The sequence below is a fragment of the Ixodes scapularis genome, unplaced genomic scaffold, assembly GCF_016920785.2.
Source record: "Ixodes scapularis isolate PalLabHiFi unplaced genomic scaffold, ASM1692078v2 PGA_scaffold2__306_contigs__length_199485367, whole genome shotgun sequence".
NCBI lineage: Eukaryota > Metazoa > Arthropoda > Arachnida > Ixodida > Ixodidae > Ixodes > Ixodes scapularis.
The window spans coordinates 49,618,789-49,762,625 of record NW_024609857.1 but is presented as its reverse complement, the minus strand read 5'-3'; the positions used below and the strand labels follow the sequence as shown (position 1 = coordinate 49,762,625).

Genomic DNA, 143,837 nt, shown 5'->3' with positions numbered 1-143,837 from the left:
AGGGGTGCACAACTAAAACTTTAGGCGGGCCAAAATTGGTTTATAGAAAACTGTGCGGGCCGCACCTAGCGCAACGTGTTGCACATTTTGGCTGCGGTCAGGCTTCCGATATCATGTGTCATCTCATTTGTTGCCGTCGTCAGCACATCTCGCAATGTCATGTCCGTCATGGAAGATCTAGGGCGGTTCTTGTTGAGAGTCATCAGTGAAAGGGTTTGCTCACAAACATACGTGCTCCCAAAATGTGGCGACAATTTCTAGGCGTGGTCCACCAGGTTTCCGTACTTGTTTTTGTCCAGGTTTTTGTAAAACTCATGCAGCTGAAATTCGAGATCAATAGCCCTCAGCGCCGGTGGACACTGGAGATCGATAAGCTCCAGTTTCATCGTCGGATCGCAGTCCTCGGCCTCCAATCCGACGATGCGACCCCTAACAATCTCAACAAAAAAGGAGAGGGTTGATAGCGTCCGTGGTGAAAAAGGGAAGGTAGCTGCTGAGAGAGAGCTACAAGTTTTCGCGTTTCATGTACAGACATGTTGACACAGATCTACACCACAGACAGGGACAGCTGCACATGCTGTTTTATTGTTCTCAGCGAGATTAGTGAAGAGGGAAAATGTGAATTGAGAAATCGTAGTTACTGCGTCGAAGACAGAGAAGTAGGTCAGAGGGTTTCACTGCTGCTTGCCAAGCGGAGCGGGCGCTTAATGGATAGAATGGCATAGTAAGGGCATTTCTGTACTGAGCCGGGCCGCGGGCCGCTAGTAAAGCGCTCGCGGGCCGCATGCGGCCCGCGAGCCGTATGTTGTGCACCCCTGCACTAGAGGGAAGTGCGCTGTTGCACCGCACGAACACTTTGTGCACCAGTTCGTGATTGCGCAATGCTTCGATGCATGCCTCTGAGTCGTCCAGGAAGCGACGTGCTTCATTTCTGTTGGCGCTTGAAGAAGGCGCTCCAGGCAGCGAAAAGCTGAAGAAATCGTCCCTGGGCGATTTCTCGGGACATGATCAGCTGAGGAAACTGCGATCTCTGTGCTACCATAGCATCGCCGGTTCAGCTCGTCGACCAGAAGTCGCTGAAGCTCCAGGCGCCGATCTTCAGTAGCCACCCATTTCATCTTAAATCGGGGAATTGTAACGGATGCAAGGAGGAGCTCCCGATCCTCGAAAAGCTGGTCAAACCTGCATCATGATTTAAGATAGCATTGTGCGCAAACCATATTCAAATAACCAAAAAATCTTGCTAATCAAGTACACTATTAAACAAACACAGAAGTTACAGGTTGCACGAACACCGCTGAATTGAGTAGTATCTCTTACCGCTTGTGGATGCCGGTCAAAAGGGCATTGAGGAGAGGTGTGCAGAATCGCAGACCTGCCATTTGCAGATGTTCAAGGCGGCGCTGCAACACGCCGATTGTAGGGAGCAGGTACCCCATGTACATGTTTTCATCCTTCTGGATGATGTCAATCGCACAAGCCAAAGGCTTCATGACCTGTGTAAGTAGTGTAAGAACTGAAATGATTGTATTTACGTATACAAGCATAGTGTGGCACAAGCTAATATATACAGGTTAGTCCGATGGATTGCATAAAGTTGCAGTTTCCCCCTACAAATGGAAAACATGTACTATTCGAATTGCCCTTACCTCGCACTGCTCCTTTTTGAAATGAAGATTCTGTGGGTGTTGGAAAGGAGGCACAATTGTAGCGTCCTGCAGAGGCCGTTTAAGTCTTTTCCCGCAGCGTCGAAGCTGAGGATGCACTCCAGAGCGTCAAAAAAAGATTTCCATCGAGTATACACCGCTCTTAAAAGTGCTCTTCTATACAGTACTTCACGAAGGTCTCTGCAGCAACGGGGGATTGGCACTGCTTGTTCCACAGGGAACGACACGATCGCAAGACGGACTTGAAGGTCCTCGCAAACGGTTCATGATGCTCTGCCTCAGATGCGTCAGACGTCGCCACCGGGTTCAACGCGTGGGCAGAACACCGGTGGTGAGGGGGGAGACGGGCTTCGTTTTCATCCACGTTGTTCAGGAGAGATGTCACCTCCACCTCCATCACCTCCGAAAGGCTTTCTTCTTCTTCGGCCTCCGCATCCGGTGTTTCGCCGAACACTCTGAATAAAACGAAGAAAATACTTAAGTACTGGAGTAAACACAAATAGAAGAAATCGAGAGCTTTACAATAAATACCTTAAAGCCTTCCCAAAGTTTAGCCATTATCTGTTACGACCTCTGTGACTTTTCCCTGCTGTCCGTAGTCTTCAAATAACTCCAGCACTGTGTTGGCGAGCTTGTCGTAAGCTCGCCAACACAAGCCGGTCATGCGCCGGCAAAGAAGAACTGCGGACTATACTCTGTTTTATACTTATTGTGCAACGCTGTCAAAGCTTTTGGCGCGAGCATGGGGCTTGATCTCGTTGATCATTTGCACGCGTTCTCGCGCAAACAAAACCATAGATGAAGCCACGCGCTCGCGCCAGTAGCCTTGACAGCGTTGCAAGCTAAGTGTGAAACGGAGTATAGCGGGTTAATAATAATAATAATAATAATAATACTTTATTCGCATTGATTGGATAGGGTATCCCAGGCATGCTGGGGGTACAAAAAGGCATAGCTGCCCATGCCAGGGAGGCTTGCAACCCAACCTGGGGACCCAGGAACTGCGCACACATGCGCAAGGTTATAGAGTTCAAGTTGAAGGCTAGTGCAGGCGCTGGGCAGCCTTTACCAGGGACAAGATATTGTCGGCTTCAGGGTGGAAAAGTCGTGTGAGGTCCGGCGGTAACTGTTGCCACAAAGCAGCAGCACGTGGTAGCCATGAAGACTTGTGACGCTCAGTCCGCGTATGCAGCGGCTGCAGGCGGCCAGTGCGGTGACAGAGGCGGGGCGCATCAATAAGCAGCTGGTGGCCAGGGCTGAGAAGTGTGCAAAGGATGCGCACGGAAGCGCCATGCATCCGGGAGGCAATCGGTTGCCAGGACGCATGGTGAAGAAGAACAGCAGTCCTAATCTGACGATAGGGCAGGCGGCGGGCTCTAGGAGTGCTGCGGCTATAAAATGTGTATACTGCACGTCGCTGGACACTGGCGAGGCACGACTGTTTCGTACCTAATGGGGGAACCAGATTTCCGAAGAGTGCTCGAGTATGGGGAGAACGAGGGCTGTGTAGAGGCTACGGAATGCGTTTGGAGGCATGTTGAGCGAGGTGCGGGTAATGAAGCCCAGCATACGGCGAGACTTGGCGAGAGTGCGTTGGACGTGAGGAGAGAATGACAGGCGCCCATCAAACTCTACACCCAGGATGACACTTGAGGAGACCCTGCGGATCTCCACTTGGCCAACAGTGAGCCGAGGAGGAGGTTGCCGAGGGCGACACAACCCAGTTACAGTCGTAGTCGTTGATTTTTGAGTGTTGATGGGCAGCTGGTGCTGCTGCGTCCACTGGTAGCACTGGTCGAGATCAGACTGGAGGGATGCATAGTCGGAAGGATTGCGAATTGGCTGCAAGAGTGAGATGTCATCTGCGTAGAGTATGGGGGTGCAGTGTGAAGAATCAGTGATGCTGTCTATGAACATGGTGAAGAGTGTGGGCCCAAGCACACTCCCCTGGGGTACACCAGCACGGACAACACTGGAAGCAGATTTGGCGCCACGGTAGACAACACGCTGCATTCTGTTATCCAGGAAAGATGCTAACCAGGTGAGCACAGTGCCTGATATACCCTTGGCGTTAACGCTGGCCAGGACAGAGGGGTGTGGAAGACGATCGAAGGCTCGAGAAAGGTCGAGCTGTACAAGCTCACAAGGTGTGCGGTTATCCAGGTGGGCACTCAGTGTGTGTACTAAGACACCCAGTGCAGTTTCACAGCTGCGGTTTTGGCGAAAGCCGTGTTGAGCAGGCGACAAAAGGTTGTTGTCGTCGAGATGGGAACGGATCTTCTTATTAAGGATACGCTCAAAAGTGCGACAGACAATGGATGTAGACGCAATAGGACGGTAGGAAGACAGTAGACTCGCTTGGGCGCCATGGCCTTTGTAAACGGGTGTGACGTGGGCAAGCTTCCAGGCATCAGGGGCCGTGCCCGTGTCAATAATGCGCTGAAACATGTGGCACAGAAGAGGAGCCATACTCTGTATTGTGCACTTGAGAATCAGTGGGTGGATGCCATCGGGGCCAGGGCCTTGGGAGGGATGTATGAGGGAGACAGCCTCAAGGACGTCCTCAGTACTCATGGTTACAGTGGAGAGGCTGGGAGCCGAGGGAATGGCGGTAGTGGGGCTCAGGGTAGGCTCAGGCGACACTGTGTATGTCGACCAGACCGACGAAAAATGGTAGTTGAAGGCTTCCGAGATGCAGGACGGTGAGGAAACGATGGTGTCATCAATGAGAAAATGTGGGCACTGCGACTGCTTGCGTTGAGAGTTTATGTAGGCCCAGAACAGTTTTGGTTCTCTAATCGCTCTTGCGGCAATGTCCTCAACAAACAACCGGTGAGCCACGCGAATCTGTTTCTTGAGACTGCGCTGGAGTTGTTTGGCAGCCAGAAGGTCGTCGGCGTGGCAGGTTCTTTTCGCTCGGCGGAATAGCTTGTCTTTCTGTCGGGACAGGGTTATGAGCTCACGTGTAATCCAAGGAGCGTGGTGTCGGCGGCGGGAGCGTTTCTCAGGGACAGTGTCGGAGTTGAGGGCACACATTAGGGAAGTGTAGAGGTCATACATATCATTGATGGTGGGTTCAGAAAGCACAATGTCCCAAGGGGTGAGAGACACAAGTCGTTGGAGGTGCTGCATGTCAAGTTTGGCGTAAGATCGAACCAGCCTGCTGTGTGGACCACGTGTTGGGAATGATGCAAACATGTCTAGAAGGTACAAAACTTGAAAGTATAAAACAGAGAGGACGAGGACGAGAACAGGACATCTTTCATTTAGCAACAACATAGAATGGCACAACGATAAAAAACCGCCCCCAAGGGTCTCAGCGTTCTCAAAGATGGAAAGGAGATACTAGTTATGAAGGAAAGGGAATACACTAAAAGAAAAGTTTGAAAAGCGCATCAGTAATCAAGTTATTTTCGATTAGTTAGAATTAACCTTGGTCATTGTCAGTGATAATGCAGAATTATTCTTGTTTGCAGTCCAAAAAGAGAATTGTACTATAAATATAAGAGTTTAAAAATCTGTAGCGTCACGACGAGGTGTCAATATTCTAGTTATCTCTGGTGTTAAGAATTCGACCTCTGTCTTTGTCAATGATAATGACGGTGCAGAAATGTTGTTGTTAACAGTCCCCATGGCAAATGACTCGATGATTTCTCTCCCAAATCTGTTGTTGTGCCCTCCCAGTATCTTTGTATTAGAAAAATGAGGAGTAAAGTCATCGCATGTGCGGCTGTGAACGACAATGGGGTGATACGACTCAGTTGAAGCCTTTGATGCTTCCAAGTTATGTTCTCTGAGTCGGTGGTTGACGCATCTCCCAGTCTGTCCAATGTACTGACTGCCACAACTTAGTGGAATCGAATACACCTTCCTTTCTTCGCATTCTACGAACTTTTTTGCATGTTTTACATTGCACCCTCGGGGACTGTCGCTCCCGTTAACCTTTTTGCACATCTGTTTGAGGCGCATACGACAAGAAAAAACCACACTCGTGTCGAACTTGGACGCAATAGACCTTAGACGGTGCGCGGAATTGTGCATGTAGGGAATCACAGCGAAACGACCTTTCTTTTTTAAAACAACTTGCGGAAGTTGTGGTTTGATAATGAACCTCTCAAGGGTGGAGCGAAGTAGGTCAGCAGGAAAGCCTGCTTTTTCTAACCTCTGCTGCTGCAACTTGAGGCTACTTTCGGAGAAATGCGTGCATGACTTGGAGAATGAGGACTTGAAAAGTGACCTTACTATTCCATGCTTAACGGGCTTGGAGTGAGCACTGGTGAAAGGGAGGACTGGCTTCTCCGACCTAGAAAATCTAGAAGGATGGCTCGATGGTCAGAGGAACTAAGGCCAGGCGTCACGACACATCCACGGACAAGGGTGGGGTTGGAAACGAAGCAGAGGTCAAGGTAAGATGTGCTACCAGCGGGGGAAGTGTATGTCGGCTCGGTACAGAGTTGGGTGAACCCGTTAGCATCCATGATGTCGAGGAGAGAGTCCGATGCCAAGTCTTGGGGCTTAGGGGACAGGGGGTCGTGCCAATCAATGTGGGCATTGAAATCGCCAAGGACAAGAATGTTGTGGTACTTGCCGACCACAGAGACCATACGCTCTACAGAGCGACGGAGCTGTTCGTAAGACTCTGAACGCACTGCAGGGGGGCAGTAAACGCAAGCTACAAGGTGTTTCTTCTTGTTGAAAGTAATTTCCACAAATAGAGCTTCAAGCTCGTCCGATTCGAGATCACAGAGCCGGTGGCACGGGAACGAGCTTGGTATGGCAAGCATGACGCCCCCACCACGGGATGAAGAACGATCCCTGCGAAACACAGTGTATAGGTCCAGGGGGATGATGTGGCTGTAAAAATTGATGGATCCAGCCATGTCTCACAGAGCGCGAAGATGGTGCTGGGCATTGACGCCATGCTGGTCTGGAGCTCCGGTAACTTGTGCCTCGTTGTTGTTTGTCTTACGTGGCGGAGAGTCTGGTTTTAGTTTATTGTTTTCTCTTTGTATACAGTGTTCTGTACCGCTTATGGGATTTTGTTTGATCTTGCATGATCAAGTAGTTTTCGTTATCTAAGTCTTTCATTTTGTCTGGCCGTGGGGATGGCGGGGGCTGTCGCCTTGTCAGGCATGTCGATGCCTTTTGTGACGGCCCCCCAGACAGCTGTATTCCTCGACGGTTGTCTAAATAAACTAAACTTTGAAACTTTGAATCGAACGGGCGTTCGAGAACCAAATCGCAGGGTTCTTCCTTCGTGAGGAGCCGGGGTTAGTCGGAGGTTCCCGTAAGTTCTCGGTCGCGGTCCTGGGTGACCTTGTACATGGCGGGGTCCCGGGAGACTGCGGAGCCGCTGACAGGAATAGCTCGTCGTCGATGGGGGGAAGCTGACACGCACCACAATACCACTTCTCAGGAGACGCGGAAAGGCGACGGTAAGCCGGCAGAGAAAGGAGCTCGCACTTCCGATGGACCCAACGGTCATACTTTTCACACTGTAGAGCAGCAGTGTTGTTGTGGACATCTCGGGCGCAACGGGGACACGAGTGCCGTGGGCCGGGGTTTGTGGAGACATCTCCGGCAACCAGTAGCAGCCAGACGACGTGGGGTCGAGCGGGCGGGAGCGGACCTTCAGGCCTAGTCGCCGCCGAGGCGGAACTCGCAACGATACGGGCTGAAGTCAAGCTGCGAAGTCCATATCCCGGGATCCACGGGTGCCCGGCGCGTTCATGGGGTGAGACCTTGGCCTGGAGCTCGGAACGCAGGCGTAGGAAAAGTAGGAGTCCGAGAAAAAGTCGGAGCCATGTGAAAAGCATACGGGGCGCCATTGCACCTGGTCGCATCCATCAAGATTGCAGACTCGTATATACGTATTCAGGACGATAAGTATTCAGGACCAGAGTGCAGGAGCCTGGGGAAGCCTTCGAGCTCTTCTTCCGTGACCTGCAGCTCAAGGCTAGGACTTGCAACTTCGGGGAATTGTCGGAATCGATGCTGCGCGACCAGATGGCTTACGGCACCGCCAGCAAGAAATGACGGGAAAGACTCCGGCCTGAAAAAGACCTCACCCTGAGTAAGGCTGTAGATTTCAGCAAATCCGCAGAAATCTCGGAGCGCCAAAACAAGACATTCGAGCACGTGGAAGAAACCGTTGACCCCGTAGCTAGCAGAAAGAAATGCAAGTATTGCAGCTATGTTCACGAGCCCCGCTTGTGCCCAGCATTTGGTAAGGCATGCAAGAAATGCGACAAAAAGAACCACTTCGCCAAAGTCTGCAATAGCGCAAAAAAGTCCGTGGACAACGTGATCAACCAAACAATGGGTTCTTGCACGGACACCGACGATTTTGACATTCAGTCAACGGAGAAAGAGGAAAAGAAAAGCGCGACTGGATGGTCACCGCGAAGATAGGCAGTCACAAAGCCCGTCTGAAGGTCGACACTGGAGCACAAGCAAATTTGCTGCCCCTGTCTATGTACAAAAGACTTCGTCTGTCAACGCCCGCTCGAGCCGAGTTCCACAACCCTGCGGTTCTACGGCGGAGCGACGCTTGAACACATGGGAAAAGTGTGTCTCGACGTTCAGATACAAAGGGGTCGGTTGAACTTCTTTGTTATGAAGAAAGGAAGGCAAGCCCTTCTTGGCCTTGAGGCCTGCGAGAAATTTGGCTTGGCCAACAGAGTTGATTCCATAGAAAACAAGAGTGACCTGGTGCAGCAATTGACATCCGAATTCCCGGGTTTGTTCAAGGGCTGGGAAAAACCAAGACTGAATACAGGATGGTGCTCAAAGACGATGCACAACCGGTAGTAATGCCGGCCCGACGTGTCCCTCATGCTCTTCGGGGCCCCTTGAAAGCAGAGCTCGACAGGATGGTTGCAGGCGGCATCATCGCGAAAGTTCAGGAGCCGACCGATTGGGTGAGCCCTTTGGTTGTGGTTAGAAAGAAAACGGGGAAGATTCGTGTTTGTATGGATCCTAAGCACGTAAATGGCCGCCTTGAAAAAGGAACATTTTCAGTCGCCGCGAAGCGAGGACATTGAAGCAGAGCTAGCTGACGCAAAATATTTCAGCAAGCTAGATGCCAGCAACGGGTTTCATCAAATCCCGCTTGACAATTACACATCCCAGATGTGCAAGTTCGCAACCCCCTTTGGCCGCTATCGTTATTTAAGGCTCCCTTTCGGCATCGCTTCAGTGCCTGAAGTTTTTCAGAAAACCATGAGCCAAATATATGATGATCTTCCAGGCGTCAGAGTTTACATTGACGACGTTCTGGTTTGGGGAACTTCACGCGAAGAACATGATTTGCGGCTAAGAGCAGCATTGAGGGCAGCCCAGTTAAGTGGCATCACTCTAAACACTGAGAAATGCACGTTTGGAGTAGACGAGGTGCGGTACTTAGGGGACAAGATCAGCCGGAGCGGAATCAAGCCGGACCCCGAGCAAGTACAATGTCTTCGCGAGATGCCACTGCCGACGTCCAAAAAGGAGGTCTAACGCCTGTTAGGAGCCGTAAACTACTTCGGCAAGTTCCTTCCTAATTTGTCATCAAAGACAGCCATGCTTAGAGACTTGATTAAGGAAGACTCACTATTCGAATGGAGCGATGTCCACACGCGTGAGTGGTGTTCACTTCAGCAAATGTTAACAGAAGGTCCAGTTCTAGCCATTTTTGATCCCTCAAAGCCAATTAAACTGTCAACGGACGCATCAAAAGGTGCTCTAAGAGCTGCTCTGTTTCAACAGCACGGAAAAGAATGGCGTCCAGTAGGCTACGCGTCACGGGTGCTGACAGAGAGTGAGGGCAGGTATTCACGGATTGAAAAGGAAAATCTAGGCATAGTATTCGGATGCGAAAAATTCCACGACTTCGTGTATGGTCAATCCATCACGATTGAAACAGACCACCGCCCGTTACTAGCTATTGCACAAAACGTTATTGGTGATATGCCACCACGGCTCCAGAGACTATTTTTGCGTCTAATGCGGTACGAGTTTACGTTACAGTTCGTCCCAGGCAAGCAACTGATACTGGCGGATGCACTGTCTCGCATAAGGACCGGGAGCAGCGCTTCAACTACTGACGATGTCGACGTCCACACAACAGGTGTTCTGTCCACCCTAGTGAGTGACAAGATCAAAGCACGTCTTGTCAAAGAAACAGCACAAGACAGTGAACTCCAAGACGTCATCCATGGCCTGATGAGAAAGGCGCCACTGCAAGGCAAGTTTAAGCCGTTCCGGTCGGAGCTCTCCGTCATTGATGGTGTAATACTCAAGGGCTCCAAAGTAGTCATACCACGAAGCTTAAGACCAGAGATGTTACAGCGCGTGCATTGCGGGCACCTAGGACTGGGAAAATGGCAATCTCGCGCAAGACAGTTAATGTTCTGACCAGGAATGACCGCAGACATAACTGCGTGGATCAGCAAGTGTTCCACCTGCAAACACTTTACATATCGTCATCCCGCTGAACCGTTGTTGCTCCGAGAGACGCCCAGGCAGCCCTGGGCAAGAGTTGGAGCAGACCTTTGTCATTTTACGGGAAAGAACTATCTGGTCATCTACTGACTGTTATTCAAATTTTCCGGAAGTTGCGGAACTGCAGGACACGACGTCAAGAACGGTCATTAGCACCATGGAAAGCATTTTCTCAAGACATGGAATACCCATTGAAGTATGCACGGATGGTGGACCACAGTTCGCGGCGCGGGACTTTTCAGATTTCGCTGCACGATTCGATTTCGTTCATGTGACCTCCAGTTCATACTTCCCCAGGTCCAACGGCCTCGCCGAGAAAGGCGTTCAGGTGGTCAAGAGGTCCCTAAAAAAATGCGAACCCTCCGGCGATGTCTTTTGGCTGGGTTTCTTGAACTACCGTGCGACGCCGCTCGAGTGTGGAACAGCTCCAGCAGAGCTACTGATGGGCCGCAGGCCCCGTACTCTTCTACCAGACTTTGCGACTCCCCCAGCACGTTCCGTACGCAAGCACACCTAGAACCTAAATCGCGGACACCAACTCGCCCCGTTAAAAGAAGGCGACAGTGTTAGAGTCAGAGGGGACAAAGCCTGGGACAGAAAAGCGCAAGTTGTGGGAGGCGAAGGCCCGCGGTCATATCAAATTCTCACAGATCAGGGACGAGAAATGCGCAGGAACCGCCACCTTTTGAAGACAGAAGAGGCGCCAAGCTTTCTCGATGAGTTCGACTCCGATGGGTATGACAGGGCTGACGAAGGTGTGCCACCTTCCACGCCCTCACTGCCGGGACACAGGGTCACTGATAGTTTATTCACACCAGCGGAGCAGGCGGCTCAAGGAAACAGTACGAGTAGCACCACCAGTCAGAATTCAACATCGCCACCATCGTCACCTTCGCTCAGGCGGTCGTCCCGACAAGTCTGGCCACCACAGCGCTTGACATATGACGAGAACTTTCAGCAAGTAGTGTGACTAACTCGCAGCAGACGAAGGACTGCGCAAATCTATGATATATTGAGCGTGTGTGTTGTTTTTGTAGTGTGTGTGCTTTTTTTTTTTTTTTCTCTCAAGACAAAGAAAGGGGATGTATCGGCAATTGGCTAGCAACATCATCGTCTGCAGGTGCGCAGGCACCAGGCAGCACGCGCCAATAAATGGAACGTCGGCCTAGGGCTCGGGCGTCGAGACGTGTCAGCAATCATGCCTGTCTCGAGCTCTTTGTGCTAATCTCCCATCGTTACAAGCCGAAGCTTCATCTCGACGTAGCTCGCTTCCAGCCGTGTCATTAACATTCTCCTCGTCAAAGGTGTGCAGTTCGGCGCCGCATAGGCCTCCTGCGCTGAAGCTTTGAACAAACTGTAGCGCCCTCATTTTGGGTAGTACAAGCTCACCTGATTGAGCCTCGCACTACTTATGGAACGTTGGTTGATCTTTTTTTTAATTTTGTGTGGTGCTGAAGAACGAAAAAACACCTTTAGCCGCCAGAAATGGGCCTGACTCAACGTTGCAAGACAATCGAAAGTGCCAAATTCGTGACACCACCGCTAGGGCACGCGTCTCTTATCTCTGGGTGGTGACGTCAGAACACATGTGTCGCGACGCTTTAATTTTGTTTTGATTTTCATGTCTACTTTGGAACGCGTGAAACGGCATCTCTTGGCTCACGCTCTTAGCGTCTTAGCTTTGACGGCGTTCGAATTTTGTTGTTTGTATTTTCATCGCGATCTCATGCTCCGCACCAGAGCAGGCACGCTTCTGCATGCGTGACAGTTTGAGACGCTAAAATTTGTACTACCCAAAACAAGTCCTAACAAGTCCCTTTTCGCAGCACCCCCTGGGCAACGCAGGAGGCCTATTAGCCCCGTGTGCGACCGAAAGCGTCGCTGTGGTCGGCCTTCCACGATTGGCCGAATGCTGACTATGACGTAGGAAAGGGGATTTATCATCGATGGAAATAAGAGGAATGAAAGAACTTCAATTTTGACGGTGTTGGCAGTGTTTCTTTGAGAGTGGAATGATTGCAAGCTTCCACCATGCTATCTACAAACACCATCGAACTTGTTATTTGTAAGGTAATGACGTCACAAGGGGGAACCATAGGAGGGCGCCACCAAAGCATCTCGCCGCTAATAGTGAACCAAGTTCAGAAAGCTGGGTTCCTCTACGAACGAAAACGGCTGTAATGAGTCGACGACGAAGTTCAGCACGAGCCTGTCGAGCTCGCATTGGGACACTGCTTCGTTTCCAAACGATATCTTCGACTGGTTGCATTCAGAGGTCGCAACATCAGAAGCCTTCCGTTTTCGCAGCAGATTATGGAACTCTGACAACCTACTTGAATGTTGTCGCTAAAAAAAAAAAAAGAAAAAGGAAGCATTATTACTCGGATTTTAGGCCGCATATACCATGGCAATGTGATGTCACATGCGAGAATCTACCTCCCTCAGTATTCTATTGCTGTAAACTATAGGAAACGTAAGTGTTAAAATATTTTCCGCCAACAAATCTCGGTGTCATGAACAGAGCTCCACGTTTCAATTGGCACAGTTGATGGGGGGATATTATTCGGGAACTAACATTAGGAACGAAGACATAATTTTGACAAACGCAATGAAACGTACTAAATAAGAACTAAGAATATAGATGATCGAAAGTGATATTCCCTAAACCGGTCAAAAGCTCGTAGGAGCATGCTCATGAATTCGAATACAAACTGTTTCATGGCTTAAAGCTAAAAACAGTCCAAAGACACGGACAAGAACGAGAAGGTAGACGAACAACAGCGCTGCTGGAAGTATGCCTGGAAAATAGAGGCCAGTAGAAAACTACAGCTTGTCACCTAAAGCCGCCGAGCGAAACTTAGTAGGCATCCCAGAAATGAAGGGTGTTATAATTAATTATTTTAAAATTGCGCAGTGGAATGATCAACATAACAAAAAGGCACGTTACCTTTATGTCCGTCCGCAAGTTGGAGTTGGTCGCCCCTGAGCATGAAAGAATCTTGAGTAGTGGCCGACAAAGCAAACATTCGAAAGTCACATTGATTTTATCTTTCAGATCTTTGTGAACATAGGTGCAAGCTGAGGCCAGGGAGAATCGAGGCCTCGTTCCTCCACGATGCTATCTCTTCTAAGTTTTTTACGAGTATACTTTTCATTTTTATAACACCGAGAAGAGCACGTCACCTCCTGCCATGTGCAAAAAAACAAACAAACATATATTTTTAATTGGACACGTCAACTTCTTCCGAAGAGAAGTTGAAACCAATAGGATAAGAGAGAGAGAGAGAGAAATAAAAAACGCAAAAAGAAAGACAGCAGGCCAACACCACCCATACTCCGTTTCGCCTTACGTCCGGGCGCAGCGGATGCTACGAGCACTCGGAGCCAATCCAAGGCTGTGTGGGAGTCACGTGACATTGGACAGGGGGCCCAGCGAAGCGCGGAGAGCGTATCACGGACTACCTCCACGGAGCGGGATTGGCTAGGGTAGCTCAAAGTGTCCGCTACGTCCGGAGGTAAGGTCAAATGGAGTATAGAAAACTTCTAAGCGAATCTTCTATATATAAAAGTCTATGACAGGTTAAAAAAAGTCTATTAGGTAGAGGGGAGAAAGCAAGCGCAAGCTTGGATTGGAAAGGAGGTATCTCCTCTCTGTTTCGTTTTAAATCATTTTGGCGAAGAGAACACACAGACAACCTTTCGTGCCGGAGTCAGGCTGAAGACTGAGGTCTCGTTTATTAAAGATGAAAGAAATTAAAGCAAGGAGCCTCGAGAACGGGGCACTCAGGTTACGCGCTAAGCCGGGAAGATAAAGTGAGCAATGATAAAGTGAAGCGAAGGGAATACTAGGAAACAAAATCTGGAGGTCGGTTATGGCGCCGCCCATGCACAGCTGCTTGAAAGCGTCTATAGCAAAAGCCTGATGGTTCATCAGCGCTACACACTCTAGCATGCACACAGCGGAACCCTGCGTCTCTCAACAGCCCCCTCTCCCCCTTTTCTCTTTTCCTCATCGCCTTCAAAAAAATAAAAAAAAAACTTTAGCAAAAGCTGGTTAAGCCCCCCTTCACACACGCACATAAACATGTTCAGAAGTGCACCCGAAAATTCGAGGCAGGATGTGAACCGCGAGCTAACTGGCAGGGTATCAGTTTTCGAAACAACCGCGTGGGTACATATACATGCATGCAATACCAACTAGGCGCGCAAAAAAAAAAAAATATTTATATAACAAAATGAAACGTGACAAGCAAAGCTGCGAAGAATCCCCCCCCCCCCCCCTCTCTCTCTCTCTTCCGCGATAGAAGATCGAGAAGCAAAACGAAAGGAGGAGCGAAGTAGCTCCAACGCTCACCACGGATATCAGTCTACACGTACTCGGTTCGCGGAAAAAGTTACACGGCGCCTAGGGTGTAAACAAACCGCGGATCCTCGCCTTGCGGGATGATTTAGCGTCTGCCCAGCGGAGTTGGACCAGGAGCCGCCGAGGCACCGGGTCAAGAGGCCAGCCGAGGTCGGGACGTGGCTCGAGCCGCGCGAATATGCCACTCGTCAAGTCTGCAGCGCCTTTCTTCCTCGCATGCGCTCGTGCATGACGAACGAGCCGTTCAGCGACGGAGCGTCACGTGCGTGACGGCGCCTTCGAAGCTTTTTCACGAGCTCGAGCTTGTTAGTGGCACCGGTGCACAGCGTACGGAGATAGAAGTCGGGTTACGAAAGAACGCATTCGCTCGATGATATCGGAAAGATCAAAGCACAACGACGCACGAGAGGGCTTGATTGTGATCAATACAACCTAGAATAGTCGAAAACCCGCGCACTAGCACTTTGACGTCACCAAAGTGAGATCGAGCGCGGACACAGATTGGACAACGAATGCCGCGTCAGCGTTCGGCTGTGACTCGTGTCCAATCAATGTGTCGAGGGATGCTCGGAGTCGGATCCGATTGCTGAGTTGGAGCCATCCGAAGGTGATGACGTCACCTGGAGGTAGAGGATCCTGTTCACAGGCTTTAATCTAGGTCGGTTTGACTTGATTCGGTTTTGATCACCCTCAACGAGAACGCGCCGAATTACGAGCAGCTCGCAAAGCCCAAGGAAAACACTTATATTTGTCTCAATAGATCTGCCTTTCACGAAGGCGTGCTGCAATGGTGATATTTTCTGTTTAAAATAAAAATGTAGACGTTCACAGATTACAATATCGAAAACTTTGAAAATCCGCAGAGAAGTGACACTAAACGAAAATCGTTTACATCACATGGATCTACAGACTTGAAAACTGGGACAACCACAGACATTCTCCACCGAGAAGAAATACACAGCGCGCTCGAATGACAAATTATGCACATGAGTTAGAGCTGGAACCAGTATTGCGGAGCATCCCTTGATACTGAAGTCTGGGATACTGCCGCGGCCGGTAAAAAGATTTGATTTCAGCTTCCTCACAGCAAGTGGCACCTTGTTTTCTGACACACGTTCACAAACTAAACAGTCAAAAATTTCCACAAGGTTCGAACCAGCCGGCGTGCTATCTGACTGTAGAAAACAAAACAAAAAATAACTGAAATAACGAGCAAACGCCTCACATACCTCTTCCATACCGGAGGCATTGGTTTAGAGAAGCTCGTTTTAGCGAACGCTGTTTTACCAACCCCGGTTTATCGAATGCCTTTATAGGGAACCCAGTTTAGAGAAAATGGCGATGAGCCTCCTTTTATCGAATTCGGCCGCCGCGAAGCGGCGTGTACGGGTAAATCAGGTGAGTTAACATTTTTGTAATGAGCCACCGCAGACTGCCGCCGACGAAGCGGCGGGAGCGCGGCGGGGGGCGCACCAGTGCTACATGCGAGAAGTAGGAAAGCCTTTTTATTGAAAAGCGTCCCCTTTTCGATAAACGGCGTTTCTCTAAACTGGGGCTCTGCTTTCTCCAAACCGTGCTTCGATAAAACGTGCCCGTTCTCTAAAACGTGCTTCGATGAAATGGCATTCGATCAACCGTAGTAAACCCTTCCGTACGACGAAGCTTACCATCGGTTTGCAACACAGTTGCGCTGACATTGTCCTCACTCTGTGTTCGTACATGACGCCAAAAAAGATGAGTTGCTTTTTAAAAAAACTCGTTCCAGATTATCCTGGTAAAGTCCCTCGTCACGGGAAAGAAGCTTTTTAACTATTTTTCTACATATTGAGAATCCGTAGTTCCAATACTTGCAATTCAGCTTCTTACTTAGTCTATGGCAACTTCGCTTCTTGCATATATAATAGTTTAAATCTGTCGAAACCAACTGGGGAATTTTGACTTCTTTGGACAACCTTTAGGTATAAGTTATTTTATGGCATCCTGTACAATCGTCGTCAGCATATCAGCGGAAGAGTCAACCGCAGGAGATCCATGTCCCGGTCTTTCACAGAGCGAATACGTCCATTTCAATATACTGTAACGAAGAAAATAACTCGTCCTCTTCTTCGTTGATGAAACGATTACTGATGTTAACAAACAACACTGTTTTTTTTAAGAGGTCTAGACAAAGACTCTTTTACATCACTTTAAACATTATATAATTTGAGATTAAACTTTGGGGGGGGGGGGGGGGGGGGAACTAATTCCAACCTCTGGAAACTTTCCCTGCCGTCCTCCCTCACCACACACACCCTCAGCGGGGGCCCCGACTACAGCCAAACTCGACCAACAAGGATCCACACAAAGGCGGGCGAGCCGAACTCCTCCACAGCCGTAAGGGGGACCAAGTTTGCGAGCTAGCGGGCGGACGGCTCCACAGCCGAAGGGGGGTCGGACGTGCAGGTGGGTTTTCCAGAGGCAGGGAGATGTCCAAGGCTTGGTATCCAGGAGCCAAGTTTTTTACAGCCCCTCGGTGGCCGCTTATATTCAGTTCACCAGCATTCTGGGGTCCTCCAGTTCACCAATCAGAAAGGTTTGGGAGGACCAATCAAGAGGGGTTTTCTTAGAGCCAATCAAAGGCTCGGAACCTAAAGCAAATACGAACATTCCAAAAACAAGCGCATATACGAGGCAGAACACATTCCAAACGAACCCCACAAGAGCAGCCATAAACAACAGAAAGCACATTCGTACGTAGACAGAGAAGTTTCACATACACAGCGCAAAACCACCTCCGAAGTAGAGATCCCAAAAGCAAACATACACAGGACAAAACATTTCCAACGTGGGGTTCTGAAAACTATAAGTGTAGCGTTACAGCGTTCCCGTTCTCCCCCATTTGGGGTCCCCCGACCCCGGCAGAGGCCATGAGCTGTGCCGTAAAGACGAGTGAGCCCCCGAGGAAGGCCAAAAACAAAGTAAAACTGTAAACTAAAACGTCGCGCGAGCAAAACTTCTCGACAATATCTTCTTTTTATGGCGACCATCGTAGTTCGCGCAGGACACTCGACTAGAACTTTGAAAGTTTGCCATTGACCAAACCGGACAGAATCAACTGTGACTGTCTGGAGCAGGAGACGGTCAATGCCAGCTGCATCATTGTGATACCAGGACAACTCTGGTTCTTCTAAATATCCTCGTTGGTGTGGTCTTTAACAGTTGTGACGATCTAGTTGGTAAATTCTTCCTTAAAAACACTGCTACAAAACAAGCAGAGACGGTACAGCTTTTCAACTGCCGATCATACGCGATGTGTATAAGCAGCGCGTCTATTGCGACAACGCAAGCAGACGTAGTGATAGCACAATATGGCAAAGGGAAAAAGAAAAGGAACCGCGCCTAGGTGATATTGGGCCAGGGATAAGCCAATAAGGGGATGCATCGTTCGCGAGTCGTTGTCACCATACTGGTCACAAGATCATGCTGCTTGCCTCTGCCACCTGGACAAAGACAACTGAGTATTGCCGACCTTCGTCAGTTGAAAGGAAATAAGAAATGTTTACCTTGCAGCTGTGCATTCTATCTAATTCTAAGGGCTTTCAACCCTAGCGGAAGCGCGTTTATTAAAAAAAAAAATGAACCAAGAAAATGGGTGTGGACCTTTAGTGTGGCCGATAGGGTGGAAGTCTAATTTAGTCAAATAAAATTATTCACCCAAACACGACTCTTCTCATTGATGTGGCACAAATATTTAACCCTTCAGGCTGAAAACTTCACTCGGAGTCACCTTTCTGTGGCAATGCGCAGTCAAAAGTAGCAGCACGTACGCTCGTGCACTTCGAACCCCGAGTGAAGCTGAGCACGCGCGCTCCTCGAAACACGCTCCTGCACAGCTTAGACCGGCGCTCAAAGTGCGCGAGCGCACGCGATACTTTTGAGTGCATTGCCACAGAAAGTTGACCCAGAGTATAGACGCTTTCAGCGCGCGCCAGGTTGAGCCGCCATAGCCGACCTTCTCTTGTCTTACCGAGATACCGAGCCACTGAAGCGGGCCTTGACGATTCTCCAGAAGGGCCTATGCTGGGGAGAAGGACACAGTAACACTTAAAATGGCAATAACCGGTCCTGCTGTTGTAATGGTGAAGTGGAGCGAACGGAATACTAGGGAACAAAAACTGAAGGTCAGTTATGGTGGCGCCCATGCACAGCCGCCTGAAAGCGTCTATAGGAGATATAAACATTGAAACAAAGCCATCTTGCGGAACCTAGCTTTTTGCCGATTCCGGTGCATGGATCCGATTTTGAAGCCTTCTAGTGAAAATACAACAAAAAAGAGGGGATTCGGATCACGCAACTAAAAAAGCAATATGACTGGGAATTATTAAAAAAAATATAACGAACACACAAACATTTTCTTTAGAAGCCAGCCTTAATATATGATTAACTTTAGGTTTTTATGAAGTTTGAAAATTGATATAAAATAATTCGTGAATATAAATCAAACAAAAGTTTTATCAGCCTATAGGCTACACGAGGACAGTATTTGGTAAGCGCCAATTAAAAAGAATATGGAGATACAAGGCTCCAAATATGTCACCCCAACGTCCAAGGTACAATGTAGGCTATTTTTATCTCGGTAATAGTATTTGGTTTATTTGCCAAGTGTATAACAAAAAAAAATACTCGGCATACAAAAATTTACGCGAAATTTTTGTATATTTTAATATTTTCAGTACGCATAACAAGCAACAGAACTTAGTACAAAGATCAAGCACACAATATTTGAGCTCCACCTTGCTCTACCTAATATTTTTCCGTAAAAAAAAAAAAGTTAAAGCGGTTTTGTTTTTTTTAGACATGGGGCTATTATACAGTATATATTTAATCGAGAAAAATTCATATACAAACCCCGACCAGTGTGCTTGATTTGAAATGAAACAAACCTGCATATACAATTAGATTTGTCTGTGCCTGTCTCTCCGTTACTCTCTTTATCGGTCTGTGTGCGTGTTCCCAATTTCTCGAATGCGAGTGCGCGCACGCATACAAGTTTTTGTTAGTTTCCTTCGCATTCTGATATGCTTGCGTAAGATGCCGCGTAATTAACGAAAGAGGTGAAAGATAGAAACAGGGCTCACCTCTCCGATTAGCACAGAACACCGCTTTTTGCTCGTGTTCAGCCTGTTTTACCTTTTTATTTGATTTGATGTTTTTTTTTAATTAAGAACAAAAATAAATTTACATGGACGGCATTCAATTACAGAAAAACAATAATACATACAACTTCCTGTAACGCCGAATTAGAGCGCAGCACTTGAGGAGGAAGAGGGTAGGGTACTGGAGGGGTGGGTCAAGTGACCTCGGGAGGGGGGGGGTCACGTGACGATGACGTCATCGGTGACGACACTGATGACGTTATTAGTGACGACGACGATGCGGATACGATGACGTCATCAGTGACGATGACGATGAGGATATCGATGACGTCATCAGTGATGATGATGACGATGACAATGCGGATGCTGGTGACGTCATCAGTGACGTCACTGATGACGTCATTAGTGATGATGACGATGCGGATGCCGGTGGCGTCATAAGTGACATCACTGATGACGTCATCAGTGATGATGACGTCATCGGGGGTCACGTGACCTCGGATGAAGGGGAGGGGGTCACGTGACCACCCACCCCCCGAGGTCACGTGACCCCGGTGGGGGGGGGGGGGGCTCCCGCGGTGCATTATGGGCCATTTGGCATAATGCACCGCGCGGTTACGCCGACGGCGATGCCGCTCAAGCCGGAAACGGGCCCCTAAGAGCTGCGCTCTAAAAGATCGAGCAACACATAAGCATTCCTTATGAGTTGTGAATGCGACGGCATGCAAGCCGCTCGTCCGCTCCCTTTTACAGCGGAGCTGTTAAGGGCTAGTTTCCCCAGGATCGAGTCCCACGCAAAGAAATGTCGACACAAAACTCTAGACAGCTACCGCCATCTATGAGCGACGGCGACAACCAAACAATCGGCTTGCTGGCCTTGCCAGCAAGCCGATTGGGGACTACCTTTCCAGCCTTTTCACTCTGGTTTTCACCAGAGTGGAAAGGCTGAATTTTTCTAGGCGCCGTCCTAGATGTCCCCGAAGTCGTCCTTGAGGTTGTCCTCGAGGTCGTCCTAGAAGTTGTCCTTGATACCATCCAAGATGTTGTCCTTGATCCCATCCAAGATGTTGTCTTCGAAATCGTTCTAGCAGTCGTCCTTGAGGTCGTCTAGATGTCCCTGAGGTCGTCCTCTAGGCGTCGTCCTCGAGGTCGTCCTAAACATTGTTCTTGAGGTCGTCCTAGATGTCTTCCTTGAGGTTGTCTAGATGTCGTCGAGACATCGTCCTTGAGGTCGTCCAAGAAGTCGTTCTTGAGGTCGTCTAGATGTCGTCCCTGAGGTCGTCCTCGAGGTCGTCCTAGACACCGTCCTTGAGGTCGTCCTAGACGTCGTCCTTGAGGTTGTCTAGATGTCGTCCAGACATCGTCCTTGAGGTCGTCCAAGAAGTCGTTCTTGAGGTCGTCTAGATGTCGTCCCTGAGGTCGTCCTTGAGGTCGTCCTAGACGTCGTCCTTGAGGTTGTCTAGATGTCGTCCAGACATCGTCCTTGAGGTCGTCCAAGAAGCCGTTCTTGAGGTCGTCTAGATGTCGTCCCTGAGGTCGTCCTTGAGGTCGTCCTAGACGTCGTCCTTGAGGTTGTCTAGATGTCGCCCAGACATCGTCCTTGAGGTCGTCCAAGAAGTCGTTCTTGAGGTCGTCTAGATGTCGTTCCTGAGGTCGTCCTTGAGGTCGTCCTAGACGTCGTCCTTGAGGTTGTCTAGATGTCGTCCAGACATCGTCCTTGAGGTCGTCCAAGAAGTCGTTCTTGAGGTCGTCTAGATGTCGTCCCTGAGGTCGTCCTCGAGGTCGTCCTAGACATCGTCCTTGAGGTCGTCCTAGACGTCGTCCTTGAGGTTGTCTAGATGTCGTCCAGACATCGTCCTTGAGGTCGTCCAAGAAGTCGTTCTTGAGGTCGTCTAGATGTCGTCCCTGAGGTCGTCCTTGAGGTCGTCCTAGACGTCGTCCTTGAGGTTGTCTAGATGTCGTCCAGACATCGTCCTTGAGGTCGTCCAAGAAGTCGTTCTTGAGGTCGTCTAGATGTCGTCCCTGAGGTCGTCCTTGGTGTCGTCCTAGACGTCGTCCTTGAGGTTGTCTAGATGTCGTCCAGACATCGTCCTTGAGGTCGTCCAAGAAGTCGTTCTTGAGGTCGTCTAGATGTCGTCCCTGAGGTCGTCCTCGAGGTCGTCCTAGACATGTCGTCTCGAGGTCGTCCTAGACGTCGTCCTTGAGGTTGTCTAGATGTCGTCCAGACATCGTCCTTGAGGTCGTCCAAGAAGTCGTTCTTGAGGTCGTCTAGATGTCGTCCCTGAGGTCGTCCTCGAGGTCGTCCTAGACATCGTCCTTGAGGTCGTCCTAGACGTCGTCCTTGAGGTTGTCTAGATGTCGTCCAGACATCGTCCTTGAGGTCGTCCAAGAAGTCGTTCTTGAGGTCGTCTAGATGTCGTGCCTGAGGTCGTCCTTGAGGTCGTCCTAGACGTCGTCCTTGAGAATGTCTAGATGTCGTCCAGACATCGTCCTTGAGGTCGTCCAAGAAGTCATTCTTGAGGTCGTCTAGATGTCGTCCTAGACATCGTCCTTGAGGTCGTCCTAGACGTCGTCCTTGAGGTTGTCTAGATGTTGTCCAGACATCGCCCTTGAGGTCGTCCAAGAAGTCGTTCTTGAGGTCGTCTAGATGTCGTCCCTGAGGTCGTCCTTCAGGTCGTCCTAGACGTCGTCCTTGAGGTTGTCTAGATGTCGCCCAGACATCGTCCTTGAGGTCGTCCAAGAAGTCGTCCTTGAGGTCGTCTAGATGTCGTCCCTGAGGTCGTCCTAGACATCGTCCTTGAGGTCGTCCTAGACATCGTCCTTGAGGTTGTCTAGATGTCGTCGAGACATCGTCCTTGAGGTCGTCCAAGAAGTCGTTCTTGAGGTCGTCTAGATGTCGTCCCTGAGGTCGTCCTCGAGGTCGTCCTAGACATCGTCCTTGAGGTCGTCCTAGACGTCGTCCTTGAGGATGTCTAGATGTCGTCCAGACATCGTCCTTGAGGTCGTCCAAGAAGTCGTTCTTGAGGTCGTCTAGATGTCGTCCCTGAGGTCGTCCTTGAGGTCGTCCTAGACGTCGTCCTTGAGGATGTCTAGATGTCGTCCAGACATCGTCCTTGAGGTCGTCCTAGCAGTCGTCCTTGAGGTCGTCTAGATGTCCCTGAGGTCGTCCTCTAGGCGTCGTCCTCGAGGTCGTCCTAAACATTGTTCTTGAGGTCGTCCTAGATGTCTTCCTTGAGGTTGTCTAGATGTCGTCATCGTCCTTGAGGTCGTCCAAGAAGTCGTTCTTGAGGTCGTCTAGATGTCGTCCCTGAGGTCGTCCTCGAGGTCGTCCTAGACATCGTCCTTGAGGTCGTCCTAGACGTCGTCCTTGAGGTTGTCTAGATGTCGTCCAGACATCGTCCTTGAGGTCGTCCAAGAAGTCGTTCTTGAGGTCGTCTAGATGTCGTCCCTGAGGTCGTCCTCGAGGTCGCCCTAGACATCGTCCTTGAGGTCGTCCTAGACGTCGTCCTTGAGGTTGTCTAGATGTCGTCCAGACATCGTCCTTGAGGTCGTCCAAGAAGTCGTTCTTGAGGTCGTCTAGATGTCGTCCCTGAGGTCGTCCTTGAGGTCGTCCTAGACGTCGTCCTTGAGGTTGTCTAGATGTCGTCCAGACATCGTCCTTGAGGTCGTCCAAGAAGTCGTTCTTGAGGTCGCCTAGATGTCGTCCCTAAGGTCGTCCTTGAGGTCGTCCTAGACGTCGTCCTTGAGGTTGTCTAGATGTCGCCCAGACATCGTCCTTGAGGTCGTCCAAGAAGTCCTTCTTGAGGTCGTCTAGATGTCGTCCCTGAGGTCGTCCTTGAGGTCGTCCTAGACGTCGTCCTTGAGGTTGTCTAGATGTCGTCCAGACATCGTCCTTGAGGTCGTCCAAGAAGTCGTTCTTGAGGTCGTCTAGATGTCGTCCCTGAGGTCGTCCTCGAGGTCGTCCTAGACATCGTCCTTGAGGTCGTCCTAGACGTCGTTCTTGAGGTCGTCTAGATGTCGTCCCTGAGGTCGTCCTCGAGGTCGTCCTAGACATCGTCCTTGAGGTCGTCCTAGACGTCGTCCTTGAGGTTGTCTAGATGTCGTCCAGACATCGTCCTTGAGGTCGTCCAAGAAGTCGTTCTTGAGGTCGTCTAGATGTCGTCCTTGAGGTCGTCCTAGACGTCGTCAATGAGGTTGTCTAGATGTTGTCCAGACATCGTCCTTGAGGTCGTCCAAGAAGTCGTTCTTGAGGTCGTCTAGATGTCGTCCCTGAGGTCGTCCTTGAGGTCGTCCTAGACGTCGCCCTTGAGGTTGTCTAGATGTCGCCCAGACATCGTCCTTGAGGTCGTCCAAGAAGTCGTTCTTGAGGTCGTCTAGATGTCGTCCCTGAGGTCGTCCTTGAGGTCGTCCTAGACGTCATCCTTGAGGTTGTCTAGATGTCGTCCAGACATCGTCCTTGAGGTCGTCCAAGAAGTCGTTCTTGAGGTCGTCTAGATGTCGTCCCTGAGGTCGTCCTCGAGGTCGTCCTAGACATCGTCCTTGAGGTCGTCCTAGACGTCGTCCTTGAGGTTGTCTAGATGTCGTCCAATCGTCCTTGAGGTCGTCCAAGAAGTCGTTCTTGAGGTCGTCTAGATGTCGTCCCTGAGGTCGTCCTTGAGGTCGTCCTAGACGTCGTCCTTGAGGTCGTCCTAGACGTCGTCCTTGAGCTTGTCTAGATGTCGTCCAGACATCGTCCTTGAGGTCGTCCAAGAAGTCGTTCTTGAGGTCGTCTAGATGTCGTCCCTGAGGTCGTCCTTGAGGTCGTCCTAGACGTCGTCCTTGAGGCTGTCTAGATGTCGTCCAGACATCGTCCTTGAGGTCGTCCAAGAAGTCGTTCTTGAGGTCGTCTAGATGTCGTCCCTGAGGTCGTCCTTGGTGTCGTCCTAGACGTCGTCCTTGAGGTTGTCTAGATGTCGTCCAGACATCGTCCTTGAGGTCGTCGACGAAGTCGTTCTTGAGGTCGTCTAGATGTCGTCCCTGAGGTCATCCTCGAGGTCGTCCTAGACATGTCGTCTCGAGGTCGCCCTAGACGTCGTCCTTGAGGTTGTCTAGATGTCGTCCAGACATCGTCCTTGAGGTCGTCCAAGAAGTCGTTCTTGAGGTCGTCTAGATGTCGTCCCTGAGGTCGTCCTCGAGGTCGTCCTAGACATCGTCCTTGAGGTCGTCCTAGACGTCGTCCTTGAGGTTGTCTAGATGTCGTCCAGACATCGTCCTTGAGGTCGTCCAAGAAGTCGTTCTTGAGGTCGTATAGATGTCGTCCCTGAGGTCGTCCTTGAGGTCGTCCTAGACGTCGTCCTTGAGGTTGTCTAGATGTCGTCCAGACATCGTCCTTGAGGTCGTCCAAGAAGTCGTTCTTGAGGTCGTCTAGATGTCGTCCTAGACATCGTCCTTGAGGTCGTCCTAGACGTCGTCCTTGAGGTTGTCTAGATGTTGTCCAGACATTGTCCTTGAGGTCGTCCAAGAAGTCGTTCTTGAGGTCGTCTAGATGTCGTCCCTGAGGTCGTCCTCGAGGTCGTCCTAGACATCGTCCTTGAGGTCGTCCTAGACGTCGTCCTTGAGGTTGTCTAGATGTCGTCCAGACATCGTCCTTGAGGTCGTCCAAGTCGTTCTTGAGGTCATCTAGATGTCGTCCCTGAGGTCGTCCTCGAGGTCGTCCTTGAGGTCGTCCTAGACGTCGTCCTTGAGGTTGTCTAGATGTCGTCCAGACATCATCCTTGAGGTCGTCCAAGAAGTCGTTCTTGAGGTCGTCTAGATGTCGTCCCTGAGGTCGTCCTTGAGGTCGTCCTAGACGTCGTCCTTGAGGTTGTCTAGATGTCGCCCAGACATCGTCCTTGAGGTTGTCCAAGAAGTCATCCTTGAGGTCGTCTAGATGTCGTCCCTGAGGTCGTCCTAGACATCGTCCTTGAGGTCGTCCTAGACATCGTCCTTGAGGTTGTCTAGATGTCGTCCAGACATCGTCCTTGAGGTCGTCCAACAAGTCGTTCTTGAGGTCGTCTAGATGTCGTCCCTGAGGTCGTCCTCGAGGTTGTCCTAGACATCGTCCTTGAGGTCGTCCTAGACGTCGTCCTTGAGGTTGTCTAGATGTCGTCCAGACATCGTCCTTGAGGTCGTCCAAGAAGTCGTTCTTGAGGTCGTCTAGATGTCGTCCCTGAGGTCGTCCTTGAGGTCGTCCTAGACGTCGTCCTTGAGGTTGTCTAGATGTCGTCCAGACATCGTCCTTGAGGTCGTCCAAGAAGTCGTTCTTGAGGTCGCCTAGATGTCGTCCCTAAGGTCGTCCTTGAGGTCGTCCTAGACGTCCTTGAGGTTGTCTAGATGTCGCCCAGACATCGTCCTTGAGGTCGTCCAAGAAGTCCTTCTTGAGGTCGTCTAGATGTCGTCCCTGAGGTCGTCCTTGAGGTCGTCCTAGACGTCGTCCTTGAGGTTGTCTAGATGTCGTCCAGACATCGTCCTTGAGGTCGTCCAAGAAGTCGTTCTTGAGGTCGTCTAGATGTCGTCCCTAAGGTCGTCCTAGACATCGTCCTTGAGGTCGTCCTAGACGTCGTTCTTGAGGTCGTCTAGATGTCGTCCCTGAGGTCGTCCTCGAGGTCGTCCTAGACATCGTCCTTGAGGTCGTCCTAGACGTCGTCCTTGAGGTTGTCTAGATGTCGTCCAGACATCGTCCTTGAGGTCGTCCAAGAAGTCGTTCTTGAGGTCGTCTAGATGTCGTCCCTGAGGTCGTCCTTGAGGTCGTCCTAGACGTCGTCCTTGAGGTTGTCTAGATGTCGTCCAGACATCGTCCTTGAGGTCGTCCAAGAAGTCGTTCTTGAGGTCGTCTAGATGTCGTCCCTGAGGTCGTCCTTGAGGTCGTCCTAGACGTCGCCCTTGAGGTTGTCTAGATGTCGCCCAGACATCGTCCTTGAGGTCGTCCAAGAAGTCGTTCTTGAGGTCGTCTAGATGTCGTCCCTGAGGTCGTCCTTGAGGTCGTCCTAGACGTCATCCTTGAGGTTGTCTAGATGTCGTCCAGACATCGTCCTTGAGGTCGTCCAAGAAGTCGTTCTTGAGGTCGTCTAGATGTCGTCCCTGAGGTCGTCCTCGAGGTCGTCCTAGACATCGTCCTTGAGGTCGTCCTAGACGTCGTCCTTGAGGTTGTCTAGATGTCGTCCAATCGTCCTTGAGGTCGTCCAAGAAGTCGTTCTTGAGGTCGTCTAGATGTCGTCCCTGAGGTCGTCCTTGAGGTCGTCCTAGACGTCGTCCTTGAGGTCGTCCTAGACGTCGTCCTTGAGCTTGTCTAGATGTCGTCCAGACATCGTCCTTGAGGTTGTCCAAGAAGTCGTTCTTGAGGTCGTCTAGATGTCGTCCCTGAGGTCGTCCTTGAGGTCGTCCTAGACGTCGTCCTTGAGGCTGTCTAGATGTCGTCCAGACATCGTCCTTGAGGTCGTCCAAGAAGTCGTTCTTGAGGTCGTCTAGATGTCGTCCCTGAGGTCGTCCTTGGTGTCGTCCTAGACGTCGTCCTTGAGGTTGTCTAGATGTCGTCCAGACATCGTCCTTGAGGTCGTCGACGAAGTCGTTCTTGAGGTCGTCTAGATGTCGTCCCTGAGGTCGTCCTAGACATGTCGTCTCGAGGTCGCCCTAGACGTCGTCCTTGAGGTTGTCTAGATGTCGTCCAGACATCGTCCTTGAGGTCGTCCAAGAAGTCGTTCTTGAGGTCGTCTAGATGTCGTCCCTGAGGTCGTCCTCGAGGTCGTCCTAGACATCGTCCTTGAGGTCGTCCTAGATGTCGTCCTTGAGGTTGTCTAGATGTCGTCCAGACATCGTCCTTGAGGTCGTCCAAGAAGTCGTTCTTGAGGTCGTATAGATGTCGTCCCTGAGGTCGTCCTTGAGGTCGTCCTAGACGTCGTCCTTGAGGTTGTCTAGATGTCGTCCAGACATCGTCCTTGAGGTCGTCCAAGAAGTCGTTCTTGAGGTCGTCTAGATGTCGTCCTAGACATCGTCCTTGAGGTCGTCCTAGACGTCGTCCTTGAGGTTGTCTAGATGTTGTCCAGACATTGTCCTTGAGGTCGTCCAAGAAGTCGTTCTTGAGGTCGTCTAGATGTCGTCCCTGAGGTCGTCCTCGAGGTCGTCCTAGACATCGTCCTTGAGGTCGTCCTAGACGTCGTCCTTGAGGTTGTCTAGAGGTCGTCCAGACATCGTCCTTGAGGTCGTCCAAGTCGTTCTTGAGGTCATCTAGATGTCGTCCCTGAGGTCGTCCTCGAGGTCGTCCTTGAGGTCGTCCTAGACGTCGTCCTTGAGGTTGTCTAGATGTCGTCCAGACATCGTCCTTGAGGTCGTCCAAGAAGTCGTTCTTGAGGTCGTCTAGATGTCGTCCCTGAGGTCGTCCTTGAGGTCGTCCTAGACGTCGTCCTTGAGGTTGTCTAGATGTCGCCCAGACATCGTCCTTGAGGTTGTCCAAGAAGTCATCCTTGAGGTCGTCTAGATGTCGTCCCTGAGGTCGTCCTCGAGGTCGTCCTAGACATCGTCCTTGAGGTCGTCCTAGACATCGTCCTTGAGGTTGTCTAGATGTCGTCCAGACATCGTCCTTGAGGTCGTCCAACAAGTCGTTCTTGAGGTCGTCTAGATGTCGTCCCTGAGGTCGTCCTCGAGGTTGTCCTAGACATCGTCCTTGAGGTCGTCCTAGACGTCGTCCTTGAGGTTGTCTAGATGTCGTCCAGACATCGTCCTTGAGGTCGTCCAGGAAGTCGTTCTTGAGGTCGTCTAGATGTCGTCCCTGAGGTCGTCCGTCAGGTCGTCCTAGACGTCGTCCTTGAGGTTGTCTAGATGTCGTCCAGACATCGTCCTTGAGGTCGTCCAAGAAGTCGTTCTTGAGGTCGTCTAGATGTCGTCGTTGAGGTCGTCCTCGAGGTCGTCCTAGACATCGTCCTTGAGGTCGTCCTAGACGTCCTTGAGGATGTCTAGATGTCGTCCAGACATCGTCCTTGAGGTCGTCCAAGAAGTCGTTCTTGAGGTCGTCTAGATGTCGTCCCTGAGGTCGTCCTTGAGTTCGTCCTAGACGTCGTCCTTGAGGATGTCTAGATGTCGTCCAGACATCGTCCTTGAGGTCGTCCTAGCAGTCGTCCTTGAGGTCATCTAGATGTCCCTGAGGTCGTCCTCTAGGTGTCGTCCTCGAGGTCGTCCTATACATTGTTCTTGAGGTCGTCCTAGATGTCTTCCTTGAGGTTGTCTAGATGTCATCGTCCTTGAGGTCGTCCAAGAAGTCGTTCTTGAGGTCGTCTAGATGTCGTCCCTGAGGTCGTCCTCGAGGTCGTCCTAGACATCGTCCTTGAGGTCGTCCTAGACGTCATCCTTGAGGTTGTCTAGATGTCGTCCAGACATCGTCCTTGAGGTCGTCCAAGAAGTCGTTCTTGAGGTCGTCTAGATGTCGTCCCTGAGGTCGTCCTAAACATTGTTCTTGAGGTCGTCCTAGATGTCTTCCTTGAGGTTGTCTAGATGTCGTCATCGTCCTTGAGGTCGTCCAAGAAGTCGTTCTTGAGGTCGTCTAGATGTCGTCCCTGAGGTCGTCCTCGAGGTCGTCCTAGACATCGTCCTTGAGGTCGTCCTAGACGTCATCCTTGAGGTTGTCTAGATGTCGTCCAGACATCGTCCTTGAGGTCGTCCAAGAAGTCGTTCTTGAGGTCGTCCTAGACGTCGTCATTGAGGTTGTCTAGACGTCGTCCAGACATCGTCCTTGAGGTCGTCCAAGAAGTCGTTCTTGAGGTCGTCTAGATGTCGTCCCTGAGGTCGTCCTTGAGGTCGTCCTTGAGGTTGTCTAGATGTCGTCCTTGAGGTCGTCCTAGACGTCGTCCTCGAGGTCGTCCTAGACATCGTCCTCGAGGTCGTCCTAGACGTCGTCCTTGAGGTCGTCCTAGACGTCGTCCTTGAGGTCGTCCTAGACGTCGTCCTTGAGGTCGTCCTAGACGTCCTTGAGGTCGTCCTTGAGGTCGTCCTAGACGTTGTCCTTGAGGTCGTCCTCGAGGTCGTCCTAGACGTCGTCCTTGAGGTCGTCCTTGAGGTCGTCTAGATGTCGTCCCTGAGGTCGTCCTCGAGGTTGTCCTAGACATCGTCCTTGAGGTCGTCCCAGACATCGTCCTCGAGGTCGTCCTAGACATCGTCCTTGAGGTCGTCCTAGACGTCGTCCTTGAGGTTGTCTAGATGTCGCCCAGACATCGTCCTTGAGGTCGTCCAAAAAGTCGTCCTTGAGGTCGTCTAGATGTCGTCCTTGAGGTCGTCCTTGAGGTCGTCCTAGACGTCGTCCTTGAGGTTGTCTAGGTGTAGCCCAGACATCGTCCTTGAGGTCGTCCAAGAAGTCGTCCTTGAGGTCGTCTAGATGTCGTCCCTGAGGTCGTCCTAGACATCGTCCTTGAGGTCGTCCTAGACATCGTCCTTGAGGTTGTCTAGATGTCGTCCAGACATCGTCCTTGAGGTCGTCCTTGAGGTCGTCTAGATGTCGTCCCTGAGGTCGTCCTCGAGGTTGTCCTAGACATCGTCCTTGAGGTCGTCCTAGACGTCGTCCTTGAGGTTGTCTAGATGTCGTCCAGACATCGTCCTTGAGGTCGTCCAAGAAGTCGTTCTTGAGGTCGTCTAGATGTTGTCCCTGAGGTCGTCCTTGAGGTCGTCCTAGACGTCGTCCTTGAGGTTGTCTAGATGTCGTCCAGACATCGTCCTTGAGGTCGTCCAAGAAGTCGTTCTTGAGGTCGTCTAGATGTCGTCCCTGAGGTCGTCCTCGAGGTCGTCCTAGACCTCGTCCTTGAGGTCGTCCTAGAAGTCGTCCTTGAGGTTGTCTAGATGTCGTCCAGACATCGTCCTTGAGGTCGTCCAAGAAGTCGTTCTTGAGGTCGTCTAGATGTCGTCCCTGAGGTCGTCCTTGAGGTCGTCCTAGACGTCGTCCTTGAGGTTGTCTAGATGTCGTCCAGACATCGTCCTTGAGGTCGTCCAAGAAGTCGTTCTTGAGGTCGTCCTAGAAGTCGCCATTGAGGTTGTCTAGACGTCGTCCAGACATCGTCCTTGAGGCCGTCCTTGAGCTCGTCCTTGAGGTCGTCTGAACATAGTACAGCTTCGCTGGTCTTCCTCCTTCACCAGAGTGAAAAGGCTGTTTTTTTCGTCTGCTGAGTACTTTTCGTCGTTGGCCAGCGCATGCGTGCCCCTGGGCACGGTGACCTTGGACGTTCTGTGTTAACGCCGCGCAGATGGACACGCAGCACCACGGGGTGAGCGGTCGTGGAAACTGACGAGCGCGGCGGCCCGTCGACGCGCGTCAGCCAATGGAACCGAAAGAAACTAGGTGCCGTTTTCGCGTTTCAAACTGACGACGTCAGTTCGCTCCATGAGACGGTTAATGCTTTCGCATTAAAAATGTATTTATGGTATTAGTTTTGCAGGAATTTTTTTTTGTGAAAAGGTGCTCTTGAGGAAAATCATCAAGTAAAATTGGTGTGGCTTAAATCACGATTGCATACATTTTGGTTTTTATTCTCTACCCCGAACTCAATGAATTCGAGGAAGAATTATTGCAGGATATCAATGCCTGCTCAATTCTGTAAAAAAACAAAAACAAAAAAAAGACGTGCAGTGGGTGCGCCTTTTAGAAGCAGGGAAGGTTTCTCGTCGGAGACCAGCATGCAGTGTGATTGAGAGATGTAAAACTATTTCCGAGAACAGCTAAATGACTATCTTAGGGTTTCCCCAGCCCTCATGCAACGTTACCCTCAACATATCAGCTCGAAGAACCAAAGTTCCATAGTGCGCGCTTCCACCGCCACTGCTTCGCACGCAAAAAGGCGCCGCAGGCTGCTGAACGCGTCTCATTGTCGAACGCCAGCTCCTCCGCTAGTGGCGCTACTCGCGTTTTGCAAAGCGTCCCCGATAGTGCCCGCACAAGCTTCAGGGCGCTGCCATCTTGCCTCTCTGGGGTGCGCTTGGACCAGTCATAATCCGATTACGAAGCCTTGCTAAGGCGTCGTAATCGGATTATGTGCTTGCAGAACTAAAGCTCAGATTGAACGGCCGGTTGATTCGAGTGGGTTCTAGGACATTTCGGTACGGGATGTTCCGGGACCGGACGTTTCGGTACGCAGTCGTTTAGGTACCGGGTATTTCGGTAGGCGCTAAGCCGTGTAGGTAAATTTTTAACTGATAAACTTTTGTTTTGGGGACTTATCAACACAAAAAGAATTCCGAGATCATAAACAAACAATAAACAATGTAAAAACAAAACAAAAAAAAACCACGAACTTATTTCTGTTACGTCGCGGCGCGGTGGTGGCGCGTCGGGCGCACTTCCGGTCTGGGGCTGTGGGCGGAACAGACAAAAACCTGCCTTCTCGTCAAAACGCCGCGACTGGGGCCGTACCAAAAGTGTCGAGAAAGGTTTGAAGGTCAGTTTTCACGCGCTCGGTTCGTCCGAGATCTGGATATGTGCCGTGAAAATGGGAAAGCAGACGCCTTCGGACAACGATTGCATGGGCGGGAAGCACTTTGGGTTGAATTCACGGATATTTATAGTCACCAGATTTATTTGTTTTGTTCCAACATGAACGCCAGAAAACCGCCAAGTTGTGCGGACCACCTGCGGACTATGTTTAGTGCGCCTTCAAGTTCAAACGGCCGCCTGATCGTTCGAACTGTCGTCTGCTCTTTCAAACGTTTCTGCTTGTCGTCTGCCTCCTTAGACGAGGCCGGCCTGTAGATTAATTATTGTGGGCCCGGTGCTTGCGATAAGAAGTAAGTGCAGGCCTCAAAAGACTTAAAGTTGAAGGTTGGTAAGCAGGCTCGATGTAAATAGTTGATACAAGTAGATGTTGATCATTGTTACCAGTAACCATCGCCGACTTGTTAGGCCTAATTCACTTGGTCCGACTCTGCTTGCGATTTTCAGTATCAACGTCGACTATCTCAGCTACGGTTCACGCTTTTGCAGCCCGAGCGGCGTCGCGACTGAAAATTTCGAGCGAAATCGCATCATGCGAATCAGGCTTTAGCGCACATACTGCGGCGTCCACGCGGAATGAATCGCCACATGTCTCATTATTCACGCGAAGTTTTGCGGTGTAACGAGCTTCGGTAATTTCGCTGACGCCGCTCAAGTAGGCAGACATGGCCAGGGAAGACGTATAGAATCAACAATTCGAACGCGAAAAAGGGGAGTATTGCTGACCCCCATCGCGCATGCGCGGTGCCGGTGGCGTCCGCTAGGGGCGCTCCGGTTTTGGAGCAATCAGAGCCGTATATTGGGAGAGTTTGGCCAGTGGGTGTGGCGACGAAGGCGCCGGAGAGGAGAAAAGTAAATAAAAGGGAGGAGAGCGCCGAAGAAGCGAGGGAGAAAGAAGGGAGCAGGAGAGGAGACGACCGCCATTTTTTAGCAACGCCGTCGAAGACTGGTCGGAGAAGAGCACTGCTGAGGCTACGCGTCGTCTGCTACGGGCCGACTTCTTTTTCGCCTGAATAAAAGTTTGTGGCCATACGCCGAAAAATCTTCATTTATTAGCTTTTTAAGCCACTGAGGAATAACAAAATGTTATTTTCTTGCCAAAGCCAGCGATATAAAAGGCAATAATCGAGATTTAGATGCCGATTCCACGCATTCCGCCGGGAGAATGATTGAAGATGGCGGCCCTCACCACTCAGCTGGGAGCAGCCGGGAGTTCACGCGCATGCGCCCATGCCTCTCGATCTGCGCCGCGTGCTGATTGGCTCACTCGGGAGGAGAGCGTTACGGCGGCGAGATCATAGACTGACCAAACTCTCCCCATATACGGCTCTGGGAGCAATGGGCACGAAAGGTTTTCAGCTATTTATACATGAGGAGTGTAGACACAAAGTGGAGACAGCGCACTAGGAAATTAAGAGGAAAGTTTTCGAAGATACAGAAGAGCAAGTCTCATTTAAGAAGAAAGTTAAGGCCACAGAAAGAGATCGGTGGCTAGAGGGAATGCAGACAAAGACGGCTCTGGAGAGCTATAGATTAAACAAAACAGTTATTGCCAAAGAAAGCATTTATGACAATTCTAGGGGAAGCTCATTGCTGTTTGAGGCGAGGACGGGTGTTCTGCGAACCAGAACATACAGAGTAAAGTACCAGGAAATGGATACAGTGTGCACTGCTTGTGGAGAGGAGGACGAGACGGCTGAGCACTTGATACTCTACTGTAAAGGGCTTCACCCTATGCCTACCGAAGACAACATAGATTTAATAAAGTCATTGGGTTTTAGAGACAGCGAAGGGAGAGTGGATTTCAAGACTGTAGAGATTACCAAGCAAAGATTAAGTGAATGGTGGCAGAAATCGAGAGAAAACTAGGCATTTGCTTATTCACTGATGGCAAGGGGGTTTCATAGCCTCAATTTCTTTGCACTGCGGAGGGAATATAGATTTCACATTTAAATAGTTTAAATGGTAAAACAAAATGGCTAGGTGGCGTAAGCTACTGCCCGATCCAAAGGGCTCAGCCGTATTTATCCATCCATCCATCCAAACATGAGTTGGTGTATAGTTTGCCCTTCATAGAGGTGTACTCGTCTACGCCTGCGTGGTGAAAGCGTGTTTCTTACTTTCTTTTGGTTCGTCAAAATTTTACCGATTAAAATAATTAAGCGCGACTAAAGCTTTAATCAATTATACGGTAGGTTAATCAATCAATTTACCACCCCTAAAAAGGAAAAAAAAGTGTTTGTATTAATAACAAAATAAAACAGGATCATCTGTGTGGTTCCGAAGAAAGTAGCAGCATTCGCGGGTAGTCCATCAAGGGTTGTTTCGAGTTAACACAGAATAAAACCGTACATACATATTTTCTTCGTTTCTTTTTTTTTTTTTTTTTTCTTCGTGGACAGCTCACATTCGGGGCGTTTCCTGTTTTCTTTGACTTTGATAAAACCGACTCGGGGGTTAATTTTCGGGGTTTATCGATATTTCCCCAAAACATGGAACCTTTATTATTTACTTGGTTTCAATAAACCTTCAGTCGTCAGTGCGCTCAGTGTTGTGTACCTTCTTGTCCTAGTCCTATGGCGGTTTTCAAACTTAAGCCAATTTGCCCAGATAACCTTGAACTTGTACACATAATCACATACACAGTCATGCAATCAATAGCCAAAACCAACAGGAATTATTCCTCGACGCTCGCGGCTCACCACAGCATGTGACGTCCATGGCCAGTATGGCGGCGCTTGGCAGCAGAAAAACATGGCTGAACTTGGGGCAACACCCCTAGGCGAGACAGTTACCGTCACTACCGTCAAGGCTCCTAGACGGGCATTACAAACGAGGCATTAGCGACATCAACCAGGTGCTCTTTGCTAATCGTTTGTTTTAAAATTCCTTTTCGTGTCTTTTTCAACAAGAGATCAGTGTGTCTGATTATATGAACAGTTGCAATTAAAATAATCTAATTTTACTGAAGTTAATAACTTAACTTTTTGCACTGTATTAACTGAAATAACCAATGAGTGCTGCCCTTAATTCATCCCCTAGCCATCACCATCCAATTTCAAGCCTACTGGTCAGCCTGTCGCCCATGCGCATAGCAGTCGAACCTGAGTCAAACTTTTCACAAGATGTTAGAAAAAGTCGAACCTGATCAAACTCAAACCTCGACCGGTTCGCGACACCCCTAGTTGAAGATACTCCTAAGCTGAGGATTCAAGGCCAATACATTCGAGACATTAGCCCGATGCGAAGCAGGAATCGAATGCAAGAGCTGCGTAAGCATTCATTTCTATAACTCGGGCCCAGTCAATCTGCTAGTAGCACAGAAACAACTTCCAAGCCCCTTGATGTATAGAACTTTATCAAGGAGTCTATCTGGGTTGGCGCTTCGTTCTGACTGGTTGCCTCTTTGTGGCCATCGACATTGAAAGAGATGATCGGGAAAGAGCTGTACAGTGAAGAGCAGTCTCATTTGCTGTTGACTTGCAAAAGTGACGGTGCCCGATCAAATGATTGCAGGCTACACATTCATTGCCGCCATTAGTATGGCAAAAGATAAACCACTATTTCAGCCACCAGATGGCACTGAATTTCGGAAAGGGTCTATTGAAGGCTATATACACACTTCCAGAATTGCCACATTTTATTTTGGTCAAATTCTTCACAATTTCACGCTGCACTTACGTGAAACAAAATGGCCAGAACATTGAGACGTTTATTTTGTAAACAAAGGTGCACATAGAAACGAAACATACCCAACCAAGGAAGCATTGTCACGAAAGTTTCGCTGTTAAATACAAAATAACCCATTTGTGAACCGCGCATCCCCAAGGCATGCGTTACACTGCCACAGCACATCCCATTCTCATCCTGTACAGCCTTTCAAAGCTTTCGACTTATACTGGAGACACTCATATTAAACCTAGTTATATTAGCGTATGAATCTTATTAGGGAAAGACACACGCGCAGATGCATATATAAAAATGAAATACTTTCGGGATTTCTTTCGACAACGACTCAATGAAACTCTGCGAGTTTGTTCCAGAGTGCCAATTTGTACCTCCAACCAGAAAGGATGGGCCCCGCAGTCCAAGGTCAAACGCAAAGATGACTGGGACCAAAGTTTTACGTCGGTCGAAGCGTATAAGTAACCTAGCCGACCCTATTGCCCCGCGGCGTTTCGCATCCGTAATACCACGGGAACCGAAGTGCAGGGAAGAATGCCCTTTTCCGTTATGACCATGTCCACGAACTGTGGCGGTGTGACATCGTACATCAAGTTTAGTAGCGTCAGGGAAGGCGAGTCCTTCAGGTCGTCCACCTTGATGTCCGGAGGCAGACTTGTAAGAAGTTCAGCTGTTGCTCCTGCGAGACAGCGAGTGTCGCAACTTTAAAAGCGAAAATTCAGGTCACTGATTTGCTTCAAAATTGGTTCGACACATTAATAGACACATCTGAACTAATGTTGCAAGCCTCATTGATTTTCTTCTCGCTAAGTCGTTGAAGTTTTAAATTTGGTCCGAGAGGCTCTACTGGCAAAGCTAAAAATGTGATGCCAGTTGTTGTGATATCGGGCGATATGGGGGCATTACTGCTTGTTCCCGACGGTTTACAAGTCTAATGGTGTGAAATGAATGCTGGTTAAATTCACGCCAGCGAAACGAAAACAAACAAACAAAACAGACATGCCCAATATATTGTTTTTTAGACTGACTGCTCGACTTGAGTTATGCAATATGCGACGTTGCCCTGCTGGAGAGCACAGGAAGATCTGAATGTTGGTTTTTATCACCCTTGTTTGCTGTTTTCTTAACAATTATTTTCAATATAGAGATAATGAATAGCAAGTCGAAAAGAGTAGAGCCTGAATTTTCCGTAAATGTGCTTAGTTTGAGTAGCTCAAAAACTGCCAAAGCTCCCCTTTATAACAACCCCATTTGTTTACTTTCAGAGGCTGCCAAACAGCATGATGTCTAAGCTAAAGCATCTTCCACAAATGAAGACAGAGGATGAAATATGAAGCAGAAAATCTGGCTGCTTCATTAAATAAACCAAATAAATGAAGCCAAAGTGTGCGCAGTCTAGAAAAAAAAAATAGGGCCATTTTTGAGAGGTATGTTGCATAAATTTCCAGACTCACCAAGTTCGTTTGACACGAAGGAGTCTGTATGGACTCTTTCGGAAAACTTGTAGGTCTCGCAGCAGACCAACACGGGCACGTTTTTGGCCTTCGCCACAAGGGCTATCTGAGAGGTGCCAATCCGGGACATGACGTAGCCGTTGGCCAGCAGTGAGTGGGCGCCAAGCATCACCTTTGTAACCTGTGACCAAACAAATGCCAATCCATAGGGTTGTGCAAGTCTTCTAATAACAGTTTAGAATAAGACACTATTCAATATTCGCTTCAGATGAACTGCGACATACAGTTTTTCTAAAAGTGTTGATTGCAGTCGGTTAGTTTTGTTGAGCCCAGTCTTACCAAGCATTGATGCACTCTGGAGAAGCGACACTCGCGGAGCTCACTTTCACAGGTGCTACTTCTCTGCAAGGCACCAGTGCTCAATCAGAAGCGTGCTCAACGGGGTTAGTTCCCACCGCAATCAACACATCCAAAGCCACAAATATTGAAGTCATCTGCTTATGAGGAAAGCACACTTTCAAAGTTTGATGGTGTACGCACACACCTGGTGTATTTAAAAAGAAACAAACTTTGTGAATATGAACACTATAGTAAAATTTTAAAAATTAAACTTTGGCTTTTATGCAAGAGTATACAGTAAACTCTCCCTTGAGTGAACGTCGGTTTAACGAATATTTCAAAATAACAAACTTTAAAAAAGGAAACCAGCGGTTTTTTTATGCATTGTATGCAAAAATATTTCAGGGAAACGAATTAATGAATTTCGGAATAGCGAATATTCAGTTCAACGAACTTGATCGGTGAACCCAGGTTTATTTTTGCAATCAACTCAACGAAGTTTTGTGCCCTGCAGTGCTGGCATAGCCGATGCCCGCTGCCTTGCCGCCATTCTTTGTCATCTGTTTCGTTCGGCCATTTTAGTTTTGGGTAACAACAGCAGGACAGCAGTTTGTGCACCCACTTTCATAATGAATATGACGAAACCGAAGCGGTTGTTTTTATCAGACAAGCTCCAAATCTTTCAGTGTCTAGACAATAGGCAAAGGCAAGTGGACGTTGCGAAGGACTATGGGATTCCACCGTCGACGTTGTCAATGATAGAGAAGCAAAAGTCGAAAGTTGAAGAAGAAACTGCGTTCAACCCCAACAGGAAACTACTCTGCACGGGATATTTCAAGCCAGTGGACGATGCCGTTGCAGTGTGGCTTTGTCACAGCAACAAGCTGTGCCAGAGGAAGTGCAAAAAAAATAGACTCTCCCGACAGCTTTGTTACTTCATGCGCTTTAAAGGGACACGACACCCCCCCAAAATTTTTTCTCCTTTTTTGTCAGGCAATTCATTATGGTATCGGAATACTACCCAATTAATATTTTGCTGCAGAGTCACATCTTTTTTTAATAATGCCAAAAAACACAACTGCTTGAAACCGAAACTCCCGCACCCCACGGAGAAGTGGAGAGGATAGAGTGAGTGGCGGAAGTCACGTGGCTAAACCCAACCGTGTGGGTTTTTTAATTTTTTTTCTTTCTACGCACGTAGCAGACAAATTGCGTTCCTTCGCCGTGCGATTCCTTTGCAGTTATGTTTGCTCCGCTTGCTGTTCTGTACTTCAAGATGAGTTGTTTTGTACATCTAAGTGTTGGCAATTAGTAGCGAATGCTCGTGGTGAATTCCCGTGATCGGCGCCAAAAAGAATTCTCCCCAAGCTGTTGCGTGAAGAGATGCCTCACATGTCCTGCATCTGAAAGTGGCATTGTGCGGCACAGTGCACAAGCTTAAGCGGACGCTACCCGATTCTTATGCTCCTTGCATTTTGTGGAAAGTGACTACATTGAGTTCGCAGGTGTCATAAATGGAATCCTATACCATTTAGTTCAGCGACGTATCGTCCACAACAATTGCTTTTTTTTTTTTCAGTGATAATTGTAAAAAAAAAGAAATGTAAAGATCGCAAAATGCTTGACAAAAAAAAAAAAAAAGGTACACCCACACCAGGCATTGAACCCGTGCCCTCTGCGTGTGAAGCGGACGTCTTTTTCACTGAGCTACTGAAGGAATTCTTTCATGCGTAGTAATGAAGCAGGTCGACTGTATGTCGAAAGTTTGCTGCCGATTTCTCTTCAATACATGCACTCCCGGCTTGAAGTCGGGCAGCACCACGCATTGGCCACATTCGCACCAAGTAAAGAAACCGTACGCGTGCGTATTCAACTCTTAGTACGCACTTCGTGCTTGATGTTTGAGCAAGCGATGTTTTCAGCTTCGAGAAGGGACGACGACTCGGCGACCTCTTCGTGCAATCGGCTTGCTGGTCGGGCGTGTCGTACGGGATGAGTATCAGTTCTTTTGATCAGTCCAAAATTTCTCTTTCGAAGGAAGACAGAATTCGCCGGTACCGTGAACGACAGTTCTGAAGTAGAGGTCCAATGCCCGTCGCCTGCTGCCATCCGCTAGTCCCACGATACGCGAAACGACGCCATGTTGAGAATTATGCAGTGAACGCACAGAATGCTTCGGGTTGTCTGTGCTACCTTTTTTTTTTTTCAATCAACGTATTTGCAGCCTTTTAGAAGCCAAAAAAATGGGTTTCATATTTTTTTCTATTTTTAAAATTGTCTCTGTGCCTTCAATGATCCACGACTTTGATTAAATTTGGTGGTTGCGTCGAAACCTTAGAGAACGGCCCGTGACCACGGAAAAGAGAGTGAGCGCGACTCAAACCGGCCAGTTCTCGATCGGCGGTTTTCGGGCGAAAACAAACCGAATTTCGAGCCGCAAATTCTGTTCTGGGTAGTTGGGCTCTCATACGTCACGTACAACTAAAAACCTCGGCGAGCATAAATACCCTGTCAGTGTCCCTTTAAGAGAGCCAGTGCAAATGAAAATTGGATTTTTTTTTTTTTTTCAAAATGAGAAAGGCAGCAACGTAACTGTCACGCATTTTGTATTTATCGATGTACATGACTCCATAAATTGCATTTCACACTTTTGACTCGATGTATGCTGTGCCCTATGCATCTCCATACTCTAGTAATATATTCAGTTTAGTGAACTTTCAGTTCAGCAAACTATTTCCTTGGGTCCCTTAAAGTTCGTTCAATCGAGAGTTTGCAGTATATTAGGCAGAGATATCATGACAACTTGTGTTTGTCATTCATGATTTTTTTTTTTTTTCTTTTCTCAAATTCGAGATGTAAGAAAAGATGTTTGAATACAGCAAGAGGATTTATATAAATTCCCTTGATTTGGTATAGCTGGGGAATTTTTATAGGTTTAATTTTGTGCCAAATGTGTTGTTTACTTACCATCTTAATGTAGGCACTGTCTATCAGAGGCCACAGCCCCTAAATATAGTTATGATTAAAACTAACTTAGGTGAGAAATGAAGAAGTGGAATCCTGGGAACAACCTTCTTAAATTCAGCTCAGTTTTTGTTTAGGCATGGTGCAGTAGTGAAAGAATTAAATAAACTATTCAATTAAAAAATATTTGGCCAAAACCACTATTTGCTTCGAACTCAAAATCTACTTCTCCCATATGACTACTAATTTGTCATTCTTGCAGCAATCTCTGTCCGTTTTAAGCATATAAAGTGTTTAATGCCGTTTTGTTATTGTCCAGCTTAAGTGACATCTGACAGCTTTGCTTCATCAAAGATAATTAATTTACAACTTTAATATTATACTCAGAAGAGATAGATAAAAATCTAAACATTAAAATATTGATCTAGTGAGATACCTGAGTTTTGCTTCACAAATGATAATTGATTGACGACTTTAATACTCAGAACAGATTGTGAATACTCTAAGCAGTTGAATATTCCTGTAGCCAACTCAGTGTTCTATTCAGGTAGTTGTACTAAATGTATCAGAGACCTTCGAAGATTTTCCACATTTGCTAGGAGACTGCTCCGTGGAGTGCGCCTGCCCTGTGGCCCTTATGCATGGTGGCAAAACAACACCTGTAGAAGAGGTGCCCTGAGTGCGCTGTTCTGCAGCATGCTTGCATACTGCCGGAACGCAACAAATTAAGCCCGTCATTCGTTATGATCCCCTAGGCACATATTGTAGACATGCATCTTGAAAACATTGCAGTTTTATTCTTGCACATAACTGAGGCCTTTTCGAAAAGGGTTAACTTCGAGTACATTACAAAATCTTCTACATTTCATTGGTCCTGCGCTTTCACTTTTTCATAATTTCTATCTTCCTCACACAAATGTTTATTGAGTCCTTAGGGTAGCACCTACAGCATGCTGGGCCCTTTTCTTATTAAAACAAAGAAAAAAAAAGGCAGACTCACCTCCCTCATGATGTAAGACACAGCATTAATCAAGATGTATGTGCAGTTGATTCCTAGTCCAGAGAGGTAATCACACATTTCACGGCCTGAAGAAAAAACAAGGAAAAACCATGTAAAACAGCACCAACCTCAGCATAATATAACATTATACTAATATATAATTTCCATTTGAAAAAGTAGCAGAGCATAATTTTATCTCCGATAAAGCAACATCTACAAAACTTCAGGCAAAACACTTGTCTGTGTAGGCTGAGTTTGCTATCCTGCTCATCTGGTTGAACTGCAATGCCTGTGAGATTAACATCAGGCCATGAAATCATGCAACACCAAAGCATCAAGAACTATTTCTCCATGTCAGTTTTTGATCTAACTTTTGAAACGTATGAATCCTCCCACTGGTACAGGACTATAAGTATTTATAAGCCAACCTGCTTTGAAGGCTGGAGTTTACGAAGGGTAGCTACTGCTGGCACCTGCAGATGGGCAACTAGTCATGCAATATGTTTGTTCTTCGTTTAAGGCTGTTGAAAGATCCAAACGAAATTGAGAACTAGTTGCTCAGCTCACTTCTTTCCAAAGACATTAGGTTAGTTTGATATATCCAGATGAATGCTGAAGGCTGCTGCACAATTTGAAATTTCCACTTCTGCTGAATTCTTATTCTTCCACATCCCCTCTGTTTTGTCTGCCACCCCCCCTCCCCTTCCCTTCCCACGATTGCAATCCCCTTCTCTTCGAGCAAAGAGGATATGCTGCCATAACTTCCTTCTCCTTCCCAGTCTCCTCTCCTTTTTTTTTTCCTTCGATACCAACACAGTTCGGAAAAGCAGAAAAAATGAAGGATCTTCTACACTGTACAGTGGCAATCAGACTTTTCTATAACACACCAAAGGGCATTTTTCCCGGGCAAGCACTAGGCTGACGGAGCTAATCTAGTCACATGAGGTAAGATAGAATGATTGTGTCCAACAGCAGGTCGCCATCGAACGTGGGGGCTGCTTGCTTGTACTATGCAAAATGCTTTGATAAAAAAATGCAGGTAACCCTGCTGCAATGAAACACACACACAAACAAATGAGAATGACAGTGTATCAAAGGTGTCAGCATCAAGAAAAAAATAAGATAATATTGCGTTGCTTTCCAAATCGTTAGCATATCTTGCAATAAGTCGCTGTAGGCTTTGCTACTGTGCGATAAATAGAAAAACATAAATAGGGGCAAATCAAACACTTTCCCGTTTGCAGTAATATGATTGGTCTAAGCCATTTTGGAGCACCTTTCGGAGCAGCGTAAACAGTGTTTTGGAGCAGCAAATGTGGCCTTTGGAGCAGCCAAAACAGTGTTTTGGAGCAGCAAATGTGGCCTTTGGAGCAACCAAAACAGTGTTTTGGAGCGGTAAAGGTGGCTTTTGGAGCAGCCAAGACAGTGTTTCAGAGCAGCAAAAGTGGCTTTTGGAGCAGATATTCTTAGAAAAATAAAAATATTCGTTTGAAGTGCTGTACAAATGAAGGGCACTTTGTGTTGGGACTTGTGTTGTGTTCTGATGTGACGTGTTGTGACGTAACTATCTGCTTGTGTTTTTACTGCCGAGACATTTCGCAACCGTACAGTGCTGTAGCCGTTGCCGAGCAATTCCGAAAAACCACTTTCCACCGTTTTACTGGTTCCCAATGTACCAGATTTTCGTCAAAAGTAGGCGAATGTAAAACAATGAATTGAAAGCGTCCCGGCTGGTGCCTCTGTCGTGCAATCATATTCGCAAGCACGTGAGGGCAACTTCAGCAGGCTGACAGTTACGCGTGCTTCGCCGCGCGAGCGGAGACAACGGCTGTTCGATCGAAACCGAAACCATGTCACTTCACTCCGCCGCCAACTCCAGCATACGGCGAAAAACAGTCCAACGGCGCATGCTAATCAGGCAGGTGAACAATGTACAAGCTAAAGACAAAAGAAGCAAAAAAGAATGTGAGCGCATCGATGCAAGACATCGCAAGCCAGGGCCAAAAAGTTCTTGGAGTGCTTTGTGCAACGACTGAACTCGAGACAAACAAGCACGCTGTGTGGGTTCAGCTTGCAGACAATGCCTCGTTTGATTTAGCTCACTTCTCTTCACCAACTTTTTTTATCGCGGCAGATTTTTCACGCACCGGGGTCCCTCTCGAAAGACAGCCCACCAAGAGAAACCTAGGTAATCAATACTTCGAGAGCCGTCTTTGAGTTAAAGAGGGATTTTTGCTGTAACGTATGATTTAAACAAGAACAGGAATGTTGATGAATATGCGGTGGCACTTAGTATCATTTTAAAAAGCGCCAAATCTACAGCGACGTGGGGACAGCAACACCTGACGTCGCGCTACCACGGTGCCCACGGCTCTTGCCTTCAGGAGTGAGTGCTTCAGCTCAGAAAGTAACTCCCGCCGCTCAAAAAAGTGGTTTCGTTTCACAGCATGGCGGCATGGCTGGTACCCGGTACGCTATTAGCGATGTGCGCGGCCAAAAGCGTCGCTGTGGTCAGCTTTCCACCATTGGCCAAACCATGGGCATATGAGCACTGTCAGATTGTCAACTTTGACGGTGTTAGTTTCGGATTGCGATGGCTCCTAGCTTCCACTGTGCTTTTTAAACACACCATCGAACTTGTCGTTGCACCCGATGGTAAGTAGCCAGAATAACAACTGGTGATGTCACGGCGAGGCAAATCCCAGTCGTAACGTCATTGAGGGAAACCATAAAAGGGCACCACCGAAACATCTTGGTGCTAATCAAGAGCGTCCGCCATCCCCTTGTCTACCGTTGAAAATATTTTAAAAAAAGCATGAGACGAGACCCACGAGACGACGAGCGCGCGAAACGCGAGACGGCGGGAACACCATGCAGGACCGGAGGGACAACTGATGCAGGGTACTACTTTGTGTCAGTCGGCCGCTTGCGCCACATAACACACGCATGCTCAATTACGGTACTCAGTTTAGTTTCGGTCTTGAAAGGCGACTGAAATTAGCTTTTTGGCGCAGGCTTGGCGCAGATTACCTATATTTTGGCAAAATGTAGCAGGATAGAGCAGGGTTAGCCCCTTGGCGCAATTGGCGAAGCAATCACATCACTGCGTTTGTGCAGAAGCAAAACATGTTTGTGTGACTGAAAAACAAAGAGGTCACATGCAAACAAAATCATGTAGTACATATGAAAAAAAATAGTGTGCAGCCAGTATGTGAAGCAAAGGAATGCAAAGTTTGGTATGAGGCCAATTTTTTCACCACATGTGGTGTAGATGTAGAAAGCATCAGGAGAAAAACACCACTTACCTTCAAGCTTTGGCCGACTGTCGGCAATGACCACGCGGAAATTTGTTCCTGACTCATGGGCAGTTTTGAGCACACTTTTAACCAAGGAAGAGCTGTAAAGATTGTAAGGAAAGATCACTTACACATGCAACTACACAAAATACAATACAACATACAAACAATATAAAGTTAACTTTTCACCAAAAGTATACCACTGCAGTAAACGAAAGCAGAAGTGCAGCTTGACCAGGCTCTGGACCTCACCCCTTATCTCCCTCTATGCTGACAATACAGAATACAAAACAGAATACAGCACAAATGTATGCAAAGAGAGGTGCTACACACAACATATGAAAACAAAGTGCACACAAAGTCAAACAAAACAACCTGCTTAAAAACACAAAAGGCTATCTGCCGTAATATCCTGAGAGATAGCCTACTTCAAACAAAAAAGCAAATTGGTAGGGGTGTGCGAATACCCAAATATATGAATACAACTTGAATAGCAAGTTCCCGAATAATTGGATTCACGAATCAAATTCTTAATATTTGGTCACTCAAATATTCAATATATTAGGTGAAAGACATGTGGTCGGTGCTGAGCTGACAAAAGAGCCGTTTTTTTTCTCCCTTATAGCAAGCATGCAGAGTTAATCACGATTGTAACACAATCTTCAATCACAACCATAACATCCTGTTTGCGCTCTTTGCAGGTACGAATTGTTGGGAGACCAGAGTTCCATGCCACGCCTAACTTTGTTCACAAGTAAAACCCCCTTTTTTCAAATTGAAGCATAGATGTAGAACACACTTGGCACACTCACAGAAATGGGTAACTGCAGGATCACAAAAAGAAAACCATGTTAAACTGGTTAAACACGCCGATAAAACCAGCCGAGCTGTCCTCGTCATTTTGTAACCGCAAGCCACAACTTCAGATTCGGAATGAAACAGAGCGGAAAAAGAATAGTGTGCTTAGATTTGAGAGTGTTTCCAACTGTTTGATAGCCGTGTTCAATATACGAACTGTGACAAGGTGACAAAAGGATGAAAACGTCGATTGCGTGCGGGCGTCGTTGCTCTTCTTTTCCCTTTCCTTCTCTCCACACGCCAACGCAACGCATGTGCACTCGTGACCAATCTACGCAGGAGCCGTCTCCGTGGTTTCAGTTTCACTTGCTTCCTCTTTTAAATCTAAGTCCTCTAAAAAAGGATAGATAGACGGAGAAATGGATGCATAGTGGCTGTTGGATGGTGACTTGTGCCACTAACCATGTTTTTTTTTATTTCAGATTAAATATTGCTTAAGCCCCGGTTTGATCAGATTTAACCCTTATTCGTTTGTTTGCATAAAATAAAATCACACGTGTCCTTTTTTTGTGTTTAAAATTGGGACCAAACATTGTGGCATGCCCCTTTTTTGAAGTATACAGATATAAAAAAAAAAGGGCGTGTTGCGGTGTTGGGTCGTGCTTTTTGACAAGAAAAACAAGCCACGCATAACTGGAATTTGTTTTTTATGACGCTTAGTGCAGTGTATTATGTGCGTGTTTGCCACATATTCGCATTTCCAGCTCGTTGCACGCCCTCCCGCAGCAGAAATAGGAAGCGCTCTATTGAAGGCATGGCCTCTGAGATCCCGAAGGTGAGGCTCCCCTGGTTCTCCTGCTCAGCGGGCATGGTGGAACTGCTCCCGATCATGGCTCGCGAAATGTCATTTGCGAATGCAAACAACATTCTTCACTGTCCCAATGTAGTGCTGCAGTCGATATGGGACCGTACCTTATTAGAGAGTCTTAGTATTGTGCATAGAGGCAAGCACTTTGCATTTGCGCTGTTGCATGCTCCGCGCTGTGCATGCGCGTCATTGCCATACTCCAATTTAAGACCGCAATTTTGGGCATGCGAAGTGTGGAACATGCAACGCTAACTAAAACACACTTGCGTTCACTCGTATACACAGTACTAAAACCGGTCTTTCACCGGTTTCTAACACCAACGAAACATGCTGCAGTAAGCAGACGCGCAAGAGGGTAGGCATTCCTTCGAACTGGAAAGGCTGAAGGTTGAAATTGGCAAAACAACAGTGCGTAATAATTAAATAAAATAAATGCACTAAAAAATTCAGTAATAAAAAAAAAACTAGAACGGAAATTTTTTTGGGGGTTGGGGGATTTGTTTGGAAGGATTGGCGGCAACTTTGGAAGTTGTGTTGATTGTCAAAAGTCGCAATGTTGATGGCACCATTTACTTTACTCACAATTAATGTAATATTATTTGAATTTCTCAGATTAGATAGAATGTCTTAGTTGATTTTAGACGTTTTATTTTATAACTTGTTAATTAAAAATGCTGCAATCTGCACCATCCACGATTATTTGCTCAATTTTGGTTGCCATACTGGTTTGTGCATTTGAGATTAGGTCATAAGTAACGAATTTTTATAGAGTTAAAAAAACTATGTATTAAAATATCTTAATTGTACTATTATTATTAATACAAAATGCGGCAATGTAGGCCCTCAATAAGCGTCACGAACAAAAAAATGTGACATTTAACCGTAACAGTCTTTCTAGAAAGGTTTAATTTTGTTTTCTTTTTAGCATTTGAAAACTCTGACACCATTATTAAGATAGACAAACAGTCAAACACTGAACGATAGTCCTGTGCATCACGCATTGCTTTAAAAAACACAAACTTCTGCTGTTTGGCTCGGCCCCCGTCCTTGGGGTTTTGAGGTTTCTTACTTTATATGTTTTGTAAGCATAATCTAAACTCATCAACTGTGGCAATATTTTGGATGGATTCTGTTATTCTTTACTGGGAATATGTTAAACCAATTAACCCATTAAAAGGCCCGTAGTTCATTATTTCATGTGACAATTATCTGAGCGAGAAAAGGCAGGAAGAACACACAAATATCAGTGCTGATTTTTTCAACAAATACAATATTATATGCTATCTCTAAGGTGTATGAAAGACACTGTCTTTAAAAAGACACTCAATTCTCCAAAATATTTTGAAGTGCCTGGATTGGACACATATGTCACAGAACAAAGTTTCTGCGAATAGCTTCTTCAGTTCAATATTTATGTTGCAAGACACATCTTTAGTTATGAAAGAATCCTAAATTAACACCAATACCAAAGCAAAATCTAAATAGAAGTTAGTTTTGGTTTCGTTCTGGAATTAAAACGTGCCTCCTGGCGTAAATATTACGCTAGATATCGGTTTTGTTTTCAGCATATTGAGGTGAACTGCGCTGATAACTCCCTAGCTTCCTCATATGTGCAGGAATAATTTGCTTGGCTCAGTGAAGCCAGCACACTAGACAGGCTCAAAAACAGGTATACTGGAACGCATCTCCGACCCGCACTAAAACTGCCACTTTGGAAAAGGAGTGGCACCACCTTTAGTGGAGTCGCGAATTGTCACAAATGACAATTGATAAGGAGACGAAAACTGGAGCGATCTAAATGTTTAATGGGGCGAACTTGTGCCCAAAAGAAAGAAAGACAAGCATTGCAGGCATCGATGGCGGCGCAACATTTACAAAAATAACAAAAGGTACTTTTGCTGCCAGGAATCGAACTGTGGCCCTTTTGCGCGGGAGCCAAGCACGACAACTTTTCGGCCACTGACTGATTGAGCCCAAACAACAGAGAATGTAAAAGGAGACACCTGCAGGGGAGAGCCCAGTGGGAGCCACGAAGAAGCACGGGACGCCTGGAAGCCACAGACTAGGCACGGTCGCAGAAAAGACACTTGTTGTAACGTCAACTGATTGTAACCTAAACAGATAAATAAATATATCCTTGCATTATCCCAAATTAACCAGTACATCACAATGGTGATCCCATCCTTGTCACCATTGTGACGTACCAGTTAGTTTGGGATAATGCAAGGATATATTTATTTAACTGTTTAGGTTACAATCGGTTGACGTTACAAGATGCGATTGATGTTACGAGAAGGTCTTTTCAGGTCTGCGACCACGCCCGGTCTGTGGCTTCCAGGCGTCCCGTGCTTCTCCGTGGCTGGCCACTCCACTCTCTCCTGCTGGTGTCCCTGGTTGCGTCCGCCATTGTTTGGGCTCAATACGTCGTGTTTGTTATACCTGGCGAATATGCACATAATACACAACAATTCTCACAAAGCTTTCTACCGCACCATTCATGGTGTCACTGTGGGATGGTTCGGGGGGCGGTGAGAATGACTGCTGCACTCCGTTTCTTGTCATGAAATTTCGATATTCGTTTGATCAGAATTGCGGGCCATAGCCTGTGACAATCCGTTCTATCAGCCCATAATTTGCAAAAAGTGTTAGAAATACTCTTACTGGCTGCTGAAGTCGTTGAGGTCATGGGCACTACCTCAGACCATTTCAAGTATGCACCAATGATCAGCAAGTAATTCCTTCCTTGAAAGGGTCCTGCAAAATCTGCATGCAGGCGTTGCCATTTCTTTTTTGGGTATTGCCACAGGTGTACGGGAACTTTGGGTACCTCGTTGCTCACTTCCTGGCACGGTTGACAACTTCGGACCATCGTTTCAACGTCATGGTGCAAAAACGACCACCACACATAGTGTCATGCCAGTCCCTTCATCTTTGTCATTCCCACGTGGGCTTGATGCAAGTCGTTCAAAACTTGTTTTTGGTATGTTGAGGGTACGATGACTCATGTTCTCCACATTAAGCAGTCGAGCATTTAAGCGACGCGTGTTCTTTTCGTCACTCACCCGCGAACAAGGGACCGAACTGGTCGCAAAACGTTGGGTGAATGTTCATTAAATTGTTGGTTAGAGTCCCTATTTTTCACTTCACAGTGAGTTCCGTTCTGCGACGGAAGTAAGGCTTGAGGTCATCGGAATTTACTTGTTCCAGCCATCGTTCCATGGCGAGTCTTAGAACCTTAGACAACACGGTGTTCTTTTGTGTCTCTCTGCTCATCTTCTTATGTGTCAGTGGGAGTACTGGAAACTTTTCTAGATGGAGACATTTGATTTCGTCCATTCTTGTAGTTTCTGATTTTGTAGAGCCCTTGTCAGTCATTGGGAGTCTTGACAGCAAGTCTGCGACAACGTTCTTATCGGCTGACATATACTTTATGTCAAAGTCATACCCTGACAAGACGATCGACCATTGCTGCATTCTTGCCGCAACTGTGCCTGGGATTCCCTTACTGGAATTGAAAATCGATACCAGGGGTTTGTGGTCCATCCACAGCCTAAAGTGTCATCCAAACAAATACTGGTGAAATTTGTTTACGTCTTCAACTAGGCTCAGCGCTTCTTTGTGGATCTGAGAGTAATTTTGCTCACCTTTGCTTGTTGCATAGCTCACCAATGCTTCTTGCGTAGCTCACCAATGCTTGTTGCGTAGCTCACCAATGCTTGTTGGGTAGTATGTGTCGAAGTACTGCACCAATGCCATGGCTCGATGCATCAGAGAGTTCCAGAGAAAGTGCAGGGTCATTGTGCACTGGCAGGCTCTTCTTGGTCAGTTGCTTCTTCGCTTCGTTGAAGCCTCTCTGGCGTGATCTCGATCATTCCCACCTTTTATCTTTTCGCAGCAATTCATTTAGTGGATATAGGATGTTGGCTGTGTTGCCGATAAGCTTTCCGTAGTAGCTCAGCATTCCCATAAATGCTCTCAGCTCTTTTTGTCTTTCGGCGTCTTCGCTTTTAGGGTCGCATCCGCTTTCATGGGATTTGGGTTGGATTCCGTGTTTGTCTACGACATGTCCTAGGTTTTCGATAGAGTCCTGCATGAAGCACCATTTCTGCTTTCCCAAGCGAAGGCCACTTTTTTAGTTTTTGCAGTACAATGTTTAGGTTCCGCAGGTGATGTTGATCATTCTCGCCAGTTACCACAATGTCATCCTGAAATGCACCTGTGTAAGGCAAGTTCACCTGATAGAGCCATTTGTGTGTGTTGATCAAAGTGAGATTTCTTCATTCTTCCGTTAAGGGGATATGGAAGTAGGCTTGTTTGGAGTTCAGTTTTTCAGTTCTCCTGGACCCTCAAAGATGGAACCATATTTTTGTAGCACACTTGCAAGAGTAAGGTTTCTGCACACACGGTGTGTACTTCCTCCCAGTTCACTTGAAAGTCCTCAAGCCACGCCCTTTCCAGTATGGGATGTGCCCCATTCTTCAACACTTGGATTTCATGGCGCTCGACTTGCCCGGTATACCGCATCTCTGCTTGAATCATTCCCTCTGGAATGATGGGCTTGCCGGTGTATGGCTTCAGCGTTATTTCTCAAGGTTTCAACTGGTTATCTGGAAGAATTTCGTGAAACGTCTCCAGGTTGATCACAGTCACTGGTGAGCCTGCGTCAATCTCCCTTTGAAGAGATTTGTTGCATATCTCCACAGTTACTGCGATGGGTTTCGGGAAGCTTGAGTCAATGAAATAAAACGGAGTATCGTCTCCCAAGTTCTGTGTGGTGACATGGTTGGTGAAGTTTGGTATATCCTTTCTTGTTGAATCTTGATGGTCCCTTTTCCCGTCACGGCAGACCATTGGAAGTGTCCTGTTCTCCCACACATTTTACAGGTCTTGTTCCTTGCAAAGCACTTTTCAGGGTCGTGATTGCTTTTGCCACAACGGTAACATGGGGTCCTTCTGGTGCGAGATTTTCCTTTTCCTTCACTTGCCTTTTCGGAAGTGATGTCATGTATTTCCGCCCTTGCACCAAGCGACTGACATCTTGTTGGGTCTCGGTCTTGTTTCTTACTTCTTTCGCATCCTTCATGGCTACCACCATCGAAGTGGCAAGATCCATCGCTGCCTTGAATGTCAGCGTAGATTCAGCCAGCAGCTTTTCGAAAATGTTTCTGTCCTTAATGCCATCAATGAGCTTGTCTCGAAGTCGGTCATTGAGGGAAACACCAAAGTTGCATTGCAGTGAAACTTTCCGAGCATAGCTACGTAGCCTGCAATGATTTCGGATTCAAGCCGCTTTCAGTGATGGAATTTGTAGCGTTCAACCGTTTCATCTGGTGTTAGGTTGATGTGGTTCTGTAGCAGTTGAACAATCTGTACGTATGTCTTGGTGCTTGGTATGGCAGGTGCCGCCACATTCTGTTTTAGTCCGTACATTTCTCATCCGACGATAGTAAAAATAATTATAAAGAAGGCTAGCTTTGATTACGGAATGTCGTTCGCAGCGAGGAACACTTCGAACCTTTCGATGTACGAAGACCATAATTCCCATTTCCGATCAAACTTTTGAATTTTCCCGATGCAAGGCATTCTTTAGGTTTAAGATGGGGCGTCGCTCACATCACCACTGTCTCCTTTGTTCCGATGTCGCTCAGTTGTTTATATCTAGGGTTCAGAGTTTTCGGTTTAAACCGATAAAAACCGCTAAAAGTTTGTTGAATTCAATTTCGGAAATTTGGGTTTAGCCAAAAAGGTTAGTTTGTAGGTTCGGTAGGTTTGGTTTAAACCGATAAAAACCGATAAAAGTATGTCTAATTCGCTTCCCAAAATTCGGTTTTAACCGAAAAATGACAGTTTTTTAGGGCCGCGTCGAGATGGGTGGGAAAGTGGGGGCAAGAGAGAGAAAGGGCTTTGCAAGGTTCGACATTGTGTGACGTCTTCGTGATTGCCCTCTTCCAAGATTCAACATGCAACAAATGAGGTCTTGGATTGGCCTTCGCGGGACATCTGTGTCCTTTCTGTGATCGGGCTTAGTGTGTCTAGTTCCCAGTCCTAAAAAGAAAGTTTGGATGTAAGCTAGTATAGGAGGTATTCACTAGACGCCGTATTTGAGGTAACTGCTCACAGCGCATGCCCGGGAAGAGTTTCCCGTCAGCTCTCGGGCAACCGCTCGAGAAGAGGGGAAGGAGAAGTCCTCTTATCACCAGGACTCTCCTTTGTAGGTCCCAGGCTTCCCTAAACGCCGCTATTCTCCCTTTAGAAGATTATAGAAGATTAACTTGCCACTCAAAACTCGTACAAAAGCATCTTTCCCCTCTCTCTCTTCTCCGGTGGTAAGAAAGCAGCAGCGAGCTCAGCTATGACCGCCAGTGAATACTCCCTATAAGGATTTTCGTTTCATGCACTTAAGAGAAAATCAAGGAAAACCGTTAATACCTTTCTTAATAGCATCTCTCAAACTTCTCTGTGATTAAAAACATAAATACAATGAATTTTTTTTTTTTCCCCATTCCACTGTTAGCTGTACGGTCATCACCTCAGACGGTCACGTCGTTAGAATGGGAAGGAAAAAGAAGCGTGCTGAAGATTATGCCCACGAATTCCGCGATTTTGAGGTGTGTCCTGACGGAAGTTGTAGCAAAGACCACGTATGTATATGTGCCGTTATTCTTTGAGTGATCACAAACATCACAGCTACAAGGATCACCTGATCCGGTGTCCGATTGGTTTTTTTTAATATTCACCGAAAAAAACCGGGAAAGAATTTTGGGAATAAATATACACCGAAAAAAGTAAGCCGAATTTATAAAAAATAAAAACCGATAACGTCAAACCCCATCGCATCGATCCCATTCTCGCAGACATTGTGATGTATGCAGCAGTTAATTTGGGATAATGCAAGGATATATTGATTTAAATGTTTACCGTAAAATACCGGGCAAGCGCCCACTCAAAATTTAGAGATAATCATGAAAAAATAGGGGATGGGCGCTTGTCGGTCATCAATTTTACATATCGATGTACTGTGGATATTTTCTCAGATCTCACAAATTTGGGAATGGGCGCTTAATGTGGAATGGGCAAATGCTCGGTATTCAACGGTAGGTTAAGATCGGTTGATGTATTCAGAAGAGTCTTTTCTGGTCTGCAATTGCACCCAGTCTGTGGCTTTCAGGCATCCTGTGCTTCTCAGTGGCTCCCCGCTGGGCTCTACTCTGCCGGTGTCTCCGGTTGCATCAGCCATTATTTGGGCTCAATAGGTTATGTTCACTATACATGACAAACTCGGACATAATACACGGCACTTAGGATAGATAATGTTTGTGGCATTAAAATTGGATTTCAATATCCACTTTAGTACCCCCCATGTCATGCAACTGCATCTTTTTTTTTTCCTTTTTTTTTCTTGCACTAGAATATTTCTACGTTTGAGTTTTTGTTTTGCATCAGATGCCTATTCTGCGCCAGGTGCATACTCTGCACATATAATATTCTAATTTACTTCAAAAATTTTCTTGAAAAAAAAATCACTATTCGATATTCAATTCAATATTCAATTTTTTTTCTTCATTCGATTCGCTATTCGACTAGACAACTACTACTGTAAACGACTTAATTTTCGCGAATTTTGCGAATCGCCTACAATTCGCAAAAAACATGTCCCGCAAACAATTCGGGCAATATGTGAACGCTACGGAAGCTACACTCGATTCGCAAAAATTAGAACCCGCGAATAATTTCTAACTTCCAGCTTTGGCCCGATTCGCGTAAATTTGAACCCGCAAAAATTAAGTTGTTTACAGTATTCGTTATTTGCACAACCCTAAAAATCTGCCGAAAATAAGAAGTAAATGAAATTTCAATGTGTAATCAAAAAGGAAAAATTGAAAAGTGCTAGTTTAGGGTTCTGTGGGCTGTGAAGCTTGTGATCGCAGGGAGGAGCAATGAACCAAAGTCGACTGTTATTCCCAGGCCGCAATGTTCGCTTAACTCCTGCCTTGACCAAGTATAACCCCATTTCTACCGAGGTCAACATTGACCGGGGCCCTGCAATTTACTAGGAGTAAGCTATCTTTTGATGTTACCGAAAAAATTAAAAATCATGCCAAAGATATGGGTGGGTTATCTTTGGATGTTGCAAAGGCCTCAGAAAATATTGTAAACCCAAACGAGAAAATGTGGGACGCAATAAGTTTGGAAGCTGGCCCCAAAAGCCTAGACACTTTGTGACTTGCACTTACCTTGAGTATGTGAGGATCACGTCACCATGAAGAATTTTTTTCTGTGCCTCATATGTAATTTGCTTTTTTGCAAGGCACAGCTCTTCATAGATAAATTTATCAATTGACTCAACGAGCTTCTCCTTGACCTGGATTGCAAAACCAAGTTAAATAGCCTACTGTTAGTCCTATTACCAAGCAATGTTTTTAATTCACTATCTCAAGGGCAACAGGCAATTGTATAATTGTGACAAAAAACAAATTTCACTAATTAAGCTGGTGCCCCTTTCCCATGCAATATTAGTTTTGATAACAATCCTTAATCCTAAAGGAAAAAAGACAACAAAGCTGCTATCACTTGTTAGTGCTAACTACGGCACTCTGTAGACCTCATGAGCTGAATAGACTAAGGGCACATGTCTGAAAGATGATTCTGTGCCAACCACGTGTCAGCTATTGTCAAAATGCGAGAGACAAATATTCTTGAAGGAAATGCCTTAAGCCCTAAATATATATATGTAAAAAAAAAACCTTGTTTTTGTGGCATGCAGGTGAAGTTGATTTTAACACTCAAATGCCTGACACGGAAAATGAAAGATAAAATTAATAAAGCCACGAAGCAAGAGATTGTGCCATACCTTCTCGGCGGCCTCGGTGTCTTGTATTTCCGAGATTTGCCCCTTGAGGAAAGTGATTGCGTTTTGCATGCTCACACTTAAAGGTCTGCATTTCTTGAGAAACCTGAAAGACAGAAAAAAATATGAATTGAAAACTATCCCAACAAACAAGGCCTTGTAAACAAAGAACCCCTGCTAAGGCACATGTCAACAATTAGGTTCCTTCCAGTTGATGTTTAATTCACACTCAATATTAATGCCATCAAAAACATTTATATTGGATTATTAGACTGGGAGAAGGAGAAAGAAAGTGCCAACATAACACCCTGAACACAAACGAAACATCGAGTATATTTACAATGTAGCGCAAAGACAAAACAGGAAGGAGTGAGCAGCATTCTTTCCTATCTCTGTCTCCTTCCTGTTTTGTCTTTGAGCTACATTGTAAATAGACAAAACCAACTAGCCCAACAGTTCATTTTGATGCAACATACAGTAGGCTTGCGATAATTCAAACTTGGATATTTAATACTTCTGGTTAATTCAAACAAATTAAAAAATTTTAGTTGTACTACAATGTTTTTGATGTATTCATAAGCCACTTAATTCAAACAGCATTTTTGTGTAATTCATACTTTTTGTTCATGCGACCCTGTTGAGTGCGCTTCTCTCCGAGCATTGGTGCACTGCAGAAAGGCAACACCCGCAAAGCTTGTTTATGCTTACCCGGGTGTTGCTTATCCGCAGTGCACCGGTGCTCGATGAAAAGCGCACTCAAAGGGGATTAAGCAGGGCACCATGAGCCATAAAAACGGGCACCAAGCGGAAACTTTCATAGCAATTTTGCACGGACGCTCTATGTGGCAACATGGCATAAGTCTATGTCGCAGCGTCCGCGCACGTTTCTATGAAAACAGCCGCGTGGTGCCTGTTTTCATCGCTCCTGTGTCCCCTGCTTAAAGGGCAACTCCACTCAATTCCGAAAATGTCAGGATAATGAGTGATTTCACATTAAAAAGCACTAATAAAAGGCAGTACATTATTTTCTTCGCAAAAAATGGGATATATATGGTTAAATTTTACTTTAAACATGAGCAGAGAAAGAAACCGAAACTTTGGCTCCATCCGGCAACATTGGCCTCGGGCCACCAAAAACATGGCTATTACGTGGTATGAGATGCCATGCGACCCGCTATGCGGTGGGCTACTGTTGGGGCGTGCGTGTGCCAGGCGCAAGTGTCGTCTGCACTGCACTCTTCACGTTTTTGTGTCTACAACATTCGACGACATCTGTACAACTGCACAACGTTTGCGCATATAGTGTGAAACTCCGAGAGACAATAATCACAAACGGTGAAAAGACGATGGCGGTTGTGACACGGGAGACGGCAGTGACGATAGGGCGGCCCGACGGCTCCCAAGAAGCGCGCAGCATAGGCGCGTTACGCCAATGGCGTGAACACCGCTGAGTGCCCAGAGGAAGTGTTGCTGACGTCACCCGCTACGAGTGCACGGAGAAGTAAAAACAAACTAAAAAAATTATGAGCCATTTCACTATGTGAAGGTAGATGGCCTGCGAAGCTGTTTAGCACACGACAGACCTGCCCCAAGAAGCCGGAGGAAAGTCGACACGCGCGACCGGACCACCACCCTGGGAGAGGGAACGAAAAGGAAACTAGGCACGCAAGCGCTTGGAACGACGACAAAGAGAGGGCAGTACGAGAGGAGACATAACCGACGCGGGTGGCAAAGCAGCAGATCTTTGAGAAACCTTTATTATCTACCTGAGTCTACTGATATTGAAAATGGTGCCTATTGATAACTAATCTACTGAACAGTCCAATTGCTAAATTATTTAAGCATCAAGAAGAATGCAGGGAATGGTATTCCACGTGCTGCACAACTGGTGTCTGCAGCAGTAACTGTTTTGAAGCAAAAGCCTAAAGCAAATGGCATCCTGAACGTGCATTCGTCAATGCTTTATTTTGATTATTTACTTCAAATCTCTTATTCAGGGAAGGCGTGCATGTGCGGTGCGTGTGGCGGTGCGAGCGTAGAGTTTTTTGGCACTGCACATGAAAAATCTACGGAACCCTAGCCATAAACAGCTTCGCTGTAAAAAAAGCAATGGCGATCACGTTTAGCTCAATGTTGGTTTCGCCAATGCCGTAGCCTTAACTGCGCTGTTTGGGTGCGCCTAAATTCACACACTAGAGTCAGCCGATTTCGGCAACTTGGCATGTTGCAAAGTTTGCCGAACCGTTTAAGAAACATTTAGACAGAACTAGGTCATAATATTTGTCATACTATAGGTGTTACTAAAGAGGACTGCATTGTTTTTTTAAAAACAAAAATGAAGCGGAGTTGTTCTTTAATAGGTAGTTTACATTAAACAACTTCGTAGCCCAATGAACAATCTTGATTTTTGTTTGGACTTGTCATGTTTTGTCTACACAGTCCACGATCAACAACATTTTTGAGGGATAAATAAACTTATGTTATACATTTCATAATTGTTTCTTGTGTGGCATACCAGCTTATGATTAATAGGCCTCTGTTGAGGAAATCATCAAATATCTGGTTTGTATCTGTATATGGCAAATTCTAATTTTATCTTGCATCATATTTAGGTGAATTTCGGATAATTCTGAGTTGGAATTAATGACAGTCTAGAGTATTGAACAAAGCATTGTTCACTTACTAACATAAGAGAATTCCTTTAAACAAAATATAAATAGAGGTGTGCAAAAGTTCAAAAGTTTGGATAAATCATTAATGGTGTTTGTTGTTCCACTTGATTCACAGCACACTTTGACTGTTCCAAGTAGTTAAATTTTTAGAATATTGTAATATGATGAATAATGTCTTGAGAATTCCTCTCTTTTTTGTGTCAAACCCTACAGTTTTGCACTGGTGCAAAGCAGGGAAGCTTCACCGCTTTGCTTCGGCACGCGCACCTCAAACTTCATTGCTTTGCATCTGTGTTCGTTCTAGGAGAGACGGCTGACATGTCAGAACTAAAGCCCCTTCATAAAATTTATGCTTCGTAGCCCCTTGATAAAATTTATGCTTCGTGTTTCTTCCAAGAGCCGACAACCATTGCTGCGTGAACACGCAAAATATTTGGCTCGAGCCGGTGCTATGTTGCCATTTGTTTCTGAGGGCTGCTCGTTTTTTGTTTCTACTTGCAAGACGAACACAATCACACCAGGGGGCTTTAGTCAGAACATCTCGGCAGGCTCGATGGTATTAGAGATTTTGCTCATTCTTGCAGGTAACCCTTTGGTTATGATCACAGTTCTACTCCCAATTTTAAAACAGAGTATCTCAAAGTAAAATATTAAGCTATATTAATATCTCAAAGTAAAATATTAAGCTATATTAATATCTCAAAGTAAAATATTAAGCTATATTAACATCTCAAAGTAAAATATTAAGCTATATTAAAACAGATAAGTTATTCATTGCTTTGCTTTCCCCGTTACATTTTGTTTTACCCAATTCGTCTAGCGTTTCTAATGTAATAATCTGTTCCATTTCATAGGTATGCTTCCTGGAAAAGATTTCCAGCTGGCATTTATTAAAGCACTCAGGCTCAATTCCCCCCATGAAATGTAAAATATCTGCATCATAAAATATTTGAATTCAATTTACAGCCAGACTTCAACATACATATTTGATTCACACTCAAGCATTTGATATTTGCACACTCTAAACATAACACATACAGAACGGTAACCCGGGCACTAGATATTAACAAACAGGACCAGAAATGGGGAAAAACAAAAAAGTTACAGAGGCAATACAGCACATTTTTCATGAAACATGTAAAGATAGATTAAACATAATGAGATAAGAGTAAAGCTATATGCACTACACCGTGCATCTCGACCGGAAATGGCTATACGCACTACGCGGAGAGCTTATGCCAATTCGGTCACCCTTTTCGGACGGCGCGTGTATCACTGGTGAGCGCACTAACCCACCCCTCCCCGCCTGCATTCATGCCGCTTTGGGGCGACAGTGTACGGCTGCTGAGTACAATACTTAACCCGAACACGCCGCTTCACGGCATCCAGCCGGCAACCGGAGCCCCGCTGTCCCCAATTGCACCTCCGGAAAGGGAGTCCCATACCATTTAGTTCGCAAAGCTCCGTAAACAACATTTTTTTTAGATCATTTTTTAATGTTAATTGTAAAAATGAAATGTCGTAAATATTGCCAAATGCTCAACAAAAAAAAAATGTTCTAGAAAAAAAAAAAGTATGCCCACACTGGGGATGGAATCAGGGTCTGTTTCGTATGAAGCAGACACCTTACCACTATGCTATGCCACCACTTCGGGAACTCTTAGTAACCATTTGTTTTATTCGAGTTTTGCGTAGCGCGTATAGCCATTTCCAGTCGAGGTGCACGACGAAGTGCGTATAGCTTTACTCATGAGATAAAACAGTGCAAAAAAGGACTAAAGGAAGCGACAAACCGGGCAGGACAGAGCGCTGACTCGCAACTATGTACTTTTACAAATAGAAAAGGAGAAAGAAAACACATTGTTCCACACATTCACATGCACATCTTCTGTCCATGATACCTACGTATTACGGGACGCGCTGGAACTTCATTGTCAGTTTCAGGAATTCCAGCTGCTTACTAGACAATGCCACAAACGCTGCACCAGACTTGTGCCTATCTCAAATACTCTACTGAAAATCCTGTATTTCAAATAGTTTTTGAAGTATCTTGGTATCTTGCAAATACTTTTGATTGAGTATTTGATATTTTAATTGCATTTCTGAGTATCTTGTACTCATTATCTAAAATACATTAATGACATTTCGCCATTTTCCGAGTTTTTCGGTACGAAGTGGCGTGGGCGTGGCACGAGCAAATGTGAACATTATTTCGAGTAACCAAATCCGATTAGCTACGGTGACTTTGATTGAGCTCATGAAAACATTGCTTTTTTTGCCGATTGTGACTCATATTTAAGTCCAAAGTTTGTACAATGATGGCGTTCCCCCCCCTTTCTCAAAGGCGCCTTTTGTTTTCTAGACTTTCCCCCCAAAAATTCTCTAACAAAAGAAATGGTTTTACGAAAGTAAAAATTGCCACACTGAGGCACAACGTAGACCGGGAAACGACTTACGACAACAATGTAGACTTAAGTGTCAAGAAAATAACAAATAGAAGAAAATAAGAAGTGGACACATACAAAAAAAAAAATTTTTGTTTTGCTTTTTGTATATTTGACCCCGCTACGGCAAAGCGTTCAAGTTTTCTTTTGTTTTTTTTCTTTTTGTCGTCAGTCCGTCACTTATTGCTCTCGCGAACACTGTTTGTAAGCGAACATTGATAAGCACAGGACAGGAAACAAACTACGAGGTGGATGACCACTCGAAATCGAAAGTGTCCCCCAATGTTGAGTGCCTTTCTGAACGTACCTGCTTGAAGAAGGTGCGACCACTGCCACAGTTATTATGTGGGATCTCTTTGTTATACATTCACTCATATCCATATTCCCAGTTTGTTTATAGTGAATTCCCCATATAGAGAATATGGATTGTAATTAAACAATGCGTCTAACGTGCGCCGCAGGACATGATATTTAGCGATGTCACTATTGGCGAGGCGCTCTGACCTGTGTTGCCCCCACACCTTGGTGTTTACCCAACACAAGGCCTGTGCGCATGCCGATAGGCCTTGTAAGCTTGTTCACGCCATCTTTTTTAATAGAGCACGGGGCACAGTGTAATGTAAAAATACTAAGTGCCAGATCTCTCCCGAAAGCAGTCATCAGAGGATGCGAACTTGACCCACTTGGGATTTTGTGCTGAGCTGCACACCGTGCATGGCGCATTGTTCATGCAGGCCGGAGTGGTAACAAAAAAGCCCCTCCTGCCCCTCACCGGAGAACACGAAGTCCAGCCAAACGCTGACTCCGCGTTCGGTTATGACAGCCGAGCGCCGAGTCATTGTTATTTGTTGTCCTCATTCGTGTAGTTCTACGTGTAGTTAACCGCTTGGGGCGCCACGGTCTGATCTCCTCTGAGGCCCCTTAATCTCCTCCCCAAATGACCTTTTTCTTGTTGTCCCAGAAATGTTCTGTAACATGTATCAGTGATATTGCCACGCGCACTGCCGAGCGAGCACGTGGCCAAATGGTTACCGCGCTTGGCTCTCGTGCGGAGGCTCCGGGTTCGATACCAGGGAGCGGACTCCTTTTTTATTTATTCTTTAAACTTGGCGCTCTCTTAAGTTCGAGAACCTTGTCATCTGATCGAGTGACGAATGTTCTATGTGCCGAATATTCTACGCCGAATGTTCCAGAAATTTACGCGGGTAGAAAAGGTGCTTCGAGTGGCGATCCGGAGTCAATCTTGCCCCAGCCCTCGATGCTGCTGTTTCGCCGACATCGACGCCTGCAACGCTAGCCTTTCTCTATTTTGTTTTGGGCACAAGTTTGCCCCAATAAACATCTAGTTTCTTCAGTTATTCACCGCCTCGTCATTTGTCATTCGTGACAATATCCTGCTCCTTATAGTTGGACTGCAAAAAATAGCCCTGCGATACTTTTTTTCCCCCCAATTTGTGTTGTTGTGTGCAAACAAACCATTTTGGTAACCCAGATTTGCACAGCTGTATAATTGACGTCACTGATGTCGATACAATTACGCAATGCGCAAGTATCTTTAAAAGTAAATAAATTACATTTCTAAGTATTTGTACTCTACTCAAGATACTTTACAGTGAAAGTAACTTTAGTATTTTAAATACTATATGAAGCAGGTATTTAGTAACTTAACTTAAATACTTTTATTAAGTATTTTGTCCGACACTGCGCAGCGCTAATACAGTTTCTCCCCCAGTGTGGATGCAGAATGCCTCAAGCACCTCACGCGTCACTTTGCCTTTGTGCTTTCCCAAAATTGTGGTGGTATCAAAAGACAGGAACTCTTTACAGTGAACTGAAAGGTGTCCTCCCACTGTGGCTCCAAGAGTATCTGTGCTCATGGAGCCTACTGTTAGGCAGCAGCTCGTTTGCCCAACGTAGGTGGGGCCGCACGACAGTGGAATGCTGTGCGTAATGCCCGTGGCACATGGCACACTTCGCACTGGCTTGCTAGGAGCAGTGGCTGACGCAGGGGAGCATCTGCAATTGCATGATAGGCTCGGAAATTTTTTTCATTGCGTCGCAGAAAGACAGTGGCGTGGCAGAGAAGTTGGTGTCAGTAGCGTGCTGCGAAAATCCTGCTTGGTCGATAGGGTCATGACATCACAGCCACAAGACCTCACATGGAAATTTCAAACAACCCACAACGCTCTATGAAACGTGACGTCACGCGTGGAATGAAAGCGATTAAAAAAACGACATGCAATGCGAATAAAAGGTTGCCGCACGTCTCAGATGATTTCACTCTATAAAGTAATTAATTTGCCATAAAAAATAATATGAAGAACTTTAGGCAGCATTCGAACCCACAACCCTTCGGTTGTGAGCCAGACCCGCTACTGACTAGACCACACAAGGCAAGCTTGCATGGCAAATGAGAATGCGATGCGAACGGGACCTGATAACGCTATCGCGTTCCACTTAAGCGTCCTCCCCAATTTTTTATTACAATTATAGATATATCTCTACCGTGAAATTCCGAAAGAACGCCCACCCAAAATGAAGAGATAAATGGTGAAAAAGATGGGGTGGACTATCTTTGGGGATGCCACAGCAAAACCTTATAAAAAATTAATGATAAACATCCTCACACAGGCTACAAACCACGTGACGCTGGAACTGATACCGCAGATCGCGGACACCGCGAATTCACGTCTCACGATGCGATAAACACGTGGAAATTTGCTACAAACTCCTGTGTCACGGGAAAGGTTACCGCAGGTTGCGGACGCAGCAGATTCGCATTTCACGGTGCGAAGGACCCGCGCAAACCCGCCGAGAACTCGCACCTCACAAAACCGAATACCGCAAATTGTGGACGCAGCAGATGCAAGTTTTATGGAGCAATAAACACGCGGGAACTTGCTACAAACTTGCCTGTCACGGGAACCGATATTGCGCGTGCAGATTGCGAACGAAAACGCAGGAATCCGCTACATATTTGTGTGTTTTGGGTACAAATACCACAGGTTGCGAACGCAGCCAAATTATATTTCACGGTGCAATAAACAATCGGGACCAATTCGCGTGGAATTGAGATCGTGCATGCAGATCACAGACAAAAATGCGGGAATCCGCTACAAACTTTATGTCATGGGAACGGATACCGCAGATTGCGGACGCAGCAGATTCGCATTTCACGGTGAAACATACACGCGGCAACAGCTCGCATGTTACAGGAGCCGATATCACCTGCGCACATCGTGGACAAAAGCGCGGGAACCCGCTATGAACTGGGTTGTCAGACTCGAGTTCATTTGCGCAATCTGTTGTTAATTGACAACCGCAAGGTTTAACTCAATGCGAACTGTTTATTAGTCTAAATCTATAACTCAAGCGTCGTTAAACAGAGAAGAGTTCTTTTGCGTGGCGTCTTTCGTGGCGTTCCTTTTCGATCTCTCTCTGAGAACCCCGTAGTCCCGTGAGCATTTTCCTTCTCCCCCTCCGACCGACGTTTCAGATTCCGCTTCTTTTCTCGTACCCAGATGGTTGATGGCGGCCGGCACCCCCAGATGGTTGATGGCGGCCGGCAGGCATCTCGTCTTGCTCAAGTTCGCCCGAGCTGGTGTAAACAACATGTGAGGCCACGGGCAAAGCTCAGTCCGTCAGGAGCCAGTTGACGTTACCCGAGCATCCACATGCTTTCCTCATGCTCGTCTCTTTTTTCTTTGTGTGCACTTATTTTTGTCCTGTCTGTTCTGCGCCATACCACGTGAGATTTATCGCCATCTCGTTGTCGGTTTTTCTGTTTCTTGCCCTCCTGAGCTCAGAGTCAGAGTTCAAACTTACGACAATCTTCCCCAGAATGAGCAGGCACGGTCATTCTTTTAACTCCAATTTGTACAGATGTTGAATGGGCCGGCGAAGCCTTCCTCCCCCGGGTAGGATCAGCTTACATGCTCTTGCTCTGCCTTTCCTTCCTTGAATGGTCTCCTCTATTCCGCAGGTTTTCCACATGTGTCTTGGTAGACGGTCTTCCTTTAGAAGAACTAGGTCACCAGCTTGGAGTCCCGATGAGGCAGTCGGTTTGACCAGGAGCGCTGACCTTAGTTCGAGCAGATACTCACGCCGCCACCGTCTCCAGAAATTCTCCACCACCGCAGTGCGGTATTTCCATCTTCGAGCAAGCTGATCTCCAGCTGGTACAGTTCCGTTGGTAGTCGATGTGGCGGAAGGCTCGTTAGTTTCCTCCCCACTAGTAAGTGAGCTGGAGAAAGTACCTCTGGTTCCTCGGCGTTTGCGTACACGAACGTCAGAGGGCGAGAATTTATGATGGCCTCGACCTCGGCCAGGACAGTCGTTAGTTCCTCAAAATCCAAGCTGCTCCGTCCCAACACCTTGCGCAGAGACACCTTGACGGATCGCACCATTCTTTCCCAAAATCCGCCCCACAATGCAGCCCTCTCGACGATAAATTTCCAACGGGTTCTGTGGTTCGAGAAGTATGCCTGCACTTCTTCAGACAGGATGGCACGGAAGATTAGTTCAAGGTCCTTCGATGTTCGTTTGAATGTTGAAACGTTGTCGGAATATACTGTCGTGCTGATCCCGCGTCGTGCAACAAAACGCTTGAAAGCCAACAAAAATGTGGCGGAGGAGAGGTCACTCACCAGCTCCAGGTGGACTGCCCGAGTAACAGTGCACGTGAATAAAGCGATGTAACACTTGCTGCTTCCTTTCCGTTGACAGCAGATCAAAGGTCCTGCGAAGTCTACCCTCGTGATGCTGAAAGGGTCGCTTCTTGTGACTCGGTCCGCCGGTAAGGGGGCCATTGGCTCGAATGCGGGCAGGCAACTTTGTTTTCGGCAGGCGAAACACTTGTGAATTACTTTCTTTACGGCTTGTCATCCTCTTATAATCCAGTAGGATTCCCGTAGCCGTCCTAATGTGTCTCGAACCCCACCATGGAGCAGCCAACGGTGTTCCCCCGCGATGAGAAGGGTGGTGAAAGGGTGATCGGCGGTAAGGACGATTGGGTGCTTCACATTCTCGCTCTTGTCACTGTGCTGCAATCGTCCACCCATTCGAACCAATCCGTCGCTGTCCAGGAATGGGCTCAAATTCCCGAGTGTCGATTTTCTGTCAACTTGTTTGTCTTCACACAAGCTCGTGATTTCTGGTACAAAAGTCTCGTTTTGTGCAATGGTAAGCCAATACGTTTCGGCTTCTATCAGTTCTTTGCTTGAGAGAGGTCCGCTTTGTTTGTCTGCTGTCTTGGCACAATTCTTCACGAAACGTTTGATCCAAGCAGTTACGCGGATCACCTTGGCTGCCGAGTTGTACCTTTCCAAGTCGAAAACTGGAAACAGAGCTGGTGCATTTACTTGTAACACCATTGCCTTCTTTTCTTCCGCTTTGTTGTCCGCAACCTGGCGAGCGTTTTCCACTTGACCTGGCCAGTCTTCTTCATTGCCTGGCAGTGAAACTTGGTATCACTCGTTCTCAAACTTTACGGATTTGTCGAATTCGCTGAGCAATTCCGTCTCTGAAGTCTTCGTCACGTTGTCAGCTACTCCGATGAGCTCAAGTTCCCAGAATGATCTGGGCTGAGCCGAAATTTCCGCGTCGTTTGTTTTGGACGCAGTCACCCTCATCACTCCAGTTGTTGGCGAGTAGGTGGTCGCAGAAGTAGAGGTAACGGGACCCTGAAGTGTCCACCCGAGGACGGTGTCGACTGCCATCAGCTTCTCATTCAAGCGCTTGACTCTGCCGTTCACAATGTCCCAGAAATGATCGGCTCCGATGAGAAGGCTGATTCCCTCCTCGCATGGATTGCTCCAGAGCTCCACATCCGCGAGGTTTATTCCGTCAGGCAGCACCCGCAGTTCCTCGGAGGGGCTGTTCATGACATCTGAGCAGATGTGAGGAACCTCGAGGGCTTCTATTCTTACGGATCTTCTGTCGTATTGGCTGCGGAGCCACAGTTCCACTCGCTTGCATTTCGTTTTCGTTGCTGCATCTCCAAACGTGAAAATGGTCAAGTCCTCCTCACTCAGTTCCTTCAGGTGAAGTTTCTTGGAGATGGTTTGGCGAAATAAAAGTCCGCTGGCTTCCGCCGTCGATGAGAAGTCTAATCCGGCAACGCTCTCTTTCACCTTCTGCCCAGGCTTGAACTGTCTGCAGAAGTACTCGCTTTCCCCTGTTCCTTTCCGAGTTTGTTATCTTGAGCGTTGACTGGAGTGTCGTTCCTTCCGAAGTTGATGTTTCACCGGTGTCCGCCATTTCTTTTGCCGTAGTCTTATGCTGAGGCTTGAAGTTTGGGTCGCACATGGCACTTGCGTGTCTCCCTGCACACTGCACACACTTCAGCCACTTTGCACTTCTGCAATCGTTTGCTCAATGGTTTTTCTTGGTGCAACAATAACATCGGTTTTCAGCCTTCAGAACACACTTGCGTTCGTCGTTGGTCATTGAGGATGTGCAGTCCGCAGTCAGATGAGCACCTGATTTGCAGAACACACAGTTCTTTTCATCCAGGCCTGCTGCCGTTGTTAGTACAGATGCAGAAGGAGGATAACGACTCTGCTGATCTTTCCTTGCACGAAAGCTTCTTTGATCCACGGTTCGTGGCACGGAATGTCCTGACCCATATAAACTTCTTACTCGGCTTTCTATCTCGATTTTCAGGAAGTCCAGAAAGTCTCTCAGCTCGTTGTGCTTTGCCGCTGTTCGTGAGGCGGACCTCCGGTTGTACTCCAGGCTCAGATCGGCCGGCACGACCTTTCGAAGAACGGTAAGGAGCATCGTACCGTAGGTATCCGATTGAACCCCCAGGGCATCAAGACTTCGAACTCCCGTCTCCACTTCATTGTATAACTCTCCGAGTGCATCGACGTTCCTAGAGTCATGACCTGGTTTGATCTCCAGCAGTCGTGACAGATGGCTTTCGATGATTTGCTCCTGTTGACCAAATCTTTCCTTCAAGAAATCGATTGCAACTTTGTAGTTCTCGGCAGTAACGGCGAGTCCCTCAATTGCCGCAGCAGCTTTGCCGGTCAGGTAGCTTTTGAGGTACTTGAACTTGTCGATTTCCTAAGGACTTTCGTTCTGGTGAATGGTACAGCCAAACTGGCTCCAGAATCCTTGCCATGCTCGTATATCCCCTTGGAATTTCGTTACCTCAAGTTTCGGGAGCTTCACTGCCGTAGTCATCCGTCCTCGATTTGCGATAGTTTTGACGGCCGTGTTCTGCATGAAAGGTAACCCGGCAGCGGCTTGTTCACGTTCTGTCAGCTTGTTTCGCAATCGCGTCTTCGTTACGCAGATTCTTTCATGGTAAACTTCCGCGCCTGTCATCTCCTCTTCTATCGATTCGCAGTCCACGACTGCTTCCATGTAGCGGTCCAGTTCCTTTAACGTTGATTCTTTGGACACCAGAAGTTCAAACTTTTCTTGAAGCTCACCCGTATCCGTGTCTACCGTGGCCAGCAGAACGTCGGTTTCGTTCAGTAGTTTCATTGTTGACGTTCGGACCACTGCTCTTCTGCGTCTTAGTCGGTCGATTGTAGCTTGAGTTGCCATTTCTTCGTTCGGGGTCTTTGTTGGCAGTTAATCCCGGGTTTCGGCACCAGAAAGTTTTTGTTGTTAATTGACAACCGCAAGGTTTAACCCAATGCGAACGGTTTATTAGTCTAAATCTACAACTCAAGCTTCGGTAAACACAGAAGAGGTCTTTTGCGTGGCGTCTTTCGTAGCGTTCCTTTTCGATCTCTCTCTGAGAACCCCGTCGTCCCATGAGCATTTTCCTTCTCCTCCTCCGACCGACATTTCAGATTCCGCTTCTTTCCCCGTCCGCTTTCGCACCCCCAGATGGTTGATGGCGGCCGGCAGGCATCTCGTCTTGCTCAAGTTCGCCCGAGCTGGTGTAAACATCATGTGAGGCCACGGGCAAAGCTCAGGCTGTCAGGAGCCAGTTGAGGTTACCTGAGCATCCACGTGCTTGTCTCTTTTTTCTTTGTGTGTACAGTATAGACCACTTACAACGTAACCGCTTATAGTGCAGGACCGGGTATAACGCGGTTTTTTTAAACCACCGGTTTGCCTCCCATAGAACTCCATGTAATTACATACCGCTTAAAACGCAGGCGCGCGAAGGGAAATACCGGTTATAGTGCGGTTTCTGGCACAGCCCGCCGACCGCGCCGACGACCGGAGCAGCGAGCACGCTTCCCTGTGCGACACTAGATAACTGCGCTGACAGCGCGAGCCGCAAGCGCTGCGCAAGCGGCACTCGCGGGGCAAGGAGGTTGCTCGAAGAAGCGGGAGAAGCGAAGAGAGAGGTTTCAGTTGCCCTAGCGACGGAGGGACGCACGTACGTGTTGTTCACGTGCGTGCGTCCCTCCGCTGCGTTAGAAACCAACAACCGCAACGACAGACCAATCGCAGGTCGAGGAGAAGTCTTCGCGCGCGTTGCATGCATGCCGGTCGCGGGCCGGCTGCTGGTTGTGATCAACGTTGTGATCGTCGTCGTAGACGGCGTTCATCTCATCGTTCCGCGTAAAAGCGCTATCCTTGACTGAATTTTCGTTGTGTGTCGCTATGATAACCCAGCACGTACTAGAAGGGAAGATCCACCTACTCGAGCGGCGATGTCGTGGCGGCGCTCTCAAGACGGCAGAAACGCCCGTGTCGTCGTGTTTGTTTACTTCGACTACAGTGGTGCTTTCTAAGCATTTGTGTCCTCGAACATCGCCCGGATTTCTTATTTGGCGCATTTCATGCGTGTGCTCAAGTTGAAGGTATTACTGGTGCGTACCGTATGAAGGATGTGAATTTTCACGCGTTTTCATCTCCGGAGAAAAGTGATTAGGGTTAGCAATCCTGAACACTCGCAACGTCCGTCCACAACCCGCGACGCCGCTAAAAGGCTGCGCCAGGCAAAAGCCGCTCATTTCTTTCAAAATGTGTGACACACTTGAGAGAGAAGTATGGTGAAATAAAGACTTTCCTCAAACTAAGCTTTATTTTTCATCTGACATAAAATAAATTCTTTTACAAAGGTAGGTTGTCTCATGGCATGTATTTTGGCCTGAAAAATTGATGTTTTGGTTATAACGCGGTACCGCTTATAGTGCGGATTTTCGCGACTCCCGCGACATACGTTATATGCGGTCTACACTGTACTTATTTTTCGTCCTGTCTGTTCTGCGTCATACCACGTGAGATTTATCGCCATCTCATTGTTGGTTTTTCTGTTTCTTGCCCTCCTGAGCTCCGAGTCAGAGTTCAAACTTACAACACAGTCGATGCGATTCCCGTCGGACACCGCGTGACGTCCGACGGGAATCGGGGGTGGCCGATGTTTTGGAATTTTTATGTTACAGACATTTAGCCAAAATAACGGAATGGGTAGTCTCTCGGGAGCGGGCATTCTTTCGGAACTTTACAGTAATTATAAAGAACAGTATTTCCCTCTTCCCTTCCCCAACTCGGAGCAGTAAACGGAGCCAGGTAGCCTTAGTTTTCCTGTTTTCTCTGTCTTGGCTTATCTGAACAAAGAAACATCTAATATGGTAGTACTCCACAGCACTCAATGCTCGGCAACACATCCTTCTTAGAGGTATCAGTGAGGCTAGGGGGGTGCAAACACAATGAAAGGGCAAAGGGTGGGTCCAGGTGGGAAAAGGCATCTCAAGACAAGTAACTCTGCAGGCTAAATGGCGCAAGCGAACAACAGTGACATATAGAATGCACTTGACAATAACTTGTTCATTGAGACATACTATACATAGAAAACAATCACTCACGGAACAAATAAAGACGTCCTCCGACTTATCAGAAACTTTTCTCACCACTCCTTACTTTGCTCTAGAAACTGCTCTATAGTCGGTGACAGGTCAAGAATGAAGTAGAAGCTCCTCCCACCCCTTTCCACTTCAGCAGAGCAAACAATAGAAAGAAGGTCGCCTCCTCTCCAATGTTTGCTCTACTAAAGTGGAAAGAGGTGGGAGGAGCTTCCACTTCGTTCTTGACCTGTCACCGACTATAGTGTCTGCAGTGACTTGCAGTTTTGACAAGTTCTTGCAGATGCTCGATTTGAAAGTAATCTTTAAAGCAGCGGACAAACTCACTTGATATCACAGTCCAGTTGCTCTCTAATGTCTTGTGAAATCCTCTTGTTGGCGTGGCAGGTGTAGTCTCGGATCACCTTTGGGATAAGGCATAAAAAAAGCTTCTTAACCGAAATTCTCGCCAAATTAAAACGATGACACACAACCCCAAAGTTTGCTTAAATGAAGCTGCGAGGTGCATGCCTAGTCCAGTTGATTCTCAACACATACAATTTCAAGGGTTTCCACCCAGGATTGCGATTGCTCCGTAATGAAGGGCAGCTACAACACCCCCTGGTCAGTTCCCGACAGCTAAGCCTTTATGGAATGATCACAGCGCAACCACAAGCTCCTCTTTAAAAAAACATATGCAAAGAAAAAAAATTTTTTTTTTTTTTAAACAGCTTGCATGAAAAAAGGACGTCATAAAACAAATTAACAGCAACGAAGAGTCTTTTTTACAGCTATATTTACAGCACAAGACAATTTTTTGTCAAGCGAGGTGTAACAGTCATCCTTTCCACTTTTCTCTCTTGCGCCTGTGAGCTCTTTGTGAAGGAGAGGTAAGCTGCTTGGATTGGCTTGGCTGCTTGGCTGAAAAACGTATGCAAGCCTCGCGAGACTTCCGCTCAACTTCGGTGCACGCTGTGTTCTTATTTTTCTGTGCTGGTGGTGATAGCTGTGGTAGTCTGCGTGTTTTGTGGTGGATCCGGACTCAAAGTGTAGACTTATCAACCGCATCAAGTAGCTAGGGCTTCGCTCATACAAGGACATGCCTCGAAGACCAGCGAACCTCCCTGCAGAAAGCTCAGAGGACAGCGATGCGCCTGCGGATAGTGGTGACACCAAGTCACAGCTTCCTCTCGAAACGTACGAGTCAAAACAAAAAGTGCCAATTTTCTTATACTTGCTGTTTCTCGAACATCAAAATATATTGTTAAAAAAAAAAGTGCAACAAAAAAACAAAGGTTTATAAGTAACTTTTAGAGCTCATAGGAAGCTTCCAAAAGAGTGCAAGAATCATGTGACTATAGTGGCCAGTGACGTGACTGTTAGTTGTCAATTTTCTGCGGGCTCCCACAAGTGCCTACAAATTTGTTTCGTGCCGTAAATATAGCTTTAAAAAAACTTCCTTTTTTTCTTTTTATATTTACTTTATGACATACTTTTTCCATCCAGGCTGTTCAAGATAAATTTCTTTTTCCTTTGCATACATTCTTAAGGAGACCATGAAGGCAATTTCGAAATTTTATTTGACGACTGAAATGGGCGTCTGGCACGTCGCAGACACTGTTGACCAAGTTCCAGCCCGTACAGAAGTTTGGGTGCTGCACCAATATTAAACGGTTGTGGTAATATTTGTGCCGGGAACGATGCCTGAGACCCCACCCTTGAGACGGCGTCAGAAAAGTGAACTAAGGTGCGCCGTCAAGGGATGACGACAACGGGCTCCTCGTCAGACGGTTGGTTCAAACGGTTCAAATGAATGATGCACTCTTGGTTTCAAATTCAATGGTGAGATGTGATAAAAAAAAGTAATTTGAACAATGGATCATTTTTTAAAGTGGCAGTTTGGTATTAATAGGTTTTATAGTGTGTATAATGTAGGTTTAGTAGCATGTATAGCGCATATAGGAATAGGTTTAATAGTATGTATAGCGTGCAGGATGACAAAGAAGAAGACTTGTGAAAGTAAATGACAGCTGTATGCTGTGCTAGTTTTCAGACGGTGGTGTGTATGTCCCTTTTTTTGTGTCCTTGTTTCAAGGTTTTATTTCTTAATTATGATTGTTCACCAGCTCGCCTGCATTTTGACTCTTATTTCGCTTCGCAAACTGGTGTCTCTTCAATCATGCCGCGTTTATGTGCTGTAGTAGGCTGCGCATTGTGTTCCCGTGACGGCGCTGTGTTGGCGTAGGCAAGTAGGGCGAAGAGTCACTCTGAGGTGGCGACTGAGGAGCCGAGGGCAGGTCTGGGGCGCCCTTGTAAAGCGCCAATCCAGAGTTCTGTGTCCTGAGCAGAATTTCACGTTCAGTCGGCATGAGGTCGCTGAACGGGAGCTTAAACTCGTTTGCAAGTATGGCATTATCGTCCATTTTTTCCGGGTTTCCTTCACAGGCCGTCATACACTATAACCAACCATGGGAACCGCGCAGAGCAGCCACTAAATCCTACCGAAACCAACAGCGCTCCTCGATGACATTTCCCTTTCCAGAGGCGAAAAAGGAAAGAAATTTGAATGATTGTTTCAGTTTCGCAAATTTATTTGTTGGCACAAAAATAAGTCACAAAGTACTAAAAAAAATTGAGTGGCATGCTAGGACACCTATGCGTCGAAAACACCTCCTTTAAAAAAAACAAATAAAATTGCCATGGTCCCTTTAAAAGACTACCATAGAAGCACTCAACAACTACAGTACTACCAAGGCAGCACACAATATTTCGCTGATATTGGCGTCAAATCCGAAAATTGTGCCGAAACCGTTTTAATCCAACCGATACCTGTGAAGTATGAGATGGGTCGTGCTAACGCCATCTTGACATACCGTGCCCGTTGCAGCTTTTTGCTAAGTCACAGAAGTTTCATTTGTGAATCGGCTATGCTGGTAAGCCATTCCGATTTTCCGATCAACTCAAAACCGACGTTGCAAAAAAAAAAAAAAAAAGGTTACGCAAAAACGGAGTTTGCTTACTTTCAGCCCGAGCAGGACAGACAGAGCAAGCATAGGGAGCTTAGCTGCTTTGTTCATCCATCACTGACCTCACCTTTTGTTAGCTCACGCCACCTTCTTTTGTGTCTTCGTGTGGCAGCGAGCGAACGTGATTGACGGCCACTTTGAGCAAATCACAGGGACGGAGCAAAACACGTGACAGCTCTGCGCAGGACAAAGTCGATTGGTTGAACATTTGTTTAGTGGAACCAGCTGAACTTACAGAAAATTATAGAGATATGAGATAAGACACCCGATCGCTGGACTACCAACTATTTATTAAACCTCCCCTTCTTCTACTAATGTTGCTACTGGTATGGTATTGCTAAGTCTTCTTTTTCCTCTGTTTCGTTCATTTTGTGGTTTGACCCCTTTTTCTTATTTACATGGACATTGGCACCCCACAAGAACTTCTTTTTACTTTGCTGTAGGGTGATTGAGGGTGAACTGACACAGTTTTCTTCTTTTTCTTCTATGGCTAAGGCCTCTAATATTTCTCGTGCGAACCTGTTCTTCTCGTGTCCTAGGATGGATGTCAGCTCGAGCTTGGCCTTGCTTTACAATGAGCAGTGAAGTGCCAAGATGCTGTCATGTTATATTTAGGTTGCCAGCATGCTCACATGCTCGGTCATTGATACAACGTCCCGTTTGCCCAATGTAGCTACACCACATGACAGTGGTACGTTGTAAATATTATCTTTTTCGTATGGGACATGCTTCGTCTTGTGCTTGGTGTTACAGGTGCTTGTCTTGTTGGCTTGTGCTTGATTGACCTTCCGGCACATTGCATGTGCCTTGTTGGGTGCCAAGCACACCACTTTCACGTCTTGCCTGGTTGCAATCTTTTTTAACCTAGGGGTGACCCCATGAATACATGGGACCACCGTAAAAAGATATTGTGGGATCTTCTTTTGTGTGTTGTGGCCAGTGCTTTCATTTGTCCTCTTGATGTTGTGGCAGATTTTTTTGTATATGGAGGCCAGTAAGGGTCTTGGATATCTGGCCTCGTGATGCCTGCACATTTGTGCCTTAAAGCTTCGCCTCATTTGGTGTGAGCATGTCTTTTTCAGGCTGGCTGAGAGAGCTGCGGTGGCTACTCCTTGCTTGACATTCTTAGAATGTTCGGACTTGAAGGGAGGGAACCTTTCCCAGATCGAGCTTGCTCGCACCAAATTAGACGAAGCTCTACGGCACAACTGTCCAGGCTTCACGAGGCTGGATCTTCAAGACCTTTACTGGCCTTTATACGGTATGGACCACTTACAACGTAACCGCTTATAGTGCAGGACCGGGTATAACGCGGTCTTTTTAAACCACCGGTTCACCTCCCATAGAACTCCATGTAATTACATACCGCTTAAAATGCAGGCGCGCGAAGGGAAATACCGGTTATAGTGCGGTTTTTGGCACGGCCCGCCGACCGCTCCGACGACCGGAGCAGCCAGCTCGCTTCCCTGTGCGACACTAGATAACGGCGCTGACGCGCTGACGGCGCGAGCCACAAGCTGCACTCGCGGGGCAAGGAGGTTGCTCGAAAACGCGGGGAGAAGCGAAGAGAGAGGCTTCAGTTGCCATAGCGACGGAGGGACGCACGCACGAGTCGTTCACGTGCGTGCGTCTCTCCGCTGCGTTGGAAACAAAGAAACAAACAACCGCAACGACAGACCAATCGCAGGTCGAGGATAAGTGTTCGCGCGCGTTGCATGCCACGCTTCTCCTCCTCCGATGTGCCGGTCGCGGGCCGGCTGCTTCTATTCCGCAAACATGGCGTCGGTTGTGATCGTCGTCGTAGACGGCGTGCATCTCGTCGTTTTGCGTAAAAGCGCTATCCTTGACTGTGCATTTTCGTTGTGTGTCGCTATGATAACCCAGCACGTACTAGAAGGGAAGATCCACCTACTCGTGCGGCGATGTAGTGGCGGCGCTCTCAAGACGGCAGAAACGCCCGTGTCGTCCTGTTTGTTTACTTCGACTACAGTGGTGATTTCTAAGCATTTGTGTCCTCGAACATCGCCCGGATTTCTTATTTGGCGCATTTCATGCGTGTACTAAAGTTCAAGGTATTACTGGCGCGTACCGTATGAAGAATGCGAATTTTCACGCGTTTTCATCTCTGGAGAAAAGTGATTAGGGTTAGCAATCCTGAACGCTCGCAACGTCCGTCCGCAACCCGCGACGCCATTAAAAGGCTGCGCCAGGCAAAAGCCGCTCATTTCTTTCAAAATGTGTGACACACTTGAGACAGAACTGTACTAGTCTGGTGAAATAAAGACTTTCCTCAAACTAAGCTTTATTTTTCATCTAACATAAAATAAATTCTTTTACAAAGGTAAGTTGTCTCATGGCATGTATTTTGGCCTGAAAAATTGATGTTTTGGTTATAGTGCGGTACCGCTTATAGTGCGGATTTTCGTGACTCCCGAGACATACGTTATATGCGGTCTACACTGTATGCAAAAAGATCTGCAACAACAACAAGAGGAAAAATTAAAGCACTGACCACAACACACAAAAAAAGATCCCACAATCACCTTTCGTGGTGGTCTCATATATTCATGAGGTCACCCATAGGTTAAAAAAGAATGCAAGCAGGCAAGATGTGAAAGTGGTGTGCTTGGCACCCAACAAAGGTGCATGCAATGTGCCGGCAGGTCAATCAAGCACAAGAAAAACACCTGTAACACCAAGCACAAGACAAAGCACGTCCCATGCAAAAAAGAAGTGATTTACAACATACCGCTTTTATGTGGACATAGTTACATTGGGCAAACAGGACGTTGTATCAACGACTGAGCACGTGAGCATGCAGGCAACCTAAGAAACCTAACAGCACCTGGACACTTAGCTGCTCATTGTAAAGCATGCAAGTGCAAGGCCAAGCTCCAGCTGACATTCATTCTAGGACACCACAAGAGCAGGTTCGCAAGAGAAATACGAGAGGCCCTAGCCACAGAAGAAAAAGAAGAACCCTGCATCAGTTCACCTTCAGTCGCCCTACACAAAAGTGAAAAGAAGATTCTGCGGGGTGCCAATGTCCATGTAGAAAAAGAAAAAGGTGGACAAATTACAGAATGAACGAAAAAGAGGAAAAAGAAGACTTAACAATACCAGTAGCAACATTAGTAGAAGAAGAAGTGGAAGCTTAATAAATAGTTTGTAGTCCAAGGATCAGGTGTCTTTTCTCCTATCTCTATAATTTTCTGTAAGTTCAGCTGGTTCCACTAGAGATGTACAACCAACTAGCTCAGCTCATACCCCTCGTAAGTTGAAATTTAGTCACATGGCTCACTTTGATGGGCTGATGGGCTCACTGGGGCTGTAGCCTTCGCCGTTTGCCAAGTTATGGTAGAGGGTAGAAGACAACATAGGACCGGCTTCCGAAATGCATTTTTTAGCGCTCACCTACTTACTATTTTCGTATGTCGCAGTCATGACAGTGGTTTTTCGTCATAAACGAAGTTCTGTTCATGCCAACTTATTTGAACTTCAAGCCTCAGCCGACTTCAGGATTTTAAATTGCTGCTCTTCATGTGCTTCACAACTCCGTCCACCCAAGTGGAAGCTCACTTCACCAAGCCACTCGGATCCGAGGAACAATGAGAGTTTTTCGGTAATGGCTGTATTCTTCGTCAAAGACTCATGGAAATTAGTGTGCCTTGCTGAATGGACGCAATTCGACAAAGAACTGGTCATGGGCGAGGCGACAGCGAGACTTCTGTTGAATGTGGTGACCTTCTTCATTCTTGACTTTGTGTTGTGTCATTAAGTGCTACCCGAATCAGATTATGCATCTGCTGTAAAATATGGAGCAAGCGTCCACTCAAAATTAGGATAGTAACCATGAAAAACTGGGGAATGGGCGCTTGCTAAGTTCAGAAGTGAAAATGCAGAAGGAGCACACTGCTGGGTGGGCCCTTGCCTGGTCCGACCACTGAACTAAGAATGGCCGTCGTTCGCCTAGATAGCCGAGTGCGCTAGTGATTGAAAGCAGAAATTTTTTCGCCAACGAAAAGGTTCCTTACAACGCTCAATACAGTTTTCACGTCAGTGGCACAAAAACTGACTCAACCATCCCTAGGCCCAACCACTTTCACTATTTCATCGTCCAAAAACGGACCACAGACGATGGCATGTTCGTTGACCTCAATATCCAATGGACGAAACATGTCTGAGGGCCAGACCCCAAATTTGTTGGCTGTGTGCGTCGCGCAGTTACGATTTATCGCTTCTGCAACTTCCCACTTGCAGCCATAACTTGCGCATGTGTTGCCATGCTTGGTTTGGCTTGACTTGAACGGGCTGCTTAACTAGCAAAGCGACTAAGCGGGAAAAGAAAAAAACAATACTGACAATCGTTTGTGGGGGGTGCTTTCATTATGTAAGCAAATATGGTTCATTGAGAAAAAGTAAAAAGTGATTAAAGATACACTCGCACTTTCCACCTTTTGTCTTCCTCTACTTTTCTCACATCCTGTCTACTTTTTACCTTGCCCCAACTTGGGAGAGGGGATTATCTTTCCTGCAGAAAACTGAAGTTGAATGTTGGCCTTTAAGTATGCATCATCTAGTATTCGTCACTAATACCGCTTCACTTGTGCTATGCACTGTCATTACCGTTAGTCAAGCAGCATCGATCACCCCAATGCATAGACTTGCTAAAAATTAACTTACAGGTAAGACAGCCAAATGGGCATGACTGACAGTTGAACTACTTAACACATCGTAGCTCTTTGGCAAAAACAGCGTGCTCCCACTTGACATTGCATTGCGGAGACTGCTTCTACCACCCAGTATGGAGAAGGCCATCCATCGTGTTCTTTAGGCACAAAGACCAAAAAAGCACGGGAAATAGTCAAGGCATTCAACATAAAAAAGGCAGGCCCAACCTGCGGAAGTCAAGCATCCTTGGTGCTTTTAGCTAGCGAGGCAGAATTTTTAGATAGAGGTGATGGGTATGCACTGCGTCACTGATTAGAAGAAATGTTGGGAAGGCGCCGAAAGCCTTTGCCATGCGCGGTCGTGACTGCCTTTTGAGTGCAGGGTCATTTTTGTTTGTTTCTTCTTGGTTTCATGAAAATGAAACCGTCAGTTGTCAGCGCTCGTGTCGTCCAGTATTTCTTTGTCCTTGTCAGTCGCGTTGTTTATATTATAAAAAACACAATGTACAAAAAAAAACATGCGCCCTAAAAACTAGCTTTTTTTCTTCTGTTCTTTGTCCCCGTCATGTTTCGCGGGGTTCTTCGAAGACTGAAAACTAACCAATCTAACCCAAGTTGCTGCCCAAAGGTGGTTGACTACTCACCGAGCGAAAGGCGCAAAGCATTTTGGTGCAGCGCCTGTTTGATCCTGTGACGACTCCCTCTGCCATTTGCAGACCAATCCTCAGGACAGCCGGATGAATTTGAGAACCTGAAAGTCTAAGAGAGTGTGGCAATTTGTTTTTCTAAACATAACAACAAATGCACAACATCATAGAAACTGTAAAGCAAGCCCGAGTTGTGTTCCTGCCCATCAGCTAAGTGACTCCGCTAAATGTTGAAGAAATCATTCTAGGATTTGTTTCAAACCCACACATACAAGCCTCCTTCTAGCCCCACAAGGAGCAAGGGGAATGAGGAGCCAAACACCAAAAGACACAAATTGAAACGACGAAGGCGGGAGAGACCAGATAAGCTAATCGCAGGAGATTGGTTATGTAACACTCTCAAAACCTTTTTTTTGCCGGTTCGTCAGTATGATGTGATGTTTCCCTGCAAAACACCAACATTCTGGGCAATGCTCACTGCTCCTATCTCCCTGTCCACACCCCAGTATAAAATGAGATTAGAACCTGATTGATACATCCTTTACTTACTGTAATATATCCTGTATGAACACCCTCGCTTGAGGGATCTTTAGAGCTGGGATTTTCGGGACATGTCCCGATTTTGAAAAATGTCCCGATAACAGTGTCAGCTACCAATACACATCTATCAAGCAATTTCCATTTGGTTTTCATTGACTCTGTTGTCCCGATTTAACCTTGGAATAGGCTTCAATAGTTCAAAAGTAGTTCATTGTATTTGTTATGGTAGGGACTACAGGCGTGCGGGCAGTAAGAAAAGGCAGGCGTCCATGCACACCGTGTGCCTGCATCGTTCACCTGAAGGCAGGATATAATTACGGTTCTGTGTTTTCGGATAAATCCAAAGAACCAGTCACCGGTAGAAGTTTCGTCAATTCAGACTTATCAAAAAAAAAAAAAAAAAAACGATTTTCAAGGTCACAAAAAAATTATAATGAAAAAGAAAGGTGCTTTAAAAATAAAGTTCATAAGAGTACAAGTGTCAGTTAGCCTGAAGAGATGCACCTTTGAAATCTCAAACCACTGACAAAAGGGGTTTGCCTTTTAGATCAAGATTCCTACAGGACAATGGGTCATGCCCGGACTTCATTTATTTTGTGTTCAATTTTCTATAAATTGGGAATGCAGTAAAATAAACTCAGAATTTCCAGGAATTGAGAATCTAACAAAATAATGTCCGACAAACTTAGAATTTTCAGCGAAAAATAGACTCAAAAAAACCTCCTCCGAATTTTACGAGCAATAAACTCTGAAAACACAGAATCCTAGATACAATGTATTCAAGAGGTTATTAAAGGTAGGAACTGAGGAAGAGGAGTTTGAGAGCATGCGAGAATGCAAGAACACCAAGCTCCGACCAGAATGACCAGTAGGCAAAGTTTAACCCCCCTCTCCCACCCGGGTGTACCCAAACATCAAATGCCGGCATTTGCCGCTTGGCGCCCGAACACGCCCAAAATGGATTAAGGCCTTCAGAATCACTCATTTATCTTGACACCTTTTACACCTATACATGCGAGCCCTTCTACTGTGCTTGGTCCCGTTAGTTCTGCTAGTCTAATTTCACGTGGAATTCAAAGCTCGCAATCATGTACTGAGGGCAGCAGGCACGTGTCAAGCTTAAGCGTCTTGCATCAGCAGGCATGTTGAGCTTCATTGCTATGTGTCAGAGTGCCAGGAATAGCAGCTGATGTGGGGGAACATCTGCGTTAGTTCGGCAACAAGTTTGGAAATTTGGTCAAACCTTACAAACTGACATTCATTGATTACGATTAAAAATAGACTCCTAATTCTGAACATAAAATTAAAAGAAGTGTTAAGCTGCATTTGAGTAAACACGGTAGTTCTTTACAGCCCTAAATGTGACTAAAATAGATTGTTTAAACTTAAAACCTTTTTATAGAAGTCCGTTGTCTGGTTAGCTTAAAATCATAATAGTATCATGAAAAGAAACTTCCAGCCGATCCCTAAATGTGAACGGGCCAAACGTTCAAAGATGAAAAGGCCTTGTTACATAAAGGGATTTGTTGGAACTTTCTTTTTATAGAAAATTAAGATATCTGTGTGAGAGTTGCATCGAAGGTCAAATGCAAAAAGCTTAGACCAAGCCCACCTGTAAAATAATGATGCAAGCAAACCATAGCCGTTCCCTTTCACAGTGACTGTTAGAGATGAAGCAGAACATTATGTCATTTAGTCTGCTTGCAAATGCAATACGAATATCTACACAATACATAGTTCACTTTCTGATCACCTCCTCCTTGCATGGGTTGCCTTTGCAAAAAGAATAGGAGCTGCACAGGTATATGCTCACTTGCAATTTCGGAGCATGGTGCTGTCATACAGTAAAAACATTTCTGAACTTAGAGCAACATTTTTATTTTGTTCATTCCTGCTCAGAATTAGTGCATGCTCTTACAGTTTGTGTACTTTTCAGCTCAAGAAAACAGCTCAATTGTCTTGCAAAACATATCCTCTGCAAGTGTTATTCGAATAATGAAGCTGAAATCAATAATGGATGGATAAGGTGTGGTGAATTTTGCACACATACCCATAGGACCTTAAATGGTCAACCGTCCCAGGATTCTGCTCAAGGTGCGAGAGTAAATGAAGCTCCTTCTGCTTTCTGGCCTCCCCAGTGCTCTTTTTCGGTACTTTCTTGGCTGCATCTGCAAAAAGACAAGTTGAAAGAAGCTGTAAAACAAGACGAAAAAAGATGGCAAAGAAGAGTCGAGAGTAGATTAAAAATAGAAGCTGCCATGAAGTTTTTACTTCAGAGAACCACAACTAACAAAGTCATGCATTGAATGAAAAGCTGTTCACAGCCCTTATAGCATCTTGCACGCCTGGAAAACAATGTTGGCAGCGCGAGCATTTCGTGTTTGCACCGCCTTTCAGTAAGTCAGGGGTTCTCAAACTTTTTGGTCTTACGGAACCCCACGAAGCCTCAAAAACTGCCACGGAACACTCCTCCCCCCCCACCCCCCCTTCCTCTATATTTGCCGACCGAGAAGCAACAGATGCACAATTGTAGGCAATTTTGCTTGTGTTGCTTCCCATATATCCCCACCATATCAATCGCGATGTCAGTACAAAGTGAGATGAAGGCGCTTTGCATGGTCCTGCCGCACAGCCTGCGGCGGGAGAGGGTGGATTGGGGGGAGGGGGGGTGGCAATTTGGGTGTTCGCGGAACCCACGAGACCAGCTCGTGGAACCCCTGTGTTCCCCGGAACCCAGTTTGAGAACCCCTGCTGTAAGTAACCCTTAAATCCATCTCCATCACCTGAACGTCCCAGATGTACTTTTTCTTTACCAGTGGGTAAGAGGGAAGCGTTCTAGAAAAGAAGTCAACGTATGAGCTCTCACTGGAGGATTCCGGCTCTACTTTCTTCGACACGCTTTCGTCATCTGCTTTGAAGTGCAGAGAATCAGAGTCCGCACACTCAGATCCTCTTCCATACGGTCGTTGTTGCTGCGACGGTGACCAACGAACAAAACTCGTCGCTTTCTCAGTTTGGTGAGCGCTGGAGGATCACTAATTATTTCACGTTACTGCAAAATTAGAAATGTCATGCATGCGAGCCTTAATGGTGAAGCGAAATCCTTGCGGAAGGACAACCGGTGAGATTTATGCAGCTACTCGCATAGCAAAGCTTCATCACGGCAGTGCACAATGCTACATACTTTCAATTTGCCGCCCAACGGCCCAGCAAAAAAAAAAAAATGTTTGTTGACATGCGATATGCACCGGGCCTCAGTGTTTATAAAATATTGTTGATGTTTACATTATAACCTCCTTGGCTGTGAGTGAATCACTTAAAGGGGCCCTGCAATCATATGAGTCTATCTTTTTGTGGTTTCCACGTCTCTCGGGGTTTGGGCAAGCCAGCGGGCACGAAGAGACTAACTAAATATTAGAGCACCATATTTTAACCGGACGACGCGGAAGCCTCCTCCACCTACAAGGGAGACACGCGGTGCCGAAAGCGCGCGATATGTGACGTCTTTGGTCCTGGGCTTACTACTGGTCAGGGCCACTAAAAGCTTCTTTTTAGTCGAAATACAAAATACAGTCAAACCTCGATGTAACAAACTTCCATGCAACGAAACCCTCGATGTAACGAAGTACATAACTTTTTGTAACCGCAAGTGTATGCACGCCGTGTATTTTTGACCTCCATGTAACGAAGACCCGTTTGCCGACATTTCTATGTAACGAAGTTTCACGAACAATTCGGCACAAACTTTTGGGTCACAAAGGCGATTTTGGGAAGAACATGCGTTGAAACGGGCCCCCAATGAAGTGCAAAGGGTGAAACGGGTCGAATCTGGCGAGTGGGGTGTACACAACGGCCACTAGAGGACACTAGAGCCGCTGCCATTTCGTCCGTCGGCTTCGTTTGCGCTGTGTAGTTCGTTTTGAGGCCTAACTAAAAGTGTGCATTTCTCGTTGTCCTGGGCGATAAAGCCTTGAAGGCGATGAAGCCACCCCTAATAACGTCAACCTCGACGACTTTCTATTCGCCGACTCTGCTGTCATTGCGAAGGAGGAGGTGACAGACGAGGCGATAGCTAGCGATGTTCGTGGGAACTTGCGAGACGGGGACAACATCAAGCCTGAGGAGAAAGACACCTGCGATGTGCCCAGTAACCGTGAAGTGGTGGACGCGATCAATGTCTAGAGGCAGTTCGCAAGCACACAGCAAGACGAAGACACGATGCAGGCCGTCTGGCTATGCGAACATCGTGGGATGCCAATAATAATGCCAAAAATGTCCCAGAAAAAGGTGACGGACTAGTATCAACCGAAATAAAGGCGTCCTCGGTGAGTTTTGTGCACCCGAGAAACATTTGTGGAAACTTTCTTTATTGTTAGCCCTGAATTTCTATGTAGCAAAATTTCAATGTAACGAAGTAAATTCCGTATTTTACCGACTTCGTAACATCACGGTTTGACTGTATAAGTGGTGCAAACCGTTTCAATTATTTATAAAAGTAGTTTTTTTTCAGTATTTTAGATCAGAAAAGAAACAAATGCAGTTTATAAAGTATGGAAACAAGAAATGACCCGTCGCAGAAGAGCAGAGGAGGAGAGGAGGAAAGCCGTGATGTTTGCCTGGTGGCTGCCCAAATGGAAGATGGACTGCCAGACTTCAACTGTTTTAACTTTCACTTCATATGGCAGTGGAGTGTCGCTTCACAGATTTCGAAGTACTCTGCTTGGACACCCCTTAATGGCCTCACTTAAATCTATTGGTTGTATAACAAGTTCCCATTATCCAATATATTTTGAAAGAACCCTACAGAGGACTGTTATCTTTGAACGGCCACTTCTGCGAGCAAGTTTTGGTTAGGATGAACACAATGAACTGCGGCACTGGCTGTGCTGCTGCAACTGATGCTGTTAACGTTTACCGGGGCCAACAAAGCATGTAGCCAGTGTCTTGGGGAGGGGAGGTTCAACGCACAGGTGAGAAGATGCCCATGACCGCCTAGATCTTAAGAGCTCTCTCAAGGTCATGGCATGCCCACACTCTGCTAGCCGAGCCCCATAGTTTGGCAATTTTCTTGTCCTTCCTTTTTTTGACATAATTTGTGCATTTGTGAAGTGGCAAAGCCCACCAAGCCTGTGGCTGCCCCAGCTTTGTTCCTCTTTGTGCTTTGTGCGTTTTTCAGAAGGTTTGCCGGCTTATTGTCTCATTTGTCCTTTGGGGGCGCTCTTGTGTTGAGTCTTGATGGTAGGCACTCACACACTTCGGACATTCCCAGGTCATCATGTTGGAGGTGGTCTCAACTCAATTCTTTTTTTTTTTTTTATCTTTTCCGTAATTTGTGCACGCGTGGAGTCCGCCAATCCCAGAGTTTCCGCAGCTTTATTCCTCTTTGTTCTTCCTTCAAAAGGTTTGTCGGCTCGTTGCCTCGTAGTCAGGTGTGATCTCGAGTCTTGTCTTGACTGTCAACGCTCATGATCTTCAGACACTCTTGGGTCATCATGTCAGAGATGGCTTTGACTTCAAAGAAACGGAAAGCTATGGAAGGGAATATTAAACCAAGCCTACAATTCAGGAGCTCAGCCTGAAAATTTCCCTCTGAAATTTTATGGAAATGCTCAAGGCCTACTGAATGGAAATCAGGCCTGCTAGCATCAAAAACTGAATCCCAGAGCTGGAATTTTGTTTCCTTCAACCGAGGTTTGTGAAGAGGATAAGCACGCCACCATCCTATCCCTGGGGACACAAGCTATCGACACCAACAGACTCGGGATGATTTCGTTAACACCAAAGATGCAGTTACCTCAAAAAGTGTCTCCGACGAAACAGTTGTGCGAGAGTTGCAACCGATTGATCGGGACATTGCAGCATTTGATGATGCGAATGACGACGGCAATGAGGTTGCTCCCTCACCTTTGCCGATCCTGAAGACGACGGCATTGGGCCTAATAGCATTGTCGAAGTGGCTGGTGTATGTCAACAGAGCGAGCAACGTCCATGTAGATAATGTAGAAACTGAAAGCAATCGTGAAATTCCCCGGTCTCTGCTGAACGTTTCTTCACAGATACTGCTAGCTCTCTCTTAGAGTTGTGGTAGGTGTTTGGGTCGAACACGAAGTCACAGGAAAGAAAAGAAAAAAAAAACACCCTTGAATATAAAACGTACAACATGTACAGAAAAATTTCGTTAGTTCGACCTCGGTTAATTCAATCGTGTTCAAGAGACCCGGCGAGCGCCCATACATTTCTATGGGAAGAAACGTTTGATAGTTTGAACTCGGGAAGAATCCGCATCGAATGCGCACGGGCTCACATTGCAGGGCACCACGGCAGAAAAACCACCACTGTACGGCGAAACACGGGCCCTTTGCTGCAAAGCCTGCTCCTCTATGCCATTGAGATGAACCGTAGCGAATGACGCCAGCCAGCGCACAACCAATCTGGCGTGGAGTGGCGCGGAGAACATAAGCACGTGGTCGGGCGCAGACTCAGCGCGCGCTCAAAGCGCGAGTTCTCTTTTCCTTTTTTTTCTGTTGTTATTTTTCTCTGTCGCCAACGGTTTGACCGCCCGGCGCCAAAGTCAGCTCGTAAAGCTTTCTTGGAGCCCGCTCTCAAAGCGCTTTTCTATAGCATCATGCGCATGTGCGGTCCATCTTGCACGTCAGAAAGCGCCGGTTCTCTTTTCCTTTCTTTTTTGTTATTTTTCTCTGTCGCCGACGGTCTGGTTGCGCAGCATCACAGTTAGCTCGTAAAACTTACTTTTCTTTTTTGTAGTGCACAATTTTTCGGGGTTGTGACGTTTAGTTATGCTGTTCTCTGGAGCATGCTTTTAGACACGCGTTTTAACCGTGAGTATTGTGGGCAATAAAAGGAAGCTTAATTTTAAGCATTCTTCTGTCCTTTTTTTAATTCCATTATTCGGATAATTCGACCAAATTTCGAGGTCTCATCGAGGTCGAATTAACGAAAGTTTACTGGAGTACAATGGCAATGCAATTGTTAGATGTGGAAACCGCAGAATATGAGGCATTGGAGAGGTAGAAAGCTCTCCATAACATCTACAGAGGGAAGGATAGCACTCGGTGGGAAATGTTCTTACTTGTCGTCTTCCTCATTGTCTGAATGCACCTTTCGCACGAGCCCTAGCATTTTGCCATCCTGAAATTCAACTGTGCTAACTAAACTTGTGTTTCTACTGTCTTTTAAAGCCTCAGGACTCCCCTGTGCTGCACACGCTGGAGAGGCTGGCGGTGCACATTGACAATTTGCACCAAGTCCTTGGTCTGCGAGGTCTAGTTGCAGCAGAACCTTCATCTGAGAGGTCCAGTTACAGCAGCTCCTTCGTCCAAGAGGTCCTGTTACATCAGGTCCTTGGTTGGTGCGGTCTTTCGCACTCATGGTTTTCGCCTCCTCCGGGGCACGTGTCACTTGGCGGTTGCATCGCTCGTCGTCGGCTTCTCCCTTCGACTCGTCCAACCCTGTGGCTGAAGGTTCATCCCCAATCTTAAATGATGGCTAGCCTGGTCGAAGGAGTCACTGCTAAGGCGGCTTGGCAAATGTGTCCTAAAAATCTTCTCGCAAACCTCTCGTATCTCAACAGAAGCATTGGCCAGTACTGTTGCCATTGCTGCCCACGGCATTGTTGGTTCTGTATCGTCGACCAGTAATGCTAAATGCCAGCAAGCGACTGGACTCGTAGATACCCGGCTTCTCAAAGGCCGCCCACCGTCCCTTAGGCCTAGCGGACTCGCTCGGATTTCCGTTGCTGTTGCAGCTGGTAGTATTTCATTGAATGGTCGCAGTCGTGGCTCATCCCACTTCTGAATTGTGAAACGTGCAAGCTGCTGAATACGAGGTGTAAGAAAGGTAGAAAACTCTTCATAATATTAAGAAAGCAGAGGGTGGTACTTGACAAGGCAACCGGTCCAGGAGCGTCTGGACATTCTTACTCGTCGTCTCCCTGATTGTTTAACTCTCCCACTAACACTACTGAGAGGACTTGGGTACGCCCAAATGCACATCCTCTGCTACGCCCGAGTACACTTGTTTCACATTTTAAGCTCACTGCCTGCCACTCCCGAGGCAACTCGTGTAAAGCACAAAACTTGTAGGTTAAATTTTAGGCAACAAGTGAAGCGCATGTTTCTTTGACTGCTCCATCGCTTCGTCTCGGTAGCGCAGCCATGGCACGTGCGCCTGCCCTCTGAGGGCGAACACACTTATCAAATTTTGATAAATTCTGACTCTAATGAAAGCGATAACGATAAAGCATCTTATCTAAATGGCTTGTGGACGCAGAATGTCATGGATGCAATGGCTGAGCAGTCAAACCATCTCCAGCGTCCTGCACTTGCCACATTTACGTCGGCGGACTGACCCCGTATACATTAGTGGAAAGACGTGACAGCATGTGAATTCAATGTATTTCTAACTGTCTAATGCTATGGTGCATGCAAGAAAGGGCACCATTGCTGAGTTACTAGCACGAAACGTCCGCTGAAACAGCATGCGAGAAAAGCCCGGCAGGGGTGAGGAGCCGCTAGAAAAACATCTGGCAGTGAAAAGGTTAACAGTAGCACTCCTTTGACATGAATGCTAACCCAACGGTATCTCTTAACTCTGGAGTCTATTGGTACTTTGTATTTGACACAGGTGTTTGCACTTGACTGCTTGCAGGCATGCTTTAGAGCAGGGGTCTCAAACATGCGGCACATGACTGCCTGGGAAGTGGCCCGCAAGCATCCTGCGGCTGCGAGTCCCCATTCCCATGCCTTGAGCGCTACGTGGGCCACGAATAACAGTTTTATATCGCCAATTTATTTCCGCTCAAAAAGGAACTCTGCTCACATAACGTGTTCAAGCATTTTGCACTATTCTTCTTTTCTTTCGGACGGAGTAGTATTGCTTTGTCTAAATATTGGCTTCTCATTCTTTTCTTATATAAATCTACCGGAATGGCAATACCACTACTAAGCTACAAGTACGAGCTCTTTGCCCAAGGAGGCACCTTGGCTGCTCAAACTCTTGCTCATGAGGAGAAAGTGCCAAAGATAAAGCTTTGAGCTGGGGCTCCTACCTGTCAGACAGTACCTTTAAAAGTATATTTTCTAATAATGCACTGTAAAAATCGTCAGGGAAGCGAAATCTGCAGTATGAAGATATTTTTATATATGCTTGTTGATCGTAGAGAATTGTGCAACAGGGTAAGGATGTCATATTACACCTGAGACTGCGGTGGAAGAAATCAGAAGAACTTTCAGTAGAAGGAACAGAGACGTTCTCTGTGTCTGTTCCTTCTACTGAAAGTTCTTCCGATTTCTTCCACCGCAGTCTCAGGTGTAATACGACATGATTAGCTACCACCAGCTCGCCTGCACTCTCACCGTCTTTTCACTAAGGGTAAGGATGGTGTGCTTGCTCTCCTTCTATTTAAAACTGCGAGTACTGTGGTGTGATGGTGTTTTAAATCTTCTTACAACATCAGGTGTGGGCCCAAAAGTAGTCGTATATGCAAATGAAAGCTAAAGATGGCAAAACCACTTACAAAAAGCACAAGGCTCCTTGTCAAGAAAATTTCTAGGATGTTGCAGTTTGAGAGCCCTGCTTTGAAAGGCCACATCGTTTCATTTTTGTTCTTGAAAAAAACAATGCAGTTCTTTTCAGTATTACCTAAGAAGACCACACAAACTATTACGACCTGGTTCTGTCTAAATGTTTCTTAAACGGTTAGGCAAACTTTGCAACGTGCCAAGCTGCTCAAATCGGCTGAGTCTAGCGGGAGAATTGAAGCGCAACTAACAGTGCAGTCAAGGCTACGGTGTTGGCATAGCCAACATTGAGCTAAATGTCATCACAATTGCCCCCTTTTGTTTGTTTTCACTTCTCCAGGTAAATATAATAGGTGACGTCAGCAACGTTTCCTCTCAGTGCTCAGCGCTGTCCACATGATTGGCGTAACACGCTTGCGCAGTGCGCTTCTTAAGAGCTGTTCGACCGTCCAACTGTTACCACCATGTCCTGCGTCACAACCGCCATCGTCGTCTCACCGTTTGTGATTCTTGTCTCTTGGAGTTTCGTTCACACTACATGTGCATACTAATGCCACAATTATGCAAATGTCATTGAATGTCGTGGACACCAAAACATGGTGAAAAGTTGGGTGCAGACGACACTTGCGCCTGGCACACGCCCGCCCCAACGGTGGCCTGCCTCAATCTCGCCTGTCTTTGCGTAGGGGATCACGTGACATCTCATACCACATGACAGCCATGTTCTTGGCAGCCCAAAGCCAATGTTGCCAGACGGAGCCAAAGTTTTGGTTTTGATTTCTGCTCATGTTTAAGGTTAGACTTAAAGGGCAACTCCGCTTCATTTTTGATATTTAGAAAACTATGTAGCCCTCTTCAGTATCATATAGGAAGACCCCATGTCAAATATTACGATCTAATTCCGTTTATATATTTAATAAACTGGCCAGCAAACCTTCAAGCGAGCCAAATCGCCGAAATCTGCCAACTCTAGCGTGCGGCGCGAGGCGCAATCATCAGCGCAGTCAATGCCACGGAGTTGGAGCGGCCAACGTTGAACCACTACGTCAGAGACATGTGTACGTCATTCTCACGTTTTGCTTGTTTTTACTTCTCAGAGTAAAATTGAACAATGACGTCATGAGTTTCTCCTCCCGGTGTTGGCTGACCGGGCGCCCACGTGATCACCGTAACGCAGATGCGCTAGTTTGCGCTGCCCTGCACGCTTATCGGTCTGTTTCTCCGCTCCCCTTCTCCTCTTTCGTCTTCTCCCCTTCTCCCCTCTCCCCCGGGCCATCACCGTCCACGCCATGCAAAGCGACCTGCCCGCGTCCAATTAAAAAAAAAAAAAAAAAAAAAAGACTTGTTTGCGTTGCGTGTCCCGTTTCTCGCTCCCTCCCGAACGTCACAAGACCACGTGGTTCGACGTGACGTGCCATGACTCTGACGACCCGAGACCAATGTTGCTTGACGCAACCGAAGTTTCGGTTTCGGTATCTGCTGATGTTTAAATTAGGATTACACAAATAATATTCCACATTTCGCGAATCCGAAGACGTAGAGTTGTTTAGTAGTACTTTGTGAATGTGAGTCACATGGAAGCCTAAATTTTTCGGAATTGAGCGGAGTTGCCCTTTAATAATATATATCCCATTCTTCACGAAGCAAATGGCATAGTGCCTTTTACTAGTGCTTTTTAATGTGAAATCATTCATTATCCCAAAATTTTCGGAATTGAGCGTAGTTGCCCTCTAAAGAATAGACTCAGGAATGCCAAATCGAAGGTTGCCTCTACATACTACTACTACTTGCTTGATCCTAAAAACCATAAGGTGGTGCCACCTTTTATGTATGCCATTTGCTTAAAGGGCCAACTCCAGTCAAAAACGAAACAAAAATAAATGAATCTGTATCGCTTTAATGGCACAAAATATGATCACAGCCGACGAAATATTACGTCAGCTGTGATTTTAACGAAATATTACGTCAAAATGAAGCCGCATACTCCACTAAAACCGATTTTAAAGATGCGACCAGCTGCTCTTTAGCGGGCGACAAGCGGGTTGTCCTTTAGCCAAGGAACAATGGCGTAGCAGCCTTGTGACGTCTCGTCGCAGTGGAGCTGCGGTTGATTGGTTGTACCGCATACCGTAGCACCAGTATGACGTCACATCATCACATTGCAGCCGTACAGCTGATGATCAGTGTTGCCATACTTCTAGCAGATAGTTTCCGTTTTGCCATAGACACCTGAAACCAAACTTAGTGCTAAGATATCTATAAAACTACATACAATATGCAGAAAAAATAATTATACATATAAAATTCAGGGACACTGCCTTAGCTGAAAAGAGCTGCAATCCCAAATTAAAAAAATATTGACCAGAGTTGCCCCTTAAGGTCACTTAAGATGTGGTGCAGTGCAGTGTGTGTGTTTGATGAAAACAATCGCCAGAAGTGTGCAACAGTGCTAATCTGAATGTGGGATTTGGTCTGGTTTCATATAGATAACTACCCAATACTACACTTCAAAGCACCGGCTTTGTTGGCAGCTTTTTGGGCTGCGTGGGACAAACCCAAGGAAACAGACATCAGTCATTCAAGCTAGCCGTTCTCCACAATCAACAAGATTCTAGGGAGTTTGTTCAGAACCCTGATTCCCCTTATCCCTAAGGGATGGTGTCAGCTTATCAGACAACTGGTAATACACCCATCTTCTACTTTTTCAGTCCGTAATCATACCGAGGAGTGTCAAGACTGAAATGTGCCCTGCATTTACCCTGTGGCTGGTCCTGCCTGGATGCCTTCCCCTCCACATTTGCATCTGAGGAAGCTTGTCCGGTGACAGCTTTCTTTGGAGGTGCCGGTGTCCCAACAGCAGAATCTTCTGAACCAGGCTCCTTGCCTGGTTTCACGGCGGTCTGCATCTTTGCGGCCCTCTGTGCTTCCTGAAGAGCCCTGCGCTCTGCCCTAAGGTCTGCCTTGCTTTTGCCGCCAGCCTCTTTCTCTGCATGTGAGACGTAACCAGTTACATCATCCGGGATTTATAAAGAAAGCTGAAGAGTCTGCAAGCTACAATAAAAAGCCAACCAAGCACCCACCTAAAATCAGAGGACAGTTCGAGCAAAGCCAACATAAGGTGTGTAAGCCAAGCACATTGTTTACAAAAATCAATGCAATCGAAAAATGAACTTGCTTGACAAGATCAACAGTGTTTGATTAAGCAAGGTGACTGCATCACAATGAACAGTGCTAACAAAACTGATCTAGAAATTGGTGAATACAATAACAAGTAGTATAAATGCTCCTGAACTAACAGCTTTACAATGTGGGTCACTCTGTCCACGAGAACAGAAAAAAAACTACCCTAAAATCCCAAAAGATAGCCCACCTAACATCAAAAGCAAATCGGCTGGAAATATGGAGTGGGCTACCTTTCGGTGTACAATCAAGTTCTAAAGAATTGCTATGTTTAGATTGTGTCCCTTCCAAGCTTGCTATAGTGGCAAGGGGCAACAAAGCAAAAATTACTGTACTTCCCAGTCAGCAACATTCGCTTATATCCCACCATAGCGAACTATGGCAGGGCCGCATTTATGTTGAGGCCATCATTGGGCGCGTTAAGTCCGTGCTCCGGAGCGCGAGAGTTTGGCGCTCCTTTCACTAAACAGACAGAAGTGCCACCGGAGACTGACACTCGAGCGCGCTCTTTGTGCACCGAGAATTTTTCGGAGGTCGAGTGACTTCTTCGCGCTCCGTGACGTCATGTAAACAAACAAAATGGCTGCGCTCCTGTTGAGATTGTTGAGACGAAAGGCGTAGCCGGACCGCTGCCCCTTTTCAGTTGATTAGTGCTTAATCTAGCAGGTAAAAACAATTTTATTTGAAAGCCAAGACGACAATTAGCGTTCCGAAAAAGGTTTGTTCGTCATTCTCGCCTGAAAAAGTAATTCATCTATCAAACGGTAGCGTGCCGATAGCACAGCGACTGAAAAGTTGTCGAGCTGAGATATTCGGACCGCTCTGTCCCTTTTATAATGCTTAGCCCAGCGAATAAAGATACTTCGATTGGAAAGCCGAAACATCAGTGAGCGTCGAGGAAAAGGTTTGTTCATGCATACCACCTAAAAACGAATTGATGTGCAATCGAACGACGGTGTACCAGTATCGGCGTAGCTTCCGTCTCGCTGCGAGACGGAACCGACGGAACCAGGAAATGTGACAAATTTGAGGGTTTTCCTGCGTCGACGAGCGGGTTCAAGGATATTGTCTTTAATTTAAATCGGAGCAGCATGCATGGTCAATAAATAGATCAACCAAGGTAACCTTCTACATATGTGCACGAAGCAAGTCTTCAAACTTTTCAGGAATATTAAAACGTTTGTAGAAACTTCATAATGTTGCCGTCTCCTTTGCTTTAGATTCTGCCGCTCCACACGGGCCTAATTATTTATCTTCGAAATATTTTCGGCTTCTGCCACCCGTATCCACGGTCAGAAAGAGCTTGTGTGGGCCGTGGCCCATCGATAGTTTCTGGCCGTGTTCCAAAACTTACTCTATCTAACTCTAGGGTAAAAGTGGTTATCGAAGACCTACCCGCGTCCAGCGTTTCGCTATTTTTGTTGTCACGTGACATAAAACGCCAGGGTAACTCGGATCCATTCGAGTAGGTTTGGAACGCGGCCTCGGTGTGTCGCTCTCCTGTACGATATGCACCGTTTAGTTGCTGAGCTCTGAGTATGAAACTCGGAGCGTCGGAGTAGGAGTAAAGGAGCGCCGACTTAACGCGCCCATTGATCCCAACACTACTAGGAGTGGGCAATCTTTCGGTTTTTAAAGAAATATAGCAAATGAAGCCAAAAATAGGGGTGGGCTATCTTTCGGGGGTGGGGCATCTCTCGGGATTTTACGGTATGCCCTTTTATTAATAGGGCAGTTAACTGGGCACCCTGTGATGTGCATAATTTGAGGCACTGAAATTAAATTTTTGCATCAATATACCTACATTACAAGCAGTGCAAGTGTGAACAGTTTGGTCATCCTGGTTAAAGAAATGCCCCAAATTCGCTGACTGTAGTTGCCTTGTTCTACCCATTGGACGTGAAATGGCACTGAGAATGCTTAAATTAACTATTTTTTACCAGTTCGCAAAATGAATTCCTTTTTACTCCACAAAAACCTTAGTAGTACATAGGATTTCCTTAGCATATTGGTCTCCAAGAGTAACTGAAAACAAGGATTGTCCTGTATAATCACAGCAAACTTAGCCAAAAATTGATTGACTGCTGCCTCAGTGGCATCGAGGTACAATTTGCCTCGGATCAGATGTTTTGAGAGCGGGTTTGTCTGTGGAATGCGCTGTACACAAGATTTAATTGTGATTTTCTTAATTTGCGGCAGCTTGTACATGGAGCACTTGATTAAAGCAGGGAAGAAACCTCTGCTGAATGTTCAGCAACAAACAGGGGAACAGGTGAAACATTGGACCTTTGCTGGCTGTGGCAGACGCATGTGCCTTTGTTGCATCAACCTGCACACAGCGCTTCCTCTTGAATCCCCTACCTGCCATGCGTTACTTAAAAAAATAAAAATAATAATTTGTCTTTTTTCATAGGTATATGTCCTTATGTCACTGCTACAAAGAGGCAATTTGACCAGCGGACTACAACTGCAAGCTTGGTGTTTGAGCATTGCAGCCAACATATCATGATACCATGAAAATAGAGCATCCTTAGCTGGAAACAATAGGAATAAGATTTGGACAAGACGCAATGCGAGTTTGGACACTTAAAATTGTGGCAGTACTCTATAGTGCTTAACTCCCAAATACACTTTCACTGCACAGTTGCCAAGCTGCCAGAGTAATACCCTAAACCATGACTAAACCATGAAAGAACCGTAAGGTGGAATAGAGAATGCCTAAGCTTGTTTTGTCCGAGTTTCTGAATCAGACAAAACAGGCTTTCATGCTTTCGTAGAGCAGCTTTCATAGTATAGCTATTAATGTTCACCTAGAGTATATAAGAAGTTAGAGGCTTTACCTTCATTCTTCTGAGCAACCAACTGAGCAGCTTTTTGGGCTTCCTGAAAACCAAGATATGAGACACAAATAGGCTTGATGCACTTTGTAAAAGATCTTGTCCACATGCATAAGTGCATTTATAGTCGACGACAGGTTAAGAGTTCAGGGAAAGCTCCTCGCACCTCTTTTTCGCTGCAGCAGAGCGAATTCTAGAGAGAAGGCCACCTCCTCTCCAGCATTCCCTCTGCTAAAGGGGAAGGAGGTGAGGGGAGCTTCCCTTGAACCCTTAAACCTGCCAACTATAGTTGCCAGTGGCAACATGGTACTGCAAACAAATTACATCTTGATGCAATCTATTTTTTGATAATTGAAAACTAACATGAGAAATCAGTCAAGCAAATTCCTGGTGCAAACAGAGAGCTGCATTTAGAATTGCAAAATTCTGTTCACAAGGAATATTGCAAAATTGGGACACGAAAAATTAATAAAATAATAAACTTGTGAATGTATTGTTGCTTACAATGCTCGTCCTGATGAAGCTAATAAATGAAGTGCCATAACACTTACAATTAAAACAAAGAAATTTATACTGAGCTATATCTCAGAAAACCTCCTAGGTTGCAGCTACGAGCGCTACTTTCCCCAGGGGAACGAAAAATGTGACTTCAGGCTACTGAAACTCCAAGCAACATCATACTCACAAAAGCTGCCCTCCGTTCAGCCTTCAATTGTGCCTTTGTTTTTTCGACAGCGCTGTTCGCATCATTCCCAGTCTCTTGCTCCTTTGCTGCCGACTTTACCGTCGGCTCCGCTTGCATCGCCGAGGCCGCGTCTCCCTTCGACAATACTTCCGACACTTCCACCCGATTCATTGCCAACTTCTGAGACTCGCCGGTCGGCTTTGTCTGCTGCTGCTTCCTCCCATCTGTTGCACTTCCGGCCACGGCCTGGGGCCCGTTGCAGTCCTTATTTTTCTTGGAAGACTTCTTCGACGCATTCTCCACAGAAGCCTTCATGCTTGTGCCCTGCGTAGCACCACTTCCGCCGCCAAAAGAAACCCGATCGTCAAGCTCGACAACGCTCGTTCCGCATATGTCGATGACGAGCTCGGAGTCCCTCGATGACAGCGGGGTCTGCTCCCTCAGGCCGTGCACGACCTTCTCGCCCACCACTTGCCCGTTTTCGGGGTTTACGAGCGTGATGCTGATTGAGGTCTTATCCAACGATGCGAGGCTTTTGACGATTGCATCCGAGAGCGTCTCGAAGTGCAGCTGACTGTTGCCGAGGCTGCTGGAGGAACACTTTGCAGAGGAAGTGGCGGTGGCACTTTTCTGAGCCGACGAGAATGCCTGCGAAGTGTGCTTGTTGGAGTGTGGGCAGATTAGTTCCAGGCACGAGACGTCCTTTAGGTTCTTCAGACTGCAGCAACCCGCCTCGGCAACGCTCGTGCTCGGAGCAGACGCCTGGGATTCTGGTTGAGGGTCTGTTGGCGGGTTCTTCGGTTTTTTCTTCTTTTTCTTCTTGTTCTTTTTCTTTTTTGCGGAGACCTCGACCTGTGGTTCGGGATGTAACTTGCCTTGTTCAGAGGGTGTTACTTTAAGATCGGCTTTGGCACTCTGCAAACCACTATTAGTCTGGGGCTGGGTGCTCTCTTTCTTGTCGACGGCAGGGCATAGATTCTGCGCTTTGGAATCGACGGGGATGGGCTTATTTTTTCTTGTGTTCTGACTCTCCTTTGTGTGAGTAGATGCTCGTTTTTGGGGGGTTGGTTTCTTTTTATGGGCTGCTTCTTGTTGCTACAGAAAAATAGGGTCAAAAGAAAATCTCAGCATTACGATGAGACGCGAGCTTGCAGAAAAGAATGTCAATTTGATAAATGGAAAAATATGAAAACCACAGATGAGCAAGAAAAGAAAATAATTAGAATACAAAAGGCAAACATTCCTTGCCAGTTCATTAGTTGTGGAGGTAGTTCGTGCAATCAAAAAACAATTTTAGCAAAGTAAACATACAATGAAAACGGGGAACAAAGCATGCATAAGTAGACTAAGATGTTCCATGCTGTGCTTAATTTTTTGGGGGATGGGGAAGGAGACTTGATTATTTAAACGTACGGCATTTAAGACCTATCATAATTATTTTCTTACAAGGGTCCCTACGACATCAACAAAGATAGAAGATCAACATTCTGGCTCTTAGGGAATCATAAAGACCAATGGGAAAAAAATAATCACTCCCTATTTCTCGTTTCTGTTTTAAAGTGTAAAAACCAAATAGACATGCATAATGTAAAAATTCATTTAGAAGAGCATATACGAGATCCACTTATGTTTGGGACAAAAGGAGGGAGGGAGATTCACGTGAAAAAAAGACTACCTTCCCAGAGCCTCCACTATACTTTTTTTTTTTTTTTAACATTTAACATGCAGATTATATTTAATGCCAAATTTGTGATACATGTGAAGAATGTCTGCAACTACAGCTTCCCCAATTTCTTACACTATCTCAGTCTATAGGCAGTGGAACAGCTTGTAATAACTCTACTACTCTACTCTTCAGCCTGGGTCAAAGTTTCACAGAGAGAAAACGCTTATTCAATATATTATGAGATTACGGTAACAGTAGTTCTTCTTTCATCGTCTGGTTTATTGTTCACATAATGTGAGACAAAAAATGTGAACAGGAGAGAGTTAGTTGCCAAGCAAGATAGAAATCAATGGAAGTAGCAGCGGGAAGCGAACAAAGTAGAAAAGAAAGAGAGAGAGAGAAAAAAAAAAGAAGGTAATTCGTGCATCATACAAGGTCGTGCATTGAAGCATTTGCTCCGGAAGGCAACATGCAATGACGCCCTAAATTACCAATGACTCCATGGTTGCTGACCACTGACAGTGACTTCGAGGAGCACTGTCAAAGAAGCATCGCTTGATGACAACACCACACCGCACTCTCTGCTCAGTTTCTAGCAACATTCAGCATCGAAACAACACGTGCACCGAATCATACGCATAGTACTCGCGCAGGAGCACCATCCCGTTCACAAAAACCTACCTCACTTCGAATGCTAATTAATCTCATTTTTTTCCACGGTACATTGTGCATTTTAATTACGCAAAATAAGCAAAGATCAGAGGCTAACCCATGCTAACCATATGTTTTCCACGAAGTTGAACCGCCTGAGCAATGCTCGTTCTCAGTTGCGCAGCAACACTTGTACGCATATACTGACCGCTGTAAGGCATTCAAAGCACAAGAATAACTTTACCGGTCAATCCGACAGCACAGCATTTCGCGAAGTATGCTGCGAAACGCCTATTTCATTACAATGAGGTTCTTGGGTGACAGTGCCACATCTGAATGTGGAAGAGAGGGACCGTAGCAGCAATTGAAACCGCACTCTTAACATCATGCAGCGTGCAATATCCTCCAGTGGAACAGTTCGTTTCATTAACAGTGAAAAATAATTGATACTTACCGTTTTCCACGTAGAGCCAAGCAGTCAAGCGATACAAACTCTCACAAGGCACATAGCAGCCGCCATATTGATTGTGGTATTGGATTGCATTGGATTGTTTTGAAATTGTTCTTTGTTTTCATTAATTGTTTTAATATATAACTTTACCTGCATCGACTTTTGCGCTTAAAAATATTTATGTATCAAGTATTTTATTTAATGTATATACTTACTAGTCTAAGACTAAATTTAATGAAATGACGCCAGTAGACATAATGGATAGTGGCGGCAGAAGTCAACCTATCTGGCAACGATGACAAACATGTCGACGCGCTTAGGTTGGTTTGCGTCCATTTTATTCATCGTGGATTTTTTTTTTCCCAGATACTGTTAGCGCATCAGAATGATATTTATAAGGATTGGGTCTACAAAGTACAATAAACCCAGGTTCCTATAGCGATGTACCAGCGAACAATCGTAAGTAACACAATCGTAAGTAACTCTTTTCAATTCTATTCAGAGCCGGTCTTCAAGATTAGCAAAATCGTGGCAAGACTATCTAGTAGTGACTCTCCGACTTCTCAGATCGGGTTCCCTCTTAGATTAGTTCTCTCTCCTTGTGTAATACCCCTTGCGGCTACTCAAGAAAAATAAATGATAATGAGGATGACCTTAAGTTATGAAAATTTGTTTGCAGAGTCGCTCTTCAACTTCAATATTTTACAATAAATTATCTTTTAAAATAAAGTCGAACATGTTCATGCGGTTAATGTTATGAAAGGCGTCAACCCCAAGCACAGACTGAAACCAGGGGCGGATTTAGGAAGAAGGGAAAAAAATTGCTGCCCCCCCCCCCCCCCCCCCCCGCTTCCCCCCGACGCTTCCCCCCGACGTGCCTATGTGATAAAGAAAATTGTCAAACAATGCCTCGTTCTTAATCAAGTGGTGATTATTTGGTCGACAAACAAGAGTTTTGCGGCCGAAGCGGGACAGTGGATTCGGCCAATTTTTTTTCCTTATCAACGTCTTTGTTATTTCAATAAAAAAAAAAAAAAAAAAGAGGGAGAGAGATGAGTGGACAAGTTCACTGGACGCGAAATGTACGGGCAAAGGCCCAAGGCATATGCGGTGCTTCTTCGAAGTTAAGAACGTAAGATGTGAGGTTGGCGGCGCGGGGTTGTCCAAAGCGTCTCTCTACCCTGTACGGCAATGACAGTTGGGAGAATGGAGGAAACTTCAGGGAGCTGCTGAGCTTCAGAGTGAGATGTGGTGACCATGCCCTTGAAAAACATCTCTCCACAGTCACAGGGAGGAAAATTTTCACAAGCAAAACAACTAAAAATGCCCTTGTTGAATGTTGCGGAGACAAAGTTCTGTCCGTGATTCCTTTTGTGAAATCCGTCGTGTAAGATCTCAAGCAGTGTTTTGCCAGAAGAGGTGCTGGAGCCTGCCTCAACACATTTTTGCCTCGCCACATGAATGACAAGAAAGCTTAAGCAAAGCTCAGTATCCTGGCAGCGAAATACAGCATGCTCCTCGGATTGGGGGATGTAGCATTGCAAGCCATCCTCAGAGCCAGATTTTCACTGTGGGTGGCGAAATGGAGACGGGAACAAGAGAATCCATAGACGGCTGTGGAGACACTTCAAGAGTCGGAGCCAGAGCTGTATTCCAATATCAGGACTCTGCTCTGCGCTCTCGCCACACTGCCAGTTAGCCGAGTGGTCTAGCAGAGGGAATCATAGGAGAGTGCCTCCAAAACATCTCACCGTCGAAAGGGAGTGTCCACTGGACGTCTAATGGAGAGCAATGTTTGGATCACATGCTGAGAACGAGCTCACATTTATGGGCTGCTAAGACCGGCAATCTTGATGCAGAATGCACGTGGCAAAGAAAGTGTGGAAGCTTTTATTTTTACTTTTATGTAATTTTTTGTAAATCTCTTGAAAGCGGATTGCTCCCTAAAGAATGGAAACAAACGTATGTTGTACCAATTCATAAAAATGGTCCAAAATCAATTGTTGACGATTACAGGCCGATTTCCTTGAGCTGTATATCATGTAAGATATTTGAACATATTGTCTATAGTAGTATAATTAAGCACCTAGAAGATAATAACTTTTTTTGCCCTAACCAACACGGTTTTCGTAGAGGTGTCTCCTGCAGTACCCAATTAATTGAGCTCTATCATGATTTAGTTAGTGCGGCTGAAAACAGACTGCAAACGGATGCCATTTTTGTGGATTTCCGCAAAGCGTTCGATTCTGTTTCGCATCAATTGTTATTACACAAAATGAGTGCTTTAAATATCGACTGTAATGTGCTCCGGTGGATAAAAGACTACCTGAGTGGGAGGAAACAGTGCGTCGTCCTGGGGGGTAAAAGATCAGAATACGTAGATGTAACTTCGGGGGTACCTCAAGGGTCAGTGCTGGGACCACTTTTATTTTTAATCTACATTAATGATATAGCGTCTTCCATCTCTTCTAATATCAGATTATTCGCGGACGATTGTGTAATTTACAGAACAATAAGGAACGTTAACGATGTCTCTTCTTTGCAAGAGGATTTGAACCGGGTTAGTTTATGGTGCGGGACCTGGGAACTGGGGTTAAACACAAGCAAATGTTTTCATGTCGCTTTTAGTAAAAAGAAACATAATATTGATTCGGCTTATGCTATTGGTCGAGACTCGTTGCGGAAAGTGTCTGAAATTAAATATCTTGGTGTCATTCTTTCAGAAAACCTTTCGTTCAATCAGGACACAGATATGATCATGAAAAAGGCTGGCAGGGTTCTTAGCTTAGTCATCCGCAATCTTCGCTCTGCTCCACAAATCTTGAAAGAGACAGCGTATCGCTCACTAGTTAGACCACATCTAGAATATGCGAGTGCCGTATGGGACCCGCACCAAAAATATCTCATAGATAAGATAGAAGGCATTCAAAATCGCGCTGTGAGGTTTATTGTGAATAAGTATTCTCGAGCAGAGAGTGTGACACAAATGAAAGTTTGTATGGGTATCGAGCCTTTAGAAAAAAGACGTAAGAAAAATAGACTTAAACTTATTTACGCTATCAACAATGATTTAACTGGAATAGACAAGTCTAATTATCTAGAAATGCCTCACTATATATCGAGTAGGAGGGACCACGTAAAAAAAATACGCGAAATAAAATGTCGAACTAACTATATGATGTTTTCTTTTTTTCCGAGAACTATATCGGAATGGAATGAACTGCCGTCTGATATTGTATCAGCTAACAGTGACTCTTTTATTAGCCTTATTAATGCAATGTAAGTTTCTGTGTTAAGTACATCATTGGTTTTTTCGTAATATTGCTATTGTGTGCTGGTGTGAATCATGTTTATTGATGTTGTTGGAAATTGCTGATGTGTGCTGTTATGTGACTTTCCAATTTATAATGATATATGTGAATCATGTAACCCACTCCTCTGCTGTAATGCTTCGGCGCTGCAGAGAATAAATAAATAAATAAAGCTCGTCATCAGCACACACTCAGCAGTCGCACACACAGCTAAGCTGGCAGTGAGTACTCCCTATTGGCGACGTGAGCGATCGAAAGCGTTGCTGTGGTCGGCCCACCACAATTGGCCGAATGCTGACTATGACGTCAGCAAAGGATGTTTCATCGGCAGAAATAAGAGGAATGTAAGAACTTCAATTTTGACGGTGTTGGCAGTGTTGCTTTGAGAGCGCTATGATTTCAGGCTTCTACCATGCCCATTACAAACACCATGGAACTTGTTGTTCACAAGGTAATGACGTCACGAAAGGTAACCGAACGAAGGCGCCACCGAAACATCTCGCCGCTAATAGACAATTGCAAGCATGGCACACCACTGGTGCCCCGTGCGTGCAAGCATGTGCAGCGTGCGTGTGAACATAGCTCTGGCTAAATTTCTCTACTACAGTGGGTTGCAATGTCACCATGTTATGACAGACTCAACTCCAGCTGTATAAACAACTAATGACTAATCATAGTTTTGTTTAACCCGAGACTGGGGTATTTCGGAAAAGGGACGAGAAGAAAAGAGGCCACAAGGAGGCCACAAGGAGGCCTCTTTTCTTCTCGTCCCTTTTCTGAAATACCCCAGTCTCGGGTTAAACAAAACTATGGTTAACTTCCACCAGCTCGCCTGCACCCTTACAATTTTTTCACTATTAATGACTAATTCTTTTTTTTTTCTGCTATCTTGAATTTTGGAACTTCTTTAGTTCATCAACAGGTACAGGCGTCTTATACTAAATGCGCTGTGTTCATGTTGCGACCTTAAACGTGTCCTGCTGACTGTGTTTCAGATTTTGCGGCGGCTACTCAGCTCGGTTTGCACCTGCAGACGATGCCTCAACACTTCTCCAAAAGGTGCCAGGAGGGTCGTCGTGACAGGACTGGGCCTCGTCACCCCTCTGGGTGTGGGCACCAAGCCGGTGTGGGAGAACTTGCTTCAATCTCGATCCGGCATCATCCGGCTAGGCAAGGAATATGACGGGATCCCGTCGAAAATAGCCGGCCGCGTGCCCACAGACGCCTCCCAAAACCCCGCAGCCTTCTCCATCGACAGGTTTGCTTCTAAGTCCGACCTTAGAAGCATGACAGTGGCCACGGCGTACGCTCTTGCAGCGGCCGAAGAAGCTCTCGCAGATGCGTCGTGGCAACCGAAGACCGACGCCGAGTGCCAGTCAACCGGCGTCGCTGTTGGGAACGCAATGACTGATCTCGACTACATTGTCGACTCCGGCCTGCTCTTTAGGGACAAGGGTTACGCTAAGATGAGCCCATACTTCGTTCCCAAAATCCTGACCAACATGGCAGCAGGGCACATCAGCATCCGCCACAACTTGCGGGGACCTAACCACTCCGTCGCGACGGCGTGCACGACGGGCCTTCACGCCGTAGGGGACGCTTTCAACTTCATTCAGCGTGGGTATGCCGACGTCATGGTTTCTGGTGGGACGGAGTGCAGCGTCTCTCCCATCTGCCTCGCCGCCTTCTCGAGGATGCGGGCCCTGAGTACCGCCGAGGATGCCGCCACGGCGTCGAGGCCTTTCGACAGGCGTCGGGACGGCTTCGTCGTAGCTGAAGGAGCGGCCATCTTGGTCCTCGAAGAGTTGCGGCACGCGCTCGAGAGGGACGCCACTGTGTACGCCGAGATTCTGGGCTATGGGTTGTCAGGGGACGCCGTTCACATAACGGCATCGTCGTGCGAAGGAGAAGGAGGGCTCTCGTGTATGAGAGCCGCCCTGGCGGATGCAGGTATCGACGCCCGCGAAGTGAGCTATGTGAATGCCCACGCTACGTCGACGCCCTTGGGAGATGCCGCGGAGGCGTTGGCGATTCGTCGCTTGTTTGGCGACCGAAGTCAGGAAGTGGCAGTGTCTTCTACGAAAGGGGCTACGGGACACCTCCTAGGTGCTGCCGGAGCTGTCGAAACTGCTTTTACGGTGCTGGCTTGCCACGGGGGTGTGATTCCACCCTCTTTGAACCTCGAAGCACCCGACGAAAAAATGGATTTGAACTTCGTTGCTCTGAAGTCGAGAGTCTGGGAGACACCTGGGTCCAAGAGGAGAGTGGCACTCAAAAACTCGTTTGGGTTTGGTGGCACAAATGGCTCTCTAGTGATTGCAGAGTATAAAAATGATTAGGGAATACTAGGTAAAAAAAATATTGAGTGGTACTAGTATGACACCTGGAATGCACCTCCAACTAGTGATATTTAAAAACCACAGTGTCCCAGTGTGGCAATGAAATATGTTGCAAGGGCCACTTGCTACTGGTTGCCACAGTTGGTTGTAGAAGTGCATCTGTGAAGAAGACAAACGGCGGCTGCCAATGTTGCTGTCGTTGTGGCATCCAACCCATGGTTGCTAATATTTCTGTACACTGGCTGACTGCAGAGTGAGAATGCAGAACTGGTGTCTGCCAATCCACAGCCTTACACAGTTGTGACTGCACCAGCTGGAAATCGAGAGAGCAACATAAAGATTCGGTAGACACCGGTTGGAGACACATTTTAAGCAGCCAAGTATTAGGTAATGCAAAGAAATGACTGAAGTTTAAATATGGATCAAGTGAAATATGAATCAAGCATACAGGAAGAAATATTGAGGACTTCGATGAATTGCAATAAAGGGCCAAGTTCATGCACAGCACATTGTCCATCATGTTTGACATGTCTGAAAGCCCTAAATTTCAAATTGTACCATAAAAATCTGGTCACAATCCCACATACTTCCCATTCAACTCTGCCGTTTTGATGTGCATGAGTAACAAACAAGAAAAAAAAAACATTTCGTAGTGAAAAAGAAGAAAAAAAAAAAAAAAAAAACCTTGATGCTAGGGTCAAATGTCTTATTTTTTCTCTTCTCTCAAAGTTCTTTTTTTTTTTTTTGCTACGATTGTTTATTAGTTTGCTTGTGCAGTTCCCTTATGCGACTGCAGTTCAACCTCTTTATTCCTCAACTTGGTTGTTTTACTAGCGCACTCCTTTTTGAAGTATCATTTCAGTATGTTTGCATGTTGGCTTGCTTCGCAGTGCTTATCTGTAGATAATAAGTTGATACCTCTGTATTATTGAACTGATGTTTCACTCGGGTTTTGGTGAACACGTGAGGCTGCTAGCTCGCTAAAATTTCCTTCTCGCGCATGAAGTGAAACCTATGAATGCTTGTGTGCTCATGCACATTGGTTAGGGTTGGAAATTATGCTTGCACACTCTTCGCTTGTCCCCGAGGAAACATTTGCAAACTTTGAGTTTTGTCTGGTGCCGCATGCTGCATACCAAGGACATTCAGCACGCTGATGAAGATAACTTGCAGGCTTGCCTTTGGACTTGCTTACTATCATAATTAAAACTTTTGTTTGGGCAAGTTGATTCCATGGTGAAAAAGGAAAGAGCCCAGAGTAGAAGAAATATGTTGAATTAAAACTTGTGTTTGGGCAAATTGGTAAAGACACAAAAACGACAGGACGGGCGAGTTAGCGCCCGTCCTGTCGTTTTTGTGTCTATATTGTCCTTGTTTTGTTGCACTTTTTAACCTTTTAAATTACTATCATAAGCAGAGACATGGCGGCCGCAGACGCTCTGCTTGCAATCGTGTACCTTTCTTAAAAAAAAAAAAAAAAGTTACTTTTTTTTTTTGGCGCTGTGGCCAAAGGAGATATAATGCGATGGCACCTGGGATCCTTTGCCTGCTGCACGTCAGAAGTTCATCGGGTGCCCCTTCCCTCGCCAAGTGTACTCGTCCTCCCCCGAGTTTCTTTTTTTCAGCCAAAACCAATTTTCCCTCCAATGGCAGTGGCAAGCGTGCACATACAAAGCACAGCTGTAAAATAGGTAGCTCTATCTTTTTTCCAGTAGATGTTCACACCCCCGGTTTTCGACCAATCGCGGCACCCTTTTACATGACATCGAGTCATGTGAGGTAGCCTCAAATTACGTTTCAGTGACCTGGCGTCAGTGATGTCACGTGACGCTGTAACGTCGTAGAACCCTACGTCACATGACGCGACGCGATGTTCAAAAGCTGAATATATTTGGAAACAGCAGAATCATCTGTACACCATTCCAATGTTTACAAATCCACAGCCCCACACGCGTCTGTTCGATGCTGTGGAAAGCGAGCGAATCACGCACTCTATGCACAAACGCGCTGAAAATGGCACCGGCCAAACGCTCTTTATTAGACCGGTCTTATAATACAGCGTGCCTTTTCACGCGTGCCCTCCTTGAGCCCTTGGTGCGAGATCCCGGGAAGAGCGTGTTGATGCTGCTTTTGGTGAGACCCATGCCTGGCCGCAGGGGAAGCACTCTTGAGCTCTTGACGTCCGTAGTTTATTAAAGAGACTTCCTCGTTTCAATGTCCACACCGATGGGAACGATGTCGCACGAGTATTAAGGCTACCATAAAACGGACGTTTCAAGTGAGTTTTCGTTGAACCTTTTCTCCCCACCGCTACGCACTCCGCAACGAAGACGCCACGTTAGCCTTACCTGCAGAGTTCCGGATCGTTTAGCGGATTTCGCAGACCGTTGCGGTACGGCGGAAGTAGAAAGAATCCACGAGAACTCCTTGAGAGGGAGTTTTTGTACACCGCTCTTTCCTCTCCGCTACGCAGTCCGCAATGAAAATGCTGCTACTGCGCATACGCGCCGCGCCTTGCCTGCGGAGTTCCGGATCTTCGAGCGCGTTGCGGAGACCGTTGCGGGGCGGCAGAAATGATCTACGAAAACTCCCTAATGATTCGTTTCAAACACCGAAACCAGTCGTCGATTTCACTCCTCCGGGTCGTTGGTAGGGACCATGTGAAAGATCTCGTTTCGCGTCAGCTTCCGGATGGAGCCCCTGGACGACCTGGTGGACGAGTGGACGTCGGAGCCGCCTTCCAGCGCCCGGTCCCTGTTGGCCAGCCTCGTGTCCCGTCCATACAGGTTTCTGAGCCTGCCGCTGAGCAGAAACACGACGAAGTTGAGTACTACCCCGACCATCAGCAGGATGAAGGTCGTCCCGTGCAGGGAGTAGTTGAATGTCCGCATGTCGTACACCCAGCAGTTGCCCTGCTGGCCGCAGCTCTCCTCCCACACGACGCACGTGGAGTCCACCAAAGATCCGTATACCAGGGGGTAAGGCAGGAAAGCTAAAATCGTGGAGAATGAGAAGAAAAAGAAAGGCGTACAAAAAAAAGTAAGTTTACAGGTCTGGGTGCATATACTTCCAGTTACGCAAAAGTTAACGTGGCTTTTTTTTTTTTTTTTTTTTTTTGTAACATAACTAATCTGCTGGACACAATTACATTGACGCTCTCGCGTAGTCTGTTCAAGCTGGGGGTTTAACAGCAAACATACCGCCCAAGTCGATAAGTGGAGTGTATTAAGACCACACTTGCAATTTTGATAGCTTCTTGGGACGGAAAAACCGTCTGTCGCAAGGCGTGTGGCGCCTACGTACACAGTTCAGAACTCAACGGCGCATTTCCTCGTTTTTTGTCTGAAAGGGTATTAGAAGGCACCAAACTTTATAGCTTAGGTTGTTGGTGCCCCAAATGAGGCCTTTCATGTCATTAGTAGTTATTGATTACAGTCTTTTTATTCTACGAGACATTTCAAACCGGCGATCGCTTGTTCGTGCAGTAATGGAAGTGCTTCGCCATTTGCGACAAATTGCGCCATGAATGAAAGTCTGCTGCATCTTGCGCCAAAATTTCATATTTGCTAAGAATTGCCCCACACCTGCGCCGAGATGAGCTTAAAAAAATGTTATTGGTCTATCGAAATATTTAGAGAAGTAGAAGGAAATAAAAATGGTACAAATACGAATTTCACAGCGTCTCTACTCGCCGTATAGCTCGTTTCGTCTTAGGTCAGAGCACAGTCGAAGGCTCGGAACACATACAACCACAAACACACATACTAAAAGCGCGAGTCACGGGACACTCGCTACACTTGATTGGTTTAGCCGACGAAAGAGCTCGTACAAGGGGATGACGAATGCCATGATGTCACGCTTTGATGCTGCGAATCAGCCGCTCTGGCCGATTGACGCGCTGGCTGGCTGATCGCTGACGTCTAAATTTCCAGACGATGTCGTCGATGTCAGGAACTAAGGGCCCTGAGAAAACTTTGCAAAATCGTAGGATTGCCGATTGCGACTACTGCGATAAAACAGGATCAGGGTCTTGTACTCCTGATAAGATCACTTGATTATCACGTCCTCGTTCCGTGGCTGCTGAGTACCGTGGCACTTGCGCCGCTTGGGTCAACCTTCGCCTCTCACCAGCGTGCGCACGTCGACCTTCACCGCTTTGCACCGGAGCGCTAGGAGCAGCGACTGACCCAGGGGAGCGCTGATGGCTTAGTGCGATAGATACACAAATTATGCTCAGTATTATTACATGTCGAACTTCTTTGTCCTGATTGTAGATTAACCTATAATAATAAAAAGAAAACAGCAGAGAAAGAGAGTTTAGAAAAAAAGGGGCTATATATATATATATATATATAGGTGTGTGTGAATAAATACTGTAGTCACCGTAGTTCCCGTGTAGCTGTCAAACGAAAGAGTAGCGAACTTTGTCGGAACTCTGGTTCCCACGCCGCTAAAGAGCGGTGTCACTTTGAAAGCTCGAGTGTAGGCTTTTATAATATTTTTGGGTGGGTGCTTTTGCAATTTATAATATTAGAGTCGAGTTTGGTAGTTTAATTAAACTTACGGGACGCATTTTTATTGGTAGACGTGTTAGCAGATATGCTTGTTCTTGCTGGCGTTTTACAGAAATTATTTTTACAGGCTAAACAAACTACCGAGTGTAAAATGGAGAGGATATATCCCAATGAAGTGTTGCACCATGATTTACTTTTCAGTCATTTTTAATACCCATTGTAAATGAAACCTAGTCTGACTAGAGCCTTTTTTAAGAAAACTCCGCTCCTTTTATACCCTATTTATTATTATCACAAACGGTAATACGTAATATGCTCGAGTATCAAAGGGGAACCCTGGATCACTATCATAAATGAACTCGTCGAGACGCGAACACTTTTTCATTCTCAAGTGATGTGCCATCAGATGTTGGCATCTGCTCCAAAAACGTCAGTGACTGCTTCCAAACGATATTTTGCCTGCTACAGAACCTTCCACAAAAGGTCAAACGCCGCTTCCATCACTGTTCGTGCTAACAGTCGCGCAGTGTGCACATGCTCCCTTATTTGGTTTCGAACATTTAGCTATGACCAGATTCGACGTCCTAGATTCCGATCGGCGCTTATCGAAATAAATTCTGACGACTCATATACACAGATTACGGGTGAAAAAACCGCACAAAGAATCAAACAGGAAATGGTGAGAGTAAGCAGTGTAACAAGTAACATGTCTGCGGGCAGTTGTACTGCAATGTATCTAGTAGCAATATAGGTCGCCAGAAGTGTGTAGCCTACTTCGATAGGTTGCGTGAGCCTTTTTAAGTGCGCGAGGTGTTATCATGACCGGTGCCTAAAATATTAAATCGACTAAAGTGACTACATAAACGAATCCCGGAATAAACCTAAACTAAATGTCCCAACTGTCGATCAAAATTCCTGCTTGCTGACTAGTTTCTCTACCCCCTAGAAATAAATAAGTATATATATATATATATATATATATATATATATATATAGAGAGAGAGAGAGAGAGAACAAGAAAGGGATTAGGTTTGTGAGCGCTTTTCGCTAGGTACCGGAAATCGAAAATACTCCTCATATTACGGGCTGGTTATACTATATCCGACCATGCTTCTGATGTCAGCGAAGTCGGTGATGCTATCTTGCTGTAGAACTGTGCATGCGCGGTGCTATACTCACAGAAAAGTGCCAGCACCCCTTCGGCAAACCCTAGAGTGAACGCCTTGTCTTCTTTCTTGACGCACCTGGGTAATATAAGCGAAAGGGCGGTTTCGAGCTTGCGGTCGAAAATGACATCAATATGCGCACAGCCACAGTTTTTCCCCTAATTGAAGTTACAACCTCTTTTTGATCGCAAAAATAAAGTACCGTAATATCCTGAGAGATAGCCCACCTAATATCGCGAGCAAATCGGGCAAAAATACGATGTTGGCTAACTTTCGGTGCATAATCAAGAAATGTTGAAAAACTTTACTTTTAAATCATGTTTTTCTCTCAGACTTACTATCGCGGCGAGGAACAATGAAGCAAAGATGACTGTACTTCCCAGCAGCAATGTTCGCCTATATCCCGCCGTAGCTAGCTAGCCGAATTTACGCCGAGGTCATCATTGATCCGAACGCCACGATTTCTAGAAGCAAACTATCCTTCCGTGCTTAAGAAAAAAAAAGAAATCAAGGCAAAAAAGTGAAAAACGTTTTCAATTCTCTGCAATGCCGAATTAGAGCGCAGCTCTTGAGGAGGAGGAGGGGAGGGTACGGAGAGGAGGGGGTGCCCCTCAACCCCCTTTCCTCCTCCTCTCCTGCTCCCGTTCCATTTAGTGGGAAATTTTCGCAAAATTTCCCGCTAAATCTAGCGGGAAAGAATTTTTTCCGCTAGACTTAGCGGGGAAATATTCTTGCTAAATTTAGCGGGGAAATTTTCCCGCTAAATTTGTCGGGGAATATTATTTGCTAAATTTAGCGGGGAATTTTTTGCGCTAAATGTAGCGGGGAAATTTTGCCCGCTAGATTTAGTGGTGAAAATTTTCCGGTAAATTTAGAGGGGAATTTTTCACTGGATTTAGCGGGGAAATTTTCCCGCTAAATTTAGCCGGGAATTTTTCCTCTGAATTTAGCAAGGTAATTTTTCCGCTAAATTTAGGCGCCGTGTGACGTGACGAGGGTGACGTCACACGGCGTAGCTCTTGCTGTCCGGACCGGATGCCAGAGTTCCAGAACGAACCGTTATCTCATTTAAAAGTTATAAGCAATTTTCGGACATTCTGAATGTGAAACGGGTGCCGACAATGCGCACTAATTCATGGGACTAAATGCTGCAATCTACCGGGAGCGGGCCCCATTTTTCCATTGAAAGTATAAGAAAATAACAGTATATAACCTTTGAACAAGATAACAGTTCGTTCGTATGAAAACTTTGATAAATGGTCCGAACCGCTATACTTGGTTTCAGCTTCAGTTCAGACACAGTCGACGCTACGAGCTAAGGGGACCAATCAAGCAGGGTCAAAAGCGCCTATGTCTTTTCTGTTTCTGATTGGTTCAACGATGACAGAACACGAACAGAATCATGAGGAACACCACGACGGTGCCCTTTTGACGCGGCTTCGTCTTGCGCCGGCTGCGTCTTGACTTAAGCTGAAACGAAGTATACATATATATATATATATATATATATATATATATATATATATATATATATATATATATATTGCTACATTTGAGAGGAGAGTGCGCGTTCGGGAATGCGTACTTTTTATCTAATAAAAAAATAAAACGATAAATGTTTTTCTTTTATACACGCTGTAATATACGTTAGTGTAGATGAGGTTTACCTGAGTGGTATGAGAATTTGGGCCGTCTTGGTCGAAAAGGAGAACCCGTACGCGATGCACAGCAACATGATGTAGAAAGCCAGGAACGGGCAGTCGCTCTTGCAGAATCCGTCCGTCGCTCGACGCGCCAGGCCGTCGTCGTCGAACGCGTCGACGCAGTTGCAGTTGTCGTAAGACTGCGGAAATCCCCGCCAGCCCGAAAAAGGAAATTACCGCTATTTCGGTAAGCAGCTTTTGCACTCTTTTGCTCTGGCATACTGCTGCGTGAGCGCGATTCCGGACTTTTGCTCGGATATTTGGCGATAGCATATGATCCTGCCAGAGATGCTCGATGCGCCCGAAACAGTCTCTACAGCATTAGAAACTAATGAAACAACGAAACCTTAAGAACGGAGTCTGTATAGAAACTGTTTTAGCGACATAGAAAAGGAGTTCCACGTTCTAGAATTTTGTTAGGTGTTTCGCTGTCTGGTGCCGAAGAGCGTCGTACTTAGAACGATCACTAAACGAAGTCGTCACAGCCGAAGGATCGTTGTGGGTGAGTGACAAAGAGAAAGGTAAAATTTTATCCTATTTCTTTGAGTTTTGGTAGATGAAATAACTCTTTCTTGCAAGAAAACGCACATACGCACGCACACACACACGCGTGCACGTCTAAATATTTCTGAAATAATGCCTTAGCTCCCTGAATCTTCTCCCCATCCTACTTTTATTTATTATTTATTTATTTATACATACTGCCGGCTGCCATTTGGCAGCCAAGGCAGGAGGCGGCACGCAGGGCAACACACAAGAAGTAAACCCCATTACACGCTAGTGAAAGAAAAAAACATCTAGGATTGCACATCTAATAAATAACACTGTAATGATGAGGCAAATTCCTGAACGGACGAGACATTGGTAATTACAAAGGGATTATGCTTAAAGAAGTAAAGCTGGAAGGTATGCTTACGCCTCGCTGCGCGGTGCCGTTCATTCCTTTGGTGAAGCATCCGGCGAAGCAGGGAGAAAAGTAGGTCGTCTTCCCTTCGCAGATGGGGTGAAACACCTCTGTGGCGCACGAGCAGTTCTGGTTGCATGTGTTGATCAAGTCTCGCCTGCACTTTCCGCGGAACAGAACCGACTATAAGTCTCAGCCATAGTCGCTGACAGGATGAATTAGCGGCGGGGCGTCTCCTTGGGATGCCTCCAGCACGTGCTCGTTGCCCTCAGTAGTGCTTTGGCTGTGCGTGCACGCTCGAAGCCCACGAGTCGCCGAAGTGTTATCGAAGGTAATGGGAAGCTCGCTCTGGAGGCGGGATCACTAAGGACCCCCCGCCGTTCTAGTTCTGTTATAGATGTGATATTTGTTGACATTTTGTCCCGGTATACTGGCAACAGATAATGTGATACCGCGGGATCAGGCTAGATCGTTTCAGCTATAGTGCCTTTACTATTACGAGTTAATTTTTGAACCGGACGCTTGCAATGTTTGGGAAATAACCTTCTGGATGCGTTAAACTGGCAGCTGGAAGTTTGCTCTTCTTGCTGGTCACTTAACTAAACAGCGCTAAGAGACTTAGCCCCGAAGAAGTTGCTCCTCAGCGAACATGGCCAACTTTCTGGGACATTCCGTGGATTAAAACGTTTTCAAGGAAATATCAACATTCTAATTGATTCGCGTTCTATGATGCCTAGGCAATTACAGTCGTAGGGAACGATCTTTTGTCCAGAAAGGCAGTAGTTTATAATTTTGTAAATCGTAAGATTAATGCGAATTTTTTTTATAGAGTCGTGAAATACAACTATACGCGTCCAAAAGTTTAATTACTGCTTATTGATATTCTATGACTGCCGTCTAAAATATTCCCGGGAACATTGCGATGTTTTTTGTTGTTCAGTTGAAATTCTGCTTTTAGAGCATGTGCCGAGGCGTTCATGTAAAGCAAAGTTGGAGATGATGTTTGCTGACACGACAAGGCTTCCCGAAGCTGCCTCCAAAGCGATTGAAATTGTTTTAAACCGCTAAAAAAAAAAAAAAAAAAAAAAGTAAAACGGTTTGAACTAGATCTTTATATACAGGGTGTCACAAACAAAAAAAAATTTACACGGTATTTTTTTACAGCAAAAATAAACGAGGCATCGCCGAACGCTCATTCTCCGTCCAAAAGGTAGCGCTAGAGGTCACAACCAGATGCCAAAGTTTCAGCCCGATTCGATAACTTAATCAAAAGTTATAAGTGATTTTCTGAAAATTTCAATGGGAAAATGGCGGCCGACGGAGTTTTCAAATACATGGGGCTCTATGACACCAAAATCCGAAAACGAGCAAAAATGGGCTCCATTTAACCATTGCACTTTTCAGAAAATCACTTATAACTTTTGAATAAGTTGTCAGATAGGGCTGAAACTTTGGCATCTGGTTGTGACCTCTAGCGCTACCTTTGGGCGGAAAATGAGCGTTCGGCGATGCGTAGTTTATTTTTGCGGTGAAAACAACGCTGTAAATTGTTTTTGTGACACCCTGTACTTTATGTAAGCCGACATTGTATGAAGCAGTTTCCCAATCGATGCAACGTTATAATTTTTTTTTTTTTTTGTGAAATGTTTTATCTTCCTTACATTCTCTTTAAAGTTACTTAAAGCATACAATTTTAGTTAGTTTCTCGCTGTAACTGGTATAAGCCTAATATTGTAACCTCCAGTATAGGTTAGAAACGGTAAGCATTTAAGTATTGGCCTTTACCAACGTTACTAAACGCCTCAGTAGGGAAACTGCCATAGAGACTGCTTTGAAAAGGTGGCACCGATCCGTACACGAGAAACGAGCTAATGGCGATCATAACGCCGCCATTTCTCCCGCAGCGGCCACTCAAGGAACTGCGCGTGACTTCTACTTTGGCTCCAATCGGCCATTTAGGCGCCAAAACAGAAACGATGGAAGGGGTTTCAGGGGCGCCACCCCCGTCTCCCAAACGGACGCGCCGGGTAATATTACCGAAGTTAATATGCTCTATAGGTCGGGACGCGCTACCTGAAATCACCAGTGAAGCATGGTTGCAAAAAAAAAAAAAAATAAATAAAAAAAAAAGCTCAGTTGTGCTGCATTACCTTGCAAACTGAAGATTTCAGAAAACATCACGGCCCCTCATTTTGTAGTAAACTCCAAAAGAAGTTACTACAAAAAAACTTTTTTCCGTTACTTTTACGCAAAAACACGCTTTCTGAAAGCTCAAGGTGATCACAGTGAAGACAAATGATAAAGAGCGGCGCTGTTGTCGTATTTAGCTCGGTCTCGGTGGACGCCATGGCGGTCCGAGTTTCAACGGTGAGTTTCCCAACACTGAGGGTTCTAGTAACGTTGGCCTTTTCGAACAGAAGTGGGACATGATCAGGTGGAGGTGTGCTTCTACTACTATTACAAAGAACGTCGAAGGCCAAACTTGCTCAGGACGATCAAGGCCTACCCTGACTGCAGTGTCCCACGCTCCGTGAGAGGTGGTTGCGGGCAGCTGAACGCCATGAGTGACACGAACAGCAGCGCGGTGATCAACTCCGTGGCGAAAATGACGGCCGTCAGGATGCGGGCCGACGGCCGAAACGTCTTGATGAGGAAGCCTCCACCCAGAGATGCCACCATGGCGCATGCGATGGGGAACGTACCTGAGGGGAGACAGCATTGGAGACTCCAATAAGGCACACATAGGATGGCTCAAGCGGATCCGATACTGTAGAAGTGAGCAGGTCAGTTTTACCGTGTGAATTTTCAAGGCGTAGTTCTTTTTCTGTAAAAAAGAAAAGTCAATGTCGGGCGCGTTCGGCGCAGCGAGCAGACGACGTACTCTTTTCTGCCCGCAGTACGTATCGGGAGATGGCGCCACAAGTTAATAGCGTCGCCAACCCGATCGTCTGCGAACGCGCCCGACGTTGACTTTTGCAAGTTTGTTGCTCTCATTTTTTTACAGAAAAAGAATTACGCATTGAGTTTTAACACGGTAAAACTGACCTGCTCAGTGCACATTCGATGATAGTCCGAGCTTTCTATGTGCATGCAGGTGCCGATTTTGTTGGCTCGTCTTAAGGCGTCGAATCCACTTGAGCCACCTTACAGATAAGAAAATATGTTTTGTTTCCTATAGAGTTTGTGGAATATTGAATTTATAGACAAACACGCTGTTTTCGAACAAGCCCGTGTGCGCCCATACCAGGTGAGGGCATTGTGCGCGCGCAGAAACCATATTCGTGTGAGAGGGAGCCTCTGCGTAGACGCTGAACCGACAGCAACGCAACCGCAGCGGCGTGACGCCAAAGATTTGAGTAGGCGTGTAGTCTGACACGGGTTAAGAAAGCGCCACATCAACACCATGCACCAGCCACGGCATCAAGTCGCTAGGCGGACCAACCAGGAGCAGTAGCCATGACAGTCATGTGAAGTCAGTGCCCGGTTTTCAAAACGACAGGACTTTTGATCAATACGCAATGGCCTTGCTAGCGGGCTATTTGCGCATCGTGGAGGAACAGTGACTAGCGGTGGTAATAAGGGTGGAGGAGGAGCTTCTGTCGCAGGTTTAAAGTATATATATAAAGCAGTTCGTTAAGACGCTTAAAAAAAGTTCGAGGTTCTTGAAAGGAAAAGAAAAAAAAAAACGAGTTAGAAGTGAATTCAGAGTATTTTTATCCTGTCAATCTGAATATCACGTTCGTTTTCCTCGAAGATGTAACTAAACGCGAGAAAACACGAAAAAACCTCCGACCAGTCGTTCCGTCATAAAAAGGATCTTTTTGGCCGCCAAGCGCGTGTCGCTCGTGTGGGCAGCGCGTGCACTTGCAAGCTTGCCAGGTATTCGCGGCGAGAAGTTTGCGTATCGCCGCCTGGTGGAATGGTTTCACAACCCAGAGTGAGGATACTTCAACTGCTTCTGCTAGTGAAAGCACGTGCAATGCCAAGCTTTTGTCAACGCTACTAATACACTCAGTTGGGGAACTCACCCTTGAAACCGGGACCGCTCGCGTCCACCGAGACCAAACTGGATGCGATAACAGCGCCGTCCTTTAGCGACGAGTCAAAACATGAAAGTTGATTTAATAGCTACTGCGAAATGGCACTGAGAGGTGGCGCCACCGGCCTTTGCGCGGCTCGACCTGAATCAACGTTACTAAAACACTCAGTTGGGAAACTCGCCGTCGAAACCTGGGCCGCTGGCGTCCACCGATAGCGAGCTAAATACGACATCAGCGCCACTCTTTATCATTTGTCTGTACTGTGGTCACCTTGAGCTTTTACATAGCATATTTTTGCGTAAAAACAAAGGGAAAAGACTCTTTTTGTATGAAATTCATTGGAGTTTAGTAGAAAATGATGGGCGTGTAATGTTTTTAAAATGTTTAGTTTGCAGGGTTTTGCGGTACAATTAATATTGGTTTTATACAACCATGCCTCAGCGGTGCTTTCAGGTAGCGCGTCCCGACCTAGTTGCATTTTAACTTCGGTAGTAATTCGCGGCGCGTCCGCTGGGGAGACGGGGTGGCACCCCTGTAACATCTTCCGCTGTATCTGTTTCGCCACCAAAATGGCCGATTAAAGCCAAAATAGAAGTAACGTGCAGTTCCTCAAGTGGGCGCTGCGGGAGAAATGGCGGCGTTGTGCTCGCCATTAGCTCGGTTCTGGAGGACAGATCGGGGCCACTTTTTCAGAGCAGTCCCTATGGCAGCTTCCCAACTGAGTGGTTGTAGTAACGTTGACCTGAATCAATACTTGCAGCCGTGCAGTTCCCGAAGTGACCGGTGCCGATCGCCTTTAGTTCGGTTCTCGAGCACGGACAAGAGCCACTTTCTCAAAGCAGGCTCTATGGCAGTTCCCCAACTGAGTTGTTCTAGTAACGTTGCTTCTATGCCCTATGGAAATTGAAACGTAACCGCATAGTTAGCATGTGCACTACCCGTAGTGAGTAAAACACAACCGCACCTAAAGCGAGCTTATCACCGCGAATATTCCCCCGCACTGACACCAGCCGTGACGTCTTTTTCAGACCTTTTTGAAAATAGCAAGAGTGAGCGTGCATATCTTTGATAGGCGCTGAAGATGCGCGACAGCGAAAATTCCAAAACTCCCTTTTATGACGTAACGCTACGGGAAGGGAGCGACTTCAGTGGTACTTTGAAAAGGATTTTCTGCAGCCTCTGTGCACAAAACTGAAGAATAATCTCGATATTCGTGATCCTGGAGGCCCAATGAAGACGATTTAAGCGTTTTTACTCAAATGCAGAACCGCTTCAGTTTCCCGTTACATGCAACGTTACATGCAAAACGACAGTGACACCATCTTTCGCGTATGCTTAGAAACAGGCATTTTCTCGATGATATTTCAGAAATCAACGTAGTGGCGTGCGAGGAGACCTGACTGCGCGCCTTTTCAGTGCTATCTACAAAAAACCTGCGTCATGTTTTCAGCGTGCAAAGCCGTCTTTTACGTGTTTGCATACCTACGAAGAAGCTTTTTTTCATCATCGTAGAAGGGTCATCACAATAATGACGCAGCGATTTTACGCGTGTGTTTGTGTCTGGCCGAGAGAGGGGAAGTGATTGGCTAAAAACTGCCTTTTACCCCCATGTGCAGCTCTATACTCTCACTACTACCTTAGTCTTGCAACGTTAAAAAAGATGACTTACATTTTACGCGTAGAATGAGCGATCATAACCTAAAATAAAATTTTCTATCCAGATTTCACTTCTTTTTTTTATTTTGTAACTTCACCAAAAATTGTTTTTGAAAAATAAAAAGAAGCGCCTTGGCGCTCATTTGAGTCAGATAATCACGCAGTTTGTTTAAATGAAGGCGATATGTGATAATAAGCCGCTCTTATTTTTTCATAAAAAAAGCGGATGTCGAAGCAGCCGCCAGTTCAAAATTATGAACAAGTCAGAATATAAGATATGGGCGCACAATGCGGATGTCTGATTGGAACACATTTTTTTTCATTAAGGTGTCATTCAGTGCCATTGTCAGAAGGGCTCCAAACCCCATTTTGCCATAAAGGCTGTCTGACAATCGGAGTATGTTACCGCTCGCCCCTCACCTAGGGGTGTTCAGAGCACATTAGAGAGAAGCGTATACCCGTGACCGATATGAAGGTGAACAGCCCTCTTCTTACTCTTAACACTCTCGCAAGTTTTGGAACAAGCTCTGTTCCAGAAAAGGGCTAGAACGCAAAGTTTAGACCCCAAGCCACGTACCATTTGAGACATTGAGAGTTAATATAGCTTTAGGGAGCCGTAAAACAGGCAAGAAACCAGGTAAGGTGTTCACCTTCGTATTGCCGGCGGGTGTATATGCACGAACGCCTGAAGGCGCAAAAGATTACAAGTATGCTAAGAGTGACGTGCACAGTACTTACCGAACATCGTGATTAAACAGCACAGAAAAGACAAAGACACAATAGAAGAAAAACAGACGGGACAAGCGCTTTCTGCTTATTCTGCTGTGTCTACTGTGTCTCTGTCTCCTGTGTGCTGGTTATCACCATGTTCAATGCATACTAGCTCGCCCAACTCGCCACCTGAGTACTTACCGCTCAACACAGAGGCCGCGCTGGGAGACTGTTGGAACTGTTCTTGGACGTATTTAGGCACGTACGTACAGAATCCCAGGACGCCGAACCACTTAAATACCTGAGCACCCATCTGCAGCACCAGGATGGGATTACCCATGATTCTCTTTGTCGTCTGGAAGGCCTCTGGAAAAGAAAGTATACACGCTAGAGCATTTGGGCATTAGGGTGCGAAGTGCATTTCTGATGATGTTAGTCTCGTGGTTCTGCATTCAGACAGAGCTCATGGTGTCTTTCACAAGTGTTATTAAACTGCTTGGTTCTATATATTATACGAGAAATAGCACGGCACCAAATGCACCAGGTAAAAAAAAAAGAAAAAAAAAAAAACAGAGCCGCATTTTTTTTTTTCATATTTTAACGTTGAATTCCGAAGGCTGCGGTATTCTCCAACCGCACCTGTAGGTTAATATCTTAATCTAATAAACCAGACGAAAAAAAAAACATGTTTAAGTTTAAGAATAGCTTGTGAGACAAAACAAGAACGACGTGGGTGTAAGTTTCCTCGGTGATTTCTTTTTCATGTTTCACTTCCCTGACAAGATAAGAACGGCAAGGAGGTGCTTCAGTTGTCCCTCCTTCACAGCGAGATTCTTACCTTCGTTAACACTTCGGCGCCTCTTAAGCTTCGAGTGTATGCACGTACACTCAAAGCACGACGGAAGGCAACGTGCGCGTGCTTAAAGCCTGGGTCTCGTACTGAGCCGCTCTGCACTCCTTGTCCTATCAGTGACTACAGCAGGAGCCGGGAGCAGCTCTGTCCGCAAGCTCACCTCTCATGGTCAAGTTTTTCTCCAGTCCTATTTCATCTTCGGAGTCGTCCACGAGATGTTTTGGAAAAAAAAACAAAGGGATGGCGAAGAGAAGTTGCAGAAAACCCAGAACGGCAAATCCGAGCCACCACGCCCCAATCCACCGCGGGTCTTCGTCGGCGAATCCAGGGTTATCTGGAACGCAAGCGGGATATTCGAATCTCATGACCGTTCCCATTTTTTTTTTTCAGGTGCTTCTTTTCTTTCGGAACTCATGCAATTTTGAAACAGCAAGTAAAATCTTTTGAAATATGAAAACAAAAATAAAGAAGAAAATGCTTACACGATGGATCTTCGTAAATGGCTAGTAGCAAAGCCGAGAAGATGAAGCCAATGCAGGGTCCAAATCCACGCACAACCGTCATGAGTGCTATAAAAAAGAGAACACATGCACGCAGAACAAATAAACAAGATGTTCTCGTGAAAAAGTCTAATTAATGTTTAAACAAACCACGAACGTAGCCGAAGCTGGCAGCAGAAGCTTGAAAAGGAACCTCATGGAAGCTTGGGAGTGACAACTAAAATATTTGGCTTCCTCGGGGCTTTAGCGGAGCTATAAGTCTCGATGCGAATCGTCGGCCCTGCCACTCTGAGGCTTCTAGGAGACTATTTCTAAGTTCTTTCTACCATTTTTCGACACCATTAGATATTTGTATGAATTACTGGATGTCTGGAATAAAAAAAAAAACACACACACAAAAAAAACCTACCCATGTATACGGCTGAGTGTTTCTTCTTGATGATCTCGTCCAGGTACGCCGTACCCGCCGAATAGTAGACGGCAGTTCCGATGCCTGTCAAGAAATTGCAGCTGACCAGGAGCAGAATGGCAGGGAGAGTCTCTCTCTTTCTGGACTGGGCACAGTTGAGCTCCCGGAAGCGGCGGTCTTCCTCTTGGTCGTGACAGAAATGGTTCAGGTCAGACTCGACCTCAGGATCCGTCATGCTGAAAGCTTCATCGGCCTTGCCAAAGATGAAGTACGGCAGTGAGGCCAAGAAGCAAGAGATGCCCATCAAGATGGCCGCTCCACCGACCCACCTGTCGTTGTTCAATAAGAAATGCAAGACAAGAGGTGATGCCAGTCGTGCCTAAACAACTCTGGGGGACATACGATGTCATTAAACGAGTGGAAGTGGTGATTTATTCAACAAAGTCTAGATTGATAAAATCGGAAGGGGGAAAATGAAAAGTAAACCTGCTCACATTGCTGGTCTGGAAATCAAAGGTAAAAGAAAAATAGAAAAACAGGGGAGGTAAGATAAATCCTTCATTAAGTCGGCAGATCTCGTCCCCTTAATCTAAGCCACCTTCCCGGCCTTACCCCATTTCACCAGTGGCATAGCCAGGAATATATATATATATATATATTTTTTTTTTTTTTGGGGGGGGGGAGGGGGGAGGGGAGGGCCTCCCCCTGGCTACGCCACTGCATTTCAGCATCACACGACCCAGATGATTCAAGTGAAGAAGGCTAAGTGTAACTTTCTGTACTAAACATTTATCCATTCATAATAAAGCTGCATTTCTAGATCAGTTGCTCATTTACGCTGTGACAGTACCTTAGTAGCCTTTAGGAATTCTGATGGCTGTTTCCACGGGCCTAGCAAGGATGCCATAGTTCCCTGGTGGAACGCAAGGTTCTGTGGATGTCATCAGGATGCTCTAACGTTTTATTCATGCGAAAGCATTATCTGTCCCATGGAGCGACGCCGGTGGTGTCTGTAGCAGCGAAAAACGGCATCTAAATTCCCATTTTCTCATTGGCTCAGCGAAACGGCACCTAGAGTCCCATTGGCTGCGGCGCGTCATATCAGATGCTGCGTCACGGAAGCCGGCGAGGCCTCTCAAGGTCAAAGCAGACGCGCCTCAGAAATAAAACACAAAGAAAAGCACATCAACGCAGATGCATCGACACGGACGCCGTGGAGCCGGCGAGGTCCGCCGCACCTGCACAGTGAGGGAGCGTGATGTCACCGCCAGAGCGTCGTGCGAAAAGGAAGACGTGAAGCGCTGCCTGTAGAAATAGGCTGCGTACGGCATTCCTACACGAAAGCAGCCTTCGCATTCCTACACTAAAGCAGCCTTAAGTGTCCTCCCGTAATTTTTTAATGGCCTACATGTACACGTTTGTGCTGTCCAGGTTATTTAATGTCTTGTTCGAATGTCTAATAATGTTCGCACGGTTGCTCTTAGACATTAGGAAGCTCCTCAGTAGCATATGATACATCAGGGAGTATGGAGCAGTGTTGGCACAGCGGAGAGGTCTTGGTTATATAACGCTATAAGGTGTACAGGTAGATGCTCGTTCGGGTCGGCAACTTCCAATTTGCTTTTTGTCTTCGCAACGTCGATGGGCACGTGATAAATCAAAGACTTCACTTTCTGTGGTGGTCCGAACCCCTTCCAGTCATCATACAAGCTTTGGGAGAGAGCACTGACCAGCTCCAACCTCGATGACCAGCTCATGCTCGTGTCGAGGGCCGTGGAAGCAGGGAAGGCTCAAGGCGTCTTGGACTAAGGACTCCTCCCCATCGCTTTCTCATAATAAAGATGTTTATTCTCTCTCTCCATACATATAGCTTTGAACTAACGGAGAAATTGCGTATGCGCTCCTTTAATTTCTAAGAATGAAATGTTTTAACATGCGTACGCACCTTGCAGATTTTTTTTTAGGTCACCAAATGGCGTGATGCAAAATTGCACATCGTTGTAGTAGGGTGAAAAGATAACGTTAATAATATCGCCGTGGTGCGGTTAACAAAATGAATGTTATTTTATTGCCTGATAGCTCTTTGTTCTAGTTTGGTTACTCGCTAAAGTCTGAAATTGCTGCGGGACAGGTTCATCTCCGAATATTAATTTTGTTCCATCTTCATGACGCACGATAGCATTGACGATGCAATGATTACAGTCTTCAGCCGGCATACGCGTTTCCTCGAGTGTTTTATTTCGTAATATAAAAACAATAAAATATTAATAACGTTACCTATATTTCGTGAAACGTTGATATTCGAACCATGTTCAAAGCTTCAGCGGCAGAACTGCCTACTTCCGCGAACGTCTTGTTTATTGGTTTTCTGTATGCAATGTGCGCAAGCAGTTTTCACACTCATCAAGGTTCATTTCACATTAGCTGTCGTATTAGTTTACGAATCAACGTTTGTTCTGCCCTTTTCATTCTTACTAGTTCCACAATATATATATATATATATATATATATATCCCAGTTATGTTTTCTTTTGATCTTTGACGTCTGTAGCCGACATTACGCTCATCGATCCTGTCCACGTGGCAGACGGACTTACTCCGGTGTGAGAAAGCACCCTTACTGTAGTCTCGCACAGCTTAAGAAGCGTAGGGCGTAGCGAGCCCCATGCATCTTATTATCCCTCAGCAGCCAATGAGATTGCGGCATTAGTAGATATGAACGGTGAAGAACCAATCACGAAGCAAGAAGCGTTAATTAACATAAGCCACGCCTTCCGTTTCTTAAGCTGCCAGTGACTATAGACCCTTTTCGAAATTTCGAATTGATGCATAGATTATGTGCGGGCGCCATTAGTTGGTCATGCACTGTGAGTACGCATTGGACACGAGCGCTTCGTTAGCGTTCGGAGTGTACTCGGATCGAAATGCATCCCACACCAGTGCTACGTGAGTGCTCGGCGCGAACTCGGAAGCAATCACGGACTTCACGCCGGAAGTGATAAGACCAACCAATGGCCGATGCGCATAATCTATGTATCATTTCACAATTTCGGAAAGGGTCTATTGCGCGGTCTTGAATAACGCTAACACGGACAAATTGAGCCAAGAAGAAAGTTGTACCTGGGACGATGTCGCTTAGGACTGTAGATGCCTATGACGGCGCCCAGCAGTATCGGCCCGAAGTTGTCGGCGAAGAAGACAAACCCAGCGGTCCGACTTCGATAGGCGAATCGCCGTTCCAGCGTCGTGTTGATGCCGATGAGGTAGGAGTAGTAGCATCCCTGAAGTATTCCCAGGGCCGAGAAGCATATCATGTAGGAGACCGACTTGCCGAAATGCCGCAGCCAGGCAGGACGAAAACAGAGCAGACCGCAAGAACGCGCAGGCGGCTCTGTGCGCTTGGATCGGTCTCCTGGGGGTGCCATCCTTTTGCATGCGGTTCCTTCGAGCAGGGTCGTGTAGCGGGTGTCACTTCTTCTGAAACGCACTGAAGCAAAAAAATGGGAGATAATTGCGGCTTCGGTTTGTGTGTCCAGGTTATTAGAAAGAGAGATACCTATTGGGAGCCTCGCGACGACAGCCGACGTATAGCTCTGAGACTTCGCCTCATTGGTGGATTAAGAAGTTAAAGTGCATCTCACACCCTGAAAATAATATTTGTTTCTTGTCACGCAAAGCGATATAATCTTTTTTTTTTTCTTCAGGAAGTGAAAGTTTTTAGGCGAGCTGGACATCCATCACGCGTCAGCAAGATCGTCACTCGCCACGGACGCGTAATGTGTCACACATTACAGTCTCTAGTAAATGACGTCATTCGATAGAATGACAGAGACCCCACGACGGCGACCTTTATTAGGGAGGGCATCCAAAGCTTATGCGATGTCGAAATAACTGCATGATTACGCGCGGTTATTACGTGGAGAAGCAGATGGAGTGTGCAACTGTGCATATACGTTTTGTGTAGAAACGTGAAATATGTTTCAAGTATCTTCATTTTCTTCACCTAATTCATCGTAATAAAAAAAAAAAACCTCGTAATGTTTTTATCACTAAGGATGAGCGCATGACCAATGTCACAGACATAGAAGGAAGAAACACGCCCCCCCCCCCCCCCCCCCTTCCCCCCGGACAGTGTCTGCAGGTTGTCGCTTGTATGATGAGCCGCGTGGTTGGGGCCATAGAGTAATTGTAATGTACGCTAGAGGTTCCACTGGCACTAGTGCGCTGCGGGAAATTGAACCAGACAGCAAACAGTCGAAAACTGACTCCCGGTAATGTATTTCTATGGGAAAAAGGGAGTGCATTTTTTTCCTTGCGCTCGATTACAAGAGAAAATATGCCGAAGAATTCGTACGTGCTAAGCAGCTTGGAACGTTTCTCACTCAAGGCAGACGAAATAATTGGTCAGTTACGACGTTTTTCTTTCAAATTCATTGCATTGAAAACAATGCTAAAACGGCTTCGTACGTGTATTTATGTGCACTGTCGGACACTTAGAACGAACACAACGTCGGCGCTTTTCAGCGTGGGGGAGGTACGTGCCAAACGAACGAAGGACATCTGGAAAACTGAGAAAGAGGGCAGGAACTACGCAGTAACACTGGATCAGTAACCACCCGTGCATGTACAATCAAAATAAATTGAAGACCACGTGCCCGACAGAAAAAATTAATAAAAGCAGACGCCTTTGCTTTATTTTTGACCACTTACTTTATTTTTGACGTTTTGAATGTTTTTAACCACTCGTAAAGATGCAAGACGGTGTCATTTTCATGGAGCGACAAGACTGGCATATTAGCATTATATAAGCGCCACCGCATTGCTAGCGAACCTTGAACACACTTTAAATTCCTTTTGATTGTTGTTTTGGTTAGAATCGTCGCTTGTTTTTAAACACCTGTTGTGGAACAGAGTTTTGGGCTTGAAATTTAGCGAAGTTAACTATCGTTCACTGATAAAGAAATTGCGCTATCTAAACAACGACACTTTTACAATGTTAATAAAAGCACATATTATTCGGTACTACCCAAATAAGAAAAGTGTTCCACGTTCGAGACACCGTAACACGAACGAGACACCGTAAAAGTAGATTGGCTGATGTCTGCTTCAATTTACCTCCCGGAGGTCGCACAGACACTATGCTTCGTCTCACCCTACGATGGACTAAAGGCAGAAGCTACGAACCGCCAGATCCAATAACGAGCCACTTAGACATTGCGTGGTATTTCGCTTCGATGTACGTATCGGTGCCCGCGTCTCGGATCACTGATGGGAATGGGCGGACGACGGTTCCGATTGAGCCGTGAGTGACTCAACAAATTTACGTCGCAAAGAAAGCCATGAACTACTGGCTCTTTCCAGTGTCGAAGCTATAAAAATGAAGCAGCGTTTTTGAATTCGGAGCATTATTCGTCCAAACCTGATCAATGCTAAGCGTGTCATAGTTTATCGTGGAACGTGATTGGACCTGGCGGCCCGTGGCTTTGGCCTTTAGTCCATCGTAGGATGAGACGATGTTGAACCTCTAGCGTACATTATAATAACCCTATGACTGGGGCATAAGGCTTCGATTTTGCCTCAAGACTCGTATTATACTTTATAAATCAGAAGCCGTATAAAATACCATTATTACTGATTCTATTCTAAAATAAGTCATCATCGCCTCTAAGGTGTTCAATGGACCTTTTCCGAGAAGCGTTCTGCGCACGCGCGAGCGCCCGATGCCAAGCGGCGGAAGTCGGAACGAAAAATCGAGGAAATTCGGAAGGAGGCTGTATATCAGCGAGTAGAACACGTAACTGCAGCATATATATAATTGTGTTACACAAAAAAAGAACGTCGACGGAAAGGAAAACACGACGTTTGGGTGGACGCCACGGATGCCACTCTTTCAAGTCGCGTTGGGCAGGCGCCACTGCTCAGAGAGCGAAGAAACTGGTAGCGTAGCTCCCATTATCGATTGGTAGCGCAGGTAGGTCACTTCCTAGATTTTTAGTTCGTGCAGCCACCGCCTGGTGCCGTCGGTATGTGGAAAAGGTCCATTGCTCGCAGTCTAAAGAGTACCAGCACCATAATTACTATTAATTCTTCTTCTTTGTCTTATTATTATTATAATTAGCATATGGAACCGCGCAACTGGAAGTTACTGTGCGTAACTGTAAATTAGGGCGATAGGGTAGACACAAAGAAAAAAGAAAAGGGTTCGCTTTTGTCGCGGGCGTAGTCAACTCTCCTTACGTATACGTCAGTCGATTAAATAACGACATTGGAAGGCTTTCGTACAAAACCGAGTAATATTTTTTTTTCTGTCTTCGAAAGGCAATAAGGTCAGAAAACACCAAAGCCAAATAAAGTAAAAAATGAGGGGGCTGTAACTGGATACTTTATCAGCAGGGTTCTGACAGGTTATCTCGGCGCGCGTGTCTAGGAGTCCTCGCACGTTGTAAATAATGTCAACACGAAGAGGCATAATATTCGCTCCATATTTTTCCTCCAGTTCTTGCGCATCCTCGAGGGCAGTCGGCCAAGAGACCGATTTCGCTAAGCGTAACGCTAGAGTGTGTACCTTCTAGTACACTCTAGCAACGCTGCCATAGCAGTAGTTCATAGAAGGCAGGCGCTAGTTCACGAGACAACTCGTGCCGCCCCGTGCTCTGCTTGCGCAGAACCCCCAGCGGTGTTGTTACGCGTGCAGAAAGACAACAGTTCCCACGATGTATGGCGGCAGCAATGGCGTAATGAAGCTAACTGTGAGATCGCTCTATTTTGGAGAAATTACTTTAGGCTCCGCTTACTAATCTTATTTTGTTCCCAAATGAACAAGGGGCATCAAGAGTGGTTCAATGGCGGAGGGAAAAAGGTTCGCGAATAGGCAAAGGAAGTATTTTGAACGTTTGAACGGGCTGACTAAAGAAAAATCTCCTCGGAGCTTCAAAGTGGCGGAGGGCGTTTTGCTCAGACTTGGCCGGCAACTTAAGATCTCTGCAGTGATTTGCGTAACGTGTGTTATGACTGCAAAAAAAAAAAAAAAAAGAAACTCAAAAGGCAAACCTATATTTTTTTCTTCAGTAATTGATGATAGACGAATGTCATTTCTAAAACAAATACACATTAAAAAAAGCAAAATGCAAAAAAAAAAGCTCGAGTTGTCATTTTTTTATCACTCGTCGACTGGTTCTACAACAATCACTCGACTGTATCGACACAGTTCAGTGACTGTCGTAGAATGTCCCCCACCAGCGGAGAGGTCGAGTCAGCACGTGCTTTCATCGTGGCAGCTCGAATACGGACGAAGCACTTCAAACAGCCGGGGCTTCGTGCCTGTGTTTTTGAGAGAGACACACCAGAACTATTCTTTTTTTCGATTTCACATGCCCACTGCGTGTCCGCGGCCATTTCTATCCACATTTCAATGTTCAGGGGCGATATAGGCAATGAATTCAACGTCAATTTCTGTTTCCGACAAAAAAAAAAATTCTGCGCACAACTCTGGGGGATTTTATGAACAAATATCAACGCCACGTGCAAATAAAAAAAAAGATTAAAGCAATTTCTTTGTTCTTTTTATAAACGTTGAAAATTTAGAAATAGAGTGTCATTGTCTTTTCTTATGTGCGCTATTTTCGTTTCATTGTTTTATTTTAATGTTTAGCTAACTAGTACGCAGCAGGTAAATTTGATATAAGATCATGATGCATCCGCAGATATGCTTGCCTGGTCATGTCGGCGTCTGTATACGATTACGGTGTCTCTGACAGCTGAAGCAACGGGGGGCGTGGCAAACCCCACGGACATTTCATTATCGTCCCCGCAGCCAATCAGATTGTGGCATTAGTCGATTAAGGACATTCAACAGCCAATTCCAGAGCAAAAAGCGCGAACATAATAAGCCCTGGGTTTCTTAAACTGTCAGTGACTGTAGCAATTGCTCCAGAAGTGCTGGGCGTAGTCGACATGCGTAACTCCATGATCGCTGATTTTCACGAGCGTCGACAAATGAGTGATCATGTGTGTAATCACAAATGTGATGCGCATGTTTTTTTAGCAATAGATCTTGTAAAGTGTATATTTATTTGAGTGTTTCATTTGATCGGTTAGCGGGAGGGAATCGATTTTGCGTGATTGCCGCGGGGAGATCATTTAGCACTATGGTTTCGCATAAGCGCTATTTCCCCTCACGATAAAATTCTTTACAAACCGAGTTTCAAATACGAGTGAATCGGCAGACGAACTCTTGCAGTCGAGTGACCGAATTTTTTTTCGCGAAGGGGCGGTTGTGAGGATATTGATCGCCGGTAAATATAGATAAGATTATACTCGACGCTAGAGCTTCGACCACACGCTGCCGCATAAATAAATGATCGCTATTGTATCCTCCTCGAGCGGTAGTAAATTAACACGTAGCACCATATAGTAAGGATGGGGAACCTCGAACAAGTCAGGCAGGCTTACCCCGTGTTTTCGACGGGCAGACTCATTGGGAGCACGTCGGCAGCGTAGAACCGGAGTCCCCGATTTCTCTCGGCGATTATCTTGGGGGACTACGATACCGCCGAGGCGTTCTTGGGGTCCGCACGTAGCAAACATTTTCGTATCCGTCGAGGCACTCGAGACGAAAGGCTCTGCTGGACGCTTATCGTCGACGAAGAATTGATACGCCGCTCAACAAAGGGACGATGATGACAAACCATTGGGCTCTTTCCAGGGCGTACAGGATAGAGACGACTATATAGATACGCGGACAAAAACTGGCCGCGGTTTCGGCCATAGACCACCCATTAGAATAATGGCCTTCTGCCTGCATGCTGCCGTCATCGTCCATTGGGCGTTTTGATTATGCGCAATAGCTTTGTTTTGCGGAATATCACACGCCGCGCATGTGTACACAGCCCAGTGACTCAGCAATTTTCGGCTGCATAATAAGCAATACGAAGTGACGAGTCGACAGGGAAAATCCAGCAGCGCCAAAAAGTGCAACGTCACTGCGTCCGTCATGTTTGATTGCGTGTACTATACTATATTCCGCTAGCTAAACGTATCAAAAACAGCGAATGTGCTGTGACCTAGCACTTTTATTGTATGTGTTCGTGCTTGTGTGTCTCCCAGCTTTTGGCCCCACTTTTTCTAAAGATGAAACCAAGTATAACCTCGACAAACCAAATAGTTCGTTGAGTGGGCCGTTCAAAAGAAGGAGAAAGGAAAAACAGATGTATTTGGAGACATGGGTAATTAAAAAAAATGACCGGCTACTTCATATAGAAAGAGAGAGACGTCGACAGGCAGTATCTGGCAAGAGTTATGATGAACAGCGAGCTCTTCTCAGTTTTGAAAACGTGAACAAAGGAAACCACGCCGTACGCTTCTCAAGCTGTCTGTGATTGAAGCCATTCCACTTGGTGCTCTCAGGGCGGCGCCATTTTGTTACATTTAGCGGGAAAACTCAATTCGTGTTAGGTCACGTGACGTCAATTGATGTCACGTGATCTGCCGTGACGTGATCTATGCACCCATTAAGTTTCTTTGCCAAAATCGGCGGGAACATTTATGTCACGTGACCTGAAGTCACGTGACCTATACACCAATTTCGTTTCTCCGCGAAATTCAACGGGAAAATCGGGGTGACGGGATTCACATCACGTGAGCTATAGATCAATTCGCGTTCCCCGCTAAATGTAGCGGGGAATTTAATGTCACGTGACCCGATGTCACGTGACCTTTACACCAATTCAGTTTCCCTGTAAATTTTTGCAGGGAAATCGATGTCACGTGGCTTAAATGCCTTGAGTTTCCCCGCTAGATTTAACGGGGAACTTGACGTCACGTACCCTGACTGCACCTGGCATAATGCAATTTTCCCATTAAATCAAGTAGAAAATTTGACGTCACGTGATTTCTACACCAACTTAGTTTCCCTGCTCGAGGGGAAATTGATGCCACGTGACCTATCCTCCCAGTTTCCACGCTCAATGTAGCGGGCAAATAGACGACCGATCTCACCAGCCAGTTTGACTACGCCACTGCTGCCGCAATGCATCGAGGGAACTTTAGTCTTTTCGCACGTGCGACAGCCTCGCTAGAGCTCTGCGCGTGCAGGGCATGAACAGTCTCGTGCACTGCCGATTGCCTCCTGTAAACTAAAGTTATGTCTAGTTATGGCTGCCTCGCGCATGTGTCGAACGCTTGGTGAGATCGGTTTATTGATATAAACAAAGCTTCCTTCTCGCTCCCTGAAAGGATGGTTTAATCATGTATTCGAATTAGTTTCAAGCGATCGCACCTTCAATGCTGCATTTCATGCATCATAGGACCTTGGAGGTAGCAGCCAATTTTATGTTGACGCTTTTTTTTGCCATTGATTTTTTGGCGCGTTTCTTGGCTTATGACCCAATATCCTTGGCTTCAGAGAGACAACAAGATGACTCTCTACGCCCTGCGCTTCTTATGCCGCCACTGACTATTATCAAATACGCTATTATAGTGTATGGTTTGTGTTCTATGGAAAGACCGTACTGTGGTGGTCTAAAAAAGGAGGCGTGACGACCGCGCGGGCAACAGCGGTCCCGCGATTCAGTCTAGAAGAGCAGGCTATACTTCATCAGCCGACAACATGCAGCGGCCTTTTGCACCCTTACTGCAGCTGAAAGTTGAAGGGAACGAAATCCACACGCTTCTTTTCTATGGTCTTCGTGGTAATCACACCCAAGTAATCATTCCCAGAAGCCGTTCAAAATAGAGCACTTCGGTTAATTTATTTTTGCTACTCTACAGATACTAGCGAATATTTATTAGCCAGTCAGCTAACCTATAGCCACACTATTTCTCGGTCGCAAATTGTCCCATTTCTTGGAACTACTCATTCATCGCAAAATTCATCTGAGATAATCAATAATATCCCTTACCGTATTTTTCCTCGCTTCAACCGATCTCTTAAATTACGAGCAATATAATCTTATCAGGTTGTAAGATACTGAATGCACTACCGGACCTCATAATTTCTCTAAATGACACTAATGTACTCGTATTTGTAGCAGCCTATACCCTCATTGATTCCAGTGCTTTTCTGTAAAATTACAGCACATTCAGCAGCTGCTGAACGTTGACAGCTGCCACTTTGGAGGTATAGGACCCCGTCAAGCTACTCTTGTAAGGAGCGTTTTACTCTAGTTACTATCTTGCAGAAAAAAGAAAGTAAAGAATTCATTCCTTCATTCATTCATTCATGTTGTGATTTTTTTATATGTGTATTCCCACTTCCTTCTACAATACCATAGCCTCCTCTATACTCACAAAGCCTGGCAGTTCGATGAAGGAGCAATAGAGTGCGCGGTCGCAGATTTGGAGCGCGAGGATCTGCTAGCACAGAGCATTTCTCGGGGAGCCTGTAGTCAGCGCACAGCTTTTGCAGCGGCGAGGACCCGAAACATGGTTTTCGACCCCAATGAAAAGAGAAGCGGTAGCCTGAGGACCGCGAGGAGCACGAACGGACATTCCAACACTCGGGACAAGTGTGTTTCGGCGTCTCGCCGCGGCGGGGCGCCCGTTACATGCCTCTCCTCTCATCCGTTGTGTTCCGCTCTACCTATTCACTTTTGGCGGCCGCGTCTCGTGGCAATCTGCAAGGCTCTGTCAGTATAGAGGAGGCTATGACGATATCCATTCGGGTCGCGTAGGAAAAATAAATGACGATGACGACAATGATAATGATGATGATGATTGAGTAGCTGGTGATTGCGGATTGAAGTTAGGCTGAATCGCGGGAGCTCTCTCGCCCTTTGGGCAAAGCAAGCGATCGTCACCACCCGTGTAGGGTGAGCAATAGAAAGGGGAATAATCAGAACCTGCGAACAGCCTCCTCTACCTCCGTGAGACGTCATCGCTCTATGATGGCGCCGATTCGGCAATTGGGCCAGAGCCCGGCGCCGAGCGTCCTCCGACGCATTGGCTGGATACGATACTTTGCCGAATGCTGAAGCAGCACTCGTGTCCCATCTTTGTCTACGTTCGATCTTACTGTGATGACATCAAATTCTAGTGCACGGGCTTAATTATTCCAGGTAGTGTTGTCTACTCCTGCCCTTCTACTTTCGTCCGCACACTTGCCCGCTCAACGAAGGAGCGTCTGCATGCAGTCAGTCGGTCCGCAACGCCTCTTTTCTCGTGCGAGTGCGACGTGGCGCTGCTACCGGCGCCTAGATCATGCCCCCCTCTAGTAGGAATCGCGAGACCGCTCTCAACGGCCTCCGAGGTTGCCAGTGGAGAAGCGAGCACGTTTTGAAATACCGTCGGCAGATGGTGTTGCGGGCTCGCCGACAGTAAAGCCCCTTGATAAAAGCGCAAACACATCGAGGGGCTTTAGCCGACAGTAGGGTGCTTCTATGCGCGCGAGGGGAGGAGGAGGCGCGCGCGCATAAACACCCTAGCCGACAGCAGGCTCTGGCTGGCGGCGGCTGTCCGGTAGGCTGCTATCAGTGCTGGGCAGTGCCACTCAAAAAGTAATTTCGGAATACAAGTACTGCAATAGATGCACTTTACGCCTAAAATACAGATAGTGACAAATATTGGCCTTTTGTGTAACCCTGATATACGTTTCTCAATAACGGCCATAAAGTATCCCAGAATACAGATACAAATACATGCAGATTAATTTTTTTCCCAAAAGGCGGTAGATGCGGAAAGGGGCAGTTCGCGGCGAATGCAAATGGTAGTGCTAAAGCTCCTCTCTCCGTGTCAGTTTTTGCACTTCCCCTTACCTTAAATTCTTCATATATCCACAACTACCATCCGAAATTCCACTAAAACAAAATTACAAACACGTTCATTTGACCAAACGTGATGAAATGCGGTAGTTTTACAGGAACATCGTTAGTGAAAACAATTAGGAATGGTACGGTGATGAAATGGTTGTAATATGCCGTGCACACAGCGAGGACGACGTCAAGGACGGCGTCAAGGACAGCGTCTAGGACGACCTGTAGGACGCCGTCTAGGACGAGTAAAGGACGTGGACGACCGCAAGGACTCCGTCTAGACGTCGAAGACGGCGTCCTAAAGGACGATATCAAGAACGACGTCTAAGATGACCTCAAGGACGACCCCTAGGACGATTTCAAAGACGACGTCGAAGACCACCTATAGGACGACCTCTAGGACAACGTCAAGGACGACGTCAAGCACGTAAGGTCACGTCAGCTTCAACGCTTACAACCTTACGCGAACGGAGCTTACGCAACCGGCACGTATGAAAACGTGGTGTACTCGTTATCCAAGTGGCCATCTACCTGGGTACGGGTCTGTGCTGTACCCATCGATCGTTTTGTTATATGTTCCTCCCTGCCACATCCCACGGGCGAGCAATATGTATAAATAAATAAATGCATCTCCGTGGCACGTCAGACGAAGTTGGTAAATTGTGCGCCGCTAGGGTCGACAACGGCTTGCTCGTGGTAGCTCTATGTCTCTCGCCTACGGCACTCACCAAATATTTCGTCCAAGACAAGGGGGGGGGGGGGGGGGGGGATATTTATACAGCGTGTAGTTGGACATCCATTAAAGTTGCGACCAGTCACACGCTGTAGATGAACAATTTAGCCAGTGCAGTACAACCGCTAGCCTGGGGTCTTTAACGTGCACCACGCAGTAGTGATACACGACCGCACGCCGGTACGATGCTCATCCAGATCGAAACGGGCAGGGGTGGGGCTCGATGCAAGACAAAGAAGAACTTCATAGCAGTCGTGCAGGAAAACTTCCCATTGGCCCCGAGGGACGTGCACTTGCTGTTCTGCTGGGCCATCTCGGGGGAGCACGCTCAAGACTAATCCTGAGGAAATCTAAATTACCGAGCAGTCTTCGACAGATCCGACAGCAACTAGGGTGAAGCCGAGAGTATCACGTGCTTCGTCAAAGTGTTGACTTTAACGCTGTCTCGTTCTCCCGCCTTGATTTTGCTGTCCTGTTTCCTGGCACCGGCAGAACTTAGACAGCTAGTCGAGCTTCCAGATGTGAGAACTACATTTTCTTTCTCCGGACAAGCGGTGAGCGAGAATACTATATATATATATATATATATATATATATATATATATATATATATATATATATATATATATATATATATATATATATTTATATATATATAAAAGATCTTTCCCAGATTGTTAGCACGGTATATCGCAAAATCGAAACACCTCAGGAGAGGAGCAAGAGGAGGAGGAAAGGAGGGGAGGAGGAAGAGCAGAGGACGAGGGGAGAAGCACGGGAGGAGGAGAAGAGGAGGAGGGTAGGAGGGAGGGTACGGATGTGGAGGACGGGCCATGCCCTCCCCTCCCCCTCCTCAAGAGCTGCGCTCTAATTCGGCGTTACAGGAAGGTGTAAACATCTTTCATTTTGCTTTTATATTTTTTCAATTGGCATTTTTTGGAACCTCCTTTATTTATTTTCTTATTTGACTGCTTTCTTCTCTTTTTTTTTAGAATGGGCAGGAGATCGAACTATAGGGGGCGCTTTATCGAGCTTGTTGTCCCCACAGCCAGGTGTTTACTCACACAACATAACAAAGAAATCGAACCTCGCCTAGCACGGCCTGTGCACGAGCGCTTTGTCTTGACCAGTGCTTCAGTCGCACGAGGAGCGGCCTTCGAATCGTCATCTTCGATTTCTCAGATCAAAAATAAACAAGAAAATACGGCTTGTTGTCCCCACAGCTGAAGTGTACCGCTAGAGGCATGACTGTTCGATCTCCTCCCCAATACCAGCTGCAACCAGGATTTCCTCCTGAGAGGGGGTTATGTGGCGGGTTCATATAATAAAGTTTGCGATCCCTAGCGCCAAAAGAATAATTTTATCGAAAAAAAAGCAGTTGCATTTTGATAACAAACGTGAAAAGATACCCAAGCCCGGCTGACTACCGAGATACAAGCGATATGTGGGATCAAAAAGTTCCGGGACTGATTTTGTAGCGTAAAACAAGAAAGCAGCACAGTAATACGCACCCAGCAGTCGAGGAAGGGGACCTTTGTGTTTCCTCATACCCAAGGGCGTCGCTCTGTAAATATTTAGAGCTGCGCTACACAAGTGTTTGAGACAACTTGCTCGGGCACAATGGTGATTTCACCATAGACTAAAAATCGGAGCGAGAGCGAACATCAATTCTGCGTCAAACTCTGCAAATATAAAACAAAGACATTTGAAATGATTCAGCAGGCTTGTGCCAAAAAGCAGTGAATTTTGCAGAGTGTTTTAAGTGGCACTCGCGCTTCAGGAATGGTAGAACATCGCTGGAAGACAAAGAGCGGTAGGGCCACCTTTTCGACCTCCCTCGACTTCAGTGACGTTCTGCTATTCTTGAGGCACGAGTGCCACTCAAAGGACTTTGCACACCTCACTTCTTTTTGACATAAGCCTTCTAAAACATTTCAGAGGTCTGTTTTATATTTTCCGAGTTCGACGTAAAATTGACGTTCGCTCTCGCTTTGGTTTGCAGTCTATGTAGAGATCGCCGTTATGCTCGTGCATGTATTAAAGCAAACTCGTCTAGCGCAGTTCCAAATGCTTCAGAGCGACGCTCTTTGGCATAATGACGCAGGAAGGTCACTGCCTTCGAGTGATGCGGGCGCATCACTGTGCTGTCCTCTCTTTTTACGCTACAAAATCAGTCCCGGACCATTTTGATCACAGCTCGTACATCCTAAATGCATTTCACTACTGAGATACATATGCATTTTGGAAATGCGTCCCTATGTATACAGATACTTGAAAGTATCGCTGAGATGCTTCCGAGTACCTTCGAGTATTTTAGAGTACCTTAGAGCACTAAGATGCTTTAGAGGCCGCTCGGTTGTTGTGTCCACAAAGAGTGCATCCATAAGAGGTCGGTGACTTGAGCATCGGGAGTGCATAAGGAGCGAAAAAACCGTATAAACTTCGCTGAGTTTGAGACGTTCTCTTGCTGTTTGTCTTTTCTTTCGACTTGAAAGTTTCTCAATTCTTCCGCACTTCAGTCTCAGGAGTTATATTATGATGGATTATCACTAGCTTGCCTGCACACTCACTATTTTCTCGTCTGAGACACTATCGCGGTACATTTGTGTCCCGAGATTTCCCAACCTTGGCTGGTATACACCGCCTGAGATGAGGATGGACGCTACGAACCATGAGAGCCAGTCCAACGCCGTGTGAGTGCCACGTGAATTTTGAGAGGGGTGCGAGAACTTGCGGAACGCGTGGTCAATTTATAAGTTCGTAGTGATGGACTGACCGAGATGGCTGCGCTGGATATTGGTGCTGGTGTGGTGGTAATATGATGACACTCTACTAGGTAATCGTAATAGATTCTCCTATACGAACACTGGACTGACTTTTGCTAACGCCTAGGATGCCACGGAATGCTGGTAAACGAGGCTCATGTTTCGAAGCCCTAGAAGGGGCAAGCAAGATCGGATACGACGGGCGACTGCGACTCATGGATCGAAGTCGGTGTACAAAGCGACATTCACCAGGCAGGCGTGCAACGCTTTTGTCATCTAAAGAAAAAAAAAAAAGACTTCTTTTCCGCGCTTGTGGTTGTCAACACAAAGAGAAAGCGGGAAAGGGAGGTGCGAAAGAGTTACGTGAGAAAGAGACTCTACAAAGGGAAGTGGCGACCCAGGCTAAGTCAAATCTGCTAATGAACGACCTTTGTAAAACTGCAATGTCAGCAGAGGGTACCTTGTGCGACCACAGCCTGAATAGCCGTCTGTTTGAAGATCTGGAAGGAGGGTTAAGCACGCTAGTTTGCCGATAACAATTTGATATGAGGGTAGAGAAATGTTCTGTGCGTTAGCTAAAAAAAAGTAACGAAATACGTTACCCGTTACTTGCAAATAAAAAAAAAGCGCGTTACCAATTCACGTTTCCTGAAAGCAAAAGAAACGCGTTACCCCTACCGTTATCTTTAAAAAGGAACATGCGGTACTTTTGCGCCTTCATTTTAATTATGAATAACGCGTTTTACTCTTCTGACGATACAATAAGCCTATAGGCTTCCTATGCTTATGCATACGAAGCCGATGCATAAGCGCCATTAAAAAAAAACATGATGTCAATTTAGAAATCGAACATAATTACCTTATCTACTTTACGGTGTCACCTAAACAAAAAGAAGAGGACAAAAATATCAAGTTTATAAATAACTTGACATTTAGAAACGCGAAAAAAAAATGAAGTGTATCTTTTTAGTCTTTGGAAGAATATGTTACGAGTAACGTAACTACGTTACACGTTACTCGTAATAGATGGTGTCAGCACGTTATCCGTTACAGTTTTGAAAATGTAACGAGTACGTTACAACGTTACCGGAAAAAGTAACGCGTTACCCGTAACGTCGTTACCGTCAACACTGTAGTAGAGTTAAAGGCCGACCTACAAAACCATTTTCCGCTGGAGAAGAGGTTTCCTCCTTGCCACCCAGAAAGGAGGAAACCCCTTCTCCTTTCCACGGAGACTAGCTTCCGGACCCGCCCTTTTCGGGGGAGGAGGAGGAAGGAGTGCGAGAGGGGAGGGAGCGAAGGTCGTTGGGGAGCACTTTCCTACCCTGCGGAAAATGGTTTCGTAAGTCGGCCTTTAACGGCATGTCGGGATTGTGGTGAAACAGTTGAAACCATCCAGCCTCTTGAACTTTTATACCCAAGCCTATAACCAAAACATCGTCTGGCGCTTGCCGCCACTCTTATGGCTGCAAGCGCCAGACATTGATCTGTAATTTGGCCACACTCTGCCACATGATCAGTTTCTGGCGAAAGCAGTTGGTTTCCGATCAGCTCGCTGTTTCGGGGTCTGTGCGGAACGCACGAACGGTCATGACTGCTGCGGGTGTTTCTCGGAGTGTGGGCGCAAAGAGCGCAGTATAGTGCCTGCAAAGCTCAGTGGCCAGTGCAGAAAAACATTAAAAAGAACGAAACAAAAAAAGACGTTTAGAACTTCCTTTAACGCCGAATTAGAGCGCGGCTCTTGAGGAGGAGGACGGGAGGGTACGGAGGGGACCGTATGCCCCTCCTCCTTATCCGTACCCTCTCCTCCTCCTGCCCTCCTCGCTTTTTCTTGGCGTCACGTGACCCTCGTAAGGTCACGTGATCCTGGTGACGTCACGTGACCCTCGCGAGGTCACGTGACCCTGGTGACGTCACGTGACCCTCGTGAGGTCACGTGACCCTAGTGACGTCCCGTGACCCTGGTGACGTCAGCAGGGTCACATTTCAAATAATGCACCCCCGCGCAGTGCATTATTTGAAATGTCCCATAATGCACCGCGCGAGGATCCCGAGCCCAGGGTCACGTGACCCCCACGAGCGGTGCATTATGGGACATTTCCCATAATGCACCGCGCGATTACGCCGACGGCGACGCTGACGGCGACACTGCTCAAGCCGGAAACGGGCGCCTAAGAGCTGCGCTCTAAAAAAAGCTGGAGGATTGGCCACGGAGAACACACAAAAAAAGTGGTAGGAGATTTTGTTTGCATATTTTATTCCTTGGCTAGGTACGACCTCGCTTCGAGGCCGCCCGATTAAAAGAGAATAGACACAGAATCATTATCCTCACCACCATCACCGCCTCATCATCATCATCATAATCATTGCAGTAACAAGCGGACGCGAACACAGAACCAGACGCCTTTTACTTCCATGTTCACGTCTGCTTGCCATCGCTGAAACAACGTCAGCAGAAAATACAGCTGCGGTTCGATAGCTTTGGTGAGCGGTATCAGCAACCCTAAAATAAACCTCGGGCTTCATTATCTCTAACGAGGAGGACGGAACAGCCGCTGAGCTAATAAAGAATTGTTCAGGTATCGCGGTCGCCGTGAGAGACGATCTGCAAACGATTCTCGAGGACGTTGCGTCGCAACTGCGTGGTTAGAGCTCGAGTTCAAAGCAGGACATTCAGCGGACGGGTCTCAAAGGGACATTAAAGTGAATTTAGAAATCGCGGTGGACAACGAACATTTTTCGGCGGTATTCTTCGAGAGCTGTAGTGCGTCCAAAATAAGCTTCACAACATAAAAACAAAAGCAAAAGGTACAGATTTTGATAAGCATGGAACCGGTGGCGATGGTCCCAAACAATGGAAGGTCGATGGAAAACTTCCGGGGCAACTCTGTTGACCTGTGAACACAAAGAAAAGATCGAAAGGACGACTGCACCAGTCGTCCTTTCGAACGTAAAAAAATGGAAGTGTTTAGACCACTATAACAATCACTGAGACTGTGTCGACGTAGGTGAGTGAGTGGTATACTGTAATCACTGAACGAAGAACGAAGAGAACGACAACAGTATTTCATTTTTGTTAGTGTTTTGGTGTTCAAAAGCACCCCCCCCCCCCCCCCATCTTGAACAAAACAAAACAATAAAAAAAAAAATACGATGAAAATACTCTCGATTCTTCAAGCAGTCGCAAACAAAACCGCGTGTATCACACGGAAGTTTGAAATTGTCTTTATTGACGTTTAAAGTACTAATACTCACCTAGCAAATTCTGCTATACGTAATTCTGCTCTCCTAGGGTTCAGTCAACGATGAAATAATCAGAAATCTGGCCTCCTTCGATTTGTATTTGCATTCATTAAAATAAATTTGTATTTAGACCTTTCTATAAAAACTGCCTGTTTATGGCAAAGGTTTCAGTCACAAAAGAAAGGCGAATAGCTCAATTTCAAAGCAGAATCAAAGGTCTGTTGTTGCTTCGTCTGCTCGCGGCGGCGTAAGCGTGACACAAATCCTTTTTTAGAGCGCAGGTCTTAGGGGCCCGTTCCCGGCTTGAGCGGCGTCGGCGTCGCCGTCGGCGTCGCCGTTGGCGTCGCCGTCGCCGTCGGCGTCGCCGTCGGCGTCGGCGTAACCAAGGTCATCCCAAGGTCACGTGACCCCCAAGGTCACGGACCCCTCCCAAGGTCATCTCAAGGTCACGTGACCCCACGTGACCCCCTGAAGGTCACGTGACCCCTAAGGTCACGTGACCTTGGGGGTCACGTGGGGTCATCTTGAGATCACGTGACCACCAAGGTCACGTGACCCCCCCGAGGTCACGTGACCCCTTCCAAGGTCATCTCAAGGTCACGTGACCCCAAGATGACCCCATGTGACCCTTTGAAGGTAACGTGACCCCCAAATAACGTGACCCCTCTGAGGTCACGAGACCCCCGAGGTCACGTGGTCTCCTCCCCAAGGTCACGTGACCCCTTCCAGGGTCATCTCAAGGTCACGTGACCCCAAGGTGACCCCCACGTGACCCCCAGGTCACGTGACCCCCCGAGTTCACGTGACCCTTCCAGGTCACGTGACCCCCAAGGTCACGGGGGGGTCACCTTGGGGGTCACGTGACCTTGAGGTGACCCCCAGGTCACGCCTCCCCGAGGTCACGTGACCCCCTCCCCGAAGTCACGTGACACACACACCCCGAGGTCATGTGACCCCCCCCCCGGAGCATATTAAAGAATGAGGGGAGGAGGAGGAGAAGGGGGAGGGGTCTACCCTCCCCTCAGTACCCTTCACTCCTCCTCCTCAAGAGCTGCGCTCCAATTCGGCGTTACAGGGATTTGTAAACGGCTTTCACTTTTTTTTGTTCACACACAGACACAATTAGATATCGCTAAGTGACTGTCATTCTCAATAAATTAGGTGAAATAAAAGTTTTGTTCCGTAATCTTGGACCGGCTACATTAAAGCCAAGGTGCCACCCATACGCAAAATGTGCTGCCCGTGTGCACCGCGATGGATTTAGAATATCAACAGACTTAATTTTATCCGTTAAGCCAACGAGAAAGGCGAAAATGCTCCGATAGTAATGCGGCCTCAGTGGAAGAAGGCGTGAACGCATTTTTGTCATCATGAGACTGCGTGTCCATTGACGCATGATACTGATCGGTGGTTGAGCTGACTTGAGCAAGAACAATTATTGGTGTTTCGAATGCATCGTGGTACAGTATACCTCCAGGGACTTCGGATAGATGTAGGACCCATGAAACATGATCTCCAGTTACAGAATAAAAGGCCCACGTTCAACTCTTCACTTCTACTGTATTAAACTCTTAGCACTTGCACGATAAAACAGATTTACACTGCAATCTATTGAATTAAAAGATACAATAAAATAAACAACGGTGAAACATTTTTTTTTTTTTACATATAATATTTCATTGATAACCCGCGTGTTCTAGACCGTCAAAGCTATTTTTGTGTCGTTCGCGAAAATCACGCAGTAAAGTGGATGCATATTTAGCGCGTTTTTCAAGAAATTTTCGAGGTGTTTGATATGGCCAAGTGTATGCACAAGTGTCTCCTTTTTTTACCATTATTCTGAGGGAAAGTGTTCAAAAAAGCGTCTTTGGCGCATCGGAACGCAAGGAGACGCGCGCCAATCAGAAAGCAGCACCGATAACGCGCAAGGAACACGCAATGAGGCAGTCAAGTGCGTCGCGCCATTGGTAGAGGTCGGGGGAGAAACAAAACCACGTGGGCGAATGTGGAAGGTAAACAAACGCGCGAGGTGCGCAAACGGCAGACGAAGTTGCACGGTGTATTCACATCTGATCCGTGTTACTCTTTGTTCTGCCTTATATGGTTATACCTAACTAAATAGGCGTAACTCAACTCAAGCAGAAATTAGTGTCGACTCTCTGAAAGAATTAAATTAACGACAATTATTAGCATACATCGAGAGGTAGTATGCATAATCAATACAAGCGAACAGTTCCTTCCGAACAATTTTCGGGTGATTCCCTCGTTTCACGAGCACTTGAAACGAGGGATTCTATTCTATTCAATGGCCTTCCGAACGGAAACCATTGAATAGAATTGGTAAATTATCTCGCAAACTCTACTCTGCACCAATTCCTCGGCATGCGCTGCTTCGCCGATTCTCTAAAGGCATTAAATCCAGAGGGATCTGAAATACATGTAATCCAAGAGCATAAACCATCTTAGATGATTCACAAAATCCCGTCAAGTGGCATTGACGGTTACCATGTTTTGGGCACAGCTTTCGGCGCTAATCTTGTGACTGAACACGAGCCGGCAGCCGAACGCCCAGCGACGTAGTGATTGGAGTAGATTTCAGGCCGCGTGATGGCGCAGCACTCGTCCTTCAATGCGGGTTCTGAGCACAGGGACAAACTATGGCGGCGTTTAATAATGGGCTCAGCAGCTACTCGATGGCGTGCATTTTTGTAAAGGGTCTATTAATTTTTACTAGGGATGCCGCGAACTTTTTTTGAATCGAAGTTTCGATGATCGAATCAAGCGGTTCGAAAGGTTCGAAAGATTTTGATTTTTCGAATTGTCTATGTCGTAAAATTCGACGGAGGTCGAATTTTTGAACTGGTTAAGCTAAGAAGTTCGGCGCTTTTCGAACCGTCGAACTTATTACGCTAAAAAATTTGATCTTTTTCGAACTTTCGAACTTATTGCGCTGCAAGGTTCGATGCTTGTCGAACTTCCGAACTTGACTGACCGAAAAATCGATGAATTTCGAACTTTCGAACTCATTTATCAAGAGAAATCGAAAAGTTTCGAACTTTCGAATTTTGAAAAGTCAGAAGTTCGACGAACTTCGAACTTTTAGGGTAAAAGTTAGACGTTCGTCGAACTTCGAAAGACCGGCGGACGGTTTCATTTGATTTCAAGTAGTGGGGTACATTCGTAATATTTTTTTCTCGAACTTTTACACGCGGTGCTGCGTTCCTTACGAAAGACAATGCCGTTTATTTCAATGTTCTGGCATGCTTAGGTTTAAAGAAATAAATCCCCGAAGGGGCGAGGATGGACGACGGGTTTTTGACGATTATCGTTTGTGCCAGATTTGAAACGCGCTGTAGCCGAAGCTATTTATGGTAGATATGTTATACTTTTTTAAGAATTATCTATGTATAGCCTAGGTAAGTGCTGTCTTAAGATGTGATTACTGTTATTCAACGTGAGTTTCGAAGAAATGTCCAAACATGTATCTGCATGCAATTATGACCTAAACTTGATATTTATTTTCGTCTAAGTTGTTTGAGGTATCGCATTTAAATTAACGCCACAGACAGTACATATTATTGCCATCTGTAGAATACAAAATAATGCATTCATTGTTTTTTTCGCGTTAAGGAATGAATTAACTTATGGGAGAAGATTTCTAATAGTGTTCAAGTTCAGCACGTCATTAAAAGAAAACATTTTTTTTTTCGCTTCACGTTCCTGGGACGTGTTTCTTTTAGCCCGTACACATTTTCGTAAAAGAAACTTCTTTTGAAGTTCTGAACCTCTAAATCTGCAAGAATACAACACTTCCGGAGAATTCTTGATAGTTTTTTTGTTTTTGTTTTTCTCCAGCTTTTTATCCCCGCATTTCTTTTTTTTTTTTTGTTACTATCGGCACAGGTATTTAGGTCGAAAATACAGCTTTGAACTTCCGAACCACTAAGCATGTGACGAGTAGTGCCTTCTGACAACGAGTTTCTAACAAAGACCATCTACACAATCGTTTATGCAGTGAATAGCGACAGTAGCTATACATATGCATAAATAATTTCAGATTAAAATAAGCTCGACCACGCCCTCTTTCTCCGTATTGTTTTC

General features: G+C 46.3%; 3 protein-coding genes across 5 annotated transcripts; 1 reads left to right on the top strand and 2 right to left on the bottom strand.

Moving 5' to 3' along the window:
• Positions 1-35,749: 35,749 nt before the first annotated feature.
• On the bottom strand, positions 35,750-98,228 carry LOC8037015 (translation initiation factor eIF-2B subunit delta). Of its 3 annotated transcripts, none has more exons than XM_029989171.4 (14): positions 98,148-98,228; positions 97,534-97,579; positions 95,377-96,471; positions 94,695-94,737; positions 91,433-91,660; positions 81,186-81,303; positions 78,593-78,707; positions 70,601-70,677; positions 55,382-55,484; positions 54,765-54,892; positions 44,874-44,965; positions 41,569-41,654; positions 37,266-37,446; positions 35,750-36,490 (listed from the first exon to the last, which is right to left on the bottom strand). In XM_029989171.4, the coding sequence occupies exons 2-14, from the start codon at positions 97,543-97,545 to the stop codon at positions 36,288-36,290; spliced, it is 2,481 nt and encodes an 826-aa protein (XP_029845031.2). In that variant the 5' UTR covers positions 97,546-97,579; positions 98,148-98,228; the 3' UTR covers positions 35,750-36,287. The 3 variants fall into 3 exon arrangements, with proteins under 3 accessions (XP_029845031.2, XP_042147791.1, XP_040358924.1); XM_042291857.1 differs by lacking the exon at positions 98,148-98,228 and adding an exon at positions 97,938-98,125; XM_040502990.2 differs by lacking the exon at positions 97,534-97,579 and having other exon boundaries at positions 98,148-98,224.
• Positions 98,229-98,428: 200 nt separating this feature from the next.
• LOC8037014 (3-oxoacyl-[acyl-carrier-protein] synthase, mitochondrial) lies at positions 98,429-104,298 on the top strand. The gene is made up of 2 exons (XM_029989172.3): positions 98,429-98,603; positions 102,451-104,298. Exons 1-2 carry the CDS (start codon positions 98,586-98,588, stop codon positions 103,792-103,794), a joined length of 1,362 nt encoding a protein of 453 aa, XP_029845032.2. The 5' UTR covers positions 98,429-98,585; the 3' UTR covers positions 103,795-104,298.
• A 1,484-nt stretch (positions 104,299-105,782) lies between these two features.
• Positions 105,783-128,834, bottom strand: LOC8037017 (solute carrier organic anion transporter family member 74D). The gene is made up of 11 exons (XM_029989174.2): positions 128,701-128,834; positions 123,370-123,736; positions 120,251-120,579; positions 119,824-119,910; positions 119,502-119,675; positions 118,690-118,854; positions 114,588-114,783; positions 112,094-112,238; positions 111,142-111,317; positions 109,488-109,552; positions 105,783-106,786 (listed from the first exon to the last, which is right to left on the bottom strand). Exons 2-11 carry the CDS (start codon positions 123,672-123,674, stop codon positions 106,425-106,427), a joined length of 2,004 nt encoding a protein of 667 aa, XP_029845034.2. The 5' UTR covers positions 123,675-123,736; positions 128,701-128,834; the 3' UTR covers positions 105,783-106,424.
• Between the last annotated feature and the right edge of the window lie 15,003 nt (positions 128,835-143,837).

Excerpts from the sequence above, each read along its gene's own strand:
- LOC8037015 (XM_042291857.1), bottom strand. The coding sequence starts at position 97,960 with ATGCTGTGCTGTCGGATTGACCG. Across the intron at positions 96,472-97,533 it reads CAGCAACCATGGAGTCATTG|CAACAAGAAGCAGCCCATAA; the intron begins GTAATTTAGGGC and ends ATTTTTCTGTAG. Across the intron at positions 36,491-37,265 it reads CTTCGTGTCAAACGAACTTG|GAGCAACAGCTGAACTTCTT; the intron begins GTGAGTCTGGAA and ends GCTGTCTCGCAG.
- LOC8037017 (XM_029989174.2), bottom strand. The coding sequence starts at position 123,674 with ATGGCACCCCCAGGAGACCGATCCAAGCGCACAGAGCCGCCTGCGCGT. Across the intron at positions 119,676-119,823 it reads CATTTACGAAGATCCATCGT|ATAACCCTGGATTCGCCGAC; the intron begins GTAAGCATTTTC and ends CTTGCGTTCCAG. Across the intron at positions 109,553-111,141 it reads CAAATTCTCATACCACTCAG|GTGCGTCAAGAAAGAAGACA; the intron begins GTAAACCTCATC and ends TATATTACCCAG.